This window comes from Salvelinus alpinus, chromosome 6 (assembly GCF_045679555.1).
Source record: "Salvelinus alpinus chromosome 6, SLU_Salpinus.1, whole genome shotgun sequence".
In the NCBI taxonomy this organism is placed as follows: domain Eukaryota; kingdom Metazoa; phylum Chordata; class Actinopteri; order Salmoniformes; family Salmonidae; genus Salvelinus; species Salvelinus alpinus.
The window spans coordinates 32785826-32896130 of NC_092091.1; the positions used below are offsets into that span (position 1 = coordinate 32785826).

General features: G+C 42.2%; 3 protein-coding genes across 8 annotated transcripts; all 3 read right to left on the reverse strand.

Moving 5' to 3' along the window:
• Window positions 1–1909: 1909 nt before the first annotated feature.
• On the reverse strand, window positions 1910–18223 carry LOC139578585 (GTP-binding protein REM 2-like). The gene is made up of 5 exons (XM_071406400.1): window positions 18047–18223; window positions 16713–17028; window positions 16393–16466; window positions 4857–5034; window positions 1910–2722 (listed from the first exon to the last, which is right to left on the reverse strand). The coding sequence occupies exons 1-5, from the start codon at window positions 18098–18100 to the stop codon at window positions 2430–2432; spliced, it is 915 nt and encodes a 304-aa protein (XP_071262501.1). The 5' UTR covers window positions 18101–18223; the 3' UTR covers window positions 1910–2429.
• Window positions 18224–22118: 3895 nt separating this feature from the next.
• On the reverse strand, window positions 22119–32515 carry LOC139578586 (transcription factor Maf-like). 2 transcript variants are annotated; one of them, XM_071406402.1, is made up of 5 exons: window positions 32366–32515; window positions 28437–29246; window positions 27992–28273; window positions 24904–25122; window positions 22119–23920 (listed from the first exon to the last, which is right to left on the reverse strand). In XM_071406402.1, exons 2-5 carry the CDS (start codon window positions 29058–29060, stop codon window positions 23774–23776), a joined length of 1272 nt encoding a protein of 423 aa, XP_071262503.1. In that variant the 5' UTR covers window positions 29061–29246; window positions 32366–32515; the 3' UTR covers window positions 22119–23773. The 2 variants fall into 2 exon arrangements, with proteins under 2 accessions (XP_071262503.1, XP_071262502.1); XM_071406401.1 differs by having other exon boundaries at window positions 28437–29253.
• Window positions 32516–44678: 12163 nt separating this feature from the next.
• LOC139578587 (capping protein, Arp2/3 and myosin-I linker protein 3-like) lies at window positions 44679–107610 on the reverse strand. Of its 5 annotated transcripts, none has more exons than XM_071406404.1 (39): window positions 107448–107609; window positions 105157–105251; window positions 102395–102445; window positions 102246–102305; window positions 101773–101894; window positions 101557–101651; window positions 98953–99023; window positions 95998–96071; window positions 95769–95844; window positions 95588–95676; window positions 95355–95449; window positions 95170–95256; window positions 94438–94547; window positions 93046–93123; window positions 92781–92857; window positions 92179–92283; window positions 91865–91934; window positions 89265–89346; window positions 85706–85805; window positions 85424–85478; window positions 84476–84648; window positions 84314–84382; window positions 83359–83452; window positions 83028–83126; window positions 79750–79869; window positions 77480–77593; window positions 77173–77348; window positions 76871–76958; window positions 76476–76595; window positions 72113–72179; window positions 71520–71707; window positions 69924–70003; window positions 64731–64940; window positions 50328–50529; window positions 49471–50224; window positions 48947–49053; window positions 47861–47981; window positions 47699–47770; window positions 44679–45461 (listed from the first exon to the last, which is right to left on the reverse strand). In XM_071406404.1, the coding sequence occupies exons 1-39, from the start codon at window positions 107578–107580 to the stop codon at window positions 45421–45423; spliced, it is 4620 nt and encodes a 1539-aa protein (XP_071262505.1). In that variant the 5' UTR covers window positions 107581–107609; the 3' UTR covers window positions 44679–45420. The 5 variants fall into 5 exon arrangements, with proteins under 5 accessions (XP_071262505.1, XP_071262506.1, XP_071262509.1 ...); XM_071406405.1 differs by having other exon boundaries at window positions 64767–64940; window positions 107448–107608; XM_071406408.1 differs by lacking the exon at window positions 64731–64940.
• Between the last annotated feature and the right edge of the window lie 2695 nt (window positions 107611–110305).

The window sequence follows — 110305 nt, forward strand, 5'->3', positions numbered from 1 at the left end:
CTTGAGTGAAAATGGTACCATTTTAAGACAAAACAGTATGCTGGTTCAGTGTGTTATCTGCCTATGTTCCAGTGATGTAAAGTACTAAAGTAAAAATACTTTAAAGTACAACTTAAGTAATTTTTTGTACTTTACCTTACTTTTCATATTTTTTTTACAACTTTTACTTTTACTTCACTACATTCCTAAAGAAAAGTATGTAGTTTTTACTCTATTCATTTTTCCTGACACCCAAAAGTAATGATTACATTCTGAATGATTTGCGGGACAGGAAAATTATCCCATTCATGCACTTAACAAGAAAACATCTTTGGTCATTCCTACTGCCTCTGATCTGGCAGATTCACTAAACACAAATGCTTCATTTGTAGATTATGTCTGAGTGTCGGAGTTTGCCCCTGGCTATCCTTAATAAACAACATTTAAAAAAATGTTTTGGTACTTTTACATTTGATACTTAAGTATATTTAAAACCAAATACTTTTAGACTTTTTTCTCAAGTAGTATTTTACTGGGTGACTTTAACTTTTACTGGAGTCATTTTCTATTAAGGTATCTTTACTTTTACTAAAGTATGACAATTGGGTACTTTTTCCACTATTGCCAGTATCCATTTTCCACCCCCACTGCTCCCAGGCAGGGGTTTGGATCCAGGGGAATGAGTCACAGTGAAAATATTATTTCATGCCACCATTTAAAGGGGGGGATTTTTTCCAATTCTGTTTCTCCCTGATTACAGCAGTGTTCTCCACTTCTCTTTGATGAGGTCCATGAAAATGATATGATGACCCATGATGATATACTCTGTTTCAATGCTTGCTCTTCAATAGTGTGGGTGTGAGTGGGAATGAAAGGAGAGTGGAGTAAAGGGTGGTAGAGTGATGTTGTGGGATACTGTTATCTGACAAAGTCCTCTTCTCAACAATAAACGTAAACACATTCGGAAATCTCATTCACTCCCCTTCAAGTGTACCCCAATTTTGTATGGGAAAATGTTGAACACAAATGCATATGGCACAAAGATTATAGGTCTCCTTGACAACAGTAACCTGGCAACGATAACTCTACATACAATAAATCCTGGCTGCATTCTCCATCCCCTCCCTCCTTCTCTCTTATGCCCTCTCTAAGTTTAGTCTCTCTCTGTCTCTCGCTCTGGCCCTTTCTCTACCCCTTCTCTGTATCCCCATGGATATAAGATTGTCTGTATACTCAAAAAAGCAAGTGAAGAGCTCACGAAAATAATCAAAACTATGTAATATCAGGGCTGCTACTTCGACTGCCCTATTGCACCTGTCCTGGAAACCTACCGGTAACTGCCAAAAGAAAGGAAACCCCAACATAAAGTGTGATAAGACGTTAATAGGGCACCAGAACAGCTTCAATGCAGCTGCAACGTGTCTTGGCATAGATTCTACAAGTGTCTGAAACTCTACTGGAGGGATTCTTACACGAGAAATTCCATAATTTGGTGTTTTATTAATGGTGGTGGAAAATGCTGTCTCTGGCGTAGCTCCAGAATATCCTATAAGTGTTCAATAGGTTGAGATCTGGTGACTGAGACACACACAAACACCCTTTAAAGCCCCACACTCATTTGAGGCCCCTCTTTCAAAGTCACTAAAATCTCCTTCTAGCCATGGTAGCCAAAATAATGGGCATCTGGACATTTTTATACATGACCCTAAGCATGATGGGATGTTAATCGCTTAATTAACTCAGGAACCATACGTGTGGAAGCAACTGCTTTCAATATACTTTGTATCACTCATTTACTCAAGTGTTTCCTTTACTTTGGCAGTTACGTGTATTTCTACAATGCGAAGAGCCTTCAGGGAAGTTTCTGCACTATAAAGTCTCTCAACTGTAACAGAACACAGAGACAAATACATAGATAAAAAGAGTCACCTTCCTTTCTCATGACTTCTATAACTATTTTATTTGATCCTCAATGAAATCACATGGGAATAGAGGTGGATAATCAATTCCACCACTACAGTATGATGCTTTGTGTTGTATTTACAGGTGTTCAACAGCTAATGGATGGTTTTCTATCTATCACCTATGGTTCTCTAGTACAACATTTTTACATGAATAAACCCAGAAACATCCATCTCTTCTTTAATGCCATTCTCTCTTCCTGCTCTTCTCTGCTTTATGCATGTGTCATCCCCCACAACTGTATCCTCTTCCCATCACTCACTTTTACACTCACACATTGACACTCACTTTTCTCCTTACCATAATTTACCTCTTCGAATCCATCTCTATTTTGCGATTACTTACATCTTATTTCCCTCTTGCTTTTTCTAGCCACCCCTCTCTCTTTCTAGCCACCACTCTCTCTTTCTAGCCACCCCTCTCTTCCTAGCCACCCCTCTCTCTTTCTAGCCACCCCTCTCTCTTTCTATCCCTTCCATCATCCCTGATCACAGGGCACCCAGGTCATGGCAGGACCGGGACTTTTGTCTAAAGAACTTGCCCCCGTCTCGTTCCCTCTCGCGGGGGTAGCGTGGGACCAGGCTAGTGAGGAAACGCTTGGCACGGTGGGTGATGCTCTCCCGGCCGCCAGCCATGTCGTGCCCACAGGCCCCTGGAGGCACCGGGCTGAGGCCCCTGGCTAACCTCACAGCATACTCCAGGAGCTCTGCCGTGCGGTGATCCAGAGAGGCTGACATCTCTACATATAGACAGTCAAACAGAGAAGCGCTGGTGAGGGCCTCTGAGAGAAGAGAGAAAAAGGGAGACGATGATGAGGGAAAAAGAAAGACACCCATAAGCACAGTTGTCAGTGGGAAACACATTTTGGATGAGAACATTTTGGGTGGGTACACAGTGATGTGCTGGTGTCACAGGTTCATCCATATTAGTTACATGATAAAGCACCTCTTATTATGTCATTGTCCTGTGACTCAGCCCAGGTCCTCTCTGGTTGACATCAGATATACTTCAATATCCCTGCCTCTATGGATTTATTGTGTCATTACAGACTAGTATTCCCAGGACAAATACACACACATTGAAAGCATTTATTAAAAAGACGTTTTAAGCACATATAAATGTCACGACTTCCGCCGAAGTCGGTCCCTCTCCTTGTTCAGGCGGCGTTCGGCGGTCGACGTCACCGGTCTTCTAGCCATCGCCGATCCACTTATCATCTTCCATTTGCTTTGTCTTTGTTTTCTACACACCTGGGGTCTATTCCCTAATTACATGTTCATTATTTAACCCTCTGTTTCCCACATGTTAGTGTGCGTGTTTATTGATTGTTCATGTCGGTACTTGTCGGCTGGTTATGTTTGCCGGGTTATGTATTTACGCCCGTTATTTTCGAGTGACCGGTATTTCTCCGCACCTTGAGTATTGTCTGTATACTGGTGCTGTCGTGGAATTAAATACCTTGTACACTCATTTCTGCTCTCCTGCGCCTGATTCACTGCACCAGTTACCCACCGCCTGACAATAAAAGATAGAGTGCAAGACAGAGATCCCGGGAATGAGACGCCAGACGATGAAAGATGGTGAGAAGCAAATACCCTAATTGGTCCTAATTAAAACTGTGTTTGTTATTAGAGTTGAAGAGAGGAAGAGAGGTATGGTAAATGTTTTTTTCTCTCCTGAGGGAGATTTCAACCGATGCCTGTGAAAGCAATTCATCAGAATGCCTTACTCTCTGCCTCAGGCCTACTCAGACAAAGGCTCTTGGCTCTGAGATTACATAACACTGAATCCAAAAACGTCTAGGTCTGAAGAACTGCATTCTGGAGAAACACTTATCACACAGAGACGGGTGGGGGTGAAATGGAGAAAGTTTGAAAGAACAAAGGTTTTGTGTGTTATAGGTTGAGTGAACCAAACAGCCGAGCTCAGGCTGTTCTTCTGAACACACCACACAGCCATATCCTCAGTTGATATGTACGTTTAGATGAATAGGGTGTGTGTTCTCAGTATCTCATGCACAGTTCTCAGCATGCACATCCCCTCCCCCCATACTCCCACACTGCACTGCAGCTGAAGCGCTGTGCCACTTTCCGTCTGTATTCCTGTAAATCTCCCCCCACAGCAGTACCCTGCAGAGATACAGTATAGAACTCAACCTGACAACACACAGGGTGGAGATGGCAGGCAGGAATAAGGCAATGAGAGGAGAGAGCATCTATAGGGAGAGATAATCTATAGGGAAAGGTATAGGGAGAGATAATCTATAGGGAAAGGTATAGGGAGAGATAATCTTTAGGGAAAGGTATAGGGAGAGATAATCTTTAGGGAAAGGTCAAATCAAATCAAAGTTTATTTGTCACGTGCGCCGAATACAACAGGTGTAGACCTTACAGTGAAATGCTTACTTACAGGCTCTAACAAATAGTTCGAAAAAAAGGTATGTGTGTGTGTGTGTGTGTGTGTGTGTGTGTGTGTGTGTGTGTGTGTGTGTGTGTGTGTGTGTGTGTGTGTGTGTGTGTGTGTGTGTGTGTGTGTGTGTGGGTAAGTAAAGAAATAAAACAACAGTAAAAAGACATTTGAAAATAACAGTAGCAAGGCTATATACAGACACTGGTTAGTCAGGCTTATTGAGGTAATATGTACATGCAGGTATGGTTAAAGTAACTATGCATATATGATAAATAGAGAGTAGCAGTAGCGTAAAAAGAGGGGTTGGCGGGTGGTGGGACACAATGCAGATAGCCCGGTTAGCCAATGTGCGGGAGCAAAGGGAAAGATATAGGGAGAGATAATCTTTAGGGAAAGGTATCCGCTAGGACAGTGCAGGTTATACAAAGCATCTTAAGGTTGCAGAGACAATGGGGGACATCATTCCATCGCAGTCCTGTAACAAAGAGAGGGCCAAGCTGCCTCACCTTGAGTGCTGACCTCACGTGAACGGACCAGGTCGCTCTTGTTGCCCACGAGGATGATGGGAGTTTGCGGTTGCGTCTCCCTGAGGAGGAGGCGGAGTTGGGCGGTGCGGTGGAAACTCCGCCTGTCCGTCACAGAGAACACCAGGACACACACCTCACACTGGAGATCAGACAGGTCCTGAGAGAGAGAGAGAGATCACCACAATCATACCACTTTACCTTCCATTTTGTCATATGAATTTCAATAATAATACACTCCTATTTATAAGAAAGGCCATACTTGTACTTGTATAGAACAACCAAATCTACACTATATATATAAAAGTATGTGGACACCCCTTCAAATGAGTGGTTTTGTCTATTTCAGCCACACCTGTTGCTGACAGGTGTATAAAATCGAGCACACAGCCATGCCATCTCCCTAGACAAACATTGGCAGAATGACCTTACTGAAGAGCTCAGTTACTTTCAACGTGGCACCGTCACAGTATGCCACCTTTCCAACAAGTCAGTTTGTCAAATTTCTGCCCTTCTAGATCTGCCCCGGTCAACTGTAAGTACTCCTATTGTGAAGTGGAAACGTATAGGAGCAACAACGGCTCAGCTGCAAAGTGGTAGGGCACATAAGCTCACAGAATGGGACCGGTGAGTGCTAAAGTGCATAAAAATCGCCTGTCCTCGGTTGCAACACTCACTACCGAGTTCCGAAACTGCCCCTGGAAGCAACGTCAGCACAAGAACTGTTCGTTGGGAGCTTCATGAAATGGGTTACCATGGCCGAGCAGCTGCTCACAAGCCTAAGATCACCATGCACAATGCCAAGCGTCGGCTGGAGTGGTGCAAAGCTCGCCGCCATTGGACTCTGGAGCAGTGGAAACGCGTTCTCTGGAGTGATGAATCACGCTTCACCATCTGGCAGTCTGACGGACAAATCTGGGTTTGGCGGATGTCAGAAAAACACTACCTGCCCGAATGCATAGTGCCAACTGTATGGTATGGTGGAGGAGGAATAATGGTCTGGGACTGTTTTTCATGGTTCGGACTAGGCCCCTTAGTTCCAGTGAAGGGAAATCTTAACGCTACAGCATAAAATGACATGCTAGATGATTCTGTGCTTTCAACTTTGTGGAAACAGTTTGGGTAAGGCCCTTTCCTGTTTCAGCAAGTCAATGGCCCCGTGCAGAAAGCAAGGTCCATACAGAAATGGTTTGTCGAGATCGGTGTGGAAGAACTTGACTGGCCTGCACAGAGCCCTAACCTCAACTCCATCGAATACCTTTGGGATGAATTGGAAGGCTGACAGCGAACAAGGCCTAATTTCCCAACATCTGTGCCCGACCTCACTAATGCTCTAGTGGCTGAAGTCCCTGCATCAATGTTCCAACATCTAGTGGAAATCCTTTCCAGAAGAGTGGAGGCTGTTACAGCAGCAAAGGGGGGACCAACTCCATATTAATACCCATAATTTTGGAATGAGATGTTCGACAAGCAGGTGTCCACATACTTTTGGTCATGTAGTGTATATGTTATTCCTATGAATAAGAAAGCGGTTAACCCTGCTGCCAGGTTTCAAAATGATAGGAACATTTGGCTACACATATTTTTATGTGTCTTAAAACTTCTTATGGCTCAAATCCCGTTACAGGGATCGATTTGACAACAGCCAGTGAAAGTGCAGGGCGCCAAATTCAAACAACAGAAATCTCATAATTAAAATTTCTCAAACATACAAGTATTATACACCATTTTAAAGATAAACTTGTTGTTAATCCCACCACAGTGTCCGATTTCAAAAAGGCTTTACGACGAAAGCATACCATGCGATTATGTTAGGTCAGCGCCTAGTCACAGAAAAACACAGCCATTTTCCAGCCAAAGAGTGGAGTCACAAAAAGCAGAAATAGAGAGAAAATGAATCACTAACCTTTGATGATCTTCATCAGATGGCACTCATAGGACTTCATGTTACACAATACATGTATGTTTTGTTAGATAAAGTTCATATTTATATCCAAAAATCTCAGTTTACATTGGCGCGTTATGTTCAGTAATGTTTTAACTCCAAAACATCCGGTGATTTTGCAGAGAGCCACATCAATTTACAGGGATACTCATCATAAACGTTGATGAAAGATACAAGTGTTATGCATAGAATTAAAGATATACTTCTCCTTAACTTCTTATGGCTGCATCCCGCTACCGGGATCGATATGACAACAGCCAGTGAAAGTGCAGGGCGCCAAATTCAAACAACAGAAATCTCATAATTAAAATTCCTCAAACATACATGTGTTATATATCATTTTAAAGGTAATCTTGTTGTTAATCCCACCAAAGTGTCCGATTTCAAATATGCTTTTCAGCGAAAGCACTACAAACGATTATGTTAGGTCACCACCAAACCACAATAAGCACAGCCATTTTTCCAGCGAAAGATAGCTTTCACAAAAAGCAGAAATAGAGATAAAATTTATCACTAACCTTTGATTATCTTCATCAGATGACACTCATAGGACTTCATGTTACACAATACATGCATGTTTTGTTTGATAAAGTTCATATTTATAACAAAAAATCTGAGTTTACATTGGCGCGTTACATTCACTAGTTCCAAAAACATCAAGTGATTTTGCATAGCCACATCGTTTCAACAGAAATACTCATCATAAATGTAGATCATCAGAATGCAGTCCTAGGAATCCCAGGTCCACAATAAATGCTTGATTTGTTCAATAATGTCCGTTATTTATGTCCAATTAGCTACTTTGGTTAGCGCGTTTGGAAAAACAATTCCAAAGTCACAAAGCGTGTCCACTATAACGTGACGAAATGTCCAAAAGTTCCGTAACAGTCAGTAGAAACATGTCAAACGATGTACTGAATCAATCTTTAGAATGTTGTTAACATACATCTTGAATAACGTTCCAACCGGAGAATTAGATTGACTTCAGATGAGCGGTGGAACGGAGGTCCTCCTCATGTGAATGCGCATGTGAAAGCATGGTCAGCTCGTGGCAGTGATTACTCATTCCTGTCTCCTTCGGCCCCCCTTCACATTAGAGTCATCAGACAAAGTTCTATTGACTGTTGACATCTAGTGGAAGCCGTAGGAAGTGAAAACTCATCAATATCTCGCTGTAATTTCAATGAGAGCTTGGTTGAAAATCTGCCACCTCAGAAAAAATTCAAACAGGAAGTGGAACTTCTCAGGTTTTTGCCTGCCATATGAGTTCTGTTATACTCACAGACATTATTTTAACAGTTTTGGAAACTTTAGAGTGTTTTCTATCCAAATCGACTAATTATATGCATATTCTAGCTTCTGGGCCTGAGTAACAGGCAGTATACTTTGGGCACGCTTTTCATCCAGACGTGAAAATACTGCCCCCTTGCATAAAGTGTGCACATTTTTAGAAACTTGTGAATGAGGGTCAGCAGCCACATTTCATTAGGGACAGATCGAACTTTACTGCGGTGGTCCAAAATAGGGAAGGGTTGTCTTACTTTTTTTTGTTGCTTTGGGGAGGGTTGTGTGTTTTTTTTATTGGGCACAGAGGAGGGAGGTTTCCCTGGTTTACATTCGCTCTTTTGAAGGACTTACTATATAAATTCTTCCATTGTAGACAAATGTCCTCATCTGCTTGCATGCGCCTCCCCTATAACAAGGTGATTTGGTATTTCCCTTATGCACTACAATTCAAACGCATGCTAACTTTTACTACACCACAGGTCTATATCTTCTACCAGTCTAACTTTCTATCCTGCCCTCTATCCAGATCTGCAATAGGCTAACTAGCAACCATACATAAAAGCTGCATACATTTTTTACCTTAATTTAACTAGGCAAGTCAGTTTAGAAAAAAATCTTATTTTCAATGACAGCCTAGGAACAGTGGGTTAACTGCCTTGTTCAGGGGTAGAGCGACATATTTTCACCTTGTCAGCTCGGGGATTCAATCTTGCAACCTTTCGGTTACTAGTCCAACGCTCTAACCACTAGGCTACCTGCCGAATCCACAAGAACAAATATGAGTAGCTGATAGGCAGCAGAGAGCCCAGCTGCAACATTACACATGAAAGAAAAGTTAAGAGAAGAACAGTGAAGAACACAGGGGCCCCTCCTGTACTCCCTGTTCACCCACGACTATGTGACCAACACAAGTCCAACACCATTATCAAGTTCACTGACGAAACGAAGGTGTTAGGCAATGATAAGTCAGCCTACAGGGAGGTCAGTAACCTGGCAGTGTGGTGCCAGAGCAACAACCCTTCCCTCAACATCAGCAAGACCAAGGAGCTGATCGTGGACTACAGGAAAGGGGGGGTGAGCATGCCCCCATCCACATCGACGGGGCAGCAGTAGAGCAGGTAGACAGCTTCAAGTTCCTCATTGTCCAAATCACTAAAGACTTAAAATGGTCCAAACACACATGCAGTCATGAAGAAGGTGCGACAGTGTCTCTTCCCCCTCAGGAGGTTGAAAAAGTTTGGCATGGGCCCTCAAATCCTGAAAAGGTTCTACAGCTGTACCATTGAGAGCATATTGACTGTCTGCATCACTGCTTGGTATGGCAATAGCACCGCCCTCAATCGCATGGCGCTACAGAGGGTTGTGCGGACAGCTCAGTACATCACTGGGGCCGAGCTCCCTGCCATCCAGGACCTCTATATCAGGCGGTGTAAAAAGAAGGCCTGGAAAATCGTCAAAGACCCCAACCACACAAGACATAGATTATTTTCTCTGCTGCTTCACAGCAAGAGATAGCAGTGCATCAAATCTGACACAAACAGGCTCTTGAACAGCTTCTATCCCCAAGCAATACGACTGATAAAAAGATAACAAAATAGCTACACGGACTGAGTTTACCTTATATCTTTATTTACCTTTTATTTCCATATTTGTCTCTATGCACACTCACAGGGCCCTAACACACACAAACAATCACTCCATAATTTGCTCACTCACACATAATATGCACATACATTCATACCGACTGTACACACCTGCACAACCACTCACATGCAAGCTGCTGCTATTCTGTTTATCCTGTTGCCTAGTCCCCTTACCCCTATACATATCTACCTCCATCACTCCAGTATCCCTGCACATGTAAATATGGTATTGGATCTGACTTCTTAAATATTTCCTGTCTATAGTATACTTACTTTATTATGCGATTTATATTTCCTATTCTTATTTCTTGTGTATGTTTTTTTCCTAGTAATACATTGCTATTGATTATTGCATTGTTGGGTTTTGAGTTTGCAAGAAAGGCATTTCACTGTAGTTGTGTATGTGACATTAAAACTTTAAACTTGAAGACAAGACACGCAGCTCAACAAGCTCCCCTACTGATTTTGTTTAGGGACAATACAATTATCCTACCTAGACTAGCCTACAACACCACAATGCCATGAATAATTGCATTATTGTTTTTAAGTGAGTACAAAATTCTAGAGATACGCTGTCTGTTGCAGATCATCATTCTCCCAAGTCGTCCTATAATAATGTGGCCACATATGCTCCAGGCAGGCCTAGTTATTCAGGAAAGCTTAAAGCAGGCTCCGCCTCCTCTCCAATTCAAGCGGCTAGTCCTGGCGCACCTAGAACCTAATGCTTCAATATAGCTTAAATATTTGTCATTTAACTTTTAAAATGTATTACCTTTTATATTTGGCATAAACACAACCAGTCACAATGTTTAAATCTGATTAAGCTACATCAAAAAGTCTCCTGTAGGCATGTGCACGTTCGTCAATAATATAATTCCAGCATCCTCAAAATGACTTGACATTAACCAGGTTTCCATCCAACCTTTTAATGCCATTAAAGTACGTCAGACAAAAAATAGCACAACATCATGGGAAAGCATGCAGTTAGACTACAGATGAAATAAGTTATGATGAACTCCACAGGGTGGTGAAAGTGCACAGTGATAAGCTTGATGCTCCTTTCAATAAATATTGAGAGTCTTATTAGGGTAACATGATGATTGATGCTTGGCTGCCGTTTGAAAAATAATCTCACACTTTTGTCCATAATAATCTCATCATGTAGGCTATACCCACACTGTATCTGCGAGCTCTTGGCTAAAGTGGGCACATTTACTATACCTAAACAATTTTTTGGTGTGACAAAACCATCAGTAGGCACTAGAGTTGTAAACCCATTGATCGTTTATTTTTTTATTCGGTACAAGGGAATTTAACTGCAAAAGTTATTTGCAGATTTTAGAATATTCACATGGAAACCTGTCACTAATTGGATGAAAACCTAGCTATAGACACCAGTGGCGGTCGGTGCCTTTTAAGATGAGGGAGGATAATAAAAAATGTTTATGACCATGGCCTTATTTATATTACAGCATACTGAATGACTATCATTCATATTTCATTCACCCAGCTCAATGTAACATCGTCAGGTTTAGGCTACTACATGATATTCAAATGTTCCCTGTACTCATCATGAGGTTGCTACAACCTATCCTATGAATGAAAGTTTACAACGTAGGTGCACAGGTCGAGAGAATTATGAGTAATCAAGCTGTTAGACAGTGACACATTCAATACCGCCTTGCACACTCTTGCCTGCATCTAGCTGATCTGGGGTGTAATCATTAGTCCAAAAGTTGCAAACATGAGTTTCTACTGGACAAATTCAGTTGTTTATCCTTGTTTTGTTCCGTTTGCTTCCGTTTAAGATTTTTTTTTCAACAGAATTGGCGCAATGAATACACCCCTGATCACACTCAAACACAGTTCATTTTCATACCAAGCACATACAAACAGCTTGTTGTATATATAATTCCTTCTCGCATCTATCTATGCCCTCTCCTCCTCTCACCTTTTTCCTTCGCATGTGACCAGGCGAAAAAACCTTTCTATGCTAAACCTTCATATCATGACTGCTAACTGCTACAAACAGCCTACATCGTTGTGACACCATAGTCAACATAGGCATAGCTACTAGAACTAAGGCGTTAGTAAACCCGCTACAATCATGTAGTACAGCGTAGTCAGTTTAGTGGTTACATCGGCGGGCCCAGGTGGCTATAAATTAATAAAGCCAAAAGCTTATGGAAGAGTTCCAGTGTTGGATTGACATAGCCCTCTAGCTAACATAGCATTCCTCTCTGTTTGAGCTGGGTGTTTGAGTATGCTAAACTAGCTAGCTGCATTTGACACTAGCTAAGTAGGTGAAAGTGAAAGTGTAACAATCTACTACGAAATATAGCTATCTTTGTTTTTCTCTCTCTCTCTCCCTCTCTCGCTTGCTTCTCCTTAACTTTAGAAGAAATTCATTTGTTCAAAACTGTTAAACTATTGTCTTTCTCTCTCTTTGAGTCAACTACCACATTTTATGCACTGCAGTGCTAGCTAGCTGTAGCTTATGCTTTCAATACTAGATTCATTCTCTGATCCTTTGATTGGGTGGACAACATGTCAGTTCATACTGCAAGAGCTCTGATAGGTTGGAGGACATCCTCCAGAAGTTGTCATAATTCTATCTATGGAAGGGGGTGAGAACCATGAGCCTCCTAGGTTTTGTATTGAAGTAAATGTACCCAGAGGAGAACATAAGCTAGCTGTCCTCCGGCTACACCATAGTGCTACCCCGGCTACACCATAATGCTACCTCAGTGCAGCTGAGGCTACTGTAGACCTTCATTGCAAAACAGTGTGTTTTAATCAAATATTTGGTGACATGTGAATATATTTAGAATAGTTTTATCTAAAGATGATTATTTTTTTAATGTTCAACCATTTTATTTTTTATGAAATCCACTGAGGAGGAGCCTCCACTGATAGACACCCTAAAGACTCTGGCAAGTGCACTAGTCCAGTGTCACTTTGATTATGCCTGCACATCATGGTTCACCAGCAGCCCCAAACATCTAAACAATAAGCTACAGACCAGCCAAAACAAGCTTGTAAGAATTTTACTTAAACTCCCCACTCATACTCATCTGGAGGTTGAGCATTTTAAGCAGCTAGGCTTAGTCTGGTCCACATAATTATTACAGCCTCAGTCCCCAGGTACCTATCCAACAATTTTTCATTTATTAAAGATGCCCACCAGCATAATACCAGAGCCAGAGACACTAATATTCATTGTTTTAAATATAAGAGTCTATCTGGTAAGAACATATTTTAACTACCACAGCAACCATACCAACCATAACCACTTTTAAAAAGCATGTCAAAAGCTGGCTAATGTGTGAACAGTATAAAAAAAAAAATCTCTGTATCTCTGTAATGTGTTTATATACTGTATATGTAATTGTGTTTGTATTTATGTAATAAATATGGACCATACTGGAAATAAGTCCCCGACTTTATTATGCAATCCCGGTCACTTTTAAAAATCTTTGTACTGTGTGTATATATTAGAGGTCGACCGATTAATCGGAATGGCCGATTAATTAGGGCCGATTTCAAGTTTTCATAACAATCGGAAATCGGTAATTTTGGACGCCGATTTTGCCGATTTTTACACCTTTATTTAACTAGGCAAGTCAGTTAAGAACACATTCTTATTTTCAATGACGGCCTAGGAACGTTGGGTTAACTGCCTTGTTCAGGTGCAGAACGACAGATTTTTACCTTGTCAGCTCAGGGATTCAATCTTGCAACCTTACGGTTAACTAGTCCAACGCTCTAACCACTTGCTTCACGAGGAGCCCGCCTGTTACGCGAATGCAGTAAGAAGCCAAGGTAAGTTGCTAGCTAGCATTAAACTTATCTTATAAAAAACAATCAATCAATCATAATCCCTAGTTATAACTACACATGGTTGATGATATTACTAGTTTATCTAGCGTGTCCTGCGTTGCATATAATCGATGCAGTGCGCATTCGCGAAAAAGGACTGTCGTTGCTCCAACGTGTACCTAACCATAAACATCAATGCCTTTCTTAAAATCAATACACAGAAGTATATATTTTTAAACCTGCATATTTAGCTAAAAGAAATCTAGGTTAGAAGGCAATATTAACCAGGTGAAATTGTGTCACTTCTCTTGCGTTCATTGCACACAGAGTCAGGGTATATGCAACAGTTTGGGCCGCCTGGCTCATTGCGAACTAATTTGCCAGAATTTTACGTAATTATGACATAACATTGAAGGTTGTGCAATGTAACAGGAATATTTAGACTTATGGATGCCACCCGTTAGATAAAATACGGAACGGTTCTGTATTTCACTGAAAGAATAAACGTTTTGTTTTTGAGATTATAGTTTCCGGATTCGACCATATTAATGACCTAAGGCTCGTATTTCTGTGTGTTATTATGTTATAATTAAGTATATGATTTGATAGAGCAGTCTGACTGAGCGATGGTAGGCACCAGCAGGCTCGTAAGCATTCATTCAAACAGCACTTTCGTGCGTTTTGCCAGCAGCTCTTCGCAATGCTTCAAGCATTGCACTGTTTATGACTTCAAGCCTATCAACTCCCGAGATTAGGCTGGTGTAACCGATGTGAAATGGCTAGCTAGTTAGCGGGGTTTGCGCTAATAGCGTTTCAAACGTCACTCGCTCTGAGACTTGGAGTAGTTGTTCCCCTTGCTCTTCATGGGTAACGCCGCTTCGAGGGTGGCTGTTGTCGATGTGTTCCTGGTTCGAGCCCAGGTAGCGGCGAGGAGAGGGATGGAAGCTATACAGTTACACTGGCAATACTAAAGTGCCTATAAGAACATCCAATAGTCAAAGGTAATGAAATACAAATCGTATAGAGAGAAATAGTCCTATAATTCCTATAACAACTACAACCTAAAACTTCTTACCTGGGAATATTGAAGACTCATGTTAAAAGGAACCACCAGCTTTCATATGTTCTCATGTTCTGAGCAAGGAACTTAAACGTTAGCTTTCTTACATGGCACATATTGCACTTTTACTTTCTTCTCCAACACTTTGTTTTTGCATTATTTAAACCACATTGAACATGTTTCATTATTTATTTGAGGCTAAATTGATTTTATTGATGTATTATATTAAGTTAAAATAAGGGTTCATTCAGTATTGTTGTAATTGTCATTATTACAAATAAATAATCGGTATCGGATTTTTTTGGTCCTCCAATAATCGGTATCGGCGTTGAAAAAAATCATAATCGGTCGACCTCTAGTATATATATGTATTTTTTTTACTGATAAATAAAATCAATCAATCCAAATTGTGCAGCAACCATTTGATGACTGGAAAGTGACATCTATTACAGAACACCAAAAAGTTGAATGACATTCGGAGATTGTCAAGCCAAACCTTCGATACTGGGTAGGCCGACAAGGTAGGGAGGGATGTATTTTCTGTTTGTCGAGATTGACATAGTCTATTTATTGTGGCATTGAAAACACAAACCATGATATTGAAGTGCCCGAATTCGGTATGCTTTGTTTATTGGTTGTGTGGTGCATTGTCACAGAAACCTGTTGGTAGAAAATGTGTTGCTTATATTTAAAAAAGTATAAATATCAATATCAAAATGTTGAAAATCAGATTCCCCCCTAGCTGATCATTGTCTGCAGCCGGCACTGATAGTAGTATAATGAAACAGGCAGGGAACCTTCAACCTTCTGGCCCATAGCCCTGACCGTGTGATTGTTTTTTTTTTATATGTCAAACAAATGATTGCATATTGTTCTGGTGGTATGCAGTGAAAGTGTGCTGCCTGCAGCAGTCAAGACTGAGAGTGGAGCCCTGTGCTCTTTCATTCTATGATTCCCCGCTGCCTAGAGACAAATTACCATACCACACCAACTGGGAACCACGTCAATTACTGATGACACACGCAGAGAATACAATCACACACACACACACACACACACACACACACACACACACACACACACACACACACACACACACACACACACACACACACACTGGATGCTCTTCGAGTGAATCGTTCATAAGTCACTGAAAATGATTCAGGGACACTCAGTGAGAAAAGCTAAATTGTAATTCTAAAATCTGAATTTAAGATTTCACTCTTGAGACTGGACTGCATCAAAAGGCTAACTCATATTCTACTGAACATAATAGACAGAGCAGCATCACCAACATATCTTGGTCTCTCACACAAGACAACCAGAGAACAACGTCAGTGATGCAATTAGATAAACAGAATCGCAATAAAATAAATCTATATAAGGTCAACAAAAAGGAAAGACCCAAATTCACAAAATCTTGTTATTTCAGACTGGAGAGCTACTACAATACCCAACCCCCAGCTGGGTCAGGAACAGCAGAAGGAGAATATGTCCCCAGTACTGTACATCTGCTCAGCGAGCAGCTCCCTCCCTTACACATCCATGAACACGTTTGAAGAATACCCAAGGCAACAGGGGTAAACTTGTGGAAAATAACATGATAAGAAGCTTCCAAGCCAGTCAATAATAGAGTCCCACAGGGGAAACTCCCACAGGGAAACTCCCACATTAAGAGTTAGTCCATGAGGAAAGACAAAGGGTAAGGAGTGGGAGAGAGAAGGCTGGGGTAGAGTGCGACCACAGATGTGCTGTTAGGCTCACCTGCCTCCAGTTGTCGTAGATAAGGATGGTGCAGTCCTCGTCGTCCACGGTAACAGTGTGCACATAGCCCTCCCCTGAGGGGGAGAGAGAGACATATCAGGGAAGTCTCAGGTGCGAGATGTTGAAAATAAGGTTTTCAGCTTACGTTTTTTTTTACAAGACATACAAAATGTTGGGGTGATTTGCCCGGCACACATTTAACCTGTTAGTATCATAGGCCAATTTTTGTAAAAACAGTGGTCAGTCTGTGGGAAAACTAGACGGGTCACAAGCAGATGTTTCTTTCATATATTTTTGTCAACATCCAAACACCAATGCACCTTCAGAATCCACAGATGCAGTTCGATCCAAATCCCCAGCCAAGGCGATAGCAAGGCATGACTTGCCCACCCCATTCTGACCCAGCAGGGCAATTCGAAAGGGCCCTTCAGAGGGGGGTCTCCCCTCTACTGCTGAGGTGATGGTCTCATCCTTCGCCAGGCTGAAACTGATTGGAGGAGGAGAAGGTCCAGCCAACCCTGATGTCCAATCACAATCATCATGAACAGCTTCTTCCCGTCTGAGCTGGTGTTTGATTGGCAGAGGGGTACTTCCTCTGCGTAAAGGCGGGGCACTGGACAGAGTCATACTATCACACTAAAAGAGAGACAAATAAATAAATATACACAATATTTAAGCAATAATGCCCGAGAGGGTGTGGTATATGGCCAAGATACTGTACCACGGCTAAGGGCTGTTCTTAAGCACGATGCAAGGCGGAGTGCATTATTGCTATTATAAAATGGTTACCAACATAACTAGAACAGTAAAAAGTACTTTTTTGATTTACCCATGGCTTTCAGCCATTCAGCATTCAGGGCTCAAACCACCCAGTTTATAAATTCCCATATAACATGGACCAACCAGGCTCTGACTTTGAGTCCACATTTCCATCAGAATTCCACACTCTGTAGCAGCTTACCATACACACATACAATTGTATAGATAGCAAGGATTGTGATGTGGCTTCCATGTGCAATGCTGCGCAATGCTGCGGTACCTAGTATACTACCACATCCTCAGCTGTCTCCGGGAAAACTTGAACCAATTTGACTGTAATAGACAGTGGGCTAGTCACTCTGTGCCTGACATGTCATCACTTTTAGTGTGATCTGAAATAGAAAGCCCTAGTCACATACATTACATTATCTCACTCTGTGTCTATCCCCCTCATTATTAACATCTACACTGCTTCTGCCTCTCTCTACCCCCCTCTATATCTCTCCATCTCCCTTTCTAGCTTCATCTCTCGATGTATGTCTGTCTCTTTCTCTCTCACACAAGCACACACGCTCACACACAGGCTCACACACAGGCTCAAACACACACACACAAAGAGACGCAGAGCACCTTTAAGAACTGAATGGCCTCCTGCCCATGAACAATTTGATGTCAGTTACATTTGAAGCTCAAAGAATAAACAAAATCAATTAGAGCCCTTCTGTTATGTCATCAGCACTTCCCGCATCCGGTCACAACGCGTGCAAGCGATAGACGTTCTTGACAGATGTCTTGTGAGGCAAGCGTTAAGTAATGACATATTTGCATCCATATAAACTGTTAAAAAGGTACATGGTGGCTGCCCAGCACATTCTCTTTAAACATCCTCGCCTACCTTCACCAGTGTTTCCTCGATACTGATACTGTCTTTGAGCACATCTGTCGGCATCTGCAACTTGAAATACACCAGTCAGAAAGCGACTTTTAAGGAATCCCGAGTGTTTTCCCGCCCTCACACTCTTCTTACTCACGCGCTCTCTGCCTCAAGCCACACCAAAAACGGTTGTCTCTCTCTCTCTCTCTCTCTCTCATGCGCAATCACAAACACTACACGCACGCACAGACTCTGCTACATTGGCAACTGAAAACACTTTTCTCTCCCCCACAGTGTGCTCTCTATACAGTAAATTCGGTCCTCCTGCAGTGTTTTACCCAATTCTCGCTCTTCTGCATTTATGACTCAATTAAATGACGTGTAATGGTCGTTGTCAGCTTTTCATTTTCTTAGACAAAATGTATTTAGGCTATTGACCTACATCTGCGTCGACTACATCTTCCGTGTAGAGAAAAGTTAATGCGAAAGAAGAAGCTAATTTTACTCCGCTCTAAATTACCTTTTGGATGCTCCAGGATAGTTACAGTAATAGGTTTACATTTCGCCACTAGGGCGCAGCAGATTCGTTTTCTTTTCTCCAATAACTCTACCATGCATTGCTTTTTGTGTGCGCGCGCGTGCGTTTGTGTGCGTGTGTGTGTGCATCAGTTGCGGTCAGTGCCATTTAAGATTAGGGAGGACGATTTTTTTTATGAGCATGGCCTTATTTCTATTATATAATATTGGATGACGGTCATTCATATTCCATTCACTCAGCTCAATGTAACATCGATAGGTTTAGACTACTACATGATACTTGCATTTTCCCTATAGCCTAGCCCTCATGAGGTTGCAACCTAGCCTACTAATGAAAGTTTATAATGCACACTACCGTTCAAAAGTTTTGGGTAATTTAGAAATGTTCTTTTTTTTAAAAGATTTTTTTCTAGCGGATCTATGGTGTAATAATTAGTCCAAACAGTTGCAAACAAGAGTTTCTATTGGACAAATTCAGGAAGGTTTATCCCCGTTTCGTTTAAGAAACATTTTTCAACAGAATTGGTGGACCATTCTTGATACACACGGGAAACTGTTGAGCGTGAAAAACCTAGCAGCGTTGCAGGTCTTGACACAAACTGGTGTGCCTAGCACTTACTACCATACCACTTTCAAAGGCAGTTACATCTTTTGTCTTGCCCATTCACCCTCTGAAGGGCACCCATACACAATCCATGTCTCAATTGTCTCAAGGCTTAAAAATCCTTTGTTAACTTGTCTCCTCCCCTTCATCTACACTTATTAAAGTGGACTTAACAAGTAACATCAATAAGAGATCATAGCTTTCACCTGGATTCACCTGGTCAGTCTATGTCATGGAGAGAGCAGGTGTTCTTAATATTTTGTACACTCAGTGTATTTAGTATAGTTTTATCTAAAACTAATAACTTTTTTAGTGTTTCACTATTTTTATTTTTATGAAATTCACTGAGTAGGATGGTCCTCCCTTTCCTCCTCTGAGGAGCCTCCACTGATGTGCATGTTTAAGTCTTTGGGCATACAACCTACTACTACTGTACATGTGTTAATATTTGTGTGTTTCTGCGGTCACCTTATCACTTGGGCAGTCTAAATTCTAACATATTCTCTCTCTCTCTCTCTCTCTCTCTCTCTCTCTCTCTCTCTCTCTCTCTCTCTCTCTCTCTCTCTCTCTCTCTCTCTCTCTCTCTCTCTCAATCTATGTTTGTCTCTCTGCTTCTCTCTGTGGCCAGCTGTCTGTCTCTCTTTCTCTCTATTTCTCTCCTCTCATATGATCTAAATCTCTAGCGTTCAGCGGCGAAATTAGTGATCTGGAAGCCCCAGGCAAATGCCAGTCTAATAAAGCCATGGCAACTGCCTGTTTAACAAACAGTGGGCCCACCACATGGATGGGCATACAATTCCATTGCGGACCGACAATGGTAGGCTACACCCCGGTCTTTTTTTGTGTTTTACAAATGGTAGGCCTACCACATAGATGGGCATTCCTAAAATTATATTTCAGGTAACACTGTAGGCTATAGGCCTACTTCAGCAAGCACCTAATCTTTATTACATTTTTTGCAGACTACGTTTAGTTTAGATTTTATCCAGTCTGGACCAGCCTTTATTTGCTCCAAACATAGATTTCTTTAAATTACATCTTTTCAACTTTTATTCAGAACTGTAAATTAACTTAATTTCAACTTCCGAAAAATATTTATTTTCAACGTCTGGAAAATATTTATTTTCACCTTTCATTCAGAACCTAAACCTTCAACGTCTGGAAAAATAAGTATTTTAGACATCTTTCCAAAGTCATTTTGCTTAATGGGACTATTCTAGTAGGGGTGGCAATTATTTTGTCTCACCTAGTGCGGCAGAATGGCCAGGAACCAGGGGAGGGTTCTTGAAATGTATCATCCAGTCAAACCCAGCGGACCACTCAAACCGTTTTTGCAATACAAAATTCTCCACATCTCCAAGGGAGGCGTGACAGCGAAGTGATTTTGGATGTATTTTAAGATAACCATACCAAGGATAATTTAGCTATTTGAGTTAAAATTGTAGGACCCCTGTAGGTATAAAAAAAGATATAAAAACGATTTGATGAAACATTGAATTTGGCCTTATTGCTATTAGCCTATAGAAACGCATTGAATAACAGATTCATTCATGGAAAAATCAATAGTTAAAAATGTAATCAAAAGGAAGTATGTTTTGACGTGTCTGTCTTGTATCTGAGAGATATAAAACAGCACATTCATTTTTCGGCCCAGTAACTTCAGGGCCTCCCGAGTGGTCCAGCGGTCTAAGGCACTGCATCGCAGTGCTTGAGGTGTCACTACAGAACTGGGTTCAGCTGGCCATGACTGGGAGATGAGTTGGAGAACAAGGCGTGAGGCGGCGCACAATTGACGGCGCACAATTGGCCAAGGGTCATCTGGGTTAGGGGAAGGTTTGGCCGGCCGGGATTTCCTTGTCCTTGTTCCTCTAGTGACTCCTTGTGGCGGGCTGGGTGCATGTAAGCTGACTTCGGTCGCCAGCTGGACATTGTTTCCTCTGACACATTGGTGCGGCTGGCTTCTGGGTCAAGCAACCAGTGTGTCGAGAAGCAGTGCGGCTTGGCAGGGTCGTGATTTGGAGGACGCATGGCTCTTGACCTTCGCCTCTCCCGAGTCAGTAGGGGTTGCAGCGATGGGACAAGACAGTAACTACCAATTGGATGTCACGAAAAAAGGGGTAAAAAAAAAACATATGTATCTCTAGCTTAAACAGACAGATTTTTTATTTTTTATTATTATTTCTCAAGTGGAGCTTGGGGGGGCCTCAAGCGGAGAAATTATTTGTATATTATTTTGTATATTTTTATATATCTATTTTTTTTATTTATTCCCAGCTCATGAAGCCCCTTGATGATGTCAATTGCCTTTTCTGCCTAATGGTAAGTCCACCAGTGCTAGTGTCTGTTTCCCGTCTCTCTCTATCCCGCTCTCTGTAAAGATAATAATAAAACACATTTACATTTTTCACCTTGAATATTTTCTAGCTGAGATTGTACGAATGTGAATTCATTTACGCATCACTGGAAACTGTGTGTATTTTAACATATGTGTTGTGTGCCTGCCTGAATGTGAGTGTGAGTGGCTGTGTGTAACTGTGAGTGGGGTGAGTGTTCATGTAACTCTGTGTACGTCCTCTCCACACAATGCTACAATGGACTCCGGCAGTGAGCAGTCAGGGCGCTATTATAGCCCTAATCCTGTCCCTATTATACATGCCAGAGAGTGAGCGAGAGACACAGAGAGGGAGGCAGGGCCAAGGGTGAGGTCATCCTAAACAGAGCTCAACCAGGGTCACTGCCTCTCTATAGATGGACACAGAATGACAGAGAGATAGAGGGAGAGAGAGATGGAAGAGCGGATGAAGTAAATAGAACAGGTCTACAGGAGATTGGAAAAGTGGGAGGGACAGAGAAGGGATAGAGAGAGGGATTACTAGGTGTTTAAAGCACAAGTGAAACGGAGACAAAGAGAGAAATTCGGAGAAATAGTGGAAAAGAAACATAGCTACCAAGGATGGTAAAAATATTGTCTTTATTTCATAGGAAACCACACTACAACAGGAGCATAAGCCATGATGGCAATAATGATTGTAATCCAACTATTGAAAATAATCAAAAAGATAATTGAAGTATTGATTTATCCTGCTTGGAAATAAAAGTACACACTAAGCTTGTAGATGAAATTGTAAACCAGTCAAATTAAAATAGTACGAATTGGTACATAAATAAACAATGAATAAATACTGTGAATAAATAAGTGAATAAATAAAACAGAAAAATCAATGAATTAACCTACACCTAGCCAAAAAAATTGCTCTAATGTAGCTACCCTGGTCAAATTTCACGAGATGTCTCTGTATGTCTGCATTGTCTTGCATTTCACCCCAGTCTTTGAGAATCCACAGTGTCCAGCTCTGTGGTGCTTGTTGCATTATGGTTGTCGCTCTCTTACAAAAGTGTTTTCAGCACACCCTAGATTGTAATATTAAAGTTGGAAGACAATACACAGTCACACATATCATTTTGCACTCTGCTGCCTTTTTTGTGGATTTTCTTTGTACAGACCAAATTGACCACAACAACTACATCAACCACAGTCTCTTGCTTCACGTCTTAGTGGGAAAGCTGATTTGATTGTGGAATTCCTACAGTACAAGTTGACAGAAGAGCTCTCTTGGGATGTCCGTTCATCCTCTTGAAACAAAACACCAATCACAGATAGCACACTGCAATTATTCTTCATTGTCATAGTTTTGTTACTTTCAACAAGCAAAGTATGGATTCGTTTGCATGCTTTTTCTAAATGCATAAATTCTATACATGAGTGTATCTCTTTATTCATTTAGCACAACCACAATAATACTCTCAGGGAAATGATCCTTGTACATTCTTTCTCTATGATTATTTATCTTTCAAATGTGATAGTGAGTAACATGTCTTGGTGAGCAAAAACATCTTGGTAGGCAACTGTGAAATATTAGCTGGTGAGTACAACTGCATGTCATGGACACTTGAAGATCATCCTACACCACCACACATCCTGCACCACTGCACTACTGCACTTCCAATGAGCCCAGCTGACCTACACCATCACACTGTGTTGGGTGCTGTCAGTGTGTTGTCAGGGAATGGATTCAACTCAACCAGTGTCTGGACATAAGTTCATCTTTTCATTTGTTCTGCTTGAAAGAAATATGCATAGATCAGTTGATAGGGGCGATGAATTATACAATGGAGCTTTTTTATTGAAGACAAGCCCTTGGTTTCGCATTGGTCAGTCTGAGGATGACCTGTGTCCTTCAATGCCCTGATTTCACCAGTGCAGGATGCATCCTGAAAATGTCTCATTGGGTCTTTGTGCTACTATGAACGTCACAGTGATATCAGTTTTCACCATTAGTCCTGTTTATGAAGAAATATAGGGATCGATTCTAACCCTTAGTTAACAGTCCACCTGATTGCTCAGCGGGCTAATTTGACAGTCATATAGGACCTTGTCCTAACCTCACTACCCGCCTGCCAACCTTCACACACGCAAACACACACCAAACCCTCCCTCCCTTCCTCCCCAAGTCTGATTACTCAGTGACAGCCTTATTTAGACTGACCTCCTCTTTCACACACCGCTCACATCCCTCACTTTTTTGTCCTCCAACATGGGTATATCCTCAGAGGAAGTAATCAGGGGGTGGTGAGGGGGAGTTTTTGGCGCGGGTAGGTTGAGCCTTGTTTGTACTGATGAGCTTCTCATAGCGAGCCTTGTAGGTGTCCCTTTCTCTCAGCACCCGAGAGAGCTCACACTGTAGTTGTTCCAACTGAGGAGAGAGACAGAGAGGAGAGAGGAGAGAGGCAGAGAGGAGAGAGACAGACAGGAGAGAGACACACAGAAATGAGACAGACAGGAGAGAGACAGAGAGGAGAGAGACAGACAGAAAAGAGACAGACAGGAGAGAGACAGACAGGAGAGAGACAGACAGGAGAGAGACAGAGAGGAGAGAGGCAGAGAGGAGAGAGACAGACAGGAGAGAGACAGACAGAAAAGAGACAGACAGGAGAGAGACAGACAGGAGAGAGACAGAGAGGAGAGAGGCAGAGAGGAGAGAGACAACCCAGAAATGAGACAGACAGGAGAGAGACAGAGAGGAGAGAGACAGACAGAAAAGAGACAGACAGGAGAGAGACAGACAGGAGAGAGACAGAGTGGAGGGAGACAGACAGGAGAGAGACAGAGAGGAGAGAGACAGACAGAAAAGAGACAGACAGGAGAGAGACAGACAGGAGAGCGACAGAGAGGAGAGAGACAGACAGAAAAGAGACAGACAGGAGAGAGACAGACAGGAGAGAGACAGACAGGAGAGAGACAGAGAGGAGAGAGGCAGAGAGGAGAGAGACAGACAGGAGAGAGACAGACAGGAGAGAGACAGACAGAAAAGAGACAGACAGGAGAGAGACAGACAGGAGAGAGACAGAGAGGAGAGAGGCAGAGAGGAGAGAGACAGACAGAAATGAGACAGACAGGAGAGAGACAGAGAGGAGAGAGACAGAAAAGAGACAGACAGGAGAGAGACAGAGTGGAGGGAGACAGACAGGAGAGAGACAGAGAGGAGAGAGACAGACAGAAAAGAGACAGACAGGAGAGAGACAGAGAGGAGAGAGACAGACAGAAAAGAGACAGACAGGAGAGAGACCGAGAGGAGAGAGACAGAGAGGAGAGAGACAGAGAGATTAGAGAGTTCTTAGAGCTTTTACTTTGGAGTTGTTGGCAATGGTGTGTTGTTGTTATTGTATTGTATCCTACCTGTTGTGTGAGGACGTGTTTCTCGGACTCCAGTGCGTGGCGGTGCTGCAAGCGTTTGTAGCGGCAGGACTGGGCGTAACCTCGGTTCTTTAGCGTACGACGTTTCTGCTTGAGACGCACCACTTCGTCCTTACTGACGCCGCGCAGGTGTCTGTTCAGCTCCCGCACTGACAGGTTCACTAGCTGCTCGTCCGAGAAACGTTCATCCACCCCACCACACTGCACACAGGGAGAGGTGGAGAGAGATGCTTACTTCAAAATGTTGACATGAATTTCAGTTGTGGAGAGGACTTAAACATATTTGTCTGACTTACGTATAGAAGGAAATATGATGGAGCTGGTATGGTGGACTAGTTATAAGTAGGCCTATACGTAATACTGATATGAGATTACAGTCTGCTCGTCTATTTAAGAATGATTCTGTGATTGTTTGTGTGTGTCTGTGTTACGTCCGTCGTTAAATGAAGACCAAGGTGCAGCGTGGTAGGCGTACATTTTCTTTAATTATAAATGTTCCACCAAAAACAATAAACAACTCAACTAATGTAAAGCTAGGAGTGCAACACATGCAACACACAAAGACAAGATCCCACAACAGAAGGTGGGAAAAAGGGCTGCCTAAGTATGATCCCCAATCAGAGACAACGATAGACAGCTGCCTCTGATTGGGAACCATACTCGGCCAACAAAGAAATATAAACATAGATTTCCCACCCTAGTCACACCCTGACCTACCAAATAGAGAATACAAAGGATCTCTAAGGTCAGGGCGTGACAGTACCCCCCCCCCCAAAGGTGCGGACTCCCGGCCGCAAACCTGAACCTATAGGGGAGGGTCCGGTTGGGCATCTACCCTCGGTGGTGGCTCCGGTTCAGGACGTAGCCCCCGCTCCCTATGCTGATCCCTCCGCTTCTGTGGAACCGGACCGTGGATCGTCGCCGGAGACTCCGGACCGTGAATCGTTGCCGGAGGAACCGGACCGTGGATCATCGCCGGAGGCTCTGAACTGGGAACCCCCGCTGGAGGCTCTGGACTGCAGCTGGTCGCTGAAGGCTCTGGACTGCAGCTCGTCGCTGGAGGCTCTGGACTGCAGACCGTCGCTGGAGGCTCTGGACTGCGGACCGTCGCTGGAGACTCTGGACTGCGGACCGTCGCTGGAGACTCTGGACTGCGGACCGTCGCTGGAGACTCTGGACTGCGGACCGTCGCTGGAGGCTCTGGACTGCGGACCGTCGCTGGAGACTCTGGACTGCGGACCGTCGCTGGAGACTCTGGACTGCGGACCGTCGCTGGAGACTCCGGACTGCGGACCGTCGCTGGAGGCTCCGGACTGCGGACCGTCACTGGAGGCTCCGGACTGGGGACCGTCGCTGGAGGCTCCGGACTGGGGACAGTCGCTGCAGGCTCTTTGCCATGGATCGTCACTACAGGCTCCGGGCCCTGGATCATCACTGGAGGCTTCGTGCCATGGATTACCACTACAGGCTTCGGGCCATGAATCACCACTGGATGCTTTGTGCCATGGATCATCACTGGAGGCTCCGGGCCATGGATCCTCACTGGAGGCTCTGGGCCATGGATTATCACTAGAGGCTCCGGGCCATGGATTATCACTGGAGGCTTCGTGCCATGGATCATCACTACAGGCTCCGGGCCATGGATCATCACTGGAAGCTTCGTGCCACGGATCATCACTGGAAGCTTCGTGCCATGGATCATCACTGGAAGCTTCGTGCCATGGATCATCACTGGAGACTTCGTACGTGGAGCCGGAACGGGTCTCACCGGACTGAGGAGACGTACTGGAAGCCTGGTGCGGGGAGCTGCCACAACACGTCCTGGCTGGATACCCACTTTAGCTCGGTGAGTGTGGAGAGCTGGCACGGGACGCACTGGGCTATGAAGGCGCACTGGATGCATAGTGCGTAGAGCCGGCGCAGGATATGCTTTCCTCCCAGGTCCAGTCCTCCTGACCACGCTGCTTGGTCCATTGGTGGTGGGATCTTCTGTTACGTCCGTCGTTAAATGAAGACCAAGGTGCAGCGTGGTAGGCGTACATTTTCTTTAATTATAAATGTTCCACCAAAAACAATAAACAACTCAACTAATGTAAAGCTAGGAGTGCAACACATGCAACACACAAAGACAAGATCCCACAACAGAAGGTGGGAAAAAGGGCTGCCTAAGTATGATCCCCAATCAGAGACAACGATAGACAGCTGCCTCTGATTGGGAACCATACTCGGCCAACAAAGAAATATAAACATAGATTTCCCACCCTAGTCACACCCTGACCTACCAAATAGAGAATATAAAGGATCTCTAAGGTCAGGGCGTGACAGTCTGAGTTGTGCATATGTGGTTGTGTGTGTGATGTGAGTGTGCCTAACTGTTTGTGTCAGGAGGCACATTTTGGCAGCACATGTCCATAATCTGTCAGGTAATCTGACTGAGTGTGAGTGACAGTGATCAGGATTATACACGGCAATAATAGCAGATATTATCATAAGCTCACCCTGTGCTTCACACACTGTACATAGAGATTCTCTCAGACACCTGGATGGGGAATGCAGCTTTAGTACAGTACTGAACTTTCCATATACAGCAGCACTAGCAGCCCCGCACACAGCTCCCTTTACTCTTGCAAAGCCAGGGGAGACCCTAGAATTACTGATGTAGCCTAGTAAGTGTTAGCTTTAACACAGTTCATTTATCAATGTTGACGCATTACAGGTACATGCATCTATTATTACATTTAATTCAATATTCTGCATTTGCCCCTGCAGGACAAATAATGCATTTTTAAACATGTAAGGTCTTCAGCCAAACTCATTGTCATCTCAGTGTTGAGGCATGTTTTCTATACATAAGGTAGGTACACGACATGCACCCATAATCATGTTCTAATGGTTTAATCCCAATCCCTTACAGCATGATCCCTCTATCACCTCTCCCTCGCCTCTCCCATATGCTCCTGCTCCAACCAGTGTTGTGCTATTGTTGCTAGCCTTCCCACAGTGACACTTATCTCAGTTATTCTACCATCTTTTGTTGCATACTGTCATGCCCCCTGACCCCATTAATTACTTGGAGGTGATGATGATGGTGATGATGATGGCCATGCATGGGGTGGTGAGGGTGGTGGTGATGATGATGTGGGTGATGGTGATGAAGTCGACCAGAGGGGCTCTGGGGTTGTGGGTAGGTTGCTGAGGAAGGGTTGGCGTTAGGGAGTGATTGGGGGCCAGAGGAGAGGTAGAGGAGTGGACGATGGCACATATCTGTCCCCTTGGAGCAGGATATGTCACCTCCACTGTCACTTCCTGAATCCCCGAGGTTACTGCTGGAACTCTGGGAAAGCACTGGAAACTGAGAGAGAGAAGAGACGCAGTGGAGGGTTGGAAAGAGGTTGAGAGAGAGAAATAGAAACACTGATTATAGTCTATACATGTTATTACGAACCCACTATCAAAAGAGAATAACAACATATTATTTACAGACATCCTTAGACAAGTTGGACAGTGTTACATACCTGTGAGCTAACAGCTGCAGCAGCTGAGTTCAGTAGAGCCTCCACTGCGTCCTCACAGCCCAGGAAGCTGCCAACCGGCCCCCTCTCTCTGTCTCCCCGCTCTGGCCCTCCTCCCAAGGCCCCCAACAGGGATGCAGGCCCCCCCGGCTCCCCTCCAAACTGTTGCTGCAGTGCTGCCAGCCAGATCAGGTCTTCCAAAGAAGCAGGGTTAGGACCCTCGGCACCCCCATGGGAGGGGCTACCCTCCATATTCCCCTGAGAGCCAGAACTGATGCCAGAGGTGTAGCTGTTTGAGATGGACAGGGGAAAGGAGATGGAGGAGGAGGAAGAAGAGAGGGAGGAGGAGGCTGAGGGAGGTGGGTGGGCATCGCTCAGCGTTGGAGAGGGGGGCAGGGAGTTGTATGGGCTGGAGCTGAGGCTGGAGTCCTGGGGAGGGTGGTTGGTGTAGGGGCCGGGGGAACTGGAGGGGTCGAGGGGGAGGCCAGACTTGGGGAGCGTACAGGAGGGAGGAAGAGGAGGACTGTCAGGCTTCACCTCAAACTTGAGGAGGTCAAAGTCATTGAGGTACTCCATGGCCAGTGGACTGGGGGGGAGGGAGGGCATGGGGAGAGAGGGAGACGACATGGCCTCCGCTTTGGGAGCAGACTGAGTTTGTCCGTGTGTCAGGGTTGTGTGTTAATCCACCTCTCTGTCTTAGTGCAGCAGCAGTCCATACACAGCCACAGGCCTGATGCCTCCAGACTCTCAGACAGCCCTGGTGTCCAGTTGTGGACTGACTGACGAATGTCCTCTGTGGGAAAAGCAGTCTTCCTGTGTCCTTGTGAGAGAGAGAGAGAGAGAGAGAGAGAGAGAGAGAGAGAGAGAGAGAGAGAGAGAGAGAGAGAGAGAGAGAGAGAGAGAGAGAGAGAGAGAGAGAGAGAGAGAGAGAGAGAGAGAGAGAGAGAGAGAGAGAGAGAGAGAGAGAGAGAGAGAGAGAAAATGGCATAGATGATTGTTCTCTCAAAGTTGGTACAAAGTCATCTCTATGTGTTAGGTAGACAGGAACTGAGGTCAAGATAACATCAATAGGAAAGAGAAGAGGACAGGATGTGGGAAACAAACACAAGAACAACAATCTGGCCATAGACGGAAGAACAGAATTGAACACTTCATGCTGCCAATGACCTCTTCACCAGACCTCTTTCTGTATGTCTTACAATTTGTCAGCATGTACAAGTAATAAACCAGTTACAAAACAATTATATCAACTTTCCAGAAAGTAGAGAAATCAGGACTGTCACCCTGTGCACTCAATGAAGTGATTTTACAGCAGTATGTTAGGTAGTGCTGTTCTCCGGTGTGAGTATGTGTCCAATGGTCTGTTTGTATGTTGAAGTATTAAGCGACTAATCCTCACCAGATCCCCATTGTCCCCCATAGACACACACACACACACACACACACACACACACACACACACACACACACACACACACACACACACACACACACACACACACACACACACACACACACACACACACACACACACACACACACACACACACACACACACACTGATCCATGTGTGCATGCTCATGCTCGGCCCCACACACACACACACACACACACACACACACACACACACACACATACACACACTGATCCATGTGTGCATGCTCATGCTCGGCCCCGCACACACACACACACACACACACACACACACACACACACACACACACACACACACACACACACACAAATCAACATAATTTGGATATCCCTATATCGACCTGTCCCACATCTACCCACTGATAGCAATTATATGTGTCTTCTTACATTCTTGTCTTACTATATGACTAACACTCCTACTATATGCCAGTCGTAAACATGCTATTAAGAAGCAAAGACCAATGTCTGATATAGGCTTCATCAAACAACAGAGACTTAGTTTTTTTGACACCATGTGTAACATCACATGACTGGAATGGTGTGATAATGAAATAATTGACCATAGTCAAGTCCCATTAATCTTTTTCACTGAGTCTTGCTGTCTGTCATTTCAATGTTTGAAAACAAAGGAGAGCCGCACACTCTAGGAGCTCAGATGCAAAAATGTAATGTCCAACGTTTCGACAGCCAAGCTGTCTTCATCAGGGTATAATGCTATCTGGAGGGTACAATGCTATCTGAATTTCGGGGACAAACCAGCAAACACAGAGCACTCTAGATCAGGGTTTCCCAAACTCGGTCCTGGGGCCACCCCTGTGTGCAAGTTTAGTTTTTTAGCCCTATCACTACACAGCTGATTCAAATGACCAACTCCTCATTTGATTATTTGAATCAGCTGTGTAGTTCTAGGGCAAAAACCAGAGCGTGCACACTGGGGGCAGGACTGAGTTTGGGACACCCTGCTCTAGATAATGAACTGCAATATAATATAACTTCTACCCCATCTCACAGCTTCAGAATGTTCGTAATTGAAAGACATATCATTCATTTCATAACGTAAAAAGTCAAAGTATATTTACATTTTTCAAAACACATTCACTAGCATTAGCATTCCCAATACCAAAGGAGATTTCCAAGCCCATGAAAGGGCTCTTTTCAATCCGTATCGCTGAAGTTAAACATTACAGTGCATGTTAATATAACATGATGAGGGCGATGAAACAATGGAGGCTCCATTCATTTTCACTGGAGGGAAACAAAGTGGACAGGGGGACCATTGGGCGATGCGAGCATTGGCGAAGGAGCATGAACAGGGCGGAACCAAAGTTGGGGAAAGCTGAACTTTATGCAAATACTACGTGATGTCGCAGTGCTATTGACCAATCGAAGCTCACTAAAGCTTCCAGCTCTTACTAGATTGGCTGTTTATAACTAGCAGTACCTAGTAGGCTTGTCAGCTTGCTAGCACCCACATGAGGACAAAGTTAGCGTGGGGAGGTAAAATACGAGTGCTAGTTAAGAAGGCCTGTTACAGCGTGATTTAAATTTAAACGCAATGTTCCTGCGCTAGCGGAGACCACATTCACAGTAAACGCTGCATTTGTCATTCGCGCAATCTGTACCGCTTCAATGATACAGATTGAATAGTGTCCTAAATCCGATACAATTTTTTTTTTTACGGTTTCAAAGCAACGTTTGCGAATGAATGAAGCCCTGTAACTTTTCTCTGCTGTTTAATTCCTTAAGGGAAATTGAACTAAGAAACACTTTATACAGTGCAGATAACTTACCTGAATATTTTATGAATAAATATGAGTTGCAGGACAACAAACAATCTTACAGCAGGAGACTTCAAAGGCATTCTCCAACATTCACTGAACATGTCAAAAGATATTAAATTCAGACAGAGACGCTCCATATTTCTGCATTCTTTTTCATGTTAGAACGTTTTGAAACTTCGACTGTTGGCTAATTACCACAAAACAAATACATAAACAAACTGGAAAGCTGTCTGATCATGTACAACAACCACAAACTGAATAGGACACCATCACCCACTATTTCTACAACAAATAATCAGTAACAGCACTGATTATACTGATGATGAACATCGTCATTAATGTCAAATGAATAATGATAACTCATGTCAGACAGATGTTTCTACTGGTTCCACTCCAATGCTCAACACATTAATTGTACCCCCTGATGTCCCCAATGGACCGTAACAGAGAGAGAGAGAGCAAACTGTGATGGGGCGCCCCAGAGGCCTCAACCTGGCTTCGGCCCAGAGTAGAGGGAGAAAGAACCGACAGAAAGAAATAGAGACATGTGGAAAGAGAGAGAAAAAAGTAGAATAGAACTAGGGAGAGATAAAGCCCCGAAAGAGAGAGAAAATAGTAGAATAGAACTAGGGAGAGATAAAGCCCCGAAAGAGAGAGTGATGAGAGGGAATGAGAAAAGGATGTGTAGAGACGGACAGGTTGAAAAAAAGTTCTTACCGTAGGTCATAGACTGGATGATAGGTTTGGAGGTCCTCTCACCATTTCCCCCCACAACAGTGACTAAACTGAATGAGTGATTTACAGACACGCGTACACAGAGAGAGCTAAAAAAAAAAGAGAGAGAGAGGGTGTGTGTGCGCATGTGAGTGTATATGGTACTCTGTCACTGAGTATCACTGCCCCCTCTCTCTCCTCTCTGTTGCAAATCCCTCTCTCCCTCTCATCGTCACACTCCCCTCTTCTCTCTCACCCCTATATCCCTCTCTAAAGCCATGGCTCTCTGCAAACATGGTTCAAATTTCTCTCTCTCTCTCTCTCTCTCTCTCTCTCTCTCTCTCTCTCTCTCTCTCTCTCTCTCTCTCTCTCTCTCTCTCTCTCTCTCTCTCTATCTCTCTCTCTCTCTCTCTCCCCTACATACACCTAAGCACCGACACCCATCCCCCTAGCCAACTCTACATACACGCGCACACACACACACACACACACACACACACACACACACACACACACACACACACACACACACACACACACACACACACACACACACACACACACACACACACACACACACACACACACACACACACACACACACACACACACACACATTTCTTCTACTATCCTTGTGAGGACCAAACAATTGATTAATTGACTAAAAAAGTGATTTGATTAACAATTCTCACAATGGTATTTCCCTTAATTTTCAATTTGCTAACGCCAAGTAACTCTTTGGATTTAGACACACAAACATATCAATGGAACCCTCAAATGTATGACATGCTAAAATGGTGTGATTATCTAATCATTCTATTTAATATAGACCTCTCCCCGATAACAGTTTGCAACTGGAGAGAATGCTCAAGATCCTTGTATATTTTTCTAACCAGTGATTTTGAAGGCATTAACACCAATGCATAAAACTGAGGGACACACATTATACTAGTAAAATAAAAAGTATTTTAATAGCCTTCTTTGTTTTTATTGATCCATACAATATATTAAATACTTTTGTTCGCTGTCTAGCATTTAAAATAATATATATTTATTTCTAAATAACAAAAACATGTCACTAGAACTCTACACACCAATTTGCTTACCTTAAAACCTCTCTGGACCACCCATCCCGGATCCGAGATAACTGTCATCAGAAACGCTGACTAGCATAGCCTAGCCTAGTGCCACAGGGATATAATATAATATAATTTCATGAAATCACAAGTCCAATACAGCAAATGAAAGATAAAAATCTTGTGAATCCAGCCAACATGTCCGAATTTTTTAAATGTTTTACAGCGAAAACACAACATATATTTATGTTAGCTCACCACCATATCCCAAAAAACACAGCCATTTTTTCACAGGAAAGATAGCTTTCACAAAACCCACAAATAGAGATAAAATTTATCACTAACCTTTGAACAACTTCATCAGATGACAGTCATATGACATCATGTTATACAATACATTTATGTTTTGTTTGATTATGTGCATATTTATAGCCACAAATCGTGGTTTTACATTGGCGCCATGTTCAGAAATGGCTCCAAAATAGCCAGAATAATTACAGAGAGCAACGTGAAATACAGAAATACTCATCATAAAACTTTGATGAAAAATACATGTTGTACATATAATTAAAGATAAAATCTTGTGAATCCAGCCAACATGTCCGAATTTTTTAAATGTTTTACAGCGAAAACACAACATATATTTATGTTAGCTCACCACCATATCCCAAAAAACACAGCCATTTTTTCACAGGAAAGATAGCTTTCACAAAACCCACAAATAGAGATAAAATTAATCACTAACCTTTGAACAACTTCATCAGATGACAGTCATATGACATCATGTTATACAATACATTTATGTTTTGTTTGATTATGTGCATATTTATAGCCACAAATCGTGGTTTTACATTGGCGCCATGTTCAGAAATGGCTCCAAAATAGCCAGAATAATTACAGAGAGCAACGTGAAATACAGAAATACTCATCATAAAACTTTGATGAAAAATACATGTTGTACATATAATTAAAGATAAAATCTTGTGAATCCAGCCAACATGTCCGATTTTTTAAATGTTTTACAGCGAAAACACAACATATATTTATGTTAGCTCACCACCATATCCCAAAAAACACAGCCATTTTTTCACAGGAAAGATAGCTTTCACAAAACCCACAAATAGAGATAAAATTAATCACTAACCTTTGAACAACTTCATCAGATGACAGTCATATGACATCATGTTATACAATACATTTATGTTTTGTTCGATTATGTGCATATTTATAGCCAGAAATCTTGGTTTTACATTGGCGCCATGTTCAGAAATGGCTCCAAAATAGCGAAAGTAATTACAGATAACAACGTGAAATACAGAAATACTCATCATAAACTTTGATGAAAGATACATGTTTAACATATAATTAAAGATACACTGGTTCTTAATGCAACTGCTGTGTTAGATTTAAAAAATAACTTTAGTAAAAAGCACAGCATGCAATAATCTGAGACAGTGCTCAGCCATTCTCCGCCATGTTGGAGTCAACAGAAATACGAAATTACAACATAAATATTCCCTTACCTTTGATGATCTTTCATCAGAATGCAGTGCCAGGAATCCTAGTTCCACAATAAATCGTTGTTTTGTTTTATAATGTCCATTACTTCTGTCGAATTAGCAACTTTGGCTAGCATGTGTAGTTCACGTGTCCAAACACTTGCGCAATTGAATGAAAACGTTGAACGAAAACTTCAAAAAGTGGTATTACAAGTCGAATAAACTGGTCAAACTCAGTTGAGAATCAATCTTCAGGATGTTTTTCTCATATATATCCAATAACGTCCCAAACGGAGCATTTCTTCAGTTCTATCTAACGCAGTGCAGACAAAGACATCACATGCCCTCTGTGCGTGGCCAAGAACTGGCAATCTGCCTGACCTGTCACTCCAAAGGCTCTCATCCGGTCCCACATGAAGCTATATGCTTCATTCCACGTTCTACTGCCTGTTGACATCTAGTGGAAGGCGTATGAAGTGCATACAGATCCATAAATATAAGGCAATTGAATAGGCGATGCCTTTCACAGCGACCCATTTCAGAATTTTCACTTCCTGTTTGGAAGTTTGCCTGCCATATGAGTTCTGTTTTACTCACAGATATAATTCAAACAGTTTTAGAAACTTCAGAGTGTTTTCTATCCAATAGTAATAATAATATGCATATCATATCATCTAGGACAGAGTACGAGGCCGTTTAATTTGGGCACAAATTCATCCAAAAGTGAAAATGTCGCCCCCTATACCTAAGAAGTTAAGCACTTTAAACAATGCATAAACATACCGTTTTGCAGTATGAAGGACTTGTCATTAATCAAAAGTTCAATATCACCAAAAACATAAATGATGTGTAACTATTTGTAATTTGAAAGTGTTTCAAATGCAAGGGAAGCAAATGCCATCTCAATTCAAGAACGACCCTATTGGATTATCATAAAATGCGGTTTTGTGGAGTAGAGGAAATGACGTCAATTCTCTTCAAATAATTCTTTGATTTTCTACATGAAAAAGTAAACTCGAAGTTACCAAAGGTACTGACAAGTGATATAATAATATCTGGGCATGATCCATGTCTTTGTTCTTCGCCTGTCCCTGCCCCCATGTCCCCTCACACCCCCATGTCCCCTCACACCCCCATGTCCCCTCACACCCCCTTGTCTCTTGGAATTAGCCTCAGAAACAGAGCAATCTCAGTTTTCTTTACCCCTTTGAAATTCATCAAGCGGAGAAACGCATAACAAGCACTTTTTCATGATCCTCTGAATCTGAACTCGTTGATTCTGAGTCTGTGTCTTAATAATGTCTCGTTAAGGAATCAGTGAGTTAATATTGTCTGCTCAAATCTGATCTGGAGGGTGAACAAAACCAATACAAAGTGCGACAGGCGTGGACACACAGACACACAAAACGAAAGGACGCACACACATGTATTTTTATCTAGGCCATCTTATTTAACTCTATCCAACACAAACATTAAATTATGTTATCTATTTATCAATCAGATATTGGGCCTTGTGGTGTAAATACAGCCACCAGAGACAATCCTACTATCTCTAGAACTGCAAAAACAGTTACAAATTGACATACAGCCCCCCCTCCCCCCTCTCCTCTTCTTCTATCTCTCCCTCACTATCTCCCGTCATCTATGTTTCCGGGGGGAAAGCTTAGTGGTTAAACCAACAGGGCCTCCCATGAGTCTGAGGGACAAAGAGAGGTGCAGAGGAACTTACCTCATTCGTCATGCCAAATACAGAAGCAGGATCTTAATTGGATCACTATTTTGTTGCGAAGAATTGTCCTGCACAGCAGGAAATGCAAACTTGTAGTGTAATCATCAACATAACTCAGACATCACAACTCACATACAGTATGATACCGCATACAGACACCTCAATAGCTGACTCTGTTTCAGCCCATAACCAACCTACATGTATCTTTCTCTCCTTTGTAAAATCCATTGTTCTGAGCACTTTCATCTGAACAGTAATACTTCAGCAGTGCTTTAATAGAGTGATGCTATATCAATTTTCTCAATCCCCTCAGCTGATTCAAAACATTGTGCTACCATTCAGATGCTCCGATTCCTCCCCTCCAGGTAGTCTACCGCAGCAATGGTTGGATACAGTGATTTATCATCAATAAGTCAGCCAACTATCCTGAAATAACCTCATATTTATGAATTTATGAAGAGATTGAAATGGTAACTGACTCAATACTCCCAACAACCCATATAACATTTTCCCATTTTTAACCGGAAAATGTAGGGCTATATCTGCGTGTTTATCAATGTCAGCTGGCTAACTTTCAGAAGTGATGCTGCTACACCCCTCTAAAATGATGATAGCAAAGTTTTTCTTTAGAGCCACTTAGGATTTTTCTATTGAGTCACTGAAAATGGAGCAGTCTGAGCAGCTATCCACACAAGTTACTGTAATAATCACACTCGGTTTGGCATATGCAGTTTTAAGTGTAATATGTATGGTAGGTATTTCACGGCTCTTTGTGTCGTGTGGTTGAGCAGAGGGCCAGGCTTCGCCCTAGGGCAATAATTAGCCACACGAGCGGGTTGCTCTTCCTGCCACAGAGCCAGTGATGCACCCCAACCCCTCAGCACAGCGCTGACCCCACAGCCACCCCAGTTTGTTTACCCTAATATGATAAAACAGCTCCTGTCCTGGGTCAAAGGGTCAAAAGGATAGTAGAGAAAACAGAGAATGGAGGAGAGGGAGTAAAATAGCAATTTGGCCTGTTTTTGAGCAGGGCAGGGCACTGACTGAGACAGATGGTGTGAGGTTTTGGTCTGGAGGGACCCTCTAACTCCCCCTGATCCCACAGATACATGTCCTAATCCTGACTAACTCTGTTACAAGAAGCAGGCTTACACGGAACGGGGCCCCTCCCTTGCAGGATCTGCCTCCTTCACTCTCTATCTCACTTCCCATGCACGCAGTATAACCTGCCTTAACCCTATTCTTCTGCTTCTTTGAGACATGAAAATTACTGTTTATTATGTCTCTGTATATATTTTTCTCAGTCCATCCCTCTCCTACTATATCCTGAGTCCACAACAATATTGAGGACAATAGTGCACTGTAAAACAATGCACACGAAACACAGGTGAATGTCAGGTACACAGTCAGATAATGTTCTACTACAAATAATGAATGGTTTACCCTATAGTTTTTACAATTTGTTCTCCTCTTCCAGTTCTTTATTTTGTGAATTATTCACTGATGCAACAGTTGTTTATAGTCCATCTCCCTCCCTCCCCTGTGTGTCTGTGTCTAATCTCAGTATTATTGTAAAATAGATCTAATCCACCACTTCAACTGTTAAGCCCCACTGTATCTTTCCCATTTAAGTCTCCCTCCTCCACCCCCCCCCCCCCTTTTTTTCTCACAGACAGTATTATGGGTAGATTCCAATTAGGATTAATTGATTTCACCCAACTTCTTAGACGTGAGAGTTACCAATGCTTAAAAAGGTTCCGCACAGTACTGGTACCATGACTGAGCTGTCTGGCATCAGTTTGAACAGTATGTGTTGTTTGTCTGTCTGTCTGTGTGTTTACTTGTTTACTTCATGAGTGAGGTCTCGTTGTGAGTGGGATTATCATGCTAGTCAATGGATTAGAGAGCTGATTCTGCTTCTGTAACTGGCATCAGATTAACAGATACCCACGCTTTATTAAAGCGTCTTTAATGTAGACATAAGCTGTCAGCAGCCCCCCCTCCAATGACTATTGCTTCACCCCCCTACCTGAAGTGTCAATACTTCAGTCCAATATTAATCACGATCATGTTATATGTTTTGACATGTTTTTCTATTAGATGTGTAGGCTCCTAATTTCATTTCTCTTGATTCTAAAACTTCCCAACAATTAATTTCTAAATATCCGTACCTGGTCTTTGGACCGTAGTGACATACTGTGTGTAGTCATCACAGATGAGTTACTGTATGCTGCAACTCACCTTTTCCATTTTTTTGCCATGGCAACCACTCTTCATTTTAATTCGCATACTTGCAGATTACAGCAATTCCTGTACCACAAATGACCATTTGTTCCACCTGAATAGATGAATGACCCTAGCCGACCATCTCCTCCCAGGAGAATTGTATGTGCCAGTTAGAGAATGGCTCTGGATAGCTTAATAAGTACAACATTTCAGCAGTATACAGAAGGCTACAGGGCTGGATCTGAACAAACACACAAACATAGGCATTAAAAAGACTAATCTGAATAGACAAAAATACAGACACATAAAGAAAAGACACAGGGGGAGACAGACAGACAGAGAGAAAGAGAGAGAGAGAGAGACAGCGAGTAGACAGATACAGAGACAGAGGTAAAGAGGGATAAGAAGGAAGAGAGGGATGAAGGGATTAAGGTGGTCGATACTAAGTGGCTCTCCCAAACTGAGAGATGGCACTAAATCTGTTAATTCTCTCCCCTCCCTAGTCCTCCTCCATCCTCCCTTCCTCCTCTATCTTTCCTCCCTTCCCTTCATCGCTCCCTTCCATTAACCCTCCCTCACTAGTTTTTGGGATTACACTGGAACATATTCATGCAACCCTGTGAAGCCTTTCAGAACTCAAAATACACTACATGACCAAAAGTATTCTCGTCGAACATCTCATTCCAAAATCATGGGCATTAATATGGAGTTGGTCCCCCCTTTGCTGCTATAACAGCCTCCACTCTTCTGGGAAGGCTTTCCACTAGATGTTGGAACATTGCTGTGGGAACTTGCTTCCATTTAGCCACAAGAGCATTAGTGAGGTCGGGCACTGATGTTGGGAGGTTAGGTCTGACTCGCAGTCGGCGTTCCAATTCATCCCAAAGGTATTCGATGGGGTTGAGGTCAGGGCTCTGTGCAGGCCAGTCAAGTTTTTCCACACCGATCTCGACAAACCATTTCTATATGGACCTCACTGTAACGCTCGTCGTAATGTGGAAGAGAGGAGGACCAAAGCGCAGCGTGGTAAGTGTTCATGTCTTTAATATAAATCCAAAACTGAACACAGGAACAAAAACAATAAACGATGATCAAACGAAACAGTACCGTGTGGCGACAAACACTGACACGGAAGACAAACACCCACAAACCAAAAGACAAAACAGGCTACCTAAATATGGTTCCCAATCAGAGACAACGATATGGTTCTCTCTGATTGAGAACCATATCAGGCCAAACACAGAAACAGACAAACTAGACATACAACATAGAATTCCCACTCAGATCACACCCTGACCAAACAAAACATATAAACATACAAAGCAAACTATGGTCAGGGCGTGACACTCACTTTGTGCACGGGGGCATTGTCATGCTGAAACAGGAAAGGTTCTTCCCCAAACTGTTGCCACAAAGTTGGAAGCACAAAATTGTCTAGAATGTCATTGTATAGTGTTAAGATTTTAAGATGTAGTGTTAAGATTTCCCTTTACTGGAACTAAGGGGCCTAGCCCAAAGCATGAAAAACAGTCCCAGACCATTATTCCTCCTTTACGAAACGTTACAGTTGGCACTATGCAGCGTTCTCCTAGCATCTGCCAAACCCAGATTCGTCCGTTGGACTGCCAGATGGTGAAGCGTGATTCATCACTACAGAGAACGCGTTTCCGCTGCTCCAGAGTCCAATGGCAGTGAGCTTTACACCACTCCAGCCGATGCTTGGCATTGCACATGGTGATCTTAGGCTTGTGTGTTGCTGCTCGGCCATGGAAATCCATTTCATGAATCTACCGTCAAACAGTTATTGTGCTGACGTTGCTTCCAGAGGCAGTTTGGAACTCGGTAGTGAGTGTTGCAACTGAGGACAGACGATTTTTATGCGCTACGCGCTTCAGCACTCAACTGTCCTGTTCTGTGATCTTGTGTGGCCTACCACATCGCGGCTGAGTAGTTGTTCTGCCTAGAAGTTTCCATTTCACAACAATAGCACTTACAGTTGACCTGGGCAGCTCTAGCAGGGCAGAAATTTTACGAACTGACGTGTTGGAAAGATGGCATACTATGACGGTGCCACATTGAAAGTCACTGAGCTCTTTAGTAAGGCCATTCTACTGCCAATGTTTGTCTATGGAGATTGCATTGCTGTGTGCTCGGTTTTATACACCTGTCAGCAACGGGTGTGGCTGAAATAGCCTAATCCACTAATTTGAAAGGGTGTCCACATACTTTTGTATATATAGTGCATTTGGTATAATACGCACATTATGGTCTTGTAATGCTAGGGAGATAGATTCCTTCTGTACAGCCATATTTCAATCACTTTATAATAACTTTAAGTCATACACATAATACTGTACAACAAACTCAACACACAGTTCTGAAAAACCGATTGAGAAAAAACAGAGAAAGTAATCCTAAATGCGTGGCACTACATTTGGGGCTGGATGTAATACTGTATATACACAGGGTGACAGGAACTCAATAGTAATTGCAGAGAATTGTGATAGCGGTATTTAAAGTCTGATAATAATTGTGATTACCGGTAGTCTTTTCAGCCGAGGGGGCGTCAGCTCTGTGTAGAGGGAATCAACACATGTGAGACCTGTCAGACTCTGACACAGCGGGGGCGAGGGACACACATCTACTGTCTACTGTAAAGTATTGACCACAACAGATCACACACATCAGTCCTTGGCTGCCATTTCTCTTTAATCTGGGTCTATAGGGACCTATTACGAAAAGGTACAAAATGTAGTTTACTATGAGCCATGCAATGGTGCACCAGTGGGCATGAGGAGGTGACACATTTTTCCAATTTCAGGTGGAGTATCTAACAATTCCGCTCATAGTAATCTTGATTGCTTCAGCACTTTACTGGCAGTGTAAAGGCGCAGCGCAGTCAAAAAGTGTTTTTTCTATTTTTATTATTATTTCCACAATATGAGGTCAAAATAACACTCTGAAATTGTGAACATTATGATAATGCCCTTTTAGTGGAATTTTAGCCTGTTCAGTTGGGATGGACTTTTTGGTCCACAGCATGACATCACAATCGGATGTGGTTATTCTGACCAATGACCAGTCCTCTTTTATTTGCATATGTATCCTCCTACTTTGAAGAGGTAAGAAGGGTAGGCTCTAGAGCAGGAGTGTCAAACATACAGGTCCAATCCGACACATGGGTGGTTTGAGTAAATAAAAAAATAAAAAGCATACACAATATATAGAAATATTATTTGTGCAGTTTTGTCACAACACAATGCCACAGATGTCTCAAGTTTTGACAGAGCGTGCAATTGGCATGCTGATGGGCAGGAATTTCCACCAGAGCTGTTGCCAAAATATTGAATGTACATTTCTCTACCATAAACCGCCTCCAATGTCGTTTTAGAGAATTTGGCAGAACGTCCAACCAGCCTCACAACAGCAAACCACGTGAAACCACGCCAGCTCAGGACCTCCACATCTGGCTTCTTCACCTGCGGGATCGTCTGAGACCAGCCACCAGGACAGCTGATGAAACGGTGGTTTTGCACAACCAAAGAATTGTCAGAAACCATCTCAGGGAAGCTCATCTGCGTGCTCGTCATCATTGACTTGACTGCAGTTCGGCGTCATAACCGGCTCGATGGCCACTGGTACACTGGAGAAGTGTGCTCTTCATGGATGAATCCCGGTTCCAACTGTACCGGGCAGATAGCAGATAGCCTGTGTGGTGTCATGTGGGCAAGCGGTTTTCTGATGTCAACGTGAACAAAGTGCCCCATGGTTGTGGTGTGGTTATGGTATGGGCAGGCATAAGCTATGGACAACGAACACAATTGCATTTTATCGATGGCAATTTGAATGCACAGAGATACTGTGACGAGATCCTGAGGTCCATTGTCGTGCCATTTATCCGCTGCCAGCACCTCATGTTTCAGCATGATAATGTGGCGGCCCATAACACAAGGATCTGTACACAATTCCTGGAAGCTGAAAATGTCTCAGTTCTTCCATGGCCTGCATACTCACCAGACATGTCACCCATTGAGCATGTTTGGGATGCTGTGGATCAACGTGTACAACAGCGTGTTCCAGTTCCCACCAATATCCAGCAACTTTGCACAGCCATTGAAGAGGAGTGGGACAACATTCCACAGGCCACAATCAACAGCCTGATCAAATCTATGCGAAGGAGATGTGTCACACTGCATGAGGAAAACGGTGGTCACACTAGATACTGACAGATTTTCTGATCCATGCCCATTCTGCTCTGGTGGATTGAGCCACACTGTGGTTAATACACCACTTTGGTTAATGCACCACCTTCCCCTCCCCACTCAGACCACTCCCAGACAGTCCTAGTGACATTTTTGCTTGAGAAATAGTTTTTTTGCCCCCCCAAAAAATGTTGTTTCTTTTTGACCACTCTCATGGAAAAGTATTACAGTAAGGTACTTAATTGTTGCCCAGAAATGATTTGATATTCAAATACAGGATTTAAAAAACATTTTTATTAAAAAAAAATTGGTGGGAGGACACCCCAACGAAATTGGTTCCCTCCGACTATTACAGCATCCTGACTCAACATGGTCAAGTTACTGTTGATACACAACCTGTCCCGTTAACCTGCCTTATCCTGGCTGTATTTAGTGTTGAACTTGAAAAATGTTGGTATACGTTGTTACCCCAGTAATTTAATATTTTTTGGGGGTAAATGTAGCGTAATACAAAACATCCTTTCATATTGAGAGATGGTCGAACAGTAAGCCCAGACAGTCAAATTAAGACAACATATCCAAGAGAGGATATTAAAGTAAGTGTTTTTCTTTCTAATCCCGATGATTAACTGCCAAGTGCATGAAAGCCAATGATAAAAGAGATCAATATAAGATCCTGTGTCTTTTGTCTGCCGGGCCTCCTCCCACCCACTCCACCATCCACCCCATGAAGACAGTCCACAGGAGTGTGGAAATGCATTTCAAACAACTACAATCACACATAAATATCTACGGCTTATAACAGTTATCGACAAAATAATGCATTGAATCATCAGACACAGATTCAACAATATGAGAAGTTACAGGTGTAGGATCTTAATTTGACCACAGAAAAATAATCCTGCAGCAACAGCATTTGAATGTTTTAGTATCGGTGGTTAGGCTATTAGCTGGCCAAAAGTAGGCTACATGAAAAGTGCAAAACTGTTAATATCACCATTGATTAGTGTGGGTTTTAAGTATGAATTTATATAAATCACGAAGCTCATCTGCATTTCCTGCAGTGGAGGAAAATTCTCAGCAACAAGAGTGATCAATTTAGGATTCTACATCTGTAGGCACAATGGTAGAAGCGTATTTTCAAGTTTTAATTACAGAGTTTGTAGAAGCAGCTTTTCATCACATTTCCATATGAATAGCTCATTAGTACTAAGCACACCAGCGAGCCAAAGCCCATATTTGACTCATTCCACCATCTTTAGAAATAGGGCCATGACATGGTTGCTAATGACAACCAGCAAGACTGCTTCTCAGCAGCTCACGTGTTTGGTGTTCTAGATTATGAGTCTTTCTGTTGCTGAGAGGTCCGCCTTTCATTTGTTGGGGTTGGTCGCCACCTGCTGTTAGGGATAATTACAGGAGGCCTAATGTAGCTGCCACCCTGCTGGTTAAAGTATTATAACCCAGAGTGGTTATTCTGTGGTTAAACAGCATAGTGAACACAGTTTGGAAGGTAAAATCATTTATCTCCATTTATTGTCCTATTATGAACCAAACCATAAAAAGGATGACATTCTCAGTGTGTATTCCAGTACAGCATTTTTATTCATTCATAGGGTATACTATTCATTTTTCTATCAAATATATTACCTTTCAGTCCATGAAAGCAGAACTAGATATAAATATTTCATTTAATAATAAGCAACAACTCATTTTCAAGTTTCAACCATGGCAATCAACGTTCACAGCAGTCAAATTGCATTGCAGGTTTAGAAATAACATTCTAATAGACACATTCCTTTCTTTAGTCGAGCTTAGCCACATAGCTTAGTTTACATAAACAATAATAATACAAAATAAAGTGTAACTCTCAATAATGATAATAAAAATGCTCCAATGTTTGGCCCCTTAGCATTGTAGCATGACAGTGTTTAGCCATTTTTTAAGTGCAGACAACAATTCAGTAGATTTTCAAAAGTAGCAAACACCATTCGAATAGCTGCAAAACAGTTGAGCAGGTTTCCATTGAGATGACAGGAAAGCAGACAGTGAGGGCAAGGGACAGACAGAGACCGACTAGGAATAGCATGTGTGTGTTCCAATAATACAGCAGTAGGTAAGTTATGCTTAGCGATGTCCGTATCATTTTTCACTCTAAGAAATGTATCTTCCCCTCCCCCTCTCTCTCTGTATTCGTGTGTCCCCTCTCTCTAGAGTCTTGTTTCTCCCTCGCATATTTCTCTTCTTCCACATCGGACAAAATGCCGCCCAGTTGTCATGACAACCCTCTGGCTGGTTGGTCTGAAGCAGCTTAATTCCATCAACATTACAACAGCTCGCTATTAACAGACGCTGAGTTGACGCTGTCTGGAAGAGCACAGAACGAGAGACATTCCTGATTACTGACTCATCTAATTAAAAACAATTTGATCAGATAATTAACAACAGTGAAGTCATGTTTGAGTTCGATTCCGACCTAAGGGGTGATTGAAAACGTTGCTTTGTTTAGTCTGAGACACACACACACACACACACACACACACACACACACACACACACACACACACACACACACACACACACACACACACACACACACACACACACACACACGTACAAGGTAACAGTCAGACAGTGTGTGATCATGAGGCACATATTAACTAGAGGTCGACCGATTATAATTTTTCAACGCCGATACCGATACCGATTTTTGGAGGACCAAAAGAAGCAGATACCGATTAATCGGACGATTTTTAAAATGTATTTGTAATAATGACAATTACAACAATACTGAATGAACACTTATTTTAACTTAATATAATACATCAATAAAACCAATTTAGCCTCAAATAAATAATGAAACATGTTAAATTTGGTTTAAATAATGCAAAAACAAAGTGTTGAAGAAGAAAGTAAAAGTGCAATATGTGCCATGTAAAAAAGCTAACGTTTAAGTTCCTTGCTCAGAACATGAGAACATATAAAAGCTGGTGGTTCCTTTTAACATGAGTCTTCAATATTCCCAGGTAAGAAGTTTTAGGTTGTAGTTATTATAGGAATTATAGGACTATTTCTCTCTATACCATTTGTAATTCACATACCTTTGACTATTGGATGTTCTTATAGGCACTTTACTATTGCCAGTGTAACAGTATAGCTTCCGTCCCTCTCCTCGCCCCTACCTGGGCTCGAACCAGGAACAAATCGACAACAGCCACCCTCAAAGCATCGTTACCCATCGCTCCACAAAAGCCGCGGCCCTTGCAGAGCAAGGGGAACAACTACTCCAAGTCTCAGAACGAGTGACGTCACCGATTGAAACGCTATTAGCGTGCACCCCGCTAACTAGCTAGCAATTTCACATCGGTTACACCAGCCTAATCTCAGGAGTTGATAGGCTTGAAGTTATAAACAGCTCAATGCTTGAAGCATTGCGAAGAGCTGCTGGCAAACGCACAAAAGTGCTGTTTGAATGAATGCTTACGAGCCTGCTGCTGCCTACCATCGCTCAGTCAGACTGCTCTATCAAATATCAAATCATAGACTTAATTATTATTAAATACGAGCCTTTGGTCATTAATATGGTCGAATCCGGAAACTATCATTTCGAAAACAAAACGTTTATTATTTCAGTGAAATACGGAACCGTTCCGTATTTTATCTAACGCGTGGCATCCCTAAGTCTAAATATTGCTGTTACATTGTACAACCTTCAATGTTATGTCATAATTATGTACAATTCTGGCAAATTAATTACGGTCTTTGTTAGGAATAAATGGACTTCACACAGTTCGCAACGAGCCAGGTGGCCCAAACTGCTGCATATACCCTGACAGCTTGCACGGAACGCAAGAGAAGTGACACAATTTCCCTAATTATAAGAATTATAAGAAAAGGTTTAAAAATATATACTTGTGTATTGATTTTAAAGAAAGGCATTGATGTTTATGGTTAGGTGCAACGACAGTGCTAAATCATCACCCGTTTGGCGAAGTAGGCTGTGATTCGATGAGAAATGAACAGGCACCGCACCGATTAATCGGTCGACCTCTAATATTAACACACACAAACACACACCCATGGATCGCAAGAGAAGTGACACAATTTCCCTAATTATAAGAATTATAAGAAAAGGTTTAAAAATATATACTTGTGTATTGATTTTAAAGAAAGGCATTGATGTTTATGGTTAGGTGCAACGACAGTGCTAAATCATCACCCGTTTGGCGAAGTAGGCTGTGATTCGATGAGAAATGAACAGGCACCGCACCGATTAATCGGTCGACCTCTAATATTAACACACACAAACACACACCCATGGATCAAGCATACTGACAAGCATACTGACTAACTATTGGACGGACGGACGGACAGACAGACAGACAGACAGACAGACAGACAGACGGACGGACAGACGGACAGACGGACAGACGGACAGACGGACAGACAGACAGACAGACAGACAGACAGACAGACAGACAGACAGACAGACAGACAGACAGACAGACAGACAGACAGACAGACAGACAGACAGACAGACAGACAGACAGACAGACAGACAGACAGACAGACAGACAGACAGACAGACAGACAGACAGGTGTACCTGTGTCACAAGACATAGCCTTTCTGTTCCTCTGGGGTTTCACTGGGGCCTGAGGTCTCACTGCTTCCTCACCTGCACACCATATACCACCGTCAATCATACACTGTCATACTCTGTCATACACTGTAACGACAAAATTATATTGATTTAATTTGTTAATACCTTGACTGAAAGCCCTGTCAGCCAATCCCAGCACTGGCTTGTTGAATGCAGATGGTGCAAGATATGGGATAGGCCTTTCATTGGCATACTCATTTGGAGAAGACACATAGGATGTCTTTGGCTGAAAATAAATGTGGCACAAAATTAATAAAATTATCAATTAATATCTAAACATAACCACACATACACTCAGTGGCCAGTTTATTAGGTACACCCATCTAGTCTCGGGTCAGACCCCCCGTTGCCTCCAGAACAGCCTGAATTCTTTGGCGCATGGAAACATTTCTCAATTGGTATCAAAGGACCTAACGTGTGCTAGGAAAACATTCCCCAAACCATTACACCACCAGCACCAGCCTGTATCGTTGACACCAGACAGGATGGGGCCATGGACTCATGCTGCTTACTCCAAAACCTGACGCTTCCCTTAGCATGGCGCAACAGGAACCGGGATTTGACGGAGCAGTCAATGTTTTTCCATTCCTCAATTGTCCAGTGTTGGTGTCCGCGTGTCCACTGGAACCGCTTCTTCTTATTTTTAGCTGATAGGAGTGGAACACGGTGTGGTCGTCTGCTGCAACAGCCCATCCGTGACAAGGACCGGTGAGTTCTGCGTTCCAAGATACCATTCTGCAAACCACTGTTGTACTGTACCGTTATTTGCCTGTTAGCTTGCACAATTCTTGCCATTCTCTTTCGACCCCTCATCAACAAGCTGTTTTCGCCCACTGGACTGCCGCTGACTGGATGTTTTTTGTTTGTCGCTCCATTCTCACGCTCCATTCTCTTGCGGCCATACGGTTCTGACATACTGGAACCGGCGCGCCTGGCACTGACGATCATACCACACTCAAAATCGCTTAGGTAACTCGTTTGGCCCATTCTAACGTTCAATCGAACAGTAACTGAAGTCCTCGATGCCTGTCTGCCTGCTTTATATAGCAAGCCACAGTCACGTGACTCACTGTCTTGTCTGTAGGAGCAAACCATTTTCGTGAACTGGGTGGTGTACCTAATAAACAGGCCGGTATACTATTATATTCACATAAATATGACAACCAGAAGTATATGAAAAGACAGACAGACCTTTTCAGGAATGGGAGGTGGCTGTCCCTCTGCATCTCTGCCTCTATCTCTCTCTTTCCTTTCCATTCTTCCACCATCCCTATCTCCGTCTGCTTCCTCCTCTGCACCTGAAGATAAAGATGGAGTAATAATACCATTGAAGCTGCAATATGTAACTTTCTGGGCGACCGGACTAAATTCACATAGAAATGTGAGTTATAGATCTGTCATTTTCACTGAAAGCAAGTCTAAGAAGCGGTAGATATTTTTTATGTGCATTATTTCTATGCTTTGCCTTCTTAAGTTGCATTTTTGCATCTTTTACTTTCGGTTTTGTACACCAGCTTCACACAGCTGAAAATATATTTTATAGCGGTTTAGATGGTACAATAATTCTCTACACTGAATCATCGTACCAAACCGTACACTTTGCTTGTTTTGTAACATAAACTATTCCAATTTTAGCAACCAGGAAATGGCGTAGCGATTTCTGCATATTGCACCTTTAAATCAACACAACAATGTGTAAGAGACAGGTGCAGTACCAGAGCTCTCCTGTAGATGTCTCTGTCTCAGTTTGGACTGGATGGGTTTGCTGCTCTGGGGAGGAGGGTCTGGTTTAGATGCATTCATAGAAACCCGTCCAGGGGGAACCCCTACTCCACCCCTCCACCCTTCCACCTGTCCTACAGCAGTGTCTGAGTGCAGATGTCTGTCCGTCTGTGTGTCAGAGTACTTCTGTCTGTCCACGGTTGCCTCCATGTTTTTCTGGGAGTCAGTTTCACTTTTAGGTGATGGAGTCCTGTCTGATGGGTAAGGCGGCAGAGGCCTCTGAGCCAGATGTTGTCCCTGGGCTTGTCTGTCAGACTGTCTGTCTGACTGCCTGCTCTCTATCCATTGTCTGTCTATCTGTATGTCTGTCGGTCGTCCCTCTGCCCACTTTCTGTCTGTCTGTTGTCTGCTCACCGTCCACTGTCTATCTCGATCAAACTGTCTGTCGATCTGTCTCTGTGTGTGTCTGTCAACTGTCCACTGTCTTTCCATGTGTCTATCTGCATGCCTGCTCTCTGTCCAATATCTGTCCATCTGTCTCTCTGCTGTTCTTCCCTCTGTCCATGTTTTGTCTGACAGTTTGTCCTCGGTCCAGTGCCGGTCAGAGTGTCTGTCAGCCGGTCTTATTAATGTCCTCTCTCTGTCTGTGTGAAGCCCCTCTGTCCACTGTCTGTCCACCTGTCTGTCCTCTGACCAATGTCTGTCAGTATCTGCAGGTTGCTCGTACGCTGTCTCTAGCTTTGATGGCTGTAAATAACACAGAGGAAAAGATGAGACGAGATTTTATAACCATGAACTCATCAACCAGTATGAATGTTTTCTACCACAAGTGATACAGCATAGACTGTACCTGGCTGGGTGAGTAGAAGGGGTGTCTGCTGCCCGGCATGCCAGGCTGTGGTGGTATGCTCTGCACTGGCTGCAGGCTCAGACCTACTGGCTCCTCCCCCCTCTGGTCCTCCACCTTCCCATCAGCCCCCTCACCAGGAGAGCAGGCCCTGGCAGCAGAACGAGGGGGCTGCAGCAGCGTGTAGACATTCTCAGTGGCTGTCCTGAGAGAGAGAAGAGCAAAGAGGACAGTCAGAGAAACAATGAGAGTCAACCAAGAATTTGCTCAGTGGCCCCTGGATTGTATTTGATTTGGTGTGGATAACAAATGGGGCCTGTTGAGGCTTTCTAACCCAGCAGGCTAAGCTATAATAATGTTTTAATATTGGGATAGAATATATTAGACTTGCATAATTTTTTACATCTTTATTCATTAGACTGCATCATCATTGCCATCATTCTGTTGCATCTCATAATCTGAGATCTCATAATCTGTTTTACACACACTGGTGTCATTTACATCTGTTTTACACACACTGGTGTCATCTACATCTGATTTACACACACTGGTGTCATCTACATCTGCTTACACATACTGGTGACATCTACATCTGTTTAGACATACTGGTGTCATCTACATCTGTTTAGACACACTGGTGACATCTACATATGTTTACACATACTGGTGTCATCTACATCTGTTTACACACACTGGTGACATCTACATCTGTTTTACACACACTGGTGACATCTACATCTGTTTAGACACACTGGTGACATCTACATCTGTTTAGACATACTGGTGTCATCTACATCTGTTTTACACACACTGGTGTCATTTACATCTGTTTTACACACACTGGTGTCATCTACATCTGATTTACACACACTGGTGTCATCTACATCTGATTTACACACACTGGTGTCATCTACATCTGATTTACACACACTGGTGTCATCTACATCTGTTTTACACACACTGGTGTCATTTACATCTGTTTTACACACACTGGTGTCATCTACATCTGATTTACACACACTGGTGTCATCTACATCTGCTTACACATACTGGTGACATCTACATCTGTTTAGACATACTGGTGTCATCTACATCTGTTTAGACACACTGGTGTCATCTACATCTGTTTACACACACTGGTGACATCTACATCTGTTTTACACACACTGGTGTCATCTACATCTGTTTACACACATTGGTGACATCTACATCTGTTTACACACACTGGTGACATCTGCATCTGTTTACACACACTGGTGACATCTACATCTGTTTTACACACACTGGTAACATCTACATCTGTTTACACACAATGGTAACATCTACATCTGTTTACACACACTGGTGACATCTACATCTGTTTACACACACTGGTGACATCTACATCTGTTTTACACACACTGGTGACATCTACATATGTTTACACATACTGGTGACATCTACATCTGTTTACACACACTGGTGTCATCTACATCTGTTTACACACATTGGTGACATCTACATCTGTTTACACACACTGGTGACATCTACATCTGTTTACACACACTGGTGACATCTACATCTGTTTTACACACACTGGTAACATCTACATCTGTTTACACACACTGGTAACATCTACATCTGTTTACACACACTGGTGACATCTACATCTGTTTACACACACTGGTGTCATCTACATCTGTTTTAGACACACTGGTGACATCTACATCTGTTTTACACACACTGGTGACATCTACATATGTTTACACATACTGGTGACATCTACATCTGTTTACACACACTGGTGACATCTACATCTGTTTACACACACTGGTGACATCTACATATGTTTACACATACTGGTGTCATCTACATCTGTTTACACACACTGGTGACATCTACATCTGTTTAGACACACTGGTGACATCTACATCTGTTTACACACACTGGTGACATCTACGTTTGTTTTACACACACTGGTGACATCTACATCTGTTTACACACACTGGTGACATCTACATTTGTTTTACACACACTGGTGTCACCTACATCTGTTTACACACACTGGTAACATCTACATCTGTTTAGACCTACTGGTGTCATCTACATCTGTTTACACACACTGGTGTCATCTACATCTGTTTACACACACTGGTGTCATCTACATCTGTTTACACACACTGGTGTCATCTACATCTGTTTTACACACACTGGTGTCATCTACATCTGTTTACACACACTGGTCTCATCTACATATGTTTACACACACTGGTGTCATCTACATCTGATTTAGACACACTGGTGACATCTACATCTGTTTACACACACTTTTAACATCTACATCTGTTTACACACATTGGTGACATCTACATCTGCTTACACATACTGGTGACATCTACATCTGTTTAGACATACTGGTGACATCTACATCTGTCTACACATACTGGTGTCATCTACATCTGTTTAGACACACTGGTGACATCTACATATGTTTACACATACTGGTGTCATCTACATCTGTTTACACACACTGGTGACATCTACATCTGTTTTACACACACTGGTGACATCTACATCTGTTTAGACACACTGGTGACATCTACATCTGTTTACACACACTGGTGACATCTACATTTGTTTTACACACACTGGTGACATATACATCTGTTTAGACACACTGGTGTCATCTACATCTGTTTACACACACTGGTGTCATCTACATCTGTTTACACACACTGGTCATCTACATCTGTTTTACACACACTGGTGACATCTACATCTGTTTACACATACTGATGTCATCTACATCTGTTTTACACACACTGGTAACATCTACATCTGTTTACACACACTGGTAACATCTACATCTGTTTACACACACTGGTGACATCTACATCTGTTTACACATACTGATGTCATCTACATCTGTTTTACACACACTGGTAACATCTACATCTGTTTACACACACTGGTGACATCTACATCTGTTTTAGACACACTGGTGACATCTACATCTGTTTACACACACTGGTGACATCTACATTTGTTTTACACATACTGGTGACATCTACATCTGTTTACACACACTGGTGACATCTACATTTGTTTTACACACACTGGTGTCACCTACATCTGTTTACACACACTGGTAACATCTACATCTGTTTAGACCTACTGGTGTCATCTACATCTGTTTACACACACTAGTGTCATCTACATCTGTTTACACACACTGGTGTCATCTACATCTGTTTACACACACTGGTGTCATCTACATCTGTTTACACACACTGGTGACATCTACATCTGTTTTACACACACTGGTGTCATCTACATCTGTTTACACACATTGGTGACATCTACATCTGTTTACACACACTGGTGACATCTACATCTGTTTACACACACTGGTGACATCTACATCTGTTTTACACACACTGGTAACATCTACATCTGTTTACACACAATGGTAACATCTACATCTGTTTACACACACTGGTGACATCTACATCTGTTTACACACACTGGTGACATCTACATTTGTTTTACACACACTGGTGTCACCTACATCTGTTTACACACACTGGTAACATCTACATCTGTTTAGACCTACTGGTGTCATCTACATCTGTTTACACACACTGGTGTCATCTACATCTGTTTACACACACTGGTGTCATCTACATCTGTTTACACACACTGGTGTCATCTACATCTGTTTACACACACTGGTGACATCTACATCTGTTTTACACACACTGGTGACATCTACATTTGTTTTACACACACTGGTGTCACCTACATCTGTTTACACACACTGGTAACATCTACATCTGTTTAGACCTACTGGTGTCATCTACATCTGTTTACACACATTGGTGACATCTACATCTGTTTACACACACTGGTGACATCTACATCTGTTTACACACACTGGTGACATCTACATCTGTTTTACACACACTGGTGTCATCTACATCTGTTTACACACAATGGTAACATCTACATCTGTTTACACACACTGGTGACATCTACATCTGTTTACACACACTGGTGACATCTACATCTGTTTTACACACACTGGTGACATCTACATATGTTTACACATACTGGTGACATCTACATCTGTTTACACACACTGGTGTCATCTACATCTGTTTACACACATTGGTGACATCTACATCTGTTTACACACACTGGTGACATCTACATCTGTTTACACACACTGGTGACATCTACATCTGTTTTACACACACTGGTAACATCTACATCTGTTTACACACACTGGTAACATCTACATCTGTTTACACACACTGGTGACATCTACATCTGTTTACACACACTGGTGTCATCTACATCTGTTTTAGACACACTGGTGACATCTACATCTGTTTTACACACACTGGTGACATCTACATATGTTTACACATACTGGTGACATCTACATCTGTTTACACACACTGGTGACATCTACATCTGTTTACACACACTGGTGACATCTACATATGTTTACACATACTGGTGTCATCTACATCTGTTTACACACACTGGTGACATCTACATCTGTTTAGACACACTGGTGACATCTACATCTGTTTACACACACTGGTGACATCTACATTTGTTTTACACACACTGGTGACATCTACATCTGTTTACACACACTGGTGACATCTACATTTGTTTTACACACACTGGTGTCACCTACATCTGTTTACACACACTGGTAACATCTACATCTGTTTAGACCTACTGGTGTCATCTACATCTGTTTACACACACTGGTGTCATCTACATCTGTTTACACACACTGGTGTCATCTACATCTGTTTACACACACTGGTGTCATCTACATCTGTTTACACACACTGGTGACATCTACATCTGTTTTACACACACTGGTGTCATCTACATCTGTTTACACACACTGGTCTCATCTACATCTGTTTACACACACTGGTGTCATCTACATCTGATTTAGACACACTGGTGACATCTACATCTGTTTACACACACTTTTAACATCTACATCTGTTTACACACACTGGTGTCATCTACATCTGCTTACACATACTGGTGACATCTACATCTGTTTAGACATACTGGTGACATCTACATCTGTCTACACATACTGGTGTCATCTACATCTGTTTAGACACACTGGTGACATCTACATATGTTTACACATACTGGTGTCATCTACATCTGTTTACACACACTGGTGACATCTACATCTGTTTTACACACACTGGTGACATCTACATCTGTTTAGACACACTGGTGACATCTACATCTGTTTACACACACTGGTGACATCTACATTTGTTTTACACACACTGGTGACATCTACATCTGTTTAGACACACTGGTGTCATCTACATCTGTTTACACACACTGGTGTCATCTACATCTGTTTACACACACTGGTGTCATCTACATCTGTTTTACACACACTGGTGACATCTACATCTGTTTACACATACTGATGTCATCTACATCTGTTTTACACACACTGGTAACATCTACATCTGTTTACACACACTGGTAACATCTACATCTGTTTACACACACTGGTGACATCTACATCTGTTTACACATACTGATGTCATCTACATCTGTTTTTCACACACTGGTAACATCTACATCTGTTTACACACACTGGTGACATCTACATCTGTTTTAGACACACTGGTGACATCTACATCTGTTTACACACACTGGTGACATCTACATTTGTTTTACACATACTGGTGACATCTACATCTGTTTACACACACTGGTGACATCTACATTTGTTTTACACACACTGGTGTCACCTACATCTGTTTACACACACTGGTAACATCTACATCTGTTTAGACCTACTGGTGTCATCTACATCTGTTTACACACACTAGTGTCATCTACATCTGTTTACACACACTGGTGTCATCTACATCTGTTTACACACACTGGTGTCATCTACATCTGTTTACACACACTGGTGACATCTACATCTGTTTTACACACACTGGTGTCATCTACATCTGTTTACACACATTGGTGACATCTACATCTGTTTACACACACTGGTGACATCTACATCTGTTTACACACACTGGTGACATCTACATCTGTTTTACACACACTGGTAACATCTACATCTGTTTACACACAATGGTAACATCTACATCTGTTTACACACACTGGTGACATCTACATCTGTTTACACACACTGGTGACATCTACATTTGTTTTACACACACTGGTGTCACCTACATCTGTTTACACACACTGGTAACATCTACATCTGTTTAGACCTACTGGTGTCATCTACATCTGTTTACACACACTGGTGTCATCTACATCTGTTTACACACACTGGTGTCATCTACATCTGTTTACACACACTGGTGTCATCTACATCTGTTTACACACACTGGTGACATCTACATCTGTTTTACACACACTGGTGTCATCTACATCTGTTTACACACACTGGTCTCATCTACATCTGTTTACACACACTGGTGTCATCTACATCTGATTTAGACACACTGGTGACATCTACATCTGTTTACACACACTTTTAACATCTACATCTGTTTACACACACTGGTGTCATCTACATCTGCTTACACATACTGGTGACATCTACATCTGTTTAGACATACTGGTGACATCTACATCTGTCTACACATACTGGTGTCATCTACATCTGTTTAGACACACTGGTGACATCTACATATGTTTACACATACTGGTGTCATCTACATCTGTTTACACACACTGGTGACATCTACATCTGTTTTACACACACTGGTGACATCTACATCTGTTTAGACACACTGGTGACATCTACATCTGTTTACACACACTGGAGACATCTACATTTGTTTTACACACACTGGTGACATCTACATCTGTTTAGACATACTGATGTCATCTACATCTGTTTTACACACACTGGTAACATCTACATCTGTTTACACACACTGGTAACATCTACATCTGTTTACACACACTGGTGACATCTACATCTGTTTACACATACTGATGTCATCTACATCTGTTTTAGACACACTGTTGACATCTACATCTGTTTACACACACTGGTGACATCTACATTTGTTTTACACATACTGGTGACATCTACATCTGTTTACACACACTGGTGACATCTACATTTGTTTTACACACACTGGTGTCACCTACATCTGTTTACACACCCTGGTAACATCTACATCTGTTTAGACCTACTGGTGTCATCTACATCTGTTTACACACACTAGTGTCATCTACATCTGTTTACACACACTGGTGTCATCTACATCTGTTTACACACACTGGTGTCATCTACATCTGTTTACACACACTGGTGACATCTACATCTGTTTTACACACACTGGTGTCATCTACATCTGTTTACACACATTGGTGACATCTACATCTGTTTACACACACTGGTGACATCTACATCTGTTTACACACACTGGTGACATCTACATCTGTTTTACACACACTGGTAACATCTACATCTGTTTACACACAATGGTAACATCTACATCTGTTTACACACACTGGTGACATCTACATCTGTTTACACACACTGGTGACATCTACATCTGTTTTACACACACTGGTGACATCTACATCTGTTTTACACACACTGGTGACATCTACATCTGTTTACACATACTGGTGACATCTACATCTGTTTTAGACACACTGGTGACATCTACATCTGTTTTACACACACTGGTGACATCTACATATGTTTACACATACTGGTGACATCTACATCTGTTTACACACACTGGTGACATCTACATCTGTTTACACACACTGGTGACATCTACATATGTTTACACATACTGGTGTCATCTACATCTGTTTACACACACTGGTGACATCTACATCTGTTTAGACACACTGGTGACATCTACATCTGTTTACACACACTGGTGACATCTACGTTTGTTTTACACACACTGGTGACATCTACATCTGTTTACACACACTGGTGACATCTACATTTGTTTTACACACACTGGTGTCACCTACATCTGTTTACACACACTGGTAACATCTACATCTGTTTAGACCTACTGGTGTCATCTACATCTGTTTACACACACTGGTGTCATCTACATCTGTTTACACACACTGGTGTCATCTACATCTGTTTACACACACTGGTGTCATCTACATCTGTTTACACACACTGGTGACATCTACATCTGTTTTACACACACTGGTGTCATCTACATCTGTTTACACACACTGGTCTCATCTACATCTGTTTACACACACTGGTGTCATCTACATCTGATTTAGACACACTGGTGTCATCTACATCTGTTTAGACCTACTGGTGTCATCTACATCTGTTTAGACCTACTGGTGTCATCTACATCTGTTTACACACACTGGTGTCATCTACATCTGTTTACACACACTGGTGTCATCTACATCTGTTTACACACACTGGTGTCATCTACATCTGTTTACACACACTGGTGACATCTACATCTGTTTTACACACACTGGTGACATCTACATCTGTTTACACACACTGGTGACATCTACATCTGTTTTACACACACTGGTAACATCTACATCTGTTTACACACACTGGTAACATCTACATCTGTTTACACACACTGGTGACATCTACATCTGTTTACACACACTGGTGTCATCTACATCTGTTTTAGACACACTGGTGACATCTACATCTGTTTTACACACACTGGTGACATCTACATATGTTTACACATACTGGTGACATCTACATCTGTTTACACACACTGGTGACATCTACATCTGTTTACACACACTGGTGACATCTACATATGTTTACACATACTGGTGTCATCTACATCTGTTTACACACACTGGTGACATCTACATCTGTTTAGACACACTGGTGACATCTACATCTGTTTACACACACTGGTGACATCTACATTTGTTTTACACACACTGGTGACATCTACATCTGTTTACACACACTGGTGACATCTACATTTGTTTTACACACACTGGTGTCACCTACATCTGTTTACACACACTGGTAACATCTACATCTGTTTAGACCTACTGGTGTCATCTACATCTGTTTACACACACTGGTGTCATCTACATCTGTTTACACACACTGGTGTCATCTACATCTGTTTACACACACTGGTGTCATCTACATCTGTTTACACACACTGGTGACATCTACATCTGTTTTACACACACTGGTGTCATCTACATCTGTTTACACACACTGGTCTCATCTACATCTGTTTACACACACTGGTGTCATCTACATCTGATTTAGACACACTGGTGACATCTACATCTGTTTACACACACTTTTAACATCTACATCTGTTTACACACACTGGTGTCATCTACATCTGCTTACACATACTGGTGACATCTACATCTGTTTAGACATACTGGTGACATCTACATCTGTCTACACATACTGGTGTCATCTACATCTGTTTAGACACACTGGTGACATCTACATATGTTTACACATACTGGTGTCATCTACATCTGTTTACACACACTGGTGACATCTACATCTGTTTTACACACACTGGTGACATCTACATCTGTTTAGACACACTGGTGACATCTACATCTGTTTACACACACTGGTGACATCTACATTTGTTTTACACACACTGGTGACATCTACATCTGTTTAGACACACTGGTGTCATCTACATCTGTTTACACACACTGGTGTCATCTACATCTGTTTACACACACTGGTGTCATCTACATCTGTTTTACACACACTGGTGACATCTACATCTGTTTACACATACTGATGTCATCTACATCTGTTTTACACACACTGGTAACATCTACATCTGTTTACACACACTGGTAACATCTACATCTGTTTACACACACTGGTGACATCTACATCTGTTTACACATACTGATGTCATCTACATCTGTTTTTCACACACTGGTAACATCTACATCTGTTTACACACACTGGTGACATCTACATCTGTTTTAGACACACTGGTGACATCTACATCTGTTTACACACACTGGTGACATCTACATTTGTTTTACACATACTGGTGACATCTACATCTGTTTACACACACTGGTGACATCTACATTTGTTTTACACACACTGGTGTCACCTACATCTGTTTACACACACTGGTAACATCTACATCTGTTTAGACCTACTGGTGTCATCTACATCTGTTTACACACACTAGTGTCATCTACATCTGTTTACACACACTGGTGTCATCTACATCTGTTTACACACACTGGTGTCATCTACATCTGTTTACACACACTGGTGACATCTACATCTGTTTTACACACACTGGTGTCATCTACATCTGTTTACACACATTGGTGACATCTACATCTGTTTACACACACTGGTGACATCTACATCTGTTTACACACACTGGTGACATCTACATCTGTTTTACACACACTGGTAACATCTACATCTGTTTACACACAATGGTAACATCTACATCTGTTTACACACACTGGTGACATCTACATCTGTTTACACACACTGGTGACATCTACATTTGTTTTACACACACTGGTGTCACCTACATCTGTTTACACACACTGGTAACATCTACATCTGTTTAGACCTACTGGTGTCATCTACATCTGTTTACACACACTGGTGTCATCTACATCTGTTTACACACACTGGTGTCATCTACATCTGTTTACACACACTGGTGTCATCTACATCTGTTTACACACACTGGTGACATCTACATCTGTTTTACACACACTGGTGTCATCTACATCTGTTTACACACACTGGTCTCATCTACATCTGTTTACACACACTGGTGTCATCTACATCTGATTTAGACACACTGGTGACATCTACATCTGTTTACACACACTTTTAACATCTACATCTGTTTACACACACTGGTGTCATCTACATCTGCTTACACATACTGGTGACATCTACATCTGTTTAGACATACTGGTGACATCTACATCTGTCTACACATACTGGTGTCATCTACATCTGTTTAGACACACTGGTGACATCTACATATGTTTACACATACTGGTGTCATCTACATCTGTTTACACACACTGGTGACATCTACATCTGTTTTACACACACTGGTGACATCTACATCTGTTTAGACACACTGGTGACATCTACATCTGTTTACACACACTGGAGACATCTACATTTGTTTTACACACACTGGTGACATCTACATCTGTTTAGACATACTGATGTCATCTACATCTGTTTTACACACACTGGTAACATCTACATCTGTTTACACACACTGGTAACATCTACATCTGTTTACACACACTGGTGACATCTACATCTGTTTACACATACTGATGTCATCTACATCTGTTTTAGACACACTGTTGACATCTACATCTGTTTACACACACTGGTGACATCTACATTTGTTTTACACATACTGGTGACATCTACATCTGTTTACACACACTGGTGACATCTACATTTGTTTTACACACACTGGTGTCACCTACATCTGTTTACACACCCTGGTAACATCTACATCTGTTTAGACCTACTGGTGTCATCTACATCTGTTTACACACACTAGTGTCATCTACATCTGTTTACACACACTGGTGTCATCTACATCTGTTTACACACACTGGTGTCATCTACATCTGTTTACACACACTGGTGACATCTACATCTGTTTTACACACACTGGTGTCATCTACATCTGTTTACACACATTGGTGACATCTACATCTGTTTACACACACTGGTGACATCTACATCTGTTTACACACACTGGTGACATCTACATCTGTTTTACACACACTGGTAACATCTACATCTGTTTACACACAATGGTAACATCTACATCTGTTTACACACACTGGTGACATCTACATCTGTTTACACACACTGGTGACATCTACATCTGTTTTACACACACTGGTGACATCTACATCTGTTTTACACACACTGGTGACATCTACATCTGTTTACACATACTGGTGACATCTACATCTGTTTTAGACACACTGGTGACATCTACATCTGTTTTACACACACTGGTGACATCTACATATGTTTACACATACTGGTGACATCTACATCTGTTTACACACACTGGTGACATCTACATCTGTTTACACACACTGGTGACATCTACATATGTTTACACATACTGGTGTCATCTACATCTGTTTACACACACTGGTGACATCTACATCTGTTTAGACACACTGGTGACATCTACATCTGTTTACACACACTGGTGACATCTACGTTTGTTTTACACACACTGGTGACATCTACATCTGTTTACACACACTGGTGACATCTACATTTGTTTTACACACACTGGTGTCACCTACATCTGTTTACACACACTGGTAACATCTACATCTGTTTAGACCTACTGGTGTCATCTACATCTGTTTACACACACTGGTGTCATCTACATCTGTTTACACACACTGGTGTCATCTACATCTGTTTACACACACTGGTGTCATCTACATCTGTTTACACACACTGGTGACATCTACATCTGTTTTACACACACTGGTGTCATCTACATCTGTTTACACACACTGGTCTCATCTACATCTGTTTACACACACTGGTGTCATCTACATCTGATTTAGACACACTGGTGTCATCTACATCTGTTTAGACCTACTGGTGTCATCTACATCTGTTTACACACACTGGTGTCATCTACATCTGTTTACACACACTGGTGTCATCTACATCTGTTTACACACACTGGTGTCATCTACATCTGTTTACACACACTGGTGACATCTACATCTGTTTTACACACACTGGTGTCATCTACATCTGTTTACACACATTGGTGACATCTACATCTGTTTACACACACTGGTGACATCTACATCTGTTTACACACACTGGTGACATCTACATCTGTTTTACACACACTGGTAACATCTACATCTGTTTACACACAATGGTAACATCTACATCTGTTTACACACACTGGTGACATCTACATCTGTTTACACACACTGGTGACATCTACATCTGTTTTACACACACTGGTGACATCTACATCTGTTTTACACACACTGGTGACATCTACATCTGTTTACACATACTGGTGACATCTACATCTGTTTTAGACACACTGGTGACATCTACATCTGTTTTACACACACTGGTGACATCTACATATGTTTACACATACTGGTGACATCTACATCTGTTTACACACACTGGTGACATCTACATCTGTTTACACACACTGGTGACATCTACATATGTTTACACATACTGGTGTCATCTACATCTGTTTACACACACTGGTGACATCTACATCTGTTTAGACACACTGGTGACATCTACATCTGTTTACACACACTGGTGACATCTACGTTTGTTTTACACACACTGGTGACATCTACATCTGTTTACACACACTGGTGACATCTACATTTGTTTTACACACACTGGTGTCACCTACATCTGTTTACACACACTGGTAACATCTACATCTGTTTAGACCTACTGGTGTCATCTACATCTGTTTACACACACTGGTGTCATCTACATCTGTTTACACACACTGGTGTCATCTACATCTGTTTACACACACTGGTGTCATCTACATCTGTTTACACACACTGGTGACATCTACATCTGTTTTACACACACTGGTGTCATCTACATCTGTTTACACACACTGGTCTCATCTACATCTGTTCACACACACTGGTGTCATCTACATCTGATTTAGACACACTGGTGTCATCTACATCTGTTTACACACACTTTTAACATCTACATCTGTTTACACACACTGGTGACATCTACATCTGTTTAAACACACTGGTGACATCTACATCTGTTTTACACACACTGGTGACATCTACATCTGTTTACACACACTTTTAACATCTACATCTGTTTAAACACACTGGTGTCATCTACATCTGTTTTACACACACTGGTGACATCTACATCTGTTTTACACACACTGGTGACATCTACATCTGTTTTACACACACTGGTGTCATCTACATCTGTTTTACACACACTGGTGTCATCCACATCTGTTTTACACACACTGGTGTCATCTACATCTGTTTTACACACACTGGTGTCATCTACATCTGCAGTGCTCTCCGGCAGCATGACCATTCCTCATGTCAATACAGCACTGCTTCCCAGCACTGATTTAGACTAATAGCACACATGGTACACAGAGCATGCACTTAATGCTCATCATACTAACAGAGCAACAGAGAGAGAATGAAAGGTAGAGGGAGAAAGAGAGAGTGAATGAGAGTGATACATATTCATACAGAGGTAAAGGGTAAACATGTGTTATAAAGTGAAAGTGAAGATCATGCGACACTGATATAAATCATGCTGTGTAGATTGCACGGCTTTATATATCATACTACCTGTGTGTGTGTGCGTGATACTGAGGATTCACAAACCCTGTGGGTGCCGTGGCAACAGTGTGACACTCCTCCCCACACCCATCTCCGCCAGACTCTGGCCCCTGATTGGAGAGTGTTGAGTTGCGGTTCCTACGGAAACCAAAGATGGCCAGCATATTGCGTCTTTTCTTTCGCCTGAGAGAGTGGGCTTTATGGAGAGAGGACAACTGACTGACATAGGGAAAAAGAGATGGAAAGGGTAGAGAGAGATGAGCGGAACAAAACAGGAAGAAGATAAAGGGTGAAGTCAAAAGGCAGATACAAAGAGAGACAAACTGACCATAGCTATACAGTAAAAATATGTACAAAACATTAGGAACACCTTCATAATAGTGAGATGCACCCCCCCCCCCCCCCACCCCTCAAAAGAAGAGCCTCAATTCATCAGGGCATGGACCCGATAGCGTTCCATGGAGATTCTGGCCCATGTTGACATCCTTTGCCGACAGGTTGATATCCTTTGGGTGGTGGACCATTCTTGATACACACGGGAAACGAGTGTGAAAAACCCAGCAGCATTGCAGTTCTTGACACACTCAAACCAGTGTGCCTGACACCTACTACCATACGCCGTTCAAAGGCACTTTTATTTATTTTAATTTTAAATTTAACCTTTATTTAACTAGGCAAGTCAGTTAACTTCTTATGGCTGAAGGGGCAGTATTGAGTAGCTTGGATGAAAGGTGCCCATATCAAACGGCCTGCTCCTCAGTCATAGTTGCTAATATTTGCATATTATTAGTAGTATTGGATAGAAAACACTCTAAAGTTTCTAAAACTGTTTGAATTATGTCTGTGAGATATATTGGCAGGCAAAATCCTGAGTTGAAATCAAAACAGGAAGTCAGAAATCTGAGCTTGTATGTATTCACCAGAGTCCCTAATGAAATCCCCTTGAGATATGAATGATTGTGCACTGCCTAGGGGTTCCACTAGATGTCAACCATCAATAGAAATTATAATGAGACTTCTATGATGTTGTGGGAGAGAATGATAGCAGAATCAGTCAGGTGTCCATCAAGCAGCCATTTTCTGATCATGCTTTTTCCTCATGGAAGTCACTTACGTTCCATTGCTCACGAAGACAAGAAAGAATACTCCGGTTGGAACTTTATTGAAGCTATATGTTAAAAACATCCTAATGATTGATTCTGTACTTAGTTTGAAATGTTTCTTCGACCGGTAATATCACTTTTTGAAGTTTTTGTCCGATATAACGCTGACCAGAATTAGCGTTTGGATATGTAAACCAGACGCGCTAACAAAAGAAGGTATTTGGACATAAATAACGTGGTGTGCTCCTGGTGTGCTTTCTGATGTAGATCATCAAAGGTAAGGGAATATTTATCATATATTTTCTTGTTTATGTTGACGCCATCTTTGCGGCTGTGGTGTTTTACTTTTGAGCGCCGTCTCAGATTATAGCGTGTTTTTTTTGTAATCTGACACAGCGGTTGCATTAAGGAGAGGTATATCTATAATTCCATGTGTATAACTTGTATTATCATCTATATTTATGAGTATTTCTGTTGAAACGATGTGGCTATGCAAAGTCACTTGATGTTTTTGCCACTAGTGAATCTAGTCGCCTCAATGTAAACTCAGAACTTTTTTATATAAATATGAATTTAATCAAACAAAACATGCATGTATTGTGTAACATGAAGTCCTATGAGTGTCATCTGATGAAAATAATCGAAGGTTAGTGATTAATTTTATCTCTATTCTGGTTTTTGTGAAGCTATCTTTAGCTGGAAAAAATGGCTGTGATTATTGTGGTTTTGTGGTGACCTAACATAATCGTTTGTAGTGCTTTCGCTGAAAAGCCTATTTGAAATTGGACACTTTGGTGGGATTAACAACAAGATTACCTTTAAAATAATATAAGACACATGAATGTCTGAGGAATTTTAATTATGAGATTTCTGTTTTTTGAATTTGGCGCCCTGCACTTCGACTGGCTGTTGTCATATCGATCCCGTTAACGGGACTTCAGCCATAAGAAGTTTTTAAGAACAAAATTCTTATTTACAATGACGGCCTACCAAAAGGCAAAAGGCCTCCTGCGGGGACGGGGCCTGGGATTTTAATTTTAATTGTATTTTTTTAAACATAGGACAAAACACACATCACGCTTGAGAGCACCCTTACCTGCTGATCTATAAATTACGTCTCCATAATAAAGAGGAGCGATTATGATAGAGGAAACCAAGTCTAGATTTAACCTTAGCCTGCAGCTTTGATATGTGCTGAGAGAAGGACAGTGTACCGTCTAGCCATACTCCCAAGTACTCGTATGAGGTGACTACCTCAAGCTCTAAACCCTCAGAGGTAGTAATCACATCGGTGGGGAGAGGGGCATTCTTCTTACCAAACCACATAACCTTTGTTTTGGGGGTGTTCAGAACATGGTTAAGGGCAGAGAAAGCTTGTTGTAGAGCGTTTAACACAAAACGCCAGCTGAGTATAAGACTGTATCATCTGCATATAAATGGATGAGAGAGCTTCCTACTGCCTGAGCTATGTTGTTGATGTATATTGAGAAGAGTGTGGGGCCTAGGATCGAGCCTTGGGGTACTCCCTTGGTGACAGGCAGTGGCTGAGACAGCAGATTTTCTGACTTTATACACTGCACTCTTTGAGAGAGGTAGTTAGCAAATTAGGCCAAAGACGCCTCAGAGACACCAATACTCCTTAGCTGGCCCACAAGAATGGAATGATCTACCATATCAAAAGCTTTGGCCAACTCAATAAAAATAGCAGCACAATATTGCTTAGAATCAAGGGCAATAGTAACAACATTTAGGACCTTTAAAGTTGCAGTGACACATCCATAAACTGAGCGGAAACCAGAATGCATACCAGAGAGAATTCTATAGACATCAAGAAAGCCAGTCAGTTGATTATTGACCATTTTTTCCAACACTTTTGATAAACAGGGCAAAATAGAAATTGGCTTATAACAGTTAAGATCAGCTTGATCTCCCCCTTTAAATAAAGGACGCAACGTGGCTGCCTTCCAAGCAATAGGAACCTCTCCAGAACAGAGAGACCGGTTAAAAAGGTCAGAGATAGGCTTGGCGATGATAGGGGCAGCAACCTTAAAGAAGAAAGGGTCTAAACCATCTGACCCAGATGTTTTTTGGGGGTCAAGTTTAAGGAGCTCCTTTAGCACCTCGGACTCAGTGACTGCCTGCAGGGAGAAACTTTGTAGCGGGGCAGGGAGAAAAGAGGGAGGAGCATCAGGGCTAGTTGCATTAGAAGTCGTGGGAGATGAGGAAATGTTGGACGGGCAAGGAGGCGTGGCTGAGTCAAATAGGAATCCTGACTTAATGAAGTGGTGATTAAAGAGCTCAGCCATGTGCTCCTTGTCAGTGACAACTACATCATCAACATTAAGGGACATGGACAGCTGTGAGGAGGAGGATTAATTCTCCAGGTCTTGAACCGTTTTCCAGAACTTCTTGGGGTTAGACCCACAGAGAGATAACTGCTCCTTAAAGTAAATAACTTTGGCCTTCCGGATAGCCTGAGTGCACTTATTTCCAGGACAGGCAGTTTAACTGAGCAGCCATTACGAACGCAGGCTGTAAAACAGTGATCACTAAGGTCATTACAGAAAACCCCAGACTGATGCCTATCAGGATTATTTGTGAGGATAACATCGAGGAGAGTAGGCTTTTCTGGGTGTTTGGAGTCATACCTTGTGGGGTTGGTAATAATCTGAGAAAGATTTAGGGAGTCCCATTGCTTTAGGACTTGGTCAGGTGGTTTAAGCATGTCCCATTTAGGTCACTTAGCAGGTCAAATTCAGACTTAGTGTATGGGGCCAGGAGAGAGCTTAGGTCATTTAGGGTACAGGCCGGTGCTGATGGTGAATGATAACACCCAGCAACAGACAACAAAAAGCTATTTGAAAGTGCAATGCTTAAAACAGCAAATCAAATTTTTTGGGAACAGACTTGGTGGAGACAACTGAGCACTGAAGGTGTTCCTTGGTAAAGATAGCCACTCCACCACCTTTGGAAGATCTGTCTTGCTGAAAAAGGTTATAACCAGAAAGGTTAACATCAGTGTTCAAAACACTCTTTCTTAACCACATCTCAGTAATGACCAACACATCTGGATTGGAGCTGTGAACCCACACTTTCAACTGATCCATTTTAGGTAATAAGCTTCTAGTGTTAATGTGCAGAAAACCCAGGATCTTACGAGAGCAGAAATCAGTGAAGCAGATATCAGAGCACAAGTCAGAATTGGGGCTAGCAACAGTAGATGGGCCAGGGTGTGCATGCACATTTCCAGATATCATCAACAGTAATACAATCAGGGCACGGCACTTCAATATTTTGTCTTACACATTCACCCTCTGAATGGCACACATACACAATCCATGTCTCAATTGTCTCAAGGCTTCAAAATCCTTCTTCAACCTGTCTCCTCGCCTTTCATCTACACTGATTGAAGTGGATTTAACAAGTAACATCAATAAGGGATCATAGCTTTCATCTGGATTCACCTGGTCAGTCTGTCATGGAAAAAGCAGGTGTTTCTAATGTTTTGTACACTCAGTATATGTCTATATCATAAGCCTGTTCAGTTTGTCCCTAGTCAGCACCTGTACTTTCACTTATTCACCCTGTCATCAGTCCCTATGTGTTTCTCTGGGCAGCTGCCTCACTGAAACACTTCCTGGCCTTGAGAGACGTTGCAAGGATACAATTCATGGCACACAACGCTTTATCCAGAGTACATTCATTTAGAAATATGCTTAACAGTAAATATAATAATACTAAAAGCATCTACTTAACCAGATGATCTGCTGTGTGGATGTACTTTAGCACGGACCAGCATTACTCTGCCGGCTTGTGACAAGAGGAGAGGGTACTCTCTAAAGCTATTACTAAAGGCAGAGCGCACCTAAAATCCTTATCCTGAAAGTAGTCTATGGACTAATGGAAAGTAGGCCTATGCTAAATGACTTGAGTTGTACTTACTTTGGAGGTGATTCATGCAATTTAGATCATGCTTATAGTGTGCTATTCACTCCTATTTGTTTTTGAGAGAGAGAGAGAGAGAGAGAGAGAGAGAGAGAGAGAGAGAGAGAGAGAGAGAGAGAGAGAGAGAGAGAGAGAGAGAGAGAGAGAGATCTACCTATCAGGGAGAACTCTCTTGGAGTAGAAATCTGGGAGTCCATCATCAAGAGGAGTGACAGCTCCGTTTTCAGTGCAATGCTGGGGATGGGGAGAGAGATATTTCAGAATTACGATACTATTCTTAAACATCCATTTATATTCCAGAAATAAAGACTGATTTCCCACACTGTTTGTAAGTGCTTATTGGAGGGGCTTACAATTTATTATTTAATGTTCTGTTGGTAATAATACAAACGGTTTATACTAGCTTCAGAGAGATGACTTAACCCAATTGGAGTAATTCACTTAGTATAGATTACCCTGGACCCAATCCAATTCATTCTGAAAAATAGAGCAGCATGCTGCCACTGCCGGGAGGCCCTAACATTTGGGAATATGGGGTGGGAATTATGCATGAACCATAAATTAAGTCAAAGTTGTATTATCATTACTTTAATCACATGAATAATGGTTATTTTGGAGTAGAAAATGTGCTTGGGCACGCATGCAAAATGTATAAATAATGGCTATACTAAATGCTTGTTAAATAAACCAGATGTATCAATATTAACATCAGGTCTATTTAACAAGCAATTAATATAGCCATTAGTTATACATTTTGCTTGTATCAAAAGGGAATATTGTCTTTGTAGTGGTCATTAGCTATGCAAATAACATCTGTATTCTGTCTTATTAATATGCAAGTATCTCGATGTAACTCCATGAGGTTTTAAAGTTCACTTATATTAACTATGTGTTGCCATATCAGTGTCTCCTTAAATGTATCATTTATTAGCTAATATATCTACGTCTTTGTGCTTCTGCACTCAGATGAGAAATCTACTACAGCAGGGTCCTCTCGGTGTATACAATATTCATAAGTGAATATATAAGTGAATATAGTTCCTGTATTTCCATATTCATAGTTAAGTATCACACACAGTCAGCAGTTCAGTAGTATACAGTACCATTCAGAAGTTTGGGGTCACTTAGAAATGTCCTTGTTTTTCAAAGAAAAGCACATTTTTTGTCCATTAAAATAACATCAAATTGATCAGAAATACAGTGTAGACATTGTTAATGCTGTAAATGACTATTGTAGCTGGAAACGGCTGACTTTTTATGGAATATCTACATGACGAGTTTCAGAAGAAAGTTCTTTGTTTCTGGCCATTTTGAGCCTGTATTCGAACCCTCAAATGCTGATGCTCCAGATACTCAACTAGTCTAAAGAAGGCCAGTTGTATTGCTTCTTTAATCAGAACAACAGTTTTCAGCTGTGCTAACATAATTGCAAAAGGGTTTTCTAATGATCAATAAGCCTTTTAAAATGATAAACTTGGATTAGCTAACACAACGTGCCATTGGACCACAAGAGTGATGGTTGCTGATAATGGGCCTCTGTACGCCTATGTAGATATTCCATAAAAAATCTGCCGTTTCCAGCTACAATAGTCATTTACAACATTAACAATGTCTACACTGTATTTATGATCAATTTGATGTTATTTTAATGGACAAAAAAAAGTGCCTTTCTTTCAAAACCAAGGACATTTCCAAACTTTTGAACGGTAGTGTATATTCCATACGGGGTGGGATGTCAGCTTCCTCTTACTGTGTCAGAGGGGGCGTGTCCTGCTCGGTGCCTCCGTGGGGGCCTCGGCCTAACCCGCGTCACATGATGTAGAGGTGCACCCTGGGTAGGGAGTTCAGACAGCCCCTCACAGGATGCGGAGCGAGAGAGGGCTGAGAAAGAAGAGGACGTAGAGGGGGGCGGGGAGGAGCTGGAGTCATCACACAGGCCTGAAAGAGAGAGCGAAAAAAAGATGGAAAGATGACGAGATGAGAGCGAAACAGATGCATAAAAGGGAGAGAAATGGAGAAGGAAGCGGCGAGGGGGTAGAAGTTCCCTTAGCAGTCATGTGGTGCTGTCATCTGTGCTTGAAATAAATACTGTTTAAAAACTACAACAATTGGCAACTGCACTCAAATATGTTGAGGCAGTAATGGGTTCAGGTTGGCATGCACACAAACCATTAATGGCTCACTCAGAGAGAGAGAAGGAAGGAGAATGAGGGAGAGGGAAAGAGGGAGAGAAAAACAGACACAGCAGGACACAGTCACTAATGGACCTATAAAAGAGAAAGAGCTGGGAGGAAGAGAGAGATAGAGGGATATAGAGAGATAGTGGGACGGAGACATACTCACTCAGTCTGGTTGAAACGGGTCGTATTCGCCTAGTTCTAGAGCTGTGCTTCTTAATGGCAATTGTGTCCTAGAGAGGGAAGAGAAAGATGTCAAAACACCAACACACATCCTAAACAGACAATGTCAACACACAATGCTTAACACCTAGCCAGCCTGCCAGCTTAGTGGAGTCTGCCACTAGCATAGTCAGTGTAGTCAGCTCAGCTATCCCCATTGAGACTGTGTCTGTGCCTCGACCTAGGTTGGGCAAAACTAAACATGGCGGTGTTCGCCTTAGCAATCTCACTAGGATAAAGACCTCCTCCATTCCTGGCATTATTGAAAGAGATCATGATACCTCATATCTCAAAATAGGGCTACTTAATGTTAGATCCCTCACTTCAAAGGCAGTTATAGTCAATGAACTAATCACTGATCATAATCTTGATGTGATTGGCCTGACTGAAACATGGCTTAAGCCTGATGAATTTACTGTGTTAAATGAGGCCTCATCTCCTGGTTACACTAGTGACCATATCCCCCGTGCATCCCGCAAAGGCGGAGGTGTTGCTAACATTTACAATAGCAAATTTCAATTTACCAACAAAAAAAATGACGTTTTCGTCTTTTGAGCTTCTAGTCATGAAATCTATGCAGCCTACTCAATCCCTTTTTATAGCTTTACAGGCCTCCTGGGCCATATACAGCGTTCCTCACTGAGTTCCCTGAATTCCTATCGGACCTTGTAGTCATAGCAGATAATATTCAAATTTTTGGTGATTTTAATATTCACATGGAAAAGTCCACAGACCCACTCCAAAAGGCTTTCGGAGCCATCATCGACTCTGTGGGTTTTGTCCAACATGTCTCTGGACCTACTCACTGCCACAGTCATACTCTGGACCTAGTTTTGTCCCATGGAATAAATGTTGTAGATGTTTTTGATCATAATCCTGGACTATCGGACCACCATTTTATTACGTTTGCAATCGCAACAAATAATCTGCTCAGACCCCAACCAAGGAGCATCAAAAGTCGTGCTATAAATTCTCAGACAACACAAAGATTCCTTGATGCCCTTCCAGACTCCTTCTGCCTACCCAAGGACGTCAGAGGACAAAAATCAGTTAACCACCTAACTGAGGAACTCAATTTAACCTTGCGCAATACCCTAGATGCAGTTGCACCCCTAAAAACTAAAAACATTTGTCATGAGAAACTAGCTCCCTGGTATACAGAAAATACCCGACCTCTGAAGCAAGCTTCCAGAAAATTGGAACGGAAATGCGCCACACCAAACTGGAAGTCTTCCGACTAGCTTGGAAAGACAGTACCGTGCAGTATCGAAGAGCCCTCACTGCTGCTCGATCATCCTATTTTTCCAACTTAATTGAGGAAAATAAGAACAATCCAAAATGTCTTTTTGATACTGTCGCAAAGCTAACTAAAAAGCAGCAGTACCCAAGTGAGGGTGGCTTTCACTTCAGCAGTAATAAATTCATGAACTTCTTTGAGGAAAAGATCATGATCATTAGAAAGCAAATTACAGACTCCTCTTTAAATCTGCGTATTCCTCCAAAGCTCAGCTGTCCTGAGTCTGCACAACTCTGCCAGGACCTAGGATCAAGAGAGACACTTAATTGTTTTAGTACTATATCTCTTGACACAATTATGAAAATAATAATGGCCTCTAAACCTTCAAGCTGCATACTGGACCCTATTCCAACTAAACTACTTAAAGAGCTGCTTCATGTGCTTGGCCCTCCTATGTTGAACATAATAAACATAATAAACGGCTCTCTATCCACCGGATGTGTACCAAACTCACTAAAAGTGGCAGTAATAAAGCCTCTCTTGAAAAAGCCAAACCTTGACCCAGAAAATATAAAAAACTATCGGCCTATATCGAATCTTCCATTCCTCTCCAAACATTTAGAAAAAGCTGTTGCACAGCAACTCACTGCCTTCCTGAAGACAAACAATATATACGAAATGCTTCAGTCTGGTTTTAGATCCCATCATAGCACTGAGACTGCACTTGTGAAGGTGGTAAATGACCTTTTAATGGCGTCAGACCGAGGCTCTGCATCTGTCCTCGTGCTACTAGACCTTAGTGCTGCCTTTGATACCATCGATCACCACATTCTTTTGGAGAGATTGGAAATCCAAATTGGTCTACACGGACAAGTTCTGGCCTGGTTTAGATCTTATCTGTCGGAAAGATATCAGTTTGTCTCTGTGAATGGTTTGTCCTCTGACAAATCAACTGTACATTTCGGTGTTCCTCAAGGTTCCGTTTTAGGACCACTATTGTTTTCACTATATATTTTACCTCTTGGGGATGTCATTCGAAAACATAATGTTAACTTTCACTGCTATGCGGATGACACACAGCTGTACATTTCAATGAAACATGGTGAAGCCCCAAAATTGCCCTTGCTAGAAGCCTGTGTTTCAGACATAAGGAAGTGGATGGCTGAAAACGTTCTACTTTTAAACTCGGACAAAACAGAGATGCTTGTTCTAGGTCCCAAGAAACAAAGAGATCTTCTGTTAAATCTGACAATTAATCTTGATGGTTGTAAAGTCGTCTCAAATAAAACTGTGAAGGACCTCGGCGTTACTCTGGACCCTGATCTCTCTTCTGACGAACATATCAAGACTGTTTCAAGGACAGCTTTTTTCCATCTACGTAACATTGCAAAAATCAGAGATTTTCTGTCCAAAAATTATGCAGAAAAATTAATCCATGCTTTTGTTGCTTCTAGGTTAGACTACTGCAATGCTCTACTTTCCGGCTACCTGGATAAAGCACTAAATAAACTTCAGTTAGTGCTAAATACGGCTGCTAGAATCCTGACTAGAACCCAAAAATTTGATCATATTACTCCAGTGCTAGCCTCCCTACACTGGCTTCCTGTTAAAGCAAGGGCTGATTTCAAGGTTTTATTGTTAACCTACAAAGCGTTACATGGGCTTGCTCCTGCCTATCTTTCCGAGTTGGTCCTGCCGTACATACCTACACGTACGCTACGGTCACAAGACGCAGGCCTCCTAATTGTCCCTAGAATTTCTAAGCAAACAGCTGAAGGGAAGGCTTTCTCCTATAGATATCCATTTTTATGGAATGGTCTGCCTACCCATGTGAGAGACGCAGACTCGGTCTCAACCTTTAAGTCTTTATTGAAGACTCATCTCTTCAGTAAGTCATATGATTGAATGTAGTCTGGCCCAGGAGTGTGAAGGTGAACGGAAAGGCTCTGGAGCAACGAACCGCCCTTGCTGTCTCTACCTGGCCGGTTCCCCTCTCTCCACTGGGATTCTCTGCCCCTAACCCTATTACAGGGTCTGAGTCACTGGCTTACTGGTGCTCTTTCATGCCGTCCCTAGGAGGGGTGTTTCACTTGAGTGGGTTGAGTCACTGACGTGATCTTCCTGTCTGGGTTGGTGCCCTCCTTGGGTTGTGCCGTGGCGGAGATCTTTGTGGGCTATACTCGGCCTTGTCTCAGGATGGTAAGTTGATGGTTGAAGATATCCCTCTAGTGGTGTGGGGGCTGTGCCTTGGCAAAGCGGGTGGGGTTATATCCTTCCTGTTTGGCCCTGTCCGGGGGTATCATCGGATGGGGCCACAGTGTCTCCTGACCCCTCCTGTCTCAGCCTCCAGTATTTATGCTGCATTAGTTTATGTGTCGGGGGGCTAGGGTCAGTTTGTTATATCTGGAGTACTTGTCCTGTCTTATCCAGTGTCCTGTGTGAATTTAAGTATGCTCTCTCTAATCCTCTCTTTCTCTCTTTCTTTCTCTCTCTCGGAGGACCTGAGCCCTAGGACCATGCCTCAGGACTACCTGACATGATGACTCCTTGCTGTCCCCAGTCCATCTGGCCGTGCTGCTGCTCCAGTTTCAACTGTTCTGCCTGCGGCTATGGAACCCTGACCTGTTCACCGGACGTGCTACCTGTCCCAGATCTGCTGTTTTCAACTCTCTAGAGACCGCAGGAGCGGTAGAGATACTCTTAATGATCGGCTATGAAAAGCCAACTGACATTTACTCCTGAGGTGCTGCACCCTTCGACAACTACTGTGATTATTATTATTTGACCATGCTGGTCATTTATGAACATTTGAACATCTTGGCCATGTTCTGTTATAATCTCCACCCGGCACAGCCAGAAGAGGACTGGCCACCCCTCATAGCCTGGTTCCTCTCTAGGTTTCTTCCTAGGTTTTGGCCTTTCTAGGGAGTTTTTCCTAGCCACCGTGCTTTTACACCTGCATTTCTTGCTGTTTGGGGTTTTAGGCTGGGTTTCTGTATAGCACTTTGAGATATCAGCTGATGTACGAAGGGCTATATAAATAAATTTGATTTTTGATTTGAATGCTTACTATGCTGGTGCCCAGCTCCTCGTCTGTGATGTCCAGAGAGTCTCTGTGTCTGTGTGACCTCCTGCCTGTCCCTCCGTCACATGTCCCCTCCCAACGCTTCACCTGGGACACCTGACGCGTCTGGGACAGGGAGCAGACACTACACATGAATAAATGTATTATGAAGGTTGTTATGAATGATACTGCAACGCTCATAAAGGTGTTATGACTGGTTTCATAAAGGTGCTATAAAGGTTGTTATGAATGTTACTGAAAAAGTGTATACTGGTGTTATGAATGCCTTATTTGTGCCCCTTCAAGTAAATTGTTGCTGGTTATGGTAGGCAAAAGGTGACAGAATGGATATCCGGCCTATAGACAAACAGACACACAGACAGACGGCAGCATGTCTATACCAGGGTCTTTTGAGTGGCGTAGAGCTCCTGCAAGATCTGATCCACAATGGAGTTGGTGAGATAGGAAACCACTGAGAGCTTCACCTCTCTGGGAGAGGGGGAGAGAGACAAAGAGAGGGAGAGGGAGCAGGAGAGGGAGGCAGGGCAGAGAGGAGGGGGAAGACAGTATGATGGAATGAGTTCACAGATATCCATACTGATTAAATTGAACAAATAAGACTGCATCGCTTATCTTCCTCCTTCAGCTCCCCCTCTTTTTCCTTCCTTCCTTCCATCCCTCCCTTCTTCCCTCCCGTTCTTACTCCAGCGCGCGGTGGATGTCCTGAGCTGCTCGCTCCATCAGGGCCGTACGGATGGCTGAGCGAGGGATGGACACGCGCTCAGAGACGGACGAGAGCGGAGGACTCAATCTCTCTGCTGCAGAGGAGGACAGCGGGCACAGCTCACGACAGAGAGACACCATGGAGTCAACTATCACCTGTCAATCAACAAGCCAATTAAACAATCAATAAATCAATGAAATATTCAACCAATCCCTGTGTAGAAAAAAAAAATATGAAGAAGTAAATCAAAAGTTTATATAAATATGTGATGTATTGAGGATTGCACCTGTAGTTCCTTGTCAGCTGCCTTGGCCAGTTCTCCTGCCAGTGAGTCCAGTCTTTGTCTGACTGGCCCATCTACTGACAGCACATGAGCTAGCTCACAGAGGGAGGGGTACAGCTGAAAAAGAGAGAGGGAGAAAAAAAGAGAGAGAGAAAGAGTGTGTGTGTATGAGAGAGAGAGAGTCATATTAATACACAAATAATGGGGTCGATGTGTGACATTGGGATCAAAATGTCAAAATGATTTCAATGCAGTTCCACATGTATAAAAGTTAATATATGCAAATGTACCCATTAACTGCACCAATACAACAACATAGACAAAGGCCTATACATATTTTAAGCAGGGTTCATACAGACATTGGCAAGTCAAATTCAATGTTATACAAGTATATAATTTAAATAATTATACATATAAGGCTTAATATATATCCCCAACCCCTCCCCCCCAAAAGCATGAAAAAAGTGTCAAAAAGTAGGCCCTTAACAGTTTAAGAATAATGCATTTTTTAGGCCTTGCCAATGCATTGATATTCAAATTATTATTATAGTACATTCTAAAATATGTGAGAATAATGTGGACATTGCCTGACTAAATCGATTAGATTTGAAGCAGCGGGAAACAAACGAAAGTGGTCACATCTCTCACAGAAATGTATAAAAAAATGAAATCACGGATAATTATAAGGGAGCAGGAGAACTTATAAATTGGCTACAATAATTACAATGACTTTTCAAGCACCAAAATTTAGAAAATGTCTGATTTTCAAGGGATGGCCTATTCTGGTAATTGAAGTACAAGTTCAAATAGGCTACTTCAAGCCCCTTGTATTTTTTTTTTTAATTGCAGGTGTAACAATGGAAACCAAAATGTATCTGTCATGTTATTCCATTACCAGATCATATTGTGGATAAGCCCACTATGTTATGTAATTTGTTGTCATTATATCCAGAATAATTCATAGGAATAGCGTTGGGTGTTGCGCAATAGTCCAATTGCGCACAGTAGACTCCGTGTCCAATCCGAGGCAGAAAAACATATGAAAACATGAACACATTAAATTGATTCTTTCTCTGTTAAATCTAAAAAGACACTACTGTAAATCAAGCAGACAACAACAGATGATTAATTTGCTAGTGCTATTAGATTCAATGTGGATCCAGGTGTAACCGATGTGAAATGGCTAGCTAGTTAGCGGTGTTGCGCGCTAATAGCGTTTCAATCGGTGACGTCACTCGCTTTGAGACCTTGAAGTAGTGGTTCCCCTTGCTCTGCAAGGGCCGCGGCTTTTGTGGAGCGATGGGTAACGATGCTTCGTGGGTGACTGTTGTTGATGTGTGCAGAGGGTCCCTGGTTCGCGAGGGGACGGACTAAAGTTAAACTGTTACACAGGCGCACCTGCGTAAGGAATGAGACGCCAACATTTTCTGGACATTCCTCATGAACACCTTTTTTTCCCAGCACTTGGGCTGTTGTTGCATTGCATGTGCTATGACAACAGCTGTTCATCACTTGACTGTCATTTAGAAAATTCCTTCCTGGATCAGATGATGATGTGTGAAAATATCATGGCATAACTAATCAGCTGGACACCAAATACACATCCAACAAGTATTATGCATAATTATTGAAGAACCATTTTAATGACAGTATCGATTTAGGTTTTAAGTATCAAGGTAAGGTGACTCTGTTGGTTACAAGCATTCAATTTTGCAATCGCGATTATTATTTTAGATTTGTGTGCCCATGAAAACTGTTTTCACCCCGTAACATAAGAAGAAGCGAAATGTTATGTAGTTACAGTGCATTTCTGAGATCTCTATACAAGAAAAAGCTAGAGCCAGTACTCTTATAGAGTTAAATTTCTAATTGAACTGATTAATGCTTAATATATAACGACAACTTACACTGCCATAAATGCAAGGACAGAAAAGTAATGTTTCATGTCACACGATTGTGGACAAATCCGTCAAGACACTAAACATGATTAACGGATAAACAGAGGTTTTAAATCAACTCGTGAACTTTATTGAATATAGCTATGATCCCACCTTATATCGTAATGTAATGACATGGCAAAATGTGCCAGATTATTATCACATAATAGATTATTATATTATTATTATTATAATGACCTATCAACAGCTGTAACAAGTTGTCCAGTGTGTGAAATCCTCACTGGTACCCTAGTGTAAAGGAAGACCACATACACTTGAACACTCAACTACAATCGAGAGATTAGAGAAATGATTCAGGTATGCACACACGCTTACCGCGCGAGAGTTCCTGGCCTCCTTCAGCACTTGTTTAGCAGCTTGAATCTCCTCCATCTCCCCTACTCCACGCAGCACACACACCTGCTGCTGCACACGCACACACAGACGCTCCATCACCTGGGAAACAGAGAACAGAGAAGCAGGAGGAGTGTCAGTAAAGACATACAATGGATACATACTGTGTGTGATTGAGAGACAATGAGTTGAGCCATCATCAGAGCAATATTATTGAGAGACAATGAGTTGAGCCCTCGTTAGAGCAATAAGCCATCATCAGAGCAATATTATTGAGAGACAATGAGTTGAGCCCTCGTTAGAGCAATAAGCCATCATTAGAGCAATATTATTGAGAGGCAATGAGTTGAGCCCTCGTTAGAGCAATTAGCCATCATTAGAGCAATATTATTGAGAGACAATGAGTTGAGCCCTCGTTAGAGCAATTAGCCATCATTAGAGCAATATTATTGAGAGGCAATGAGTTGAGCCCTCGTTAGAGCAATAAGCCATCATTAGAGCAATATTATTGAGAGACAATGAGTTGAGCCCTCGGTAGAGCAATAAGCCATCATTAGAGCAATATTATTGAGAGACAATGAGTTGAGCCCTCGGTAGAGCAATAAGCCATCATTAGAGCAATATTATTGCTCTAACGATGGCTCAACTCATTGTCTCAATTACACACATAAACTAACACACATATACAGTGCATTCGGAAAGTATACAGACCCCTTGACTTTTTCCACATTTTGCAATGTTACATACAGCCTTACTCTAAAATGTATTAAATTGTTTTTCCCTCATCAATCTACACACAATATCCCATAATTACAAAGTAAAAACAGGTGTTTTAGAAATGTTTGCAAATGTATTAAAAATAAAAAAATGAAATATCACATTTACATAAGTATTCAGACCCTCAGTACTTTGTTGAAGCACCTTTGGTAGCGAGTACAACCTCAAGTCTTCTTGGGTATGACACTACAAGCTTGGCACACCTGTATTTGGGGAGATTCTCCCACTCTTCTCTGCAGCAGTTCCTCTCAAGCTCTGTCAGATTGGACAGGGAGCGTCGCTGCACAGCTATTTTCATGTCTCTCCAGTGATATTCGATCGGGTTCAAGTCCAGGCTCTGGCTGGGCCACTCAAGGACATTCAGAGACTTGTCCCGAAGCCACTCCTGCGTTGTCTTGGCTGTGTGCTTAGGGTCGTTGTCCTGTTGGAAGGTGAACCTTTGCCCCAGTCTGAGGTCCTGAGCACTGGAGCAGGTTTTTATCAAGGGTCTCTCTGTACTTTGCTCCGTTCATCTTTCCCTCGATCCTGACTAGTCTCCCAGTCCCTGCCGCTGAAAAACATCCCCACAGCATGATGCTGCCACCACCATGCTTCAACGTACGGATGGTGCAAGGTTTCCTCCAAACGCTTGGCATTCAGGCCAAAGAGTTCAATCTTGGTTTCATCAGACCGGAGAATCTTGTTTGTCATTGTCTGAGTCCTTTAGGGGCCTTTTGGCAAACTCCACGTGGGCTGTCATGTGCCTTAAGGGATACCTTAATTGAGCACAAACTTCTTTATGAACTACAATCTGGCTTTAGAACAGCTCATTCCATTTATACTTGCCTTATCCACCTTTCTGACCACATTAAGCAGGAAAGTGAGAAGGGGAACTATACAGGTAGGGTCATGTTAGACTTGCAGAAAGCTTTTGACACTGTGGACCATGATATTCTCCTGATGAAACTGAAATGCATGGGTCTAAATTATGTGGCAGTGAATTGGTTTAGGTCTTATCTGACCAACAGAACACAAGTATGCAATGTTGGTGATGTTCTGACAGAGGCCAAAGAAATATCAGGTGGAGTTTTAGGGCCTCTCTTATTTCTTATATACGTTAATGATATGCCAGATACAGTAAAGTGCAAACTCTTGCTTTATGCTGATGATTCAGACATACTGGTGTCAGGGAAGGATACAGTTTACATAGAGGAGACCCTGAGTAAGGATTTGCATTTTGTTAGAGATTGGTTGTCTGACAATAAATTGTCACTACATTTGGGAAAAACTTAATCGATTTTGCTTGGAACAAAACGTAGATTGCTTAGGGCTGACAAGATAACGGTAAACTGTGCAGGCAAGGAGATTGAATCTAAAACAAGTGTATCTTATCTTGGTGTGTCCCTAGATCAATCCCTTTCTGGAGACCTGATTGCTGCCAAAATTCTTTCTAAAATGGCGAAAAAAATTAACATTTTATATCGTAACACTAGATTTTTTAACATTAAAGTTAAGAAACTGCTTGTCTCAACCTTGATTCAGTGTCATTATGCCTGCTCTGCTTGGTATAGTGGTCTATCAAAAAAGCTGAAAAAGTGAATGCAGGTCATGCAAAATAATGTTACAGGTACTGTATATGCTGAATGTCCCCCCTAGAACCCACATTGGGGTACAGGAATTCTGGGAGGTGGGCTTGTTGCCTTTGGAGTCAAGAGTGGACCAATTTATTTGAAGGATCGGTATGATGTGCAATTAATAAATTGTTTTAATGTGAAATGAATATGGGTGATTTTTAAGGTTAGGGAGAAGTGCAGATATAAATGAACGTATTTAAGGTTGTTTGTAATTTTGTCTTGCCTTTTAATCATTATATGTGTTATTGTTTTTACCATCGAGGACCACTTTGGAAACAAGCGTTTTAATTAATACTTTCAAGTGATATCCTCTGGATCCACATTGTACATTTTGTTGTATTTGTCTGTTACCCAAAATAAATTAAATTCAATGCTGCAGAATTTTTTGGTACCCTTCCCCAGATCTGTGCCTCGACACATTCCTGTCTCGGAGCTCTACGGACAATTCCTTCAACCTCATGGCTTGGTTTTTGCTCTGACATGCACTGCCAATTGTGGGACCTTATTTAGACAGGTGTGTGCCTTTCCAAATCATGTCCAATCAATTTAATTTACCACAGGTGGATTCCAATCACGTTATATCCTTAAGGATGATCAATGGAAACAGGATGCACCTGAGTTCAATTTCGAGCCTCATAGCAAAGGGTCTGAATACTTAGGTAAATAAGGTATTTCTGTTTTTTAGAAATGAATAGGAACCTGTTTTTGCTTTGTCATTATGGGGTATTGTGATGTCATTATGGGGTGTTGTGTGTAGATTGATTAGGATTTTTTTTTATTTGATCCATTTTAGAATAAGGCTGTAACGTAACAAAATGTGGAAAAGTCAAGGGATCTGAATACTTTCAGAATACACTATACATTAGCTACCTGTTCAGCAGTGCTGGTGACCAGGCCCTGGTGCAGCCGTAGAGCCTGTCTCTGAGAGAAGCGCTGAGTCTGGTTGTTCCTCAGCAGAGCACGCTGGATCTGATGGCCACAGATAAAAACCATTCACTCACACAGGCAATACTACTGTGTGACAATGTCAATGAAGCAGAGTCAATTGAAATGGAAAGGGCAGTGAGAGAGAGAGAATGATGGTGCCAGTAGAGAAAGGAAGCAGTCGAGGAAAGGAGAGGAAATGGAGAGGCAGAAGAAAGGAGATGATGGTTAACAGAGAGTTGGAGGGAGGATTTAGATGGGAGCATAAGGAGCCCACCTTGGTCAGTGCCTGCTCTGTCCTCTCGGGGGCGCTACGGTACGCCTGGCTGATGTCACTGAGGGGGAGGGGCATGTACTGCAAGGTGAAGTTACTGGGAGAGAACACATCGGAGGTGAGAGAAAGACAAGGGGTTTGAGTTAGGAAGGAGACAGAGAAAGGAAGGAGATAGAGAGGAAGGAGACATAGCAAGTTTCAATGTGTACAGTAAGCTAGGTTTGGTTCACATGTATCTGAGTTGATATGTTAGCCAGCTAATTCTGAAAATTCTCTCTGAACAACAGGACATCTAAATTAGACATAGCTTTTGGCATCCCCATGTCTATTGGAAGCTATTTAAATCAACTCTCTTGCTTCCTGTATTTTTTTATTTTATATTAAAAAAAAAACTTTTTCTCCCCAATTTCATGCTATCCAAATATTAGTAGTTACTGTCTTGTCTCATCGCTACAACTCTCGTACGGGCTCGGGAGAGACATGCGTCCTCCGAAACACAACCCAACCAAGCCGCACTGCTTCTTAACACAGCGCGCATCCAACCCGGAAGCCAGCCGCACCAATGTGTTGGAGGAAACACCGTACACCTAGCGACCTGGTCAGCGTGCACTGCCCCCGGCCCGCCACAGGAGTTGCTAGTGCACGATGAGACAAGGATATCCCTGCCGGCCAAACCCTCCCTAACCCGGACGACGCTGGGCCAATTGTGCGTCGCCCCATGGACCTCTCGGTCGCGGCCGGCTGCGACAGAGCCTGGGCTTGAACCCAGAGTCCCTGGTGGCACAGCTGCCTTAGACCACTGCGCCACCCGGGAGGCCTGCTTCCTGTATTTTGAGTGTACAAATTCATCAAAGGGGTCTGTAAAATAAGCTATAGCAAGCTATAACGGATTTAGAAGACTGAGTGTGTGTATGTGTGCGAGCATGCATGTGTGTGTTTGACGAACAAATAGTCTCACTGTTCAAGGGCTCGAGCCACATCCAGGAATCCTGTAGCTGAGGTGTTGTTACGATCCCACGTCACACTCCTTTCAGGACAGGGGAGAGGAAGTGTTAAAAACAACCATCACCATACCTGACAATACCCTCTATCTCTCTCCTCCCCGCTCTCTGCCTCTTACCTGAGTGTGGTGTTGATCTGTAGGGCTTTGCTCAGCATCTTGGCTCCAATGTCCTCCAGGCTGTTCCCACTCAGGTCCACCTTACGTAGGCAGGTGTTACTACCCAGAGCATTTACTAGCACTGTACCGCGAGAACGCAGCCGCGAGTCAGCCAGGGAGAGGGACTGGAGGGCCTGAGGAGGGACAGGGAAGAGGGAGAGAGAAAGGGTGTGGCGTGAGGGAGACGGGAGAGTGCAAGGCAGTGGGGGTGAGATGGTTGGGTGAGAGGTAAGGGTGGAGACCAGGTGAAAGGTAAGGCAGAAGAAGAGGGTCGGACAGGACAGAGGACAGAGAAGGAGATGACAGTGGAGAGAGATGGTAAAATGCTGCTGTGAACAGTTGGGAGCAGTGCTGAGGAGAAACGTAGGAACTCAGCATTTGTAATAAACAGAGCGATGTGTCATAGCTTTGTACACAAAGTGAATCATTCAGAAGGCACAATATGTTACATGCCACAGTAACAGGGCCGTGGAGTGATATACATTAAGGAAAACACAATTTTGTAGAAGATAAAGTGTTTGAGAGAGTACCATGTCAAATACAGTATGTGAGTGTGGTGAATGTCAGTATTTGACCAGTTTTCACTGAGGTGGACTCCAAACAAGTTGTAGAAACATCTCAAACATCTCAAAAATAAAAATAAATGTTTACACTGTCACTTCTGCATTATGTTACCAAACCCGCCCAAAGGATTACAATGGCAGAACATTTTAGAACAAGGCGGGGCTTCCAATTTGGCCAGATAGTGACGACCTGTATCAAGGCTGGTTAATGTGACTGAGTAAATTAATGTCTATAGTGTTTGTGCATTTGTGTATATACTCTGCAGTACAATCAGTGAATATAAAATGGAATATTATATTGTGTAATGTGTGAATGTTGTGTGAATTGTGATGCATTCTCACTCACACATTCCTCCTCCTGTATGAGTTGGACCAGCTTGTGTAGGATTTCCTCCAGCACCCTGTAGATAGAGCCATGGGGAGATAGGCAGTTCAGACTACACTCAACAGGAGCTCTGGCACTAGTCATTTCCTGCCGCTATCGTAATCATCCCAGTCTGCCTGAGGAAAATCAAGCCGTGAAGCAAACTGACACACGCACACACATGCACGTGCACACGCATGCACCCACAAACAGACACCCACACACAACCACACACACACACACTGTGCCTTTGTAGTGCTTTACCTGCTGCTCTTGATGTTGAAGTTCTTGCCCAGATACAGGTGCTTTAGGGAGGTGTGTCTGGAGAGAGCTGGTAGGACTGAGAGAAGGTCTGCATCCAGCCCTGTAAACACAAACCACAAACCCAACTACATCAAATATATACTTTCTCATCACAATTGGCTACCTGATTATTGCAGCTCAACTGGTGTAACTTTTGTTGATAATTTCGATACCTTTTGGAAACAAAACCAATTTTATAAGGAGGATGGGATCCATCCGAATAATTTGGGTTCCTGGATCCTTTCACAGCATTATAAAGCTGCGTCGAGACAAGGACGTATCAATGACCCAAGCCCAGCTCGGTTAATACCTACCATTATGTCGCTAAGTTGTCACAATGCTTCAGCAAATGTACATTATCCAAGGGGCGTTGGTAGACACAATGTAAGTAACCTAATTTATGTCCCTCTAACTGCCCTGCTGATTCTACAGCTATTGTATGCAGTAATCAAGTGCCTATGAACCAGAGATATACTGTTAGCACTCAGGCGGTGTGCCCAAGTAGGAAATACACTGTGTGCAGCTCACCCTGCACTAACATACATAACATGCGCATGAGAGGATCTGTGAGAAGAATGGGAGAAACTCAACATATAAAGGTGTGACAAACTTGTAGCGTCACACCCAAGAAGACTCGATGCTGCCAAACTTATGTAAATGAAATATTTACATTTTTTAATTGTAATAAATTAGCAAAAATTTCAACAAATTCAATGTTTGCTTTGTCATTATGGGTATTGTGTGTAGATTGATGAGAAAAAAAAGAAGAATTTCATGAATTTTAGAATAAGGCTGTAAAGTCAAGGGTTCTGAATACTTTCCGAAGGCACTGTATGTAGCTTAAGAAACAAGGTTCATGAAATCAATAACTTGATAGTAACAGATGACATTCATATTCTGACTATCTCTAAAACTCACTCAGATAATACCTTTTGATGATACAGTGGTAGCAATACATGGTTATAACATCTACAGAAAATGCAGAAATGCTAATGGTGGAGGTCCTGCTGTTTATATTCAGAACCACATTCCTGTAAAGCTTTGAGAGGAACTCATGTTAAATACTATTGAAGTAATATGCTACAGGTTCATCTGCCTCACCTAAAGCCCATTCTGGTGGGAAGCTGCTATAGACCACAAAGTGGTAAAAGTCAGTATCTGGATAACATGAGTGAAATGATTGATTATGTATGTGATATCAACAGAGAGGTATATTTTCTTGGTGATTTAAATATTGACTGGCTTTCATCAAACTGCCCACTCAAAAAAAAGCTTCAAACTGTAACCAGTGCCTGCAACCTGGTTCAGGTTACCAGTCAACCTACCAGGGTAGTTAAACAGCACAGGAATGAAATCATCAACATGTATTGATCACATCTTTACTAATGCTGCAGAAATTTGCTTTAAAGCAGTATCTAAATCCATCAGATGTTGTGATCACAATATAGTAGCCATATCTAGGAGAACCAAAGATCCAAAGGCTGGGCCTAATATAGTGTATAAGAGGTCATACAATACGTTTTGTAGTGATTCCTATGTTGTTCGTATGTTGTAAAGAATAATTGTTGGTCTGTGGTGTGTAATGAGGACCAATCAGATGCTGCACTTGACACATTTGTGAAATTGCTTTACTAATAAGCATGCACCCATTAAGAAAATTACTGTAAAAACTGTTAAATCCCCATGGATTGATGAGGAATTGAAAAATTGTATGGTTGAGAGGGACGAGGCAAAAAGGAATGGCAAATAAGTCTGGCTGCGAAATCTATTGAGAAATCATGTGACTAAACTAAATAAAAATAATAAGAAACTATACAATGAAACAAAGATAAATGATAGAAAGAATGATAGTAAAAAGCTATGGAGCATCTTCAATTACATTTTGGGCAAAAAGGCAAACTCAGCTCTATCATTCATTGAATCAGATGGCTCATTCATCACAAAACCCAGTGATATTGCCAATTACTTTAATGATTTTTTCAGTTGCAAGATTAGCAAACTTAGGCATGACATGCCAGCAACAAACACTGACACTGCACATCCAAGTATAACTGATCATATTTGGAAAGACAAGCATTGTAATTTTGAATTCTGTAAAGTCAGTATGGAATAGGTGAAAAAAATAAAAAAATACCCACAACAATGACAAGCCACGATATTGCGGACGATATTTCCACTCCTATTTGCCGTATCTTCAATCTAAGCTAACTAGAAAGTGTGTGCCCTCAGGCCTGGAGGGAAGCAAATGTAATTCCGCTACCCATGAATAGTAAAGCCCCCTTTACTGGCTCAAATAGCCGACCAATCAGCCTGTTACCAACCCTTAGTAAACTTTGGGGAAAAATGGTGTTTGACCAGATACAATGCTATTTTACAGTAAACAAATTGACAGACTTTCAGCACGCTTATAGGAAGGACATTCAACAAGCACAGCACTTACACAAATGACTGATGATTGGCTGAGAGAAATTGATGATAAAAAGCTGTTTTGTTATATTATCGATCATAGTCTGCTACTGGAAAAACATATATATTGTGGCTTTACATCCCCTGCTATATTGTGGATAAAGAGTTACTTGTCTAACAGAACACAGAGGGTGTTCTTTAATGGAAGCCTCTCCAACATAATCTAGGTGTGCCAGTGTGTCTATGTACACTACCGGTCAAAAGTTTTAGAACACCTACTCATTCAAGGGTTTTTCTTAATTTTTACTATTTTCTACATTGTAGAATAATAGTGAAGACATCACAATTATGAAATAACACATATGGAATCATGTAGTAACCAAAAAAGTGTTAAACAAATCAAAAGCGTTACTCTGCCACTATCAACAAGGCAGGTCATTCAGGCTCTAGTTTTGTCGCACCTGGACTACTGTTCAGTCGTGTGGTCAGGTGCCACAAAGAGAGATGTCGGAAAATTATAATTGGCTCAGAACAGGGCAGCACGGCTGGCCCATAAATGTACACAGAGAGCTAACATTAATAATATGCATGCAAATCTCTCATGGCTCATGGCTCAAAGTGGAGGAGATATTGATTTCATCACTACTTGTTTTTTGTAAGAAGTGTTGTCTGTTTAAACTACTAGCACACAGCTCAGACACCCATGCATGCCCCACAGGACATGCCACCAGAGGTCTCTTCACAGTTCCAAAGTCCAGAACAGACTATGGGAGGCGCACAGTACTATGTAGAGCCATGGCTAAATGGAACTCTATTCCACATCATGTAACTAATGCAAGCATTAGTGTCAGATAAAATAAACAGATAAAAATACACCTTATGGAACTGCGGGGACTGTGAAGAGACACACACACAGGCATAGACAGACGCTTACACATACACATGATAAGACACGCACTCTACCCACACGTACAAATACACACTTTCTACCTGGTTTAAGTTGTTTAAGTTCCGAAAGGAGTATCTTTGTACTCAGACCTCTTTGGGTCGCGACTGGTGTAGAGTGCAGTGTACCACACTGTGCCATAGTGGTGCAGTCTGTCATTGTGCTCACCGTTGTCAGAGATGTCCAGGGTGGCGATGGAGGAGACCCTGGGGAACAGCTCCTGGATCACAGCAGCTCCTGCAGATTTCAGCTGGGACAGAGAGAGAGAGAGAGAGAGAGAGAGAGAGAGAGAGAGAGAGAGAGAGAGAGAGAGAGAGAGAGAGAGCGGGCACACGCGAGAGAGAGAGAGAAAGACAACATTTGTGGAAGGAGGACTTTTAAAGCACAATAAGACGAGACCTTGAGAAAAGATTGTTTCTATGTACAGTGCCTTCGGAAACGTATTCAGACCCCTCAACTTTTCCCACATTTTGTTACGTTACAGCCTTATTCTAAAAATGAATAAATCGTTTTTCCCCCTCATCAATCTACACACAATACCCCATAATGAAAAAGCAAAAACAGGTTTTGAGAAACTGAAATATTACATTTACATAAGAATTCAGACCCTTTACTCAGTACTTTGTTGAAGCAACTTTGGCTGCGATTACAGTATCAAGTCTTCTTGAGTATGACGCTACAAGCTTGACACACCTGTATTTGGGGAGTTTCTCACATTCTTCTCTGTAGATCCTCTAAAGCTCTTTCAGGTTGAATGGGGAGAGTTGCTGCACAGCTATTTTCAGGTCTCTATAAGAGATGTTCAATCAGGTTCAAGTCCGGGCTCTGGCTGGGCCACTCAAGGACATTCAGAGACTTGACCTGAACCACTCCTGCATTGTCTTGGCTGTGTGCTTAGGGTCGTTGTCCTGTTGGAAGGTGAACCTTCGTCCCAGTCTGAGGTCCTGAGCGCTCTGGAGCTGGTTTTCATTAAGGATCTCTCTGTACTTTGCTCCGTTCATCTTTGCCTCCATCCTGCCTAGTCTCCCAGTCCCTGCCACTGACATCCCCACAGCATGATGCTGCCACCACCATGCTTCACTCTAGGGATGGTGCCAGGTTTCCTCCAGATGTGATGCTTGGCATTCAGGCCAAAAAGTTCAATCTTGGTTTCATCAGACCGGAGAATCTTATTTCTCATGGTCTGAGAGTCCTTTAGGTGCCTTTTGGCAAATTTCAAGCGGGGTGTCATGTGCCTTTTACTAAGGAGCGACTTCCGTCTGGCCACTCTAACATAAAGGCCTGATTGGTGGAGTGCTGCAGAGATGGTTGTCCTTCTGGAAGGTTCTCCCATCTCCCCAGAGGTTCTCTGGAGCTCTGTCAGAGTGATCATCGGGTTCTTGGCCACCTCCATGACCAAGGCCCTTCTCCCCCGATTGCTCAGTTTGGCCGGGCGGCCAGCTCTAGGAAGAGTCTTGGTGGTTCCAAACTTTTTCCATTTAAGAATGATGGAGGCCACTGTGTTCTTGGGGACTTTCAATGCTGCAGAATTTTTGTTGGTACCCTTCCTCAGATCTGTGCCTCGACACAATCCTGTCTCGGAGCTCTACGGACAATTCCTTCGACCTCATGGCTTGGTTTTTGCTTTGACTTGCACTGTCAACTGTGGGACCTTACAGTGCATTCGGAATGTATTCAGACCCCTTGACTTTTTCCACATTTTGTTACATTACAGCCTTATTCTAAAATGGATGAAATAGTATTTGGAAATTTATTACAAATTAAAACTGAAATATTACATTTACCACAGGTGGACTCCAATCAAGTTGTAGAATGATCAATGCAAACAAGATGCACCTGAGCTCAATTTCGAGTCTCATAGCAAAGGGTCTGAATACTTTAAATAAGGTATTTCTGTTTTTTTGAAATTTCTAGAAACTTGTTTTTGCTTTGTCATTATGGGGTATTGTGTGTAGATAAATAGCTGCGCAGCAACACTCCTCATCCAACCTGACAAAGCTTGAGAGGATCTGCTGAGAAGCATGGAAGAAACTCCCCAAATACAGGTGTGCCAAGCTTGTTGCATCATACCCAAGACTCAATGCTGTAACAGCTGTCAAAGGTGCTTCAACAAAGTACTGAGGAAAGGGTCTGAATACTTATGTAAATGTAATATTTTATTTTTTATAAATGAGCAAAAATTGATTAAAACCTGTTTTTGCTTTGTCATTGTGGGGAATTGTGTATAGAAAAAAAGGGAAGGGGTCTGAATACTTTCCGAATGCACTGTATATAGACAGGCGTGTGCCTTCCAAATAATTTCCAATCAATTGAATTTAGCACAGGTGGACTCCAAACAAGTTGTAGAAACATCTCAAGGATGATCAATGGAAACAGGATGCACCTGGGCTCAATTTCAAGTCTCATAGCAAAGGGTCTGAATACTTATGTAAATAAGGTATTTCTGTTTTTTATTTTTTATAAATGTGCCCCAAAAAATGTAACCTGTTTTTGCTCTGTCATTCTGGGGTATTGTGTGTAGATTGCTGAGGATTTTTTTTTTACTTAATCAATTTCAGAATAAGGCTGTAACGTAACAAAATGGGGAAAAAGTCAAGGGGTCTGAATACTTTCCGCAGGCACTCTGTATCTACTGTACACTAAGTCCTTACTTGAAACATAAGAAAAGAATGCCAGAGAGACAGAGATGGGAAATTATAAAGGCCAGCAGGAATTGAATGTTCTGTGTGCAGAGTGACAGACAAACAGACAGAAAGACAGACTTGTACCTCACAGCCACTGATGTCCAGGTGAAGGTCATTAATGTGAGGGTTTGTGGTCAGACCTATGAAAAGAGACCTAAAGAAAGACAGAATGGGAAGAAAATACAAACAATATGTGATAGGTGGAAAGGGTATTGACTTGTTTTACAACAACAAAGACCATTTTTCCTCCTCCTCTGTCCGCAAGTTCACATCCTTTAACTCAGTCTCAAGTGCCATAGCGACCAGTGTGTTTTGCAGCTAAACTTGCCCCTGTCATTCTAGTGAGCTGTAGGTGTGTGAGAGAGAGCAGGGGAGAATAGGAGAATAGGGGAACTGACCTCAGGGAATCAGGGGGTAACTTCATAGAGGCCAGGCTGACATGGGTGAGACTGAAGGCCGAGCTGAAGAACTGGCGGAACAACGGCAGGGTCTCCTTCACTTTCCTAGGAGAAGAGAGAGGTCAGAGGGAGATGAACGAGAGAGGAGAGGGAGAGCAAAAGGAGGTATAGATGAGTGGTATAAAGTGGCGAGAGGATTGAGATTAAATGAGAAAGAGAGAGAAAATGAAGCTGGCCAAAGAGGAGGGAGCAAGTTGGGTCAGATGATGAATAGCTCTGCTTAAATATTCATGAGTCTTATCTATGCAGACAGCTCTGCAAGTTCTCGTTTAAATCGACCCGACACACCCACAGAGAGGAAACACAATGTTCCAGCGGTTCCCACAAAGCTCATTTCTGATTTCTCATTTGAGGGAGCAACAGAGATAAAGGCAGATAGAGAGAGTGAAAAGAAAAAGAGAGAGCAAAAGATGAAGCCTGAGGATTTCTGAAGAAGAAAAGATTTCTTGCTAAAATTAGTGTTCTATCTTCACTCAGAGCCTCAAAGCGTTTTTCTGCCACATCACACCAAATAAATAGTTAATCTCAAATATGTGACTAACCTGTGTGAGAAGGAATTTTTGGAGAGATTCAAGTAGGAGAGATCAGCACAACACCCCCTCAGCAGAGCCCCAAATAGCTACGCGAGAGAGGAGAGACAGTTGTGTTGTGCAATTTTAGTGGGAAAGAGAAAAAGATAGGGGTTGAGGATTATAGAGGATGAAAAACAGAGACAGAGGTTGCAAAGGGTGTAGAGAAACTCATTAAATCCTACATTATATAAGTGTGCAAATGAAAATCTAACTCACAGAGCCACTAGATACTCACAGAGTCAACGGCACAGTCAGTGTCAGACAGGTCCAAATGGACCAAACAATTAGGCTGGGAAAGGAAAAGGTACAGATTCTGTAGAAAGAGAGAGAAAAGACGATAATGTTTAACTGAGAAACTCACGCATAAGGCATAATCAGTGCATTTACTTTACCTTTGGTTTGTATACAAAGTGTGAGTGTATGTACACTGAGTTTACGAAACATTAGGAACACCTTCCTAATATTGAGTTGCAACCCCTTTTGCCCTCAGAACAGCTTCAATTCGCCGGGGCATGGACTACAAGGTGTCAAAAGTGTTCCAGAGGGATGCTGGCCCATGTTGACTCCAATACTTCCCACAGTTGTGTCAAGTTGGCTAGATGGGGCCTCCCGAGTGGCGCAGTGGTCTAAGGCACTGCATCGCAATGCTAGCTGTGCCACTAGAGATCCTGGTTTGAGTCCAGGCTCTGTCGCAGTCGGCCGCGCCCGGGAGACCCATGGGGCGGTGAACAATTGACCCAGCGTCGTCCGGGTTAGGGGAGGGTTTGCCGGCAGGGATGTTCTTGTCCCATTGCGCTCTAGCAACTCCTGTGGCGGGCTGGGTGCAATGTGCGCTGACACGGTCGTCAGGTGTACGGTGTTTCCTCCGACACATTGGTGCGGCTGACTTCCGGGTTAAGTGGGCATTGTGTCAAGAAGCAGTGCGGCTCGGCTGGGTTGTTTCGGAGCACGCACGGCTCTCGACCTTCGCCTCTCCCGAGTCCATACGGGAGTTGCAGTGATGGGACAAGACTGTAACTACCAATTGGATACCACGAAATTGGGGAGAAAAAGGGGTAAAAAAATGGTTTTATAAATAAATAACATTTAAAAAAGACAAATAACAATAATAAAAAGTTGGCTGGGTTGTGTTTCGGAGCAGGCACGGCTCTCGACCTTCGCCTCTCCCGAGTCCATACGGGAGTTGCAGTGATGGGACAAGACTGTAACTACCAATTGGATACCACGAAATTGGGTATCCAATGTCCAATGTCCATTCTTGATACACACGGGAAACTGTTGAGTGTGGAAAACCCAGCAGCGCTGCAGTTCTTGACACAATCAATCTGTTGCGCCTGGCACCTACTACCATACCCCGTTCAAAGGCACTTAAATATTTTGTCTAGCCCATTCACCCTCTGAATGGCACACATACACAATCCATGGATCAATTGTCTCAAGACTTAAAAATCCTTCTTTAACCTGTCTTCTCCCCTCCATCTACACTGATTAATGTGGATTTAACAAGTGACATCAATAAGGGATCATATCTTTCACCTGGATTCACCTGGTCAGTCTATGATAAGAGCAGGTGTTCCCAATGGTTTGTACACTCAGTGTATGCGTTTATGTGTGTGTGTTTTCTGACCGAAGCGTCCTCCCCAGACAGGACCCCAGGGTTCTTGCTCAGGTCCAGGTGCAGTAGAGAGTTGGAATACTCATCACTGGAGCACAGAGCCTGAGACAGAGACACCACACCTGAGACACACAGAGAGGGTGAGGGGGAAGCCAAGAGAGATGCATTCAGCTAGCTAATGCAAATTTACCAAAGGGGGGGGGGGAAACACTTCAGAACATTTTGAATTATGTGATTCTCACCTACATCTGTCAGCAGAATCAGACTGTGCGGTATCATTCTTAATTCAATATTCAGTATTCAAACTCTCAATAAGTGTGGGAAGTAATAGAGAGCAGGTCGCTTGAAAGACGGTTACCATGGGGACACATCGTAAATCTTGAAGCTGTTGTATAGTAGACACAAAACATGACAACACACTGAGCTGTTCAGGGGGGACTTACAGGGGGTACAGAGGTTTATATCACCTCAGCTATAAATCTAGCATGCATGGCTTAGTGACTTGTTCAATCAGCTGTTGCAGCTTCATAAAACCCAAATGTAGCCAAAGGTGTTCATTAACTGATTCTCCAGCTGACTGTCCCTGTCTGCTGAGTTACTGCCCTGTATTAATGTCAGGGGACGCTGAGGGGATGTGTATGCTTCTGTAACACGGAGGAGGACAGGGAGGTGGGGCCTTCTCTCTGGGTGGGGCTGGTAGAGAGAATGAGAGATGGAAGGATGGAGAGATGAAGCAGTCCAAACCTTTGGAGTTAAGGGAGGTCTTGGAGAGGTTGAGGAGACGCAGTCCTTTACTGAGACGACACACCTGCTGGATGAGGTTAGACACACCTACACCAAAAGCAAGAGACAGAGGGAGGAGAGATGTCACTAAAACAGAAATAGGCAAATGTGTGAGTCTAACAGGAAATAAGGCATCTGCTTGGTACCTTGGTTGTCCAATGTGTTGTGTGCCAAGTTCAGAGAGTGGATGACAGCAGCAGGATTCTCTGAGAGTGCAACTGACAGCTTCTGCGCAAAGTCACTGAAACATACACAATATACAATACACACATTTGGACGTAGACACAATGACACAAACAAACACTCTTTCTCTCGTTCCAATACTCTTCTTAGTCATAAAGAAAGAGTACGAGAGTTTTGTGAAGAAAGGAAAACTCACGATTTGAGACCAGCATTCTCCAGAGTGAGCTCTTCCAGGCTGGAGGATTTACTGAGTGTGTGCAAAACCTGCTCACTGACCTCTGACCCCTGAAATTAAAAATATATTGTGTCATTACATGCTTATAACTTCTTTCAATTACCATTGAAACACAAGGAGATACAGACAGAACGATACTTACTATGCGTAGGTCCTTACAGTATAGTTTGGTGAACCAGGTGTTGTATGCCATTGAGGCCACAATCACTGCCAAGTCCCTGTCACAAACACACAACAATAACTGTATCGAAACGGGTACATTTTTAAAATACCCTCGATATTAATTTAGCAGCTGGATTTGTTTAGGCTGCAGCAGCATTCATTTGATAGCGTCTGCTCTCTTTCTTTCTCTCCCTCTCCCATTCTCTCACCTGCTCTCCAGGTGGCTGAAGTCCACTAGGTTAAACTCCCGGTTGTCTTGAGAGTGATAGATAGTGTCCACATCCTAGGAGCAAGATTACCCATGAGTCCACTTGCTATAGTATATTACCCCCTCATTTGAAAGTGCAGTTTTCTTATTTTTTTCGCCTTCAGAAAGTATACACACACCTTGCCTTTTTCAACATTTTGTTGTGTTAGAGCCTGAATTAAAATTGGGATTAAATTGGGATGTTGTGTCACTGGCCTACACAAAATACCCCATAATGTCAAAGTGGAATTAAGTTTTTATACATTTTTACTCATTAATCAAAAATGAAAAGCTGAAATGTCTTGAGTCAATAAGTAGGTAGCCTATTGGTAGCCTAATGTTTAGAGCGTTGGGCCAGTAACTGAAAGGTTACTGGATCTAATCCCTGAGCTGACAAGGTAAAAATCAGTCGTTCTGCCCCATAGCAAGGCAGTTAACCCACTGTTTAGAGGCGAAAGAAACACATACCTATTTAGGCGAGGTGCTGGCTAGCGGAGTGGAACGCTTAAAAAAATTAAGGAGAGCCGCACACTCTAGGAGCTCAGATGCAAAAATGTAATGTCCAACGTTTCGACAGACAACGTGTCTTCATCAGGGTATAATGACAAACACTGCGGGGTGACTCATTTAGATAGTGTCAAAAGACACACACAGATGTCTGTAATCATGGCCGGGTGTGGCCTGATATCATTGGCTAATTCTCATATATTAAAATAGCATACAAAAAACATAAATGGATAGAGTACGATCATAGATCAAATTTGGCTACATAAGCCTACAAACATTTACAATAGCAAAATCACAATAATCACAAGAATGGCTTCAGATCAAAGTCTACGTTGAGACCGAAGGGAGCAAGGGTCTTTAAATTAAAGATCCAGGCAGCATCTTGTTTTAACAATAAATTGTCGAGGTCACCCCCCTCTTCTAGGGAGGGTGACATGTTCGATACCAATATAACCTATAGACGAAATTGAGTGGTTTTCTTCCAAAAAGTGGGCCGCAACTGGGTAAGTCGGGTTTTTGCACCTAATGGTGCTACAATGCTCCGAGATACGTACTTTTAATTCACGCTTTTTTTTACCCACATCATTTTTACCACAAGGACAAGTTATAAGATAAATAACTGCCTTAGTGGAGCACATGATAACACCTTTGATTGGGATCTGTTTCCCTGTTTGGGGGTGTTTGAAGGATCTACATTTATGAGTGCCATTGCATTGAGCACAGACATTACACTTGTAGTTTCCATCCAGTAGGGGCGCAAATACACGTTGTGCAGGGATATCTTGGGGTGGTAAATCAGAGTTCACCAATTGATCTCTGAGGTTTCTGCCCTGCGAGAACACGACCAAGGAAAGGTCCAAAAACACATTACCGATACTATCATCGGATCTTATAATGTGCCAAAAATATATATATTTTTTGCATCTGGGCTCCTAAAGTGTGCGGCTCTCCTTTATTTTTTAAAGTTAACCCACTGTTCCCTGGGCACCGAAGACGTGGATGTTGATTATGGCAGCCCCCCACACCTCTCTGATTCAGAGGGGTTGGGTTAAATGTGGAAGACACATTTCAGTTGAATGCATTCAGTTGTACAACTGACTAGGTATCCCCTATTCAACCCCTTTGTTATGGAAAGCCTAAATAAGTTCAGGAGTACAAATGTGCTTAACAAATCACATAATAGTTTGCATGGACTCACTCTCTCACTCTGTGTGCAATAATAGTGTTTAACATGACTACCTCATCTCTGTACCCCAAACATACAATTATTTGTAAGGTCCCTCAATCTAGCAGTGAATTTTAAACACAGATTCAATCACAAAGATCAGCGAGTTTTTCCAATGCCTCGCAAAGAAGGGCACCTATTTGGAGATGGATAAAAAAACGCAGACATTGAATATCCATTTGAGCATGGTGAAGTTATTAATTACACTTTGGATGGTGTATCAATACACACAGTCACTACAAAGACACAGGCGTCCTTCCTAACTCAGTTGCCGGAGAGGAAGGAAACCGCTCTGGGATTCAACCATGAAGCAAATGGTGACTTTAAAACAGTTACAGAGTTTAATGGCTGTGATAGGAGAAAACTGAAAACATGCATCCTGTTTGCAATAAGGCACTAAAGTAAAACTGCAAAGAAATTGGCAAAGAAATTAACTTTATGTGTTATGTTTGGGGCAAATCCATCACAACCATCACTGAGTGCCACTTTTTCAAGCATGGTGGTGGCTGCACATGTTATGGTTATGCTTGTCATCGGGAAGGACTAGATAGTTTTTAGGATAAATAGAAACGGAATAGAGCTAAGCACAGGCAAAATCCTAGAGGAAAACCTGGTTCAGTCTACTTTCACTGGGAGACAAATTCACCTTTCAGCAGGACAATAACCTACAACACAAGGTCAAATATACACTGGAGTAGCTTACCAAGATGACATTGAATGTTCCTGAGTGGACGAGTTACAGTTTTGACTTAAATCAGCTTGAAAATCTAAGGCAAGACTTGAAAATGGTTATCTAGCAATGATCAACTACCAACTTGACAGAGTTTGAATAATTTTTTAAAGAATAATCCAGGTGTACAAAGCTGTGAGAGATTTACCCAGAAAGACTCAGTTGTAATCGCTTCCAAAGGTGATTCTAACATGTATTGACTCAGAAGTGTGAATACTTATGTTAACTACATATTTATGTATTTAATTTTCTATATTTTTCAACAACAAAAAAAAATCTCTATTTGTCATTATAGGGTATTGTGTGTAGATGGGTTGAAAAATATTTTATCAATTTTGAATTCAGGCTGTAACACAATGAAATGTGGAATAAGTCAAGTGGTATGAATACTTTGTGAAAGCACTATAACAGTCCATTGCACTAACACACAACAAGCCTACTCCCATAGCTCTTACCCACTGCACTTCCTCTTTGCAGCTTATTCCATTGTAGTCACACAGGGCAGCGTAGGTCTCGGAAAACCCTCCTGAGACGGACAGAGAGGAAATAAAATAGATGATGGTGAGAGAGGAGGGTTTTAACCTTTTACTGCATTGGGCTAAATAGGGGTCACACAGAGTGTTTCTTGGTAGTCTTAAACAAATCTACTCTGAAACAAAACTATACACCTCACACACATTGTTATTGGCTTAACAAAAGAAGACACCTGTACCATGTCAGATATAGAGTTGAAATGTATTCCATTTTGAGTTTGCATCCCACTATTACACTTTATATACTGTACATCAAAGAAACTGACTTGAAATATAACAAAACCAGTACCAATTTTCTACATTGCAGAATAATAGTGAAGACATCAAAACTATGAAATAACACATACGGAATCATGTAGTAACCAAAAAAGTGTTAAACAGATCAAAATATATTTGAGATTTGAGATTCTTCAAAGTAGTCACCCTTTGCTTTGATGACAGCTTTGCACACTCTTGGCATTCTCTCAACCAGCTTCATGGGGTAGGCACCTGAAATGCATTTCAATTAGGTGTGCCTTGTTAAAAGTTCATTTCTGGAATTTCTTTCCTTCTTAATGCGTTTGAGCCAATCAGTTGTGTTGTGACAAGGTAGGGGAGGTATACAGAAGATAGTCCTATTTGGTAAGAGACCAAGTCCATATTATGGCAAGAACAGCTCAAATAAGCAAAGAGAAACGACAGTCCATCATTCATTTAAGACATGTAGGTCAGTCAATACGGAACATTTCAAGAACTTTGAAAGTTTCTTCAAGTGCAGTCGCAAATACCACCAAGCGCTGTGATGAAACTGGCTCTCATGAGGACCCCCACCAGAAAGGAAGACCCAGAGTTACCTCTGCCGCAGAGGAAAAGTTCATTAGAGTTACCAGCCTCAGAAATTGCAGCCCAAATAAATGCTTCACAGAATTCAAGTAACAGACACATCTTAACATTAACTGTTCAGAGGAGACTGTGTGAATCAGGCCTTCATCGTCGAATTGCTGCAAAGAAACCACTACTTAAGGACACCAATAAGAAGAAGAAACTTGCTTGGGCCAAGAAACACGAGCAATGGACATTAGACCAGTAGAAATCTGTCCTTTGGTCTGATGAGTCCAAATGTGAGATTTTTGGTTCCAACTGCCATGCATTTGTGAGATGCAGAGTAGGTGAACGGATGATCTCCGCATGTGTGGTTCCCACCGTGAAGCATGGAGGAGGAGGTGTGATTGTGTGGGGCTTCTTTGCTGGTGACACTGTCTGTGATTTATTTAGAATTCTAGGCACACTTACAGTGGTTCCTCAATTAAAAGTTTTGAGAATATGCCACGGGATTTAGAGGTAATTTGTGGTATAGTACGTTACCCTGCATCAGTGCTTCATTGCTCCAAACCACCGCAAGGGGGAGTTAGAGCACTGATTATGCTTTTGGGTCCTACTGTGTCTCTACCTGACAATGAATGGGCGATTTAAACCAAATAGAAACGGATAATTGTGCACGACTTCAAATTTGAATTTCAATTAACTGAATGATGAGGATGAAGGTATACTGCAGTATGACGCAACTTTTACAGGAAGAACCACTGTCACCAGCATGGCTACCACAGCATTCTGCAGCGATATGCCATCCCATCTGGTTTGCGCTTAGAGGGACTATCATTTGTTTTTCAACAGGACAATGACCCAACACACCTCCAGGCTATGTAAGGGCCAAGATGAGAGTGATGGAGTGCTGCATCAGATCACCTGGCCTCCACAATCACCTGACCTCAACCCAATTGAGATGGTTTGGGATGAGTTGGACCGCAGAGTGAAGGAAAAGCAGCCAACAAGTGCTCAGCATATGTGGGAACTCCTTCAAGACTGTTGGAAAAGCATTCCAGGTGAAGTTGGTTGAGAGAATGCCAAAAGTGTGGAAAGCTGTCATCAAGGCAAAGGTTGACTACTTTGAAGAATCTCAAATATAAAATATATTTTGAATTGTTTAAAAGTTTTTGGTTACTATATGATTCCATATGTGTTATTTCATAGTTTTGATGTCTTCACTATTATTCTACAATGTAGAAAATAGCAAAAATAAAGAAAAACCCTTGAATGAGTAGGTGTGTCCAAACTTTTGACTGGTACTGTAGAAACACTGGATATTCAGCGTTAAAAAAAAAACAATATGTTTATTAATTATGGAATGATTAAAAATATTAACAACATTCCACCCATGAGGCCACTAGAGGGGGATTTGGTTATTTGACTACTGGACAGGGGTACAGAGCAGGTGTTTGTTTCACTGAGAGAGAGAAAATAGAGATGACAAGCAGTGCAATTACCCTACGTTTACAATGTCTGTGTAAAATTAACTTGAAAATATGTACTGCATGCAGTGCAGTGGGTTTCTCTATCCATTTGTCACTTAATGAGGACCTGCTTTCAGCCTCTCGTTTCAATTTACTCAACAATTTCCTGTCTGTCAATCATCAACTAGAATCTGTCTCTTATGCAGTCTGTATATCTGTGTCCGTCTGTCTTCCTGCCTGTCTGTGTGTTTCTTACCACAGGCCCTCTGGGTTTCAACAGACGTCTCTGAGCTGGGGGAGTACTTCCTGCTTCCCTCAGAAAGGTCACTGTCTGAATGACAGATGGAGGGACTGAGAGAGAGAGAGGGGACAAGTTTCAGAAGGGACATAATAGCTAACATTATTTATAATTTGTCTGGGTTTCAAAGCTGTCCGGTACAGGAGTCTATGCTGCCTGAAAATGGACACTTACGAGAAAACAGAGTTGTTGAATATTCTAGACAGGGCAAAGTTAACGTGGCTGACCACATGACTGAGGTGGTCACGTGACTGAAGCCTCAGGGAATAAGTGGACTTGTCCAAGTCTATGACGACCTGCATAGGAAAACAACAACAACGTCGTTTCAATGAATAGAGTGATAGACGGACCAGTGATTTTCGGCATGATGCCAGATAACTAACAGTTAATTGCAGTAAATATCCAAGCAGAGACCGAATTGCTGTAGCTCTACTTACATGAATTAAGATCCTCATACAGTATCTCCATATTGTAGATTAGATTAACTGATTTGATTGATTGCTCAGATGTTGAGGTGATGTTGCTAATAGGCCTACTCCATTATAAATCTGTTCAAACAACTAATCAGTTCAAATAAAAGAGGCCACATGGACGATGCACCAACATGGCCATTCAAAACCTCAGTTAATCTGGCATATGTTACTCGCCTGAAACTCTGGGTGACTGTTCATGGCTCGGATCTCCAAGAAGTTAAATGTCACCTCAATCTGTAATAAAATTCACATTTGTTAACATAATGCTGAGAGTTTGGTGTATGGTAAACAGTAGCTAATGACATAGTGATCATGATGGCTACCTTTGTTGGAACCTTGGCTGTCAGGAAATAGAGTCTCCATGTTGTGAGGACCTGAGTCAGACGGAGAAACATTGGCAAATGACATCCACACTGAGCAAAGGTTCACTGCACATTCAAGACTCACTATGGGCATCCAACGCTCTCGTGGGTTGCCATGGTAACGGAGAGAGTGAAATGAGGAGTACTCTCTGTATTCACCTATTGATCTGGGCAGGAATCTTTTCTGCCACAGCATCATGCTTTGATGGGCTATCCTGTTTACTGGGGATGATTGCATTCTCAGGATGTGTATTAAGATGGTTTATAGAAATGGTCACAACAATAATAGTTCCATAGGGAAGTGATTTAAAAGCACCCACATTCACCCGTCTGCCCGCGTACACACACACCCACATGTACTGTACACGTACTCACACACATACAATCACCTTCAGCTACAAACACAATCTCTATATACCCTATTCTCATGCTCCTGTCTCCATCTTTTAGAGGAGAGCGAAGAGCATTTAGTAACTATTGCTACAGCACAGTTTATACTTTTTTTTAACCGGATAAACAAACAGCAAATATGTTTCAGTTGCTCTCTCTGACTCTCGTCCTCTGCTCTTTTTTCTGCTCCTTCGCTCCTGATCATTTGCTTCTTCATCTCTGATGCCCCCTTTAAACATCTCCCTGAGGAGGGATGGAGGAACATTTCTCTCTTCTGCCTTTCTCTCTCTGGCTATCTTTCTCTGCCTCTCTCTCTCTCATTCGTTCTCTCTCTAGAAACACTAGCTAGTACAGTATGCCTTCTTAATAAAATGCAGTAATTTAATTGTGGCTATCCCTCTCTTTTGCATTTTGGGAGAGAGGTGCATGGTTCTACTCATCAGAGCCAAACACTTGCCGGCAGCCACAACACCCACACACAACAGCAAACCACAACGATAGTGTCGGAAGTTACGGAGAGAGAGAGAGAGAGAGAGAGAGAGAGAGAGAGAGAGAGAGAGAGAGAGAGAGAGAGAGAGAGAGAGAGAGAGAGAGAGAGAGAGAGAGAGAGAGAGAGAGAGAGAGAGAGAGAGAGAGAGAGAGAGAGAGAGAGAGAGAGAGAGAGAGAGAGAGAGAGAGCAAGAGAGACTCCTGCATTCCACCACTTCAAAGACACTGTGTCTGAAGGAGTTAATTAAAACGTGGGGATTGTATCACATTAAGGTGATGAGTAGGGAGGGAGGGTATACTGGGTAGGAGGTGGCAGTGGATACAGTGTGTCAGTACTGTACCATATGAGTATATAGAAGTAAATCATGCTGATGGTGCAGGAGAGACGGGGAGACAGGTCACCCCAGGAGAGAAGTCCTTATCAAAGTCTTCCAGATCAAAGAGACACACTGCACGCATCATATAATTATGTGTCAGTTTTATGTGTCTGTTTTTGGAGAAGAGATGATGCCTGTCTTTTCTTATTGGCTTGATAAGGGGGTAAGGCAACTGTTATACATGAATAAGGTACTTCCAGTACCTGGTTAAATAATTCACAAGCAAGGAAACCAAAGCCTAATTTAAAGTACATGACATGGCCTCAAGCAAACCTGATGGGAGAGGAAGACGAACAATGAAAGAAGAACCTACCAGCCTGAACTTGAACCTACCTTAAAACATTTAGCCTCGCTCAGGCTTTATCAGCAAGCCCTACTCTTAACCCAAACCCTTCCCCAAGCTTTACCTTGACCGCTTAAACCCTAACACTCTCCTCAGCCTTAATCTAAGCACCACAGAGACTAGAATTCCAGATAGATACCCTACTCTAGTTCAGAGTAAAAAAGGAACCATTTAGCAGAGAGAGATTGGACAGCGAGGATTTAATGGATAACATTGTCCTGGCAGAGAGACATAGTCCCTGAATATCAATGGGTGCACATTGCAAAACTCTTCCAACTCGCCGTATAATGAATCATTAAGCAGTCATCGAGGGAACGACTCCCTGCCAAGGCCTAGTCTGCCCAGCTGGGGGTGTGAGCCCATTGCCTCATCAGCTGGTAGTTTTCATGAGCACAAAAACATGTAAACATTTCAATGCAGTTTTATGTGGAATTGTTAGTACAGTCTCAGTTATTTGGTTGTTCTATTTCTTATACTTTTGCCTATTTTCTGTACTTACATAGGTTGGGATCTATACACTTAAGAGCTCACTGGCCCAGATTTAGTCCTATAAGCTGGCAGGGCTGCAGCTCCTCTATTGAAGATTTCACATCTTTGCCCCATATTCTCTGATGAAAGCACCCCAGTATCAAAGGCAGAGGTCCGCCCGCGCCTGGCACTGCCTCCACCACCAGGGTCTCACAGAGGCAGAGCCTCAAACAGACCCCTCCCCAAGCTGATGCTCTTACAGACCTCCGTGTCCTACATTGTCCCACCACAATGCCCAGACAGGCACAGCCGGTATGGGGAAGCAGCAGCATATCAACTCAATATATTCATGGCATGTGGCCAGTCTGACCATAGTGATTAATTGCACTTCAATACTGCCTATGTTGCATCATGTCTCTCCTAAACCAACCTTCTGGTTTCCATCCGATGTCTTGTGGAGGAATCCTCCACTGCATCAGACTTGTATTGACGTAGTGAGGGACGGAGTAGTACTGTGTGTGGATGGCCTGGAGAGCTCCTCTATATCAATAGATCAACAATGATCTGTGGGAATACCACCCACTCCGCAGCCAGCGCATCAATATAGCAAATGTTATTTTCACCAGACGAAGTTATTCAGATAAAACAGGACTCACCAGTATCCGGTCCTCTGACTTGCCATTTTTGGTGTCAAGCTTAATGCCACGTATAAACTTGATGGATGACTTGTCAACAATCTTCCTGATACTCTCTGTAAATAGAAAACCATCCCCATGGTCAGATACACACTAATACACACAACACACAAAGCAAACATTTCGCACACACAAATGACACACATCAACCAAGTATACAGTACATCAGAACTGTGAAAGAGATGAGCTTGACCTTTGAGTGCACAGCCCTTTCGCCATACAACTGAAGACAGACCAACCGTGTCATTTAAAACCTACATCTGGCATTTCATAAACAGAGGGAGATTATCAGAGGATAAAACCATTGAGTCTCCAAAACCGTTGGATCTTTCACTAAAAAAGTAAATAACAGTATTGTTTTCCATGGCAGGCGCACAGAAATTGCCCAATAAAACAAGGATATGTGAGCGAGGACAGAATGAAGCCATAAAATAGAGAGCATTTTTTTTTATATATGGAAGCCAGAGCTGGAATACAGTACTTGAGGCTGGTGAGACTGGATCGAGACAAAAAACTGCCTGTTTTTTTCTCTCCTGTTTGTTGTTGTATTTGTTCCATTATTATCTGTTAATTGTCTTTTATTATGCATACAACAAGCACTTTTGGCTTTTCATTATTGCTCATCTAATAATCCAAATAAAGCAACAAACATCTTCTTATTATTAATTGTGTGTTTCATAGGCGAAAACCTGCAATCGCATTCATTCTGTTATTAATAAGATTCAGAATACATTGCCAGACAATTTTTTCTTCCCACACAAACAACCTTATGTGCACAATATGACTACTACCAGCAACCACATGGATCCTCTCTGCTCAAGTGAGTCTCAGTCACCGAGGCATTGATATCACATAGAATCCCAGTCAGAGGTGTGACCCCCCCCACACCTGCCAGACACCTGCAGATAACCTGGCTTGGCCTGAGGACATCCCCTCACAGACAGACAGGCACACTGACATAGAGAGTCACCATCAGAGAGACAGGGGCGAGGCTAAAGCGGAGGACACGAGGAGAGGGTAAGATGGTGAGATGATGAGATGGTGAAAGGTATTAGATCATGGATAACCAACCACCCAAAGCCCTGAATGTGCTGTACTTCACCTGTGACTAATGCATGGTCAAATAAGAGAATGCTGCTGAGTCTGATTGTTCTGACAGGATCCTTAGAGTAATGTTCTGATGATGATGAAGAAGATGATGATCTGAACACCATGATGACTGTTTAAACATAGATGGTATTTTGGCTCTGGCCACTTGGAGTCTGATGCTATATAGCTGTCTATCTGAGGCAGAGGGAAGTGGCTGGCAGGTAGGTGAGTGGATTGAAAGGCAGGGATTCCACTGAATTAATTATCACAGTGTGGTTAATAGAGCCATTAGGAATAATTATCTCAGCAGAGACTCCCTGCAAACGCGAGCATGTGTGTGTGTTGTTGGTTAGAGGGTGAGAGAGTGTGTGTGTGTAGCTAGGTAGGCCTAAGTGTGTGTGCGTGCGTGTGTGTGATGTAGGTGTGAGCGTGCGTGAGCGTGTGTGTGGCCTGATGGTGTGAGTTTTTGAGACGTAAGCTTGTGTCAACTCAATGGCAGCCTCATCATCTGAGAATTCTACTAATGAAAAGTGTAGTATACAGTATCCATGTCTGGCTTGTTCAATAAAGGAAAGTGAAGAATACATGCAAATTGTTGGCAAGAAAATGCATGCTGCTCCCCCTCGCTATCTTTCACAATCACTCACTCACACACTCTATCTCTCTGTCACACACACACACACTCACAGAGCAGACAAAGAAAGACCATGCTCACTGCCAACACGCTGAGAGGGTAACAATTCCTATTCTTACAACCTAGCATGAATTTCTGAATGCAGATCACACCGTGAGCGAGTAAACCCACGCGTGATGCACACGATGATTTTCACAACGCCCCTTTTCCTATGGCCCAGGCCTGGGGATTTTACATGATCTGCCTGCTGTGCTTTTATCGTAAATCCTGTGCAAGCAGGGTGTCTTTGCTTTACATAATTGTCGAACTTTAAATGCTCAAATCATGCAACGCACGTTTAGCCTAGATGATGACATGTAAAGAATGACACACAAAGCTTGGTGGCACTAGCATATATGAAAGAGGTGTTGCTTCTAAACCCCCAATGCGCCTGTTCAGTCGCAGACTGGGAAAAGCCCGAATCCGTACACGTTACAGATGATGATGATCGAGATAATGGGAATAGGAATAATGTTGATATTTTCCCTACCTGCAATATCCCTGCTCACACTGACGAAACAAGAGGCAGTTATGTCTTTAGATGCCATGTCTATTCTTCCTCTATCACCGCCCCTTTTCCTTTCGCAATAATGGACCGAACGGATTGCTTCTCTCGGAAGCATTCCACCATCTGACTGCCGCTAAACCCGCTCTCAGAGAATAGTTTAATGTGCCAACGTGAGAGAGCGCGCAGCGGTGGAAGGGAGGAGGGGAGTTGGAAAGAGACAATTGAAAGAATACGAGATACAGTGGGCTAGACAATTTGGTGGTATGAGAAATTGTTGGAACTGTAAAACTAATACTGATCAATAGATGATGAGGAGGATAGTGATGCTACTGATAGAAAAAGCGGTGACACGTTTCAACCCAATTATGCTACGGATGGAACACTGTAGTGGTTATAGATGGCTTCCAAATCAGAGTTTGCTGTTTGTTATGGGGACACTATTTTCAAGCCACTTAGATACAAATGGATTTTCGTAGCAGGTTAGGAGAACATTTTTGCTAACCCTAACCCTTTCCTAACCTTGACCTCAGTCTCCTAACCTGCTACATTAATTATCCTAACCTGCTAGAAAAAGTCATTTCAAGATCGAAGAGGGGTGAAAAGAGTGCTTCTCGTATGTTATTCCAACACCTCTGGGATGGCGGGACCACACCATAGCATAGACATTAAGGGACCACACCATAGCATAGACAATAAGGGACCACACACACAGGGTCAGCCGCAGTGGAGCGCCCCTGGAACAATTTAGGGTTTAAGTGTCTTGCGCAACGGTAGTGGATGTTAGTAATAATCTTTAACTATTTTAGTCCTGCCCCAGAACATGGATTAAACGTCCCCCAAAATCTATCTGACATGACCCATTGTCACTTTTAAAGACACACTTTGATATCTAATATTAAACTCAACCTAACAAAATGTAATATGTTTGTGTTTTTGTATGTTTGTATCGTTTGTATGTTTGTATGACACACTTTGACATCTAAGATTAAACACCTGCTAACAAAATGTAATATATTAGAATTTATATTTGTACGTTTGTTTATCTCCTGATCTTGACAAAACAACTTTTGTTATGTAATAATCATGAGAAAATTATCTTTTGATCTCAACAAAACACCTCAAAACAACTTGTGATCGTAAAGTGGGAATGATTGTTTTATTCATATGTCCTCTGGACTTCCTTAGTGGAAGCTCCAGTGCATCTATCATTTTCTCATGATTATTACATAACAAAAGTTGTTTTGTCAAGATCAGGAGATAAACAAACGTACAAATATAAATTCTAATATATTACATTTTGTTAGCAGGTGTTTAGTCTTAGATGTCAAAGTGTGTCATACAAACATCTCACTACTTTTCTGTTTTCAGCCTTACTCAGTGAGTCAATTGGACTGTAGGAGTCTGTATACAGGGCAGTTATAGGCACACAGTATGATATTGATCCTGTTGGCAATTACAGGCCTTGTCGGTATAGCTAACAATCTTTACATCCATCAATATATGCTGCTACAAATTGACACAACAGATAGAGAGAACGACAGACAAAGAGAGATTGAGGGAGAAGGAGAGATTTGTTAGGTTTTTAATTGTGTACCACGGTAACGCCACTCCGGATAGATATAATTAATTTCCTCTCCTTCACTGTCATTCTGAGTGAGCTCCTCAACATTTTCATTCCCTCATTGAATGATTATAATTATAATTAGTTCATATAAATCTTAATGATCAAATATAGTAATATAATGTGCATGATGCTATAACCCTGTCTTAATTTGAAGGAGGACCTAATTGCGGTAACGCATCATTTTGTTTTAGACTTTTTAATCATTTTGAGTGATTTTAATTATAATTGTGTTTGATAATTGTTTGAATATGTTTATTGTAGCCTATTTAGTTGACACTGGGGCTCTCAAATTTTATCTTTATGTAATGTGAGAAGAACGGTGTAAGATGTTGCTCTAAAGAGAGCATGTTTAGATTGGTGTATTTGAGTGCAGTGTTTTATCTAGACTATCTGCCCACTAAAGCACCAGTGCATCTATATACACTATCTACTCCTGTATTATTCATGCCCTAAGCTCCATGACCATGACTGGTGGTTGAGTGGAGTTGCTGTGAAGGAAAGGATCAGAAATGGCTGGAGCGCTTCTCTCTCCAGTGCCGCAACCACATGGCTCTTCAGAGGGTGGTGCAGCCAGCCCAACGCATCACCGGGGTCACATTGTCTGCCCTCCAGGACATCTACAGCACCCGGTGTCATAGGAAGGCCAAGAAGATCATCAAGGACCTCGGCCACCCGAGCCACGCCCTGTTCACCCTGCTACCATCTAGCAGACGGAGACAGTACAGGTTTATCAAAGCCTGGACCGAGAGACTGAAAAACAGCTTCTATCTCCAGGCCATCAGACTGTTGAACAAACATCACTAGCCGGCCACTGCCCGGTACCCTGCCCTGAACTTGAATCGCTGTTACTAGCCGGCTACCACCCGGTACTCCACCCTGTACCTTAGGTTCTGCTGCCCCAAGTACAGTATAGAGACATTGTGCACTGGTCACTTTAACAATGTTTACATACTGTTTTACCCACTTCATACACTACCTTTCAAAAGTTTGGGGTCACTTAGAAATGTCCTTGTTTTTGAAAGAAAAGCACTTTTTTTGTCCATTAAAATAACATCAAATTGATCAGAAAACAGTGTAGACATTGTTAATTTTGTAAATGACTATTGTAGCTGGAAATGGCTGATTTTATTATGGAATATCTACATAGGCGTACAGAGGCCCATTATCTGCAACCTTCACTCCTCTGTTCCAATGGCACGTTGTGTCAGCTAATCCA

Excerpts from the sequence above, each read along its gene's own strand:
- LOC139578585 (XM_071406400.1), bottom strand. The coding sequence starts at position 18,100 with ATGCCGACAGATGTGCTCAAAGACAGTATCAGTATCGAGGAAACACTG. Across the intron at positions 16,467-16,712 it reads TGCATCTGTGGATTCTGAAG|GGGAGGGCTATGTGCACACT; the intron begins GTGCATTGGTGT and ends TCTCCCCCTCAG. Across the intron at positions 5,035-16,392 it reads TCTACGACAACTGGAGGCAG|GACCTGTCTGATCTCCAGTG; the intron begins GTGAGCCTAACA and ends TCTCTCTCTCAG.
- LOC139578586 (XM_071406402.1), bottom strand. The coding sequence starts at position 29,060 with ATGTCGTCTCCCTCTCTCCCCATGCCCTCCCTCCCCCCCAGTCCACTG. Across the intron at positions 28,274-28,436 it reads CTGCAGCTGTTAGCTCACAG|TTTCCAGTGCTTTCCCAGAG; the intron begins GTATGTAACACT and ends TCTCTCTCTCAG. Across the intron at positions 23,921-24,903 it reads AACACGTCCTCACACAACAG|TTGGAACAACTACAGTGTGA; the intron begins GTAGGATACAAT and ends CTCTCTCCTCAG.
- LOC139578587 (XM_071406404.1), bottom strand. The coding sequence starts at position 107,580 with ATGCTTCCGAGAGAAGCAATCCGTTCGGTCCATTATTGCGAAAGGAAA. Across the intron at positions 102,306-102,394 it reads CAGCCAAGGTTCCAACAAAG|ATTGAGGTGACATTTAACTT; the intron begins GTAGCCATCATG and ends ATTTTATTACAG. Across the intron at positions 92,284-92,780 it reads AAAAATTCCTTCTCACACAG|GAAAGTGAAGGAGACCCTGC; the intron begins GTTAGTCACATA and ends CTCTTCTCCTAG.